The sequence below is a fragment of the Rhinolophus sinicus genome, chromosome 11, assembly GCF_057876585.1.
Source record: "Rhinolophus sinicus isolate RSI-liver-muscle chromosome 11, RSI-T2T, whole genome shotgun sequence".
NCBI classification, from domain to species: domain Eukaryota; kingdom Metazoa; phylum Chordata; class Mammalia; order Chiroptera; family Rhinolophidae; genus Rhinolophus; species Rhinolophus sinicus.
This window is the reverse complement of record NC_142511.1, coordinates 21,921,693-22,043,588: the sequence shown is the minus strand read 5'-3', so window position 1 is coordinate 22,043,588 and position 121,896 is coordinate 21,921,693. Positions and strand designations below refer to the sequence as shown.

The 121,896-nt window shown below is 46.7% G+C and overlaps 2 protein-coding genes across 2 annotated transcripts; one reads left to right on the top strand and one right to left on the bottom strand.

The window, feature by feature from the left end:
- The first annotated feature begins 312 nt into the window (after positions 1–312).
- MAPKAPK2 (MAPK activated protein kinase 2) lies at positions 313–45,393 on the top strand. Its single transcript, XM_019752465.3, has 10 exons — positions 313–796; positions 40,030–40,169; positions 40,348–40,412; positions 40,718–40,797; positions 41,294–41,420; positions 42,024–42,099; positions 42,487–42,611; positions 42,866–42,951; positions 43,069–43,149; positions 43,824–45,393. The coding sequence occupies exons 1-10, from the start codon at positions 536–538 to the stop codon at positions 43,965–43,967; spliced, it is 1,185 nt and encodes a 394-aa protein (XP_019608024.2). The 5' UTR covers positions 313–535; the 3' UTR covers positions 43,968–45,393.
- Positions 45,394–71,446: 26,053 nt separating this feature from the next.
- IL10 (interleukin 10) lies at positions 71,447–75,965 on the bottom strand. Its single transcript, XM_019752447.3, has 5 exons — positions 75,694–75,965; positions 74,821–74,880; positions 74,382–74,534; positions 73,341–73,406; positions 71,447–72,281 (listed from the first exon to the last, which is right to left on the bottom strand). Exons 1-5 carry the CDS (start codon positions 75,856–75,858, stop codon positions 72,189–72,191), a joined length of 537 nt encoding a protein of 178 aa, XP_019608006.3. The 5' UTR covers positions 75,859–75,965; the 3' UTR covers positions 71,447–72,188.
- Between the last annotated feature and the right edge of the window lie 45,931 nt (positions 75,966–121,896).

Below are 121,896 nucleotides of genomic sequence, written 5' to 3'. Positions count from 1 at the left end.
GCCTTAATTAAGAACTAGGATTTCACTGTCCCCACTTGTCCCCCAGCCCCGAGCCCCGCCCTCTACGCTCCGGATGTCGCGCGTCCTCCCCTTTAAGGCCAGCCCCTCCCCCACGCCCACACCTCCCGGCCCGGCCCCGCCTCCCCAAGCCCTGCCCCCTCCGACCCTCCCCTTTAAGGACCAGCCCCGGACGCAGACGAGGCTGTGACGCGGCCGCCGGCCCCTGGGCTGGGTACTTTGTCGCACGGCCGCTTCCCCCCGGGCTGGGCCCCCGCCGTCCCGCGTTCCTCCGAGCGTCAGGCCCCCGGGGGGAGGGTGGGAGGGAGGGAACTGGGCTGGTGGGCGCCAGCGGCGCACAGCGGGACCCACGGAGCCCCGCGACCCGCCGAGCCTGGAGCCGGGCCGGGCCGGGGAAGCCGGCCCCAGCCCGGAGCAAACTTCGCCGCCGGGCGGGGGGTGGCGGGGACCCCGTCCGGAGCCGGAGGAGGGAGCGGCCGCGGGCCCTCCCGCCTCTCCTCCCGCGTCTCCCGGCACCATGCTGTCCAACTCCCAGGGCCAGACCCCGCCGGTGCTGTTCCCCAACCCGCCGCCGCCGCCGCAGCCCCCCGCCCCGGCCCAGCTGCCGCCGCAGATCCCGCAGCAGTTTCCCCAGTTCCACGTCAGGTCGAGCCTGCAGATCAAGAAGAACGCCATCATCGACGACTACAAGGTCACCACCCAGGTCCTGGGGCTGGGCATCAACGGGAAAGTTTTACAGATCTTCAACAAGAGGACCCAGGAGAAATTCGCCCTAAAAGTAGGTTTGGGGGCGGGGGGAGGGGAGGACCGGCAGCGGGGGCTCCGAGGGACGCGCCCCACGCCCTGGGGCGGCCGGAGCGCGCGGTGGCTCAGCGTGACCGCACCGACCCTTTGCTGGGACGGGGCGTCCGGGCCGCTGCGGGACCGTGGGTCCCGGCGCCGAGGGTGCCAAGTGCGCGGAGGGCGGGGGCAGCGGGAAGGTCAGGGCCCAGCTGACCACGCCGCCGAGACCGCGTTTCCGGTCACCTCCGGGTGTGAGCGGCGGGGGCTCGCGAGGACTCTTGAGGACTCTGCCATTTTGGGGTTTGATCCGGATCCAGCCGAGTCGGAACGGTTGGCTTCGCGACCTCTTCTGCTAATTTCACCGCGCCTCGAGGAAGTGATTTTCGGGGTTTGTGGTTCCCCATCCTCTCCTTCGCCTTCCTTTCTTTCTGCGGGCACAAAAGGCCCATTACTCATTGAGCTGGTTGGTCGGTTGGTTTTGAGAAGTCGGATCTCAGAGTTTATTTAGGCTCGCTCCTTATTTGGGAGCCGGAGTGTGTGATTTCACTTCCCTGAGCCTCGCGAGTGCGGCGGTGCCGCCTGGCGTCGTGCGGGCCCCAGAGGTGGGTGCCCTGCTGGGGATTCCGCTCGGCCGCCGCCCCCGGGGGCAGGAGGGGTTCTTTTGATCCTAGAGTAGGGACCCTCCTACCTTGAGTGCAGTGAGGCTCCGGGTGGGAGGCCAGCAGCCTCCCGCACGGCGTCCGCTGTTTCCACAGCTCCAGTGACCATTGTAAACCCCGTCTGCAGGCCACGCGTGGCCCAGTACTGATTCCGCAGATCAGAGGTGGCCACTTGAGTCCTGGATATGGACCGTTGTTGGACAGTGGAAGGGAGCGTTATCCTTCAGTTGGGGAAACCCAACCTCTTTTTCTTTATGAGAGGGTCTGGTAGAGGGAGAACGGGGATTTCAGTGAGAATACCTACTCCAGAAGTTAAACAGAATTGACTTGGAGGTTGATGAGGTGAGTGGGCCCCCTGCAATGGTAGCCAGGGTTCAGAGTCACTACAGACGTTTTCCCCTCTGAGGGTTTACAGATTAAACCACATCTCTAAAGGTGGTATGTCAGGCCTGTTTCCCCTGGGGTGTCTTAATGATTGGAGGAGGAGAAAATTACTTCCTGTGTTGTATTTCTTCCCCCTCAACCCGCAGGGCTAGCTGTGTTTCAGCTATTAATACAAAACTGAGATATGTGTTGGGTGAAACTGTTGAATATATAATTAGCTGTAATAAAACTCGGGTACATACTTCAGGTTTGTAGAGGGTAAGCATGTCCGATTTCCAGATTTAAGATCTCTAAAATTATTTTCTTGCTGCTTTCAACCTACCTTTTTTGGAGAAAGCTTTCAACTAGTTCCAACATTCAGATTTTATTTGGTTTCTACTTTATGGTGTTGCTATGGGGTTTTGGTTAGTGTTTAGTGTTAGACTGTTGGAGAAGGGATATATTAGTCTCTTGAACATTTTAATACTTTTTGTGCCTTAGACCACTTTTTCTGTACTTATAACTGGGGGCAGGGAGGGGGGATAGTTGTTTGACCGTGGCTCTGACCTTGGGCAGTGGAGTTGAGGAAGTGACTGCTGCTTCTTTCCAGGAGAATTTTCTGTCCCCTCTGAAATGCCATCTGCCTTCACCCATCAGCAGTTTGGGGACACTGGCTACTCATTTTCTTGGGAGTTGGAATATTGTGCAAAGACTTCAGAACAAAAGCTCTCATCTTCTCATTCTGTTTCATAGCCACGCAGAACCACCCTCTAAGATGCTTTTGTGTGGCAATGCAGATTTCTGTTGTAATTAGTAGAAGAGAGATTTGGATGTTACCCCCTTTTGAATCGTTCTGAAAGCGAAAATCCAGCAGTATTTTAAATAATGCTCATCGTTTATTCTTCTCCAGCTAGGAGTGGGTGAAGACTGAAGTCAATCTGTTTTGATAGGCAGCCTGCTCCCAGATCTTACAAGTTGACTCAACTGTTATATTATAGATTTCCCACACATCTTTGTATAAAAACTTAATAATAGAGGAAGAAAGAAGGGATGAGACATTCAGAGACTGACAGCAGTGTCAACAGCACTTCATATCCAAATATTGGCTAAGACATAATTACAGTTGTAGGGGAATCTGGTTCAAAGAATCCTGTTCCAGGCATGCACCAAAGAGACTTATAGATCTTGGATCTTGATGAACTTAACCTTAGGTGCTGATTAGTGAAGTGATTTTCAAAACCAGTAGTGTTTTGATTATAAAGCAAGGGAGGAAGACGGGTGGGGGGCAGGAGGGGTTACCCCATCTGGAAAGGGCCCGAGGGAAAAGGGAGGAGACCCCTACTCTACACAGTATGTCAGGTCGTTCCTGGGGATTTGGGGCAGAGAGCAGAGCGTAGGGCAGCAGCATGGCCTCTGCTGTGTCACAGCGCTGAGAGTTGATAGGAGGTGGTGACTGCCCAGCTGCCCTGCTCCCTATCTGTGGTCTGTGATCTTTTAGGCCTATTAAGTGAAATCAGCGCTTAAAGCAGCAGCCTCAGTTTGCCCTGCTGCTTCTCTACTTCCACCTGAGAGATCTGACATTTAAATGCTTCTGGTGGGTGCTATGACCTCACTCACCGTCTCTTCCGGCTGCTTTTACTCATGCTTCAGTCAGAGTCCGAAGGGACTTTAGAGGTCATCTCTAACCCTCTCATTCTGCAGATAAGAAAAATAAGGCCCAGGGTAGACTTGCTTGAGGGTAATACAGCCATGCACTTGGCAGAGCCAGGATCAGACCCCAGGATGCCTGAGTCGCAGTGTCAGGCCCCTTCCCACTCTGTAACTGCAGTGACATCAGTAGGCCAGGGCTTGGGACTGGCTGCTGCTCCAGTCCCTCAAGCCAGAGGAGCTTCACTCTTGGGTGAGGGGGTGCTAGGCAGGGATTTATCACCTCCCCAGAAACAATCCCTGACGTTGGAGGGGCAGTTTATAAACCAGCTCAGCAGCCGCTCTATGAGTTTTGAATCTGTGGTAAACCAGCTTTTTTACCACCCCTCCCCCTTGTAGTAGTGTTTGACAAATGTCTTATTTTTTCGTACAAGAATATGGGAATTCTATTAACTATTTATTTGATAGGGACGCCTAGTCTCAACCCACTTCTGTGGTAATTGGTCATATTCGCCATGGGTTCCTCAGCCGCTTCCTGCCTCACTGTGTCATGGTGACTCTTAGGTATTAGCTGAACAAATTTAATTAAAGCTGGTATTGTTGTCCCTCTGCTGTGTGACTCTTACTAGGTGAAGCATGTTATTGCTTTATAAAATATAGACTGTTGTCATAACTTATCTCTGTCAGTCTTTCTATTGCGTGGATTAGAAAAGCAAGGTCCCATGGTTTCTTCTTTCTCCAGTGGTCCTCTCTCCCCAGGTCACTTCGTGTCACTGTGATACGGCTTTCTTTGGTGTTCTGAAGAATTGCTGGTTGGAACCTCTCATGGTTGGTCTGGATACTGTTAGGGGGAACACCAGAGCGCCCACATCCCCCCAGGACAGGCAACAGATCCAGCACACTTGGTGCTGTGTGCCTGTTGGGAGCAAGATGGGTAGTGTGGCTGGGTGATGGGCCGTGTTCAAATTGGGGTTTGCTGGGTGGAATCACAAGGTGAGGAAGGTTCATTGACCAAAGCAGCCTCTTTCATGTCCACTACGGTTGCAGGTATTTAGCAGTTTGCTGAGCGTCCTACCGTATTTTTAGTTGTGTAGAGGATACAGACATGAAGTGGCCTCAGAATTTGGGGGTGGAGGGTCAAGAAACTGATTTGGGGAAGGTGAAGTTAAATGTAGTCTAGGCTGCACTGCCTGATGTGGTAACCTGTAGCCACGCATGGCTATTTAAATTAAAATGAATTAAGTTAAACTAAATAAATGTGAAAAATCAGCTGCTAGCCACATTTGGAGTATCCAGTGGCTGCATGTGGCGAATGGCTACGGGATTGAACAGTGCAGAAGAGTGTTTTCATCCTTGTAGAAAGTTCCACGAAACTTTGCTGGTCTAGGGGTTAAACGTTTGGTTGGGAATAGAGGAGCTTTGAAATGGATATCTGTGAGGACCCAAGGCGCTGAGGACAGCCCATTGCTGGGCCTTGAGCAGTAAGCAGCTCTGCAGCAGGTGTGGTGGCCTTGGCCTTGGGGAGAGTTGAAGGGAGAGCGGGAGCTCAGGTTGGTAGGGAGCAAGTGGGGCTGGTGGCTCAGGAGCAAACCTGCGCCATCTTTGTATTCAAAGCAGGTTCTAAAGTGTTTGAGGGGCATCAAGTAAACTAACAGGATGTTTTAAAGAAAGGTTACGAGTCGCTGAGGTTGAGGCTTGTGGTTCTTTGAGGGAGGGTTTTAGAGACACTGTCCCTCTCCTGGGGCCCTGGCCCCCGTCTGCTGCAGTGCAACTCTGGGCGTCCACTGAGGCAGGATCAAAGCAGGCTTGGCTCAGGGTCCTTCTTCACTTGTGAATTCTGGGCTTTGACAGAGCTCGAACATAATCTCCAGCTAAGATCTGGGATCAGTGGCTTACAGAAGGCGGGGGGTGGGGAAAGGCAGCCAAGGCCTCCGGCCTGGACATCGGTGGGTGTCTGGGAAGTGAGGGGCCTCCTTTTCAGGAGGATGAAAGTATTGGTGTCCACTCTATGGTGTTTCAACTGCTTGGGCTCCACAAAGCTGGACCATCATCAGTTGATGGTTTTACTTACGTAGCAGGTGCAGGGACTCAGGGCAAGGCCTAGAGGAGCCGAAGCTCAGCACTGCTGGAGGCAGACTTAATCCTGGCCAGATCCTGGGGCAGCAAGAGGGGGGCTCACGCTCCTGTCACCGCTGTGGAGTCTGTGCCAGGAGGAATGTCAGCCCCAGCAGGGAAGGACAGGGCCCCAGCATCTGCTTCTGAGTCTGTAACAACTCCCCAGTAGCCCTCCTGTGCTCTGATCCGGGATTCTCCCCGGTGGTTTGATGCTGTAGCACAGGATTCATGCTTTCCTGCTTCCTCTCCTCTGCTTCAGTCCCTTGCAAGTGTCATATGGGCTCCCTTTCCCTCTCCGGGTACTGCATCTTTCTTTCCAGGTGTTTCAGTGTCCCAGAGGGAGTTAGGTGGACAGGGCCGAGTTCTTGGAGTTGGAAGGGGTAATGATTTAAGGCCCAGGGGTTCCTCAACGCACCTTCGCGCTGACACTTCCCTGTCATCTTTGACTCCTTCCGCCTCGTAGAGGAAAAGGCTTGGCCAGTCCAGGACGGTTGAAGGGTACATACCTGGTCTCACCTGGTGTCAGCATCAGAGCCATGTCTTGGCACCTGCCTCTCCGGGACCTCCTCTTGGTTTGGGTTCCTTTGGTTTTCTGCTTGCCAGAGGTAGTACCAGATTGCAGACGTGGTAGTGCTGCAAAACTGAGCTCCACTAACTGGCCACTAGGGTCTTTCTACATAGGTCACCTTATGAACGGGGACACTGGTAAAGAGAAGGGGCCACACCACTGGGCAGCTTGATGTCCACCGGGTCGGTAACCCAAATCAGATTTTCTGTCTTTAGGGGAATACTGACATTTTTTATTTTAAGATCTGTACGGATAGAAATGTCGAGATGAACCCATTACTATGGGTTATGCGCTCGATTAGCAAGAGCAACAAAGGGTCTGTCTTTGTGCCCTGCTAGCTAGTTGTGTGACCCTGAGTAGGTCAATTAAGTTTTCCAGGCCTCAGTGTGTACACCAGAGGGTCAGGCTACTGGTGGCTGCTTGAGCAGTGGCGTGTGCAGCAGTGGAAGGCTGTGCTGGGAGCAAGAACCCGGGAGCAGACAGCTTAGCTTGCTGCCTTTCTCCATGACTGACCGTCAGCAGTACCTGGGCCAGCGTGCGTGCCTTTTTCATAAGCTTAATTCTGGGCTCTAGGGAAGCCCATGACCAGCTAGCCGCTCCTTTTCTTGTGTGAAGACTTGTGTTTCAGTTAGCAGAGAGGACAGGCTGTAAAATTCCATGGGGTGTGAACCTACTTTTGCCTTGAAATCAGAAGAATCTTAGTGTAGTGGTGGCTCAGGTAGAGATGGAGAGTTCTCTGTCTTACATCCAAAACTTTTTTCCCATTTGAAACTGTGGGGCCAAACATGGCCCCTGGGATTGGTGCTGCAGGCTGTGCCCAGAACAGGGGCATCTGGCGGAGGGGGGGCTGCAGCTAGCCCACTGTCCACTTGTCAGGTATGTGTGTTCTCTTTCACCCAAAGATGTGGTATCGGCTAGGGGCTGTTGTGAGGTGACAGTTGGAGACTGATTCCCAGAGCTGATGGGGAAGTCAGGAGTTACATGCACGTACCACTTTGTACCTTTACCGCAGGACTGTGTAAAAAGGGATATCGGGAGTCTGCAGAAGCAAGAGGACAGGGGGCTGCCTGGTGATGTCTGTTCTCTTTTCTTCCTGCCTAGTCAAGGCTAAAGCAGTAGTTTCAGCCCTGGAGCTTTGGACTGTGCGGTGCCTTGTGCCAGGCCATCAAATTTGGTTGGAGGAGGAAGAGACACAGTAGAAAGGGGGTAAGGTTGTGCTTAGCCTCTGGCCATGTAGAGTTCTTGGGGTCTTTGTTATCTAATCCAGTAAACACCTTGGTGTGCCATCCGGCAGGTGGTAGAGGCTGGGATGTGGCCTCAAGGTCAATCGCTGTCTGTAACTCATGTTCCCTCCAGGACCATCCAGGCTGTGTGTTTGTTCTGCTAGGAATCTGAGCTGTCCCAAAGGGTCATAAGAAAGGGCATCTTACTCTTAAGGGACGTTTCCAGGTATCTCCATGGCCAGTGTCACTCCAGGACTTGTCTGGGCGGTGAAGAGCGGTGACCAACGCAGCAGCTTCATGGCCACTGTTGGAAGTCTTTCCTGTCTCAGAGATGAGGGGGCCAAAAGGAGCCGTTCTGTCCACGCCTTCTCTCTGTTTGGCTTAACTCGGTGAAGATTCTTCTTTTGAACCTGAAGCAAAGATGAAATCTCTCCGGTCCTGGGTAGGGGAGGGGCCTAAGAGAGCATCCCCCTGCCAGCTGTTCCTTAATGTTCCTGGGGTCTCCTTCCTCTCAGTCTCTCCCCAGGCAGGTGATTGAGTTGGTCACTTTGCTGTCATTTTGATTATCCAAATTGTTACAAGGCTGCCAGCCCACCCTAGGCATTTGCAACGTGGTCTTCTGCCCAGGGCCCAGACTGTAACTCAGCCCCTCTGTCCCAACAACTAAAAATAAACCTGTCACTGCCGCAGTCTCCCCTCACTGCCAGGCCCTGGGATCTGTCCCAGATCTTCCTGCAACACTGCTGAACTTCTGTCTGTTTACTCGTGCTCTCTCCGTTTGCCCCTTTGCTTCCAGCCTGAGCTTGGGAGGTGGTTTTGGACCAAGTTGCTTTCTAAGTGCTGGGAGTGAGCTTTGGCTGGTGCTTGTGCAGGTAGCACGCTGTATGTGCACAGAGGCTCTGGGGAGCCGCCTTGCCTATTCCTCACTAGGGGAGGCGTGAGCTAGGGAGGAGGGTGAACAAGTCCACTCTCATCTGTGCTTGCCTCCAGCTCTGGCTTCCTCCAGGCTCCACCTGCAAGCAGGTCTCCCTGCCGGAAGATGTGTGGGGATGAGGAGGAAAGCCCTCCTGCCTGTCCCGGGCCCTCACCCCGACTGCCTGTGACTGCGACTGCCTGTGACTGCGACTGCCTGTGACTGCGCATGCTACCTGCCCTAGAACTCCTGCCCTGTTGCTAAGGATACTCTCAACCTCCCGCAGCGTGGGGCTTCAGGTTACCACACTCACATTCACAAGTGTGACCTCATCTCGTTGGCTTTCAAGAATAACTGAGGAGTAACTGGGCCTGGCTCTCAGGCCTCCTCCATGAGTCGGACCACGGCCCCTCTGGCCCTCCCAACTCAGCCACCTGCAAGTGTCACAGAGAGCGTGGGTCTCTTCTACCTCCTGACTGTGGGGGGGAGGGGGCAGGGGGATTGGTGAAAGTGTCCACTGAGGTCCATCGAGGTCACCTCTTCCTTGCCACCCATGGATCCTGGGAACCTATAGAAGGAGGTGAAGAAAGGGGCTCAGGTAGCTGGGACACCTGTCAACTGATGGATTCTGGACAGAGTATTTCTTTTAGCTTGACTTTGGCATTCTCTTCTTTCTGATTGCTCTACTCCTTGGACAGGTGTTAGTACTAACCATGGCCTGGGAGGTGAGGTTCTGTGTCTGTTTTCTGGGACGAGAACTTATTTGAGAGAAGGGGTATATGGGTGAACGGTAGGAGGCCAGGCAGGACTTGGCGGGGGGGGGGGGGGGTTCCTCTGCCTTCACCTAGATTTACATACGCAGACCGTGTCTCCATGTCTGCCTTCTCCCATCCGCCTGAGGCCTTCCTCCCTCTGCAGGGAGAGATTTATCTGCCAAAGCCCATTAGCCGTTGTAGGGGAGGAGTTGGGTGTAAATTACTAAGAGTTTATTTTTAACTCTGACAGAGGAGCCCCTGTCCTTGGGTAGCCATGCTTTTCCACTTCTCTCCCTACTCTGGACCCCTTCTTGGCTTCTGTAATTCTTAGAGGAAGGCTGGTAGGACTCTAAAAGGTCAGGCTTTACAGGAGCCAGGAAGGGAAGCCTGTCTAAGTAAAGAATCTGCAAATTGCTTGGCAAATACTTCTGCAGAGCCCCGGGTGGGTCGTGGGGACTGAGGGGGGCGAGGGATAGTCCTGGGCATTTGAGGCCCCAGTGGAACTTCGAGCATTCTAGGAATGCAGGTGGGCTGGTGAAGAGAGCCTGTGCCTTGGGGCTTGCAGCCTTGGAACTTGCTGCCGTCTGGCGCACTCTGCTGTGCTGGTGAGGGCAGCAGGGATCGTCTCATGCCTTTCCTCCTGCCTGTCTCCTCACAGGCACCCAGATCTCCAAAAGGCAGAAGGCCACGGGGACTAAGTGAGCGTGTATAGTAACCAGCTTTGTAAATACTTGCGTTTATAGAAGTGCTGAGTTTTGTCATTCCCTCTGGCTCCCAGGCTCACAAGCTTCGTATTCTGTCCACTAGAGCCTGTGTAGGATTCACAGGGACTTCATACCCTTCGTGGCTACACTTGGCAGTGCTGTTGGGGAGGAAGAAGAGGGGTGTGAGCGCCCCTTTGCCTGGCTCTCCTGATTTCATGGAATTGTCTTGGTTACATTGCCTTAGATTTTTTTTCAAAAGGACATAAAATTGGGTTTGAGGTGTAATTAGAGAAAGAAGCAATAGAGACTAGTGGTGGTGGTGGGAGGGGGCGGGGGGTGCGATGGGTAGTAGAAACATGGAGCTGACTGAGACCCTCAACCATGGAAGGAAAGCTCTTGGGCCTCAGTTCCTTGGCGTGAGGGTGCATCAGTTTGCCTAAAGCCCAGCTCTGATCATGCAGCTTCCCAGCTTAAACCCTTCAGTGGGTTCCCTTTGCCTGCAGAATACAGGAAGTTTCCAAAGCCTTCCCTGCTCTGACCCTGTTGGATTGTTTTGTCATTGTCGCCCCCCCTTGACCCCCCACCACGCATGTTATGTGTCAGCTCAAGTGGCTTATCTATGCTGTTTCCTTAGCAGGGCTTTGCTGTCCCACCCCGTAACTGCGGTGGTGTGTGTCCCATCTGTAGCTTCTTTGCCCTCTGCCCCGCCCTCGTCTGTACCTGCCTGTTCTGCCCTGCACAGTGCTGCTACTTTCAGGAAGCCTTTCCCACCAGAAGCAGGTCTCCACCATCCCTCCCTGTCAACCTTGCCAAGACACTCTTACCTTTTAGTCCACATTGTAGATGTCTTTCTCCATGTGCAAGGTGCTCCTCTAGATAATGGATTCGAAGTTCCTTGAAGACCCACATCTTCATTGCTTCCGTATCCTGCCAATTCCGAGTACTGAGGCACTGTGCATGACCCCGAGCTGCCTAGTAAAGGTGTGATAGCTAGTGGTGGATGCTACCTACATAAATACAAGGCACTAGCGGGGATTCTCGGGACGGAAGGGCTGGTTCTGGGAGAAGGGCAGTATTGGGCTGCACTCTCTGTGACTGAGCCAGGTGTATGTGACAGTCCCTCTGAATGTCCCTGGTTTTCCTCCTGTCTGCTAAAAATTCATTTTCAGAAAACTCTTCTGGGCACTTCTCCCCTCCACCCACTCGGATCTGCTGACTCAAGCTGGCACCTTCTGTTTTTGCTAATGGAGTTCTCATTCTTGTAAGGGCCCTGACCACAGTTTCCCACTGATGCCTCTCCTCCTCCTCCTCCCTGTTCTAGAACCCCACCTTTTCCTGTTCTGCTCTGGAGATGACCCTTTTGCCTCTTGGGAAACTTTGTCTGAGCGAGAGGGACAGATGTGGAACTTGCCAGCTTTCCTACAGCTCTGGCATCTTCTAGTAGCTCCAGAAACAGCACAGACACAAAGTGCAGTCCAAGGTGATCTATCTGCTGGCCTCGCTCTGATGTGTTGCAAGAGGCCCAGCGTTGCACACCGAGTTTCCAGGACTGAGGTCAGAGGTTTGAACCTTGTGGGGCCACTTAAGTCCATGCCACAAGTTTCCAGGGGAAATAGAACTGGACTGGTGGTCCTCAGCAAGTCCTAGAGCCTATTTGGGCCTCCTCAGTTTCCTCATTTGTAAATCAGAGGGTTTGGTCTTGATCTGGAAGGACTCTGCATTGAAGGGCTTTCTGCATTTACTGTTGTTGTAACCGTATTGCTGGGAAAGCAACCTGATGCTGGGAAAGAGGTGGTCAGCCCAGGTTCCCTGGGAGCTGGGTTCCGGGGAGCCAGGGGACTGGGAGCCTCCTTTCTGTCCTCACTGCAGGCCAGTGTTCTTTCATCCTCCTCCTGGCTGTAGTATTTTTATTCATTCAGCCATTCAACCAATATTTACAAACATTTATGTAATCCATGCCTGCCTCCTGCCTTCCCTGCTGACTGGCCATCAGGAGGCCCAGATGGCAGGATTAACCTAGAATGGGTGACTAGTCAGGGCCATCCCCTTGGGTTTAGACCCCTTTAATGCCTCTGCTCTATGAGGTGAGAGGAATTTCGAACAATGAGGGTTGATTTCCAGCAGTTCACACTAGACCTCTGCTGGATTTGCCTTTCTAAGCTGGGTTTGCCTTAGGGTGCCTTTTATCCCTCTGAGATCCAAAGCAACTTAATACTCAAGAAAGTTAATTAGCAGAGCCAAGAATGACTTTTGCATCCTCCTGAAGGATAGATCAGAAGAGCAGATTGACTTTGATACATGTAACAATCTTCTGTCTTCTGTCTCATTCAGGTCACTGTTGAAAGTTCTAGCAACACTGTGAAGGTTTCCCAGATGGAGTCTTTACTGAGCAGATACTATGTATCACAGGCATTGTGTTAGGTGCCTTACATACATCCTTAGTGATACTGCCAAGTGCAAGTCCTCATTTTACAGAAGAGAAAACGTGCAGAATCATTCACTTATTACCAATTATTTACTGAACCTACGAAGTGCTAAGTATTATTTTAGGCCCTGGAAGTACATCGCTGTACAAAACTGACCAGAAAAACAAAACAAAACAAAATCCTGCCTGCATAGAGCTTGCAGGGGAGACAGAACATAATCAACTAAGTGACACAGCTTATTGGATGGTAATAAGTATAAAGAAGAAGATAAATTAGGGGAGAAGGCCCTGGAATGCTGGGAGTATGTACTTGGGTTGAAATTATAAATAGGGGCTCAGGCAGGGCTTCACTGCAAAGGTGATAGTTGAGTGAGCCTTGGAACGACTTGGAGGGGGCAGGGCAGCAGGCAGAAGAAGAGCAAGTGCAGAGACCGGAGGCCGTTACTGTGGAGTGTGTGGCTCTGACACCTGGGCTCCTGCTCGCTGGCAGTACTGCCTCTCTGATGGTTCTTCCGTGACTGCGTTATAATTCAGTACGTAGTTGACCCAGCGATTTATGTTTCATCATCAAATATTGATGGAATGCTTATTTTGTACAAATTGCTACAATGATAAGATGTAGGCCCTGCCTTTGGGAACTTAAAATAGTTTAGAGGAATGAACACCTATGTGTGTATAAAGAATGAAAGGAATGAAAAAAGACTGTCCCCTAAATCTGGACTGTGCCCTTTGACACAGTCTCACTTGACACTCTGACAGACAGTATAGCACGTCCTCTAATAATAACGTCTTTTCGTTATAATGTTGATGAGATAAGATGCTGCTATAGGAACTTAACTGCTGTTTACAGCCATTAGCCTATGATAAAATTGGTTTCATTCTCCGTCGTCGTTTCACTTAAAGTCACAGAACCTATCGACAGCGTTGAGTGCGGACTTACTGTACCTTTCTGACAGGTAGGCCGAGTGGTCTGATTCCTGGTTTTACACGTGAAGAAAGGTTCAGGCAGGTGGTGGGGAAAGTGATTGAGTTGAGCAACAGAGGATACAGAGACGAGGGGTGGGGTCCTCAAGGCTGGAGGGGCTGAGAAGGTAGGATCACTTTTGTCTGGCACTGGCAGAGACATTACGGACTCACCCCTGTGACACACCCAGGGGACGGTGCAGATAAAAGTTAAGCTGACAGAAGCGTTTGTAAGGCTTGTGGAGGGAACTTCACTGGGTGCTCCCAGCTTCTGTGTGGCTGAGGGGGAAAGAGACGATGTCTTCCCAGGGATCTTCCTGGTAATAGGAAATACTGGGATTGGGTGTTTCCTGACCATCGCTTAGAGCCAGGGTGGAAGGGGGTAATGAGAAGGAAATGGCCAGGCTGAAGCCCTGGCAGAGGTTATTTTTCGCCCCTCGGGGCCTTCACAGGGCTTCTCTCTTGCTCTGAAGAATCGCACCCTTCATGCGTTAGCCTCCCAGGGGGAGGAGGTGGCAGGCAGGGTGATGGGGAGGCCCCCTGCCCCAAGCTCTGGCCATTTGCTTCCTGCCTCTCAGGAGCTGGGTGAGCAGAAGTTGCTTGGGATGGAGCCAAAGGACTAACCGTTAGTGCAGATGGGAAAGTGAAGCAATGGGTCGGGTCTGTTTTTTCCTGAGCATGTGGCTGTGTGTGACAAAGGAAGTTGCAACATGTTTTCTTTCTTTGGTTTTATAGAGCAGGAAGGGGACAAAAAACATCTTCCAGTAAACTTCAGGGAAAGTATCTAATCTTTGATGGATGGCTATTACCCCCCTCTGCCCACAATCCTTTCTTCTGGAGCCTTTCTTCCATCCTTCCTCCCCCATTCATACCTTCCAGTGTCTCTCTTCTCGGAGAGACTATGTCTCTGCAGCAGGCTAGCTGCTTTTCCAAAGAGAAAGTAGTCCTTGCCTTGGGCTGAGGGAGCCTTGAGAAAGTGTCTTGTCCGTTGCTCTCCAGGCAAGAGACAGGCTGCACCAGCTCATTTTTGAAAGGCGACCTGGTGGCCTCTCCTTGACAGTGAGAGCCGTTTAAACAGGGTACCCACCTGGCCTCGCTTGTCAGGTCTGCTGTTCATTTGGTGGCCCAGGAGGTTGAGGCAATGCTTGTTTCTCAGCTCAAATCACCAGACGTTTTGGGAGCTTCAGAGCACAGTCTTGGCAGATGCTGGGAAAAGGGCCCCGAAATGTGGGAGGCGGAAATCAAGGCTGGAAGACCACACATGTCTATCTGGAGTCCTTGGTTACATTTGAACTTGGCCTTTGTGTTGTACCCGGGCAGGAATCCAGTTGTGTTTGGAAGTGTGTAGATGATATTTTCCTGATGAAAACTTTTGAGGTCTGGAAAAGTAATGGAGCTTTTCTCTTTCCTTTCCTTTCCTTTCCTTCCCCTTCCCCTTCCCCTTCCCCTTCCCCTTCCTTCCTTCCTTCCTTCCTTCCTTCCTTCCTTCCTTCCTTCCTTCCTTCCCTCCCTCCCTCCCTCCCTCCGTCCCTCCCTCCCTCCCTCCTTCCTTCCTTCCTTCCTTCCTTTCCTGGTGCCATTCATTTCTTCTCTCTTGGATCGCTATACCCAATGCTGCCCAAACGTTCCGGTACAAGCGTGGTTTGCCTCCAGCCTCAGTCGACTGCAGGATGTTCCAGGTTGTCCCTGAGAGCGAGGTCTCCTTTCTCGGCGGGAGCTGCCTGGGTTGGGTGATGGCTGCTGGTGTTAACTGCTGTCTTGGGCAGAATAGGGCAAAGTGCCCAAGAGGGAGAGTTTTTGATCGGGCTCTTTGTTCTCTCTACCTACCGTTGGCTCTGTGCAGCGGACACAGAGCTCCTCCTTTCCTGCTGTTTTCTTTGAATTTAATCTCCCTGTTATCAGGTAGGTCTCTTCAGGCTGCAGTTGAGCTCCAAAGAGGTGGTGGTGGAGGGAGTTGGGTCAGAATTTGCTTGTTTGCCTGAATCCCACAGTGACTACGGAAGCTCTCTTTCACAGGAAGTTGCACTGGCCAACACAATCCAGTAGCCACTACCCACATGTGGCTATTTAAATTTAAATAAATAAAATGAGAACTGAGTGCCTCTGTAGCACTGACCACCTTTCGAGTGGTCCACAGTCGTGTCCAGCCATATTGGGTGGCACAGGTGGAGAACACTCCACTGTCACAGAAGATTCCCTTAGTGCTGGACTCGGAAGTAATCACTCTACACCCGGGTAAAGGTTTATGTGAGCTGGAAGAGCACGTTGCGAGGTTCTGAGGTCCAGGCCAGAGGGTAACGAGAAGGTAATCATTTAGAAGGGGACGACCTTAAGTAGTAGTTAGTTTGTCTCCTCAGCACACGTCATCTAGCCTAGTGGCCCCCCAACTAAGTTGATTGTCAGAATCACCTGTGGGTAACATTTGAAAATGCAGATTCCTGGGCCCCACTCTTTGTATATTGTTGAGTTCAAGACTCTACAGAGGTGGTATTCAGGAATATGTGTTTTTATCTGTGATAATTATCTGGGTGTGGCCTCCACCGATCTATCAAATCTATGCTTAAATTCCTTCAGTGATGGGGAGCTTACCCCTTTATAAAAACTTACCATTAAAAAAAAATTGCTCTTGTTACAGTTCTATGTTTACTGGTTTCCAAATTTGGTTCCCTGCACTGGTAACATTCTTTTGTGCTGGTTGTATGTTCCAAAGCCTTCCAGAATGCATCAGTTCCGTCTTCTGCAGATGCCTGAGCACAGCCATGGTGTGCTCCCCTGGGACCGTGTCACAGCACATTTTCAGAGTGCACGACCTGCCGAGGGCTCTGGGGAGAAGCAGAGATGGGGACATCCCTAGACTCCTGATTGTCAGGCCTTGCTGAGAGGTTGAGGAAGTTCCACATCTCAGTGCACGCGACAGTGGAGTCACAAGGATTTTCCAGCTGGTGTGGGCCACGTGTACCCTCCACCTCTCTGGGAGCTGCGCCATAGGACAGAATCCTTGTTTCTCTGGTTAACACTTGCTTTTCGCAGGCACTGATCTGTTTTTCTTCAGAGACTTGTCCGTCGTCCTCTGCCTGATAGGACCACAAACACCAGTTGTGTTGACAGGCCTTCAGTAGCCTCCCCTCACCTCCAGTGTAAGGCTCAGACTCCTAAACACAGTATTCAGGCAAAGCTCTGGCCTTCCTTCCGTTCCATCTCCACCCTCATCTGTACGCACACTCCCCTCAGCAGGAGAGGGCTCCTTCCCGTTGGGCAGTGCATTCTTACGCTTCCAGAGTTTCTCCTGGGCTTTTCACCTGTTCATCCTTTTAACTTCTGGTAGAATTGTCCTTATCCTGAGGCTGAGATTTCACCAACCCCCAACCCCAACTCCAGGCAGCGTAACTCCCTCTGCTGTACTAGTGACAGTTCACTAGCTGCATGACTGCTAAGAATTTGAATTACTGGTGCTCCCATGTCCTCCCCTGCTGGACGCTGCGCTCCTTGAGGACAAGGATGGTGTCTTGTTGGGTGTCCCCAGTTCACGCGCAGTGCCCGGGGTGCTTAGCCGAGGCGCGGGACACACCCACAGAAGGCGTAGTAGTGTCTTGCCTGTTTGTCTTCTCTTGGATTCTGATGAGACCGTCGCAGGGATCTGGAGCACCTTCCCGGCACCAGTGTTCTTGTCCCCATGACCTCAGGTCTCATCATCTCCGATGAGAAAATTGCTGTGTAGCAGCTGATAATTAACAAGGAGGACATGGAGCCGTGGCTGCCTCAGAGCAAAATTGGTATTTAAACAATAAAGCTTTTTAAAATCAAGAATTAAAGTGTCAGCTTCAGAAGCAGTTACATCCAAACACAAGTTCCCCCCGCCTCCCTCTCCCCAGTTAGAGAAGGTAAGTGGAATAGAGAGTGGAGGCAGAGAATTCTCTTTAGCCTTGACAGAGTTCAGGGGGAAGAGGCCTGGGTGGGAGGGGTGCTGGCAGGAACCGTGAAAAGGACTTTTATGTTTCTGCTCTCGGGGTGAGGCCTGCGGCTGCTTGGAGAATTGGGGGGAGGACTTCACTAGAAAGCGCTGTCAGTGTTCCCTTGCACTCCCAGTTTCTATAGGTTGGACTAATTTTGCCAGGTGGGCAAGAAGAGAGTTTTAGAAAAATAGGGTAGGAATAAACTCGGGGCTTTTCCCTAAGGAGATAAAGCTTCCACTTCTGTATTCAGTGATATATGGAGATGGTTCAGTACTGCCTTGTGGTGTGTCATCTTGTTTTCTTCTAATGCTACTGGGAGTGGGAGGGGAGAGCTGACATTAGGGCCTTCTTCCTTCCTAGGTCAGACCCAGAGCACAAGGAATTTCCCAGCCTCTTGCTGGTGCCCAGATAGTAACCACAGTCTCCATCTCCGCGGAAGGAGTTCTAAGAAATACACATGCGTACCAGGAATAGTCTGTGGCTTCAGAACAAGGGCAGCTGCTCAAGATGCTATGGCTTCCTGTGTGAGGGGTGGGGGGCTTGAGCGTGCCTTGCAGCCTGTCATGGGGGTCACCTGCCTCTGCTCAGCTGCAGGGGTCAGTGGGAGACACCCTTTCAGAATCTGCTTCATTGTGAATGAAGCAGAAAGCGCATGGCAGGAAACCAGAGAGGCTGCTGAAGCGTCTTTTCTATAAGTTCACCGCAGGTACACGACCTCTATTTTTCCAACCCAAAGTAAGGTCTTTCTGACAAACAAGTGTTTTTGTGCTGGACTACTATGAGATCCAAGAGACAATCTGAGATATATATGTAGTTTGAATATGACGATATTGGACTCTCTGGGAAATGCTGACGATTGATGGCATGTCTGAGTATCTGTCAGTCATTCTTACCTGTCCATTGGTGTCTGGCCCTGATGGGAGGAGGGTTGAATGAGAACCCACGCTGCTCAAGCTTGGTCAGCCTGCTATTCCTTCCAGGTTTCTCTGTTGGAATTTGTGGTATTGGTGGCTGAGCTCACCCAGACCATGTGTGACACGTACGGTGGTGACCGCTCATTGACTACAGGTGTGTGCATTGAGTGTGGGCACCCACTTATCCTTATAGCCAAATGCAAAGCAATTGGGGCGGTCTAGGGGGAGACTTGATAAGGGAATAAAACCAGCGGGCTCCTCGGGGGCCAAAGCCTTGTCCTGTGTGCAGATGATTCCCAGCCAAGGTTGGCTCGAGTGTATGCGGAGGATTCGTCTCTTTGATGAAGTTCTAATGGCCTTTGCAGAAGCGTCATTGTCAGTTGAATGGAACGACACCAGTGCATGTGTGGGCACATTCATCTGTTCATTCATCTGTTCACTGGACGCTCACTGAGGGGGAAACATGCAAGCCAAGTATTTCGTATACGCTCCAAGTGATTGAAGAGCCCTGTACGGGGGCCTGGGTGAACATGGAGGGAAGAGTCACCCATTTCTCCAAACACTGCAGTCTTGGAATGTGTTGGTGGAATGTCTGAGATGCTCTGTGATCAAATGTATCTGGGAAACATTCTGTAGTGCACATTAACCTTTTGAAGGCTCTGAGAAGTTCTGTAGTAAAAGAATGTATTTGACTTTGTGTAGCTTAGTGCTTCTGGCGTATAGAGGACCCCTCTCTTACTTATCACTTACTAACATCCTACAGAATATATCTGAGAAACGGTAGTACAATCTCCCTGCTCTGGGAAAGTTGTCCAGTGATTCAGAGAAAAATTCACCTGACTCTAGGTCAACACAGGTTTGAGAGGCTTAAAAGAGGTGTGTGTCTGTTCTCTCTCTCTCTCACCCCCCTTCCCGCCCTCCCTCCCCCCTCCCTTCTTCCCATTGGGGGGTGTGGCAGACAAGGCCCCTGGCAGGTGGTTTCTATTGAAGTTGACCCTGTCTGCATCCCTGCTGGCTTTGTGCTTCTGGAGAGGCTTTTGTCCTGGCTTGAACACACTGAATAGCAGCTACATCTGTCATGCCTGGGAAGCGGCAGTTTGCAGCATCGGGGTGAGCAAGCAGTGAGCAGGCACCCCCCTGCTTGGGGCCCAGGCAACTGAGAAGTCCCGGTGTGGAGAAGGGAGGGGCTGCTGACCCCAAGGCAGCTGCTTGCTAATCCTGGAAGTGGAAGGAGCAAGATTTAGCTCTCTTGTCTCTGCATTCTCCTGTCCTTGGGGGAGATTGTGTTGAACCTGAAGGTGGCAGCCAGGAAGAAGCAGATGGGCTGGGTGTTTTCTCCCCTCGCTGCCAACCGAAGGGCATTTGGAGAGTAGACCAGGGTGGAAAGGCACTTTGGCTCTCTGTCACCCAGGGGAATGGAGGTGAAGGCATTTTGTTTAAATTTAAGGAAGAGTTCGGCATGGATTTACTAAAGTTTGTGGAGTTTTAACATTTGAGAGTCCTGGGTAGAATTGTTTTCAGACCATTGATGACAGGAGGTGGATATGAATGATTGTTTCCCCCAGACGGCCCCTCCCTGACAAAGGCCTACTGGGTTCTTCACTGAGCGAACCCAGGCCCAGGGAATTCCTGAGCCTGTTGCCGGCCTCAGCACCCTCCTGGTGCGGCTTTGCCAGGAGGCTGTGGTTATTTCTAAGGAAACTGACAACTGGGGAAAAAATGGGGATGTGAGTGGGAATCAGTCACTCTTGCTGGGGAGTATACATGTCTAATGCGAGTAGACTCAGTGTCATTAAGGCAGGCCCAGCGTTTCCTGTCGCTGAGTGTGTGTGATGTATATATGTTCTTTATGCTGCTTTTCCTCTTTTGACCTTCCCAAAGGGAGAGGAGTTATTCTGTCCTCAGGAGCTAGGGTGAGGTGTCTGTCACCTCCCAGCTCCTCTGGCCTTGCCTTTCTCAGCCACTGGTACTGCGGCTGAGTGTTGCTCAGATGGGGGAGAAGCTCGCCCAATCCCTCTGATTGCTGCTGGGTTAGTAGAAAGGGCAGATGCCTCTCCTTCAGTCCCCCCTTCAGCTCAGAGCAGGAAGTCTGGGTGGGCCAGGCTTTGCTTGGGAAGCCAGAGTATTAGCTGCTGTTGCCAACTGGAGCTGCGTTTGCAGACTCCCGGGCTCCAGCGACCTGGGAGGGACCAGCAGCTCTGACCCTCGTGGACTTGCTCCAGGGGAGGTGGGGGTGCCCTTGCCAGGAAGGTCTGAGCTCACTGGAGTGTTGGGTGTTGGGCAGGGGTGGAGGAGGACTAAGGAGGAGACGTGAGGTAGGGCTGACACCCTTCCTCCCCCATCGGCTGGGGATGCATCACCACTGCTGGGAATGCACTCAGGTCACTTCTAGACAAGTCAGTCATTATGGAAATGCTTTCTCACCCCAGATGGGGCTCTACTTGTTCAGAAGAACCTTCACATGTACTCTTTCCACGTCCTAGCAGCGCAATTACCGTGTTTCCCCGAAAATAAGACCTAGCCAGACCATCAGCTCTAATGTGTCTTTTGGAGCAAAAATTAATATAAGACCCGGTCTTATTTTAATATAAGACCAGGTATAATATAATATAATACCAGGTCTTATATGAATTTTTGCTGCAAAAGATGCATTAGAGCTGGTGGTCCGGCTAGGTCTTATTTCCGGGGAAACACGGTAAGCCACTTACCTGCCACCCCCTCGAGGCTAGAAGGCAGGGTAGTGTCTGAGCGCCCATTCCTGCGATCTCTCCCTGTTCTCCCTTTACCTCTCAGAGGTGTGTAATAGGCATGCAGGGGGGAGGGTGGTGCTGTCCACCTCACTTCTCTCTTTCCCACAGTCCTAGACTTGTTGGGGTCCATTTCCTGTCATGGCCCCACTTGCAGCTGTGGCACATCTGGACCTCGACTGGGTGTCTGTTGTGCTGCAGGATGAGGTGCCCAAGTCCCCGGGGTGACTGGCCACAGTTACTCCAGGGAGGACTGCGACTGCCCACACCCCCGGCACTCCTCTAGACTCCAGAGATTTCCTCCAGACTCCTGGGCTCCTATTTCTGAGTCTTGACCTCTAAGCAGTCTGCCCCCCTCACCCCGCCCAAGGAGAATGGCGGGAAGGAAGTCCTGCCAGAGTTGTTTTTGGTTTGTGAGGTAACGGTCTTTGGTTTGAGAAACGTACACGTATTCCCCTCCCCTTTAAGATCTCAGGCCAGGAGCGCTAGACTCTTGACGGGGTAAGGCAGAGAAAGAAGGGGGTGGTTATGGTGCTGAAATCTAGGAGGGGTTCCCGGGGTCCCTGGTGCTTTTCCTGGGAATCCACATGGTCTACTCAGGGCCCTGGAGTGTGGCCCTTACTCTGTCACCAAACAGCTGTGGAACTTGGCAAACATATTAACCTCTCTGTACCTTAGTTTTCACGTGCCTGACGTGAGGATCGTGTTGGGTCCACCTGGATTGCAGCTCTAAAGGTGATTTTGTACACAGCAGGACTACAGAAAACTAAAGAAAAGTTAAAACTAGGTTTATTGAGGCAACATTGGTTAATTACATTATATAAATTTCAGGTGCACAACATTATAATTCAATATCAGTATATTCTATTGCGTGCTCACCACCAAAAAGTCTGGTTTCTTACTGTCACCATACATTTGACCTCCCCCAACCCCTTCTCTCGATAACCCCACTTCTGTTGTCTGTACCTATGAATTTGTTTTTGAAAACTAAGCAAACTTTAAGGTTATGTTACTTACCTAGGAAAGAGAATCATGTCAAAGAATTTAGAGTTGGAAGAAACCTTCGGCCTCAGGTAGGCTAGACATGTGTTAGATTTTCCGGAGGAGGAGACAGAATGAAAGTGTCTTGTCTGCAGGTACTCAGCAAGTTAACTGTAGAATGAGGGTCAGAACCAGGTCGCCCCGCTTTCTGGCACATCCTTCTGTCCTTGCTATACGCCAGGATGTGTGTCCTTGGGGTAGAAAACCATAGAGTAGATAAATCAGACCACAGAAAACCCGACAGTCCTGTATACAGTTAGGTTTAAATTATCCATGCCATTAGGGCAGGGGAGAGAGAGAGATAGAGTAGATAATCTAAAAATTATTGAAATTAGACTTTTCCAAATATTAGTGCATTTTTCTCGCCCAGCAAGTGTATCTCTTTAATTCTCTTGGGCTTCCGTAATGTTCTGTGTCTCAGAAGCCTGCTGTGTGTTGGGGGTGGGGTGCTCCTGCTCATTGAGTCAGGGCTTGCTGTGGCTCATCTACAAAGTGGGTAATCCACATGCAGACAGTTCAGAGCTAGCCGTACCCAGTCCCTTTCTTTGCGGGCATACTGACACGACAGCAAGCTCCATGCCTTTTGTGTGTAAGAAACTGGCTGGAGCTCGCTGAAGTTGTCATTGCATCTCTGCATCCTTTGGCCCCTGTCTAGAAACATGGTTTGCACAGATGCAGTGAATAGTACATTGTCAGAGCTGGAAAATACATTAACGACCCTCTAAACTGGTCCCTTCAGTGTCCAGGGGAAGGTACCAAGGCCAGAGCGGGACAGGAACTTGTTCCGGACACAGAGGAGGATAATGATGGAGCTGGTCCCATGGGAGCAAGAGCTATGACAACAAAGGCCTGAGCACCAGTCTCACATGTGCTGCGTCCTGGCTAACACTGCTGTCCCCAGGTCCGCCAGGCCTTACGCAGTTCTGCCCTTGGGAGGCCTCTGTATTGGCTGGAACAGTCCCTCTTCTTCTCCTTCCTGCTCTCCTCCCATGACCTCCCAGCCACCTCTTCTTTCCCTGTGCTCCCGGCTGGCTGTTACTTCCCTGCCCCTTTTCTTATGAAACACATCAGGTGTGCTGCAAACTTGAAAGCGCTGTGCAGTGAATACTCACATACCCAACCACCTAGATTCTTTCATTAACGTTTTGCTCTCTGCTTTGTCACGACTTTCTCTATCTTTCCATTTCTCTGTCCATTTATCAGCATATCTTATTTTGAGCATGCATTTTACAGTAAGTTGCAGACATCAGTACACTTCACCTTAAACATTTCGGTGTACCTTAGGTATTAATTAGAGTTCAATATTTCTTCGTGCATTTATTTTGTTTTGGTTTTTGGTGGTAAAATTTATATACTAGTGAAACACTCAGATTATAAGTGCATCATTTTATGAGTTTTGATAAATGCTTGCATCCATGCAACCCAAATCTGTGAAGATAGAGAACCAAAATCGTTATTATCCTAGTAAGTTTTCTCATGCTCCTTCCCAGGCAACCACAGTTCTTTGTTTTTTCACCATAGATTAATTTCACCTGTTCTGGAACTTCATGTAAATGGAATAATCAGTATGAACTCTTTTATGTAAGGTTCATCCACATGGTTCCCTGTATTGGTAGTTTCTTATATCCTGAATAGTATTGTGTTGTATGGATATGATATAATTTGCTCGTCCATTCTTCTGTGGGTGAACATTCGGAGTGTTTCCAGTTTTGGTTTGATGAGTAACGCTCTTATGAACATTTTTGCACGCTCTCTTTGTGGACATCGTGTTTTCATTTCTCTTGGGTCAGTACCTAGGAGTGGGATTGCTGGTCAAAAGAGGCTGTTACTATCCTATTCCTGGCTCTCTCTTTTCTGCTGCCCTCTTGTGTTCTCCACCGAAGATTGTATTACAAAGTGCCTTATTGCTCAATCTAGGTTATTCTCTTACTCAAAGTAGGAGTTCCCTGAGAGCCCCAGCTCTGCTGGAATGTTTCCAGGGTTAAGGAGCTCACTGCCTTCCAGGCCCCTATTCTTGTATGACAGCTTGTAATTTCTGCCTTGGGAAACCACATAGGGCAAGTTTCAGTTAGCCTCTGTGACAGCCCTGTAGACTTCCTTTCAGGACTAGTATCACATCTCATCCCTCAGTTGCTCCTTCAGGTTCCTCTTCTTCAGGCTAATTGTCCCCGTTTATTGAATCCTTTCTCATGTGACATGGTTCTCACACCTTCTGTGTCCTGGTTGTCTTCCTTTGGAAGTTTTTCAAGTTGTTTCCCAGAAGTGAGCACTGGGTTTCTAGATGTGGTCTGATAGGTAGAGTGCGGTTGGGTCTGGGCTCCTGTCTTGATTTGGGGACTTGAGCTGTCAGTGAGCTGAGGGTGATGTGACCTTTTTGGGAGTCACATCATGGCGTTAATGAGTTAATGTTTGTAAAATATACAGCAAATCTAAGGTGGTATTAAGATACTCTTCAGATTGAAGTCAGCTAGAGCCTCTGATGTTAATAGCGTTATTGCATTAATTGATAATAGCAAGATTATTTCTACTTGCCATCATCTCACTTAATCTTTTTTTTCTCACCACCTTATGAGAAAGGTACTATTTTTAATAAAAATAATAAAACTACCTGGTTTAAAACAAGGTTTGTCAATTTCGGCACTATTGACATTTTGGACCAGATAATTCTTTGTTGTGGGGGCTCATCCTGTGTTTCATTGGAATTAGTAGCATCCCTGGCCTGTACCCAACAAATCCCAGTTGCAGCCCTCTCCAGGCTCCCCAAGTTACAATAATCAAAAATGTCTCTAGACATTTTCAAATGTCCTCTGTGGGGAGAAATCATGTTGAGACCATTCCCAAGATGTAGAACTAAGTCATTGAAAAAAATGGAAATAATCTAGCTCTTCCTGAAGGGAACCACTGTTCACTTGTTAGTGTGTAAACTTGTGTCTTATGTCCTTTATACAGACAGTCCTCACTTTTCACGTTCCAACATGCATGAATTTCAGCTACCATGGTTTAGTTAAATAACACCATTCCCCCAACATCATGGCTCAAATTCCAGTTGCTATGGTATGTTAACTGATTAATTGCATGGATACAAACTTTGCTGCCAGCTCTTTAGTCCACAGATCACTATGTTATATAACATGTTTGTTATGACCAGTTACTACCATTCATGACTCTTCTTTCAAAGTCTGTCAGTGGGTCACTGCCCATGTCTGTATGTCATGTCACATACAGACGTGACAGTGTGCAGTTGTGTTGCCTCCTTGTCTCCTAATGATAAACTCAGGTGACATTTTACAAAAATGGGTAACTGAAAAAGGGAATTGGCCAACGAATATGATGAAAAGTGGTAATTCTGGAAAGTGGAATTCAAGCTGAACGTAAATGCAACTATAGAATAAATAACTGATTGTAGGAATGTTGACATTGCCACCATTCAAGTCTATGTATGCAGCCGGAGGAACTCAGTGAAGGTGAACTCATTGACATAAGTGATTGTGATGCAAAAGATGTAGTCATTCCAGAGAGAAGGTGATACCTGGAACCAACTTGACATTGAAGGCACTCTTGGAGGTATTTTGCAGCATCGAGAGTGCAAACAATAAAATGTTGGAAACTGATCTAAACTTAGGAAGAGGTGTGGGAATTTGCAGAGGCGTAGGTAAGATGCTCGACCTGCACCATGTTATGTGACAAGAAGGCAAACTCTGTTCAAACTGCTCTGAGTAAGGTTTTTAGAAAGAAAGAAAAAACTTATCCTCAGTGTCTATAATAGGTTTTTATTACAATGTTTTGGCAAAAATTTCTAAAGGTCGTGGAACAATCTTACTTTTCTTCATTGATGACTAAGGTTGTTTTGCATGGTCGTTTGTGTGGCTCCTCATTACTGTGCAAAGTAAGGACTGTCTTTATTCACGAGGGTGGGGTGAACACACACACACACACACACACACACACACACACACACACACGGCATTTCTTCTGCATTTCCAAAACATTTTCCAGAAATGGGAATCAGACTATATATATCAATCTGCAGCTTGCTTTTTTCATGGAAGAATATATTTTTTGGAGAAATTATCTCCAGTTTTTTTCCCCATTTGAAAGAATGCTGAAGTGAATATCTCTGACTGATACTATTATTAGCCCCGTTTATGGCATGAAGAACATAATGAGAAAGTAAAATCACTGCCTGAGGTCAGGCAGCTACTAAGCTTAGAGCTGGCATTTGAACTTGGGACAGTCTAATTTCAGAGCCTTTGCTTTTGACCACAATGCTTTACAACCTCTCTCTCTCTCTCTCTCTCTCTCTCTCTCTCTCTCTCTCAGAAGTAATTTTTTAATAACAAAAAATAATAGTAGAATTTATTGAGCTGGGCACAATCCTAATTGCAAATACATTATTGTTAACTGAAAACAATCCTGTGAGGTCGATACTGTTAGCTCTGTATTTCGCTGACGGAAACTGGAGGTCTAAGAAGGTTAGGAAACTGCCATGTCCCACAGTGAGTTAATGCAGGAGCTGGGACTCACCCAGGCAGCCTGGCTTCAGAACCTTTGCTCACTCATCGTGTGACACGGCTCTGACTTGAGAAAGCTCTTTCATTACGTGCTACTGTAGAGGAGGTTTTTGAACCCTAACATAAGACTTTGTTTTGGGTTAGTTTTAGCCCATGTTACTGTAGTCTTTTAAAAAGCAATTACCTTGCATACTCCCAGTGTTTCAGTCACTTGGAAGTGTGATGAGCTTGCTGTCATTCTGTATTCAACCAGCTTGTTAATAAAATACCAGGCAAGGTCAAAGATGGCATTCTTCGGTTTGTCACTGGAGGAGTTCTCTGTGTTTAGCCAAAAAACAAATACTGAGTACATCCATAATGCCATGTATCGGGCCTAGGATTTGGAATCGAAAGGTGTTCGGACAAGACATGGTCCCAGCCTCCCGGAGGCTTAGGGTCTGTACGGCGGGAGAAGGGACAGTGATGTAAATAGTGATAGTGAGTGCTGGAGTCGGGGTTAACAAGAGTCCTGTGGGAGCAGAATGGACAGGGGCTGACTGCCTGGAAGTCATCAGCAAGGCTTCACAAATGAGGCGACAGTGATTGCACTGGTGCTTGGAGGATGCAAAGACATGGCTTGTTTGACACTGAAGTTCAGAGCAGCTTAAAAAGAAGGAATGGTAGGAGGTGAGGGCAGAGATACTATGCCTACCCATAATATCTAGGAAAGGAAATAACTAGGAAAGACCAAGTTAAGGAATTTGGGTTTTATCCTGTTACCCAATGGACATGTTTAAGGAAGAAAATGTCCTGCTCAGATTTGCCTTTCAGCAGTGGACACAGAATGTATTAGAACAGATTAAGTCCACGGTCTAGAATCCAATTAGCACACAAGAGAAAAGGGAACCAAGCAAGTGGCAGCAAGGCTGGAAAAGGGAAGTTGGCTTTGCGAGATCTTTCCAAGACAAAATCGGATTGCTTCTGCGGATAAGGGAGGGGGAGAGGCTGAGGATGACCCCCTCAAGATTTATTTCTGGGAGCCTGGCTAGATGGTGACGTCATTGTCATTAACTGAGGCCGGGGAACAAGTGAGAGGGAGCAGTGAGTTCAGTGTGGTACATGGTCAGCCTGTCCTAGACCCATTAAATGACACTTCATTATTGGTGATTTATAACAATGGCAAATATTATCAAAGTGCTTTGTCATCACACCTCCTCTTTCTTTGTCATCCCAAAGGTCTGGCAGGAGACTTTGTATATTTTATAGAAGTCAAGGCCCTATGTATCTGACCACTGGTCTGATTTAGTAACCCTGCTAAAAATAGGTCATCAGACTGGTTTGTATGGCTTCTCAGGAAACCCAGGCTGGGTTGTGATGGTCCAATTCATGATCTGGTCTAGAGCCTTGCCAGAGGCAGATGGGAAGTTAAGCAGTCTTTCTTGTAGCAATTCTGTTCACATATTGTTTCTGTTTCATTGACTAGACTGTGAACTCCTTGAATCCCCGAGTGTTTAGTCTGGTGCCTGGAGCACAGTGGGTGCTGTGGGAATGCGTGATGCCAAAAAGCAGGGCATTGCCTATCTCAGAACCAGCCGTGGTTCTGGAATCACTTGCACCTTGTTTGTGCGTCCTGGGGTGTGATTCTGAGATGAGCGTCTTTTAACCCAGTCACCCTTGGGTGATTGTAAGTTGTTCTTGGGCTCGAGGTTTCCTTTTCGTGCGTGTGCACCTGTTGAGCTTGTTCCAGCCTGGAGAGCAGGCTCCTTGACAGAAAGATGGAACATATTGGAGATGAGCATTCCCCCATTCTGTTGTTTCTGTAGCTTACAGCCTCTGTCCCCATGAGGGCCCACTTCCTCTCTGATTCTTCTTACAGCTTTGCATACAGGTTTAGACACTCTTCTCCTACTTCTCGCATTTTCACAAGCTCTGGCTCATTCTGTTTTGTGAGTCCCTCTCTTTGGGTCTGTCCTGATTATGGGCAGTTGCTTGTGTCTTTGGACACATCCTTTAATATCTGAGTTCATCAGAGCTGCTTGTGCCGTGTGGCCTTACCATCTGTGGCTGTTTCCTCCTGATTTCTTTTTTCAGGATTATTGTGCTTTAGATGATCAGAATTCACTTGTTACAGATCAGGCCATAGCTTTCAAACTACATTCCTTGTTGGGATCTCTGCTCATACTGCTCCTGTGTGTCAACATCTAAATATTGTAGTTTTTGAAGTCCAGGCTCAACAGTTGTTTTTATCCTCAGGTTTTTTCTTCTCTCCTTTGAACTCTAAAATGATGAGGTTAACTTCCTTCCAATGTGGTGTTCTTGTTGCTATTTTTGTTTTGCTAACAAAGGTTTTTTAATTTACTAGACTTTGCTTCTTAGTCAGAATTGCATTTAGGGTTGTAGCTCCCTCGCTTGCATCTTTGGCTGTTACGAGAGGTGAACTATTTAGTAGGGCAAGACAAAAATTGATCAGGTTCCCTGCTCTTAGCAGAAGAAGACTGACATCTCTCTCCCGTATGTCCTCGTGTTCATGTTGGGTGACTTGAGTTCTGTCTTGTGTTTGGGCCAATTTTGCTAACTGTGTAGGAAAAGAGTGGTTCATATCTTCTGCCTGACCATGTGTTCTTCCGTATGTTGCCACAATAATTACTTCTGGTTCTTTCTCCTTCTCTCCTCACTCAGCTGTCCTCCACTGTCAGGCAAGTGGAATCGCGGAATTGTTGTCAGGGGTGGGGTGCACGCACGTGCACGTGTCTACTACCTGCTGATATACAGGACCCTTCTCTTCTTCACTTTCTCAACTCCCCCCACCGCCCATTAGATCTGTTGATTAAGGTATACATGCCATGAATCTCATTCCACTAAATTAGGGTGATGAAGAGGAGATGGCATTTGTCACTTCCATTTAAAAATTTAAATTTGCTTTGTCAGTTGCCCAGGGTCAAATTGATGGAGGCTGCATAGGCCAGAAGCGGTATTCCTAACCCCCTTCTGTCTTAATTTCTCTTGATAATTTGTCCATCTCTGGATTTTTAAAAGCCATACCTAGATACTACAAAGAACATGACATTTTTCTTCCTGCCACTCATTTTTTAGCTTGATGCCAACTTGGAGAGTTAAGTTTCCTTCCTACCACCTTGTGTCTACCTTGTGTGCTTAGGGAAAGAGGCCTGTATCTTGTCGCCGACCGTGGCCTATGTAGGTGTTCTGATGTACAGTCCGCCCTTTTAGTCAGTAAGTGTATGTATTGCGACTCCTTTGCACCCAGCTCTGTGCTGGGCCTGACGGATGCAGAGCTCACTGGGGTAGAGACCTGTGAACGGAGCTGGGAAGGGAGTCGGTCAGGCGCAATGAGACAGGGTTTGTTTGTCAAAGCCTCCTTTGTAATGAAAAAAATAAAAGAAGAACTTGGAGGTCAGAGTCGGAATTGGGTCGAGTCGATGGCTCGAGCCGCGTGGTTATGGCACTGGGTCTTGGTTGCCACACCTGTAAATGGAGTCAGTGATTGACTTTATTTCAAAAAGCTCTTAGGAGGCTTCCACAGAGCAAATATGCTCTGTGTAAAGTGCACCTGACACACGTTGGTGCGGCATACATGAAGATTCCTCTTTCTCTTTCGAAGTCATATCCTCTGCTAGAAGAAACAGAAATATCTGTGTCCTCCAGTGTTTCGGTTTCCTACCCAAGACTCTCGAGTGGTTGACACCCCCGCAGTGTGTGGTGTTCACAGCCACGTAAGTCATAAGTGGTCAGCAGTGGCAGTTTGGGGCCTTGCCCTGCTTTTGGTATATTTTGGTTGTATTCTCCAGGAAGACGCCACACGTCTCCACCAACTGAGTTGCCTCAGACTTCGAGTTCCACCAGGCTCTTCTTCCCCCTGTGGTTAGTGTGGGATCCCCGTCTCCACTCACCTCCCTCTCGAGCAGGAAGGGCGCTTTGGGGCATGGGTAACTGTCACTGTCAGGCCGGGGGTCAAGACCTGAAGCAAACTGCACTTTAGAGTCTAAACCCCTCGACTTAATTGAAAAACAAAATAATACATGCAGATGGTAAATATTTAAACAATAGAAAAATGTAAAAGGAAAAGGCAAAAAGAAAAATACAAGCTTCTCTCTAGTACCTACTCTCTAGTAGTCAACACTATTAATATTTTTGGGGGGGTTGGGGAAGGTAAGTTCCTCCAGAAAAATTTTAAGCATCCACAAGTCCATGTATCTTTTTCCTTCTGCTTTAAAAACCAAACATAACAACAACAACAAGAATAGAATCCCAAATGGGATTCTATTTTATATTCTATTTGGAAATTTAAAAAACACACAAAAGAGGAAAATGTCACCTATCTTGCCACCATTTATAAATAACCACTAATGAACGTTTGGTGTGTTTGCTTCTTTCTGATTATACTTTAAAAGTTAGTTGCGTAATGTGAATGCAGTTCCATTAACAAAATTAGACCATTAATGATGGTGCCAAAGTATCGTCCTGTTCCTGTCTGCTTGCCCCGTGAGTAACACCTGCCTCCCCGCAGCGGTGCGTTAGCCTGGCCTCACGCTCACAAGGCTGGGCGATACTCTGCTGTATGCGTTTGCTGCCATTTATCTGACCAGCTCCTTAGGGGCAGACATTTAGGTTGTTGTTACCAGTCTTTTGACATTAAAATACTTACGGAACACATTTGTAGGGTGATTTCCTAGCTGAGTGCGTTAGTTACTGGGTCTAAGGTTTGAACGTTTACAGTTTTGGTAGACATGACCAAATTGCTCTAAAAATATACTAGTTTATATCCCCGCTGATTATATAAGAGAGTGCTTTTTCCTCCCCAAAATCTTTCCATAAACCCAGGAGTTTTATTTTGTTATGTTTTTGGTCAAACATTAAAATTTTTTTTGCCATTCTGGTGAAATTCTTCTTCTTTTTATAAACATTTCTCTTTTAATGAGTTGTATGGTGCATCTTCCATTTGGCCATCTGTGTTTCTTTGTCTTTGAACTGCCTGTTTTTATTCTTTGCTCGTTTTTATATTGGATTGTTAATCTTTTATAATTGATTCACCAGAGTTAAGTTAGCCTATGTGTTGCAAATATTTAAAAAAATACTGTCATTTACAGTGATTTTTAAGGCTCTTGCCTTTTCTTTGACTCTCGGCCCTCTGTGGCTGCCCCAGGAAGATCCTGGAGCGTGAGGGCGGGGAGCACAGGGGAGTCACCCTCACCTTCTGGGCAGTGTGGCTCGCTTGTCTTAAGGCTTTGGGTACTGGATCACCCAGGGTAAGCTGTAGCTTTGTTTTTGGGTGGGGACTCCCCCCATCACATTAATGAAAGTCAGTAACAAATAGAGGCTTTTACCTCCCAGCCCAATGTTTGCGAATGTGCCAACGTGGGGTCTCCAATGATGTACTTCTGTGCATCTTTTGTTTTGGAGACTTTCTACGATTTAAACAATTTGCTGTGAGATTTATGTTTAGGTCAGTTTCTAGGGGAGGACCATCAGTTGCCCCTCACTGAGTTTTGATCCTCGCTGAGTTCTGGAAGGAAGGCATACTCCCTGTCCCCCAGTAGAAGTAGAAGAAAGGCATCGTTTCAACCAAGACTTACCTGTTCGTCATTTCTTATGTTCCTGAGCTGGGCTAGATGAAGAGAGACATGTGACACATCTCTCCAGCCTTTAAGCAGCTCTGTCGTTCAGCGGATGAGAGAGAGTCTCCCTCACCACCACTGCTGCTTTGGGGGCCGCTCCCTTTGTATTTCCTTTGCAGCACAAACCACAGTGTACAATTAAAAACTGTTTATTGTGTACCTCATGCATTAAAAAGTAAGTCTCGTTTTATATCCCAACTTCATGAACTCGTAGTTCAGAGAGAGAATTCATTTCCCAATTAAAAGCAACTTCTGGATTTCTCAAGACCGACCAAAGAGGCAAAAAGTAATTAAACTGGTAAATACAACTGAACACAAGATTATTGCCTAGGCTGCATTATAATAATATGATTAAGAATTACCCACAGAACACAAAAAAGAACAGTCTGTTTGAAGGTCTTGGTCTTTTCCGTCTCTTTTTATGCTGAGGTGGTTTAAGTGTCATGTTCTCATGGGTCGTAACCTCCTGCTTAACACACGCCACTAGCTGTGCTCGGCCTTTTACATGCACCTTCCTATCTGATGAAACAGTGAAGAGACCAAAGGGAATCAACAAGCTAACACAATTACTTAAATCAGAATGGGCTGAAACATGAGGAATAGATTTCATATTACTTTAACTAGCCTGAGGACGTTTCAGTTGTGCATCAGTACCTGGAGATACATATCCTATAGCTAACCCTCTGAAGAACTTAGGAAATAATGTTCACAAGTCCAGACTCCCTGACCTCCATTGCCCAGACCATCAGACCTCTGGAAGATTACCATCTCAGACCAATCCAGAGACTAAGAATGTAGGACTTACCTTCCCAAGAATGTACATTTTACTATAAGAACTCTAAGCTTTCCTCTTTTCTTTGGACCACTCTGCGTGTTACCTGGTAGTGTCCCACAATTTGCAAATCTTAAGATCGTTGAATAAAACCTTGTCATTTAATTCTTTAAAAAAAAGTAAGTCTCATGGGGGCACAGCCTCATTTGTTGGTTTCCATGTTATATCCCAGCACCGTCCAGACCAGTGTGTGGCACATAGTGGGCAGTCCAGATTTTTGCAGAGTGATGGCATTCTGGGAAGGTGAGATCAGGTACTGCCTGTGCTGTGTCTCCTCCCTGTGCCCCTGCCTGGCTCCGTTCCAGGGATGGGGACTTTGGAGGGACCCAACAGAGATAATAAATGATGAAAGGACAATGCGTCCTGGTCCTGTGGCCTTGTGACCTCCTCACACCTTCCTTTTTCACTAGTACAGGGCTGGGGGTCGGGCAGTTCCCAGGTTGCAGGCTAAACGGACAGGGGCAAAGGTCTGAGCCAGACGCAGATGCCCCAGTCCTAGCTGGGGAGCTGGGGAGGGCGAGGCCACGGCCATGGCCAAGTGGAACTGGAGGAGGAGAGAGAACAATTAAACTGGCTGCACGATAATTCTATCCTCTTCCCTTCTTAGGGAGGGGCTGTGGGTATCCCCGCCTCCCACCCTCCGCGTAGCAGCCTGCACACACTGGGCATGAGCTGCTGTCTTGCTCAAGACGCCAAGAGGGCAGCCCCTGATCCATGGACTTGGGGTGGCAGAGCTGCCTGGAAGCCCTGAGCCGCTGCTCCCTGGCCACACGGGGGTATGGATGGTAGCCTCCGATTAAAATTTGGAGAACTAAGTGTCTTTGCCTCTTTAAAAAGTACATACATTAATTGTAACTCACCTAGAAATAAAGATACAATAAAGAAAATTAAGTCGCCTGTAATCCTGTCTTTCAGGTATAATTACTATTATCATTTTATTGAGTATGAATGCCCTTCCTGTTAAAGATACACACACCTAATACATATACAGAGGGCGCCAAAAAATGTATACACATTTTAAGAAAGGAAAAACTATTAAAATTGTAATACTCAATATATACCAATAACAAATGATGAATACAAGTCACGTTTGGCTTCTGCAATTACAAGAGGTGCTCAGAGTGGTTACCATCAGCATCCAGACACTTCTGATTATAGTGAACTACTGCTTGAGCCACGCTGACAAAGTGTCCACTTGTATACATTTTTTGGCTCCCCCGTATATCCTTAAAACTCCATCTATGATTAGTACCTTAGCGTAAAATTCTAGAAGTAGAATTTCCATATCAAAAGTTTGCACTTTAAGGCCTATATACATTTTCAGCGCCCACTTTGGCTGTTGATATCATGGGCAGTCTTGGCTGAGTTTGTATCCTTTGCCTGTATCCATGGGGTGGTGGAAAAGGGGCTTGGAGAGCAGTGAGAATGGGGTTCAAAATCCAGCCCTGCCACGGACATATGACTGAAAGGCCTTGAACTAATTGTGTAGCGTCTCTGAGCTCGAGTTTCATCATTTGTAAAATCAGATGCTTCCTCCTGCGGTGGGTGTGAGGGTCCCCATTGGAACTACTTAGCAGCCAAGGCACACAGAACACTCCCGGAAAGTAGGGGCTCTGTTTCCCTGCTCCTCTGACTCTGAGGCTGCCTGTGCTTGGCGCCTTTTCTGTGCTAAGGAGCTTGCTCCAACGGCCCCAGCAGCAGCCCTCCTTCCGAAGTCCTCCTCTTTACCGCTGCCTGGAAAAGCATCCAGGTCTGCCCCCTCCCTGGGCTACAGGTGGGGAGATGGTGCGTAACCTGACCTTCTGCTGGGAGTGCAGGGCTGTCTTGTTTAACAATGTGCACCACACACTGACAACACAGCACCTGATTCGGACTTTGTATCACTCTTGGCACCTGTGAATCTTGGGAAAGGATGTCTTCCTGTCTCATTGCATTGCACCCCTGCCCCCAGCTGTGCAGTTTAGGTGGTGTGGAGAGAGCGCCAGAGAACTCGGGACTAGGATGCCAGAGCCTGCTTCCCTCCCAGTGTTCTGGGTCACCCCTCTGCCCAGTGCCTGGAGGTACACATAGCACCTTAAATGAAGTGGGTAGGAGTGGGATCCAGTTACCCGCCCCAGTGGGGACAGTAACACATAGGGGCCAGATAGTAATAGCACACAATAATGCAGTGCTTACTATGTGCCAAGTACCACTCTTAGTGATTTACATAATATGCATGTGTTAACTCATTTAGTATAGATAGGTACTATTATTACCCTATTTAACAGATAGGAAACTGAGGCACAAAGGGATTAAAAACTTCCTGGTGAGTGATGGTGGAGCTTGTGAAGGGGATTCTTCTGTGGGCCCTGGGGCTTGTTCCTCCCTGTCCTATCCTTACACCTGTTTTGTTGGTGAGCAGGACCTCAGGCCTAGGATATACACATATTTCTTCCTTTTTCTCGGGCTCGGCTAGGGCTTAGGATGCTGACTACCCTTTTTTTTTTTTTTTTTTTAATTAAATTTATTGAGGTGACAATTGTTAGTAAAATTACATAGATTTCAGGTGTACAATTCTGTATTACATCATCTATAAATCCCATTGTGTGTTCATCACCCAGAGTCAGTTCTCCTTCCATCACCATATATTTGATCCCCCTTACCCTCATCTCCCACCCCCCACCCCCCTTACCCTCTGGTAACCACCAAACCATTGTCTGTGTCTATGAGTTTCTGTTTCTCATTTGTTTGTCTTGTTCTTTTGTTTTGGTTTATATACCACATATCAGTAAAATCACATGGTTCTCTGCTTTTTCTGTCTGACTTATTTCGCTCAGCATTACACTCTCAAGATCCATCCATGTTGGATGCTGACTACTCTTGAGTCTTTTCATGTGGTCCCATGATGGAAGATTTGGTGGAGGGAGATAAGGGTGACTATGAACAGCTAGAATGGGGGCCCCATCCTGCCTCCCTCTGGGTTCCGGCAAAGATAGAGAGGCACGGAACAGATTTGGGAGAGTTCCCATATCGTCCTTATTGCCACTGTCACCCTAGCGGTCGCCCACCCCCACCCCTGGCAGTGGGCTCTCTGGCCTGGTCCCTGCCACACTGGCCCATGGTCTTGCCTCTCACATTGCATGCAGTCTAGCACATGAAACAATCTTTTCTACAGTGCGAGGGAATTTCAGATACAAACTTGGGGGGCGGGGGATCACAGTATAATTCCAGGTTTCGCACGGGCTTCAAATATTTTATAATCCCTGCCAGACAGTCCTTGTCTTAAGAGCCTGTGCGGCTTTTTAGTAGGAAGACCCTTCCTTCAGATTTCGGCCCTCCTGGGTCCTTTGGTCTCCCTCCTCTGTTGTCCATGCCAGAGAGGCGGAGCCTTTCCTAGGTGACTCTTGGCTTCTGGTTGAACCTGCCACTGCCCCTCTGCTGGTGGCCCCTGGCCGCACTCTGGGAATCCTGTTTCCTCTCCTTGTCCTTCTCTGGCTCAGAGCTCAGCACCTCCCCTGCTGTTCTTTATTTAGCGCCGTACTCCAGATTAGCACATTCTTGATTTCCTCTCTCCAGGCTCTTTGCACTTCACAGCTGTCTACAAGGCCCCTTTTGCTTTTCATGGCTCTGCCCTGTGACGTCAGTCAGCCTGCCCACCTGACTGATTTGAAGGTCTTACTTTCATTGCTGGCGTTGGTTTTCATATCCATTCAGGGACTTCTGAGAAACATGTGCCTGGATGTCAATTACCAGTCTTCATGGGAAATTCTTACTCTGTTTCTCTTAAATTGAAAAATACTACTCTTTCCAATTTACTTATTTAGCAACATCGAATCCAGTTTTACAGATGAGGAAACCCTTTTCAGAAATGTGGATTGGCTTCCCAGACACAATTGGGAAGTGCAGAACTGGGATGTGAGTTGTGTGTGATTCCCATGGCCAGGTTCGTTGTACTAAAGTCCATGTGCCTCCTCTGCCAGGTAAAGAATTGTCTAAAGGCCTGGAGGTGGAATGTGAACCCAGGTTTTCTGGCTGCAGTTCTCTTTTGAGAGTGTGTGTGGGGTTTTTTTTGTTTTTTTTTTAAAGATTTTATTGGGGAAGGGGAACAGGACTTTATTGGGGAACAGTGTGCACTTCCAGGATTTTTCTCCAAGTCAAGTTGTTGTCCTTTCAATCTTAGTTGTGGAGGGTGCTGTTCAGCTTCAAGTTGTTGTTCTTTCAGTCTTAGTTGTGGAGGGCGCAGCTCAGCTCCAGGTCCAGTTGCCATTGCTAGTTGCAGGGGGCACAGCCCACCATCCCTTGCGGGAGTCGAACCGGCAACCTTGTGGTTGAGAGGACACGCTCCAACCAACTGAGCCATCCGGGAGCTCAGCGGCAGCTCAGCTCAAGGTGCCATGTTCAATTTTAGTTGCAGGGGGCACTGCCCGCCATCCCTTGCGGGACTCGAGGGATTGAACTGGCAACCTTGTGGTTGAGAGCCCACTGGCCCATGTGGGAATCGAACCGGCAGCCTTCGGAGTTAGGAGCACAGAGCTCTAACCACCTGAGCCACCGGGCCGGCCCGAGTGTGTGTTCTGAGTTCAGGAGGGGCTGAGGGGCTGCACTTGGCTCTGGGCTTCGTTGCGTCCTCACTTAGCACGTCTGGTTAATTAGAGGATGGAGCTGGTTCCCAGGAGGTGGTCACCAGGCTACACAGAAACCCAGCCGACAGCTCTGCTGGTGACTCGTGCTGGCTACAGCATGTACTCCAGCCTCAACACACACATGCTGGAGACCCGTGTGCTGCTGCAGTTATGCTGCTGGTCAGCGATCAGTGCCTGTGATAAGAAGCTCTCTTACGGGTATCACTTCATTAGATGCTTGTAATTGCTTCAGGAGGGAGGGGACCAGGTATTATTTTCCACCCCTCTCCAATTTATAGATGCAAAGAAACATAAGGACGTCTCTCCAAGGTTATGCGACGAGAAATTGATAAATCCCAGACCTTGGCGCCCCATGATTGTAAATCCATGACCTCATCATGTGCCAGTAAATTGACAACTTTTTTTCTTTCTCTCTGGGTCTCGCTTCCTATGTGCCTGTAGGGGGCAATAGAGTTCTTCCCTGTTTGCTCTGAGAACTTTTGCTCCTGAACCCTTTGAACTTATCAGTCTTACATTATAGTGGGTTATAAGCATTTTCCATGTCTGCCTCCCTCGTGCACCCCCCCCCCCCGCAACTTGAGTGCTTTCAGATCAGGACTCTTCCCACATTTGGTTCTGATGTCCAGCCCCACGTGTGGACCACAGTAAATGCTTGTGATATGAAATTATTTGCAAATGAAATTAGTGCCAGCTCCAATTCCTCATAGAGCTTGAGAAAGGGAAATCAACTTTTCTCCTGGTTCATCCAAATGAATGAATGAAGTTGAGGGTGGCAGAATTCAGGACCTGTGCGGTGTCCTCAAGTGGCCACGAGGTGGCAGTGTGACCCCACGGGGACATTGCCTCCCGCGTGCTCCCTAGGACACTGAACAACAGTACCTGTTTAGGGATTGCCTCTGCAAAGTCAGTCTGCATTTGGCAGTCTGGACTGACAATTCTCAGCCTCCACCCCACCTCTAAAAGCTGCGTGGTATCGTGGAAAAGGCTTGGACCTTGCAGTCCACCAGGCCTAGATTTTAACCCTAGCTCTGTCTTTCCCCAGGATCTGAGCCTGGGACACACTACTTCTCTGAGCCTCAGTTTCCTCATCCTGTAAAAATGGCAATTGTTGTATAGTTAGAAAAAGTCGAGCATATCACGGACCACAGCATAAGTGAATGCTAGTTTTATTGTTGGGAACTCCCGTGTTTGCCTTTCAGTCCCCTCTGTAATCTGGCTCCATCCTGGCCATCGGCTCTTACTTGCCAAGCTTCATGCATTGTCCAGCAGATCTCTTAGCCCTCCCTCCACGCTGCATCGCTCACCCAGCCCAACTCCCATCCACCTCAGTCAGTCAGCCCGATTGCCGCCGTTTCCCTGCCGAGAGGCCTTCCCTTCCGCCTGTCCGTAGCCTTCTCAGCCCTCCTGCCTCCCCACACTGCAGCTCTTCAGATGTCCAAAGCAGTTGGGGTGTGTACTGTATAAGGCTGCTCGTGACTTCCCATCGAGTCGGGGAGTCTGTGAGGGGCGTTGCCTTAGTTATCTTGGCTTCTGTGCCGTGCACTTAGCAGACATTGTGTAACGAGAAGAATAGCACCTACTGTCGAGCACATGCCAGGCACCTGCTGGGTAGGCATTTGACAGATTTCATTGAATCTCTCTAATCTCCGTATCAGGATGTTTCTGGATCTTACCGTAAAGAAGTCCTGAGGGACGCTGGTGATGTCACTGAGGATCCAGGGAGTTGCCGCTCCCCTGGTGCCTTCCTCAGTATCGGTTTATCCTCTTAGGCGGGTCCCCTTACGGCACCCAGGGGCCTGCCACTGTCCCAGGTGCCGTGTGCAGGAGACGTGGTATGTAGTCCTTGTGCTCCCTTTGCGAGGCCTCTCAGCAGATTCCTACAAAGTTCTTGGCCATTGTTGCGTCTTAGGCTAATGAGGGGCCTGGAATTAATGAGACTGGCCTGGACTAGTCAGGTGCAGCCCCCAAGACTCGTTAGAGATCCAGGCTCCTTTAATGCCCCTGGCCACCTGGCCCACGGAAGAGGTGACATGAATGAGCCTCGGTGAATGAAATAACTTGCTCAAGGTTGCAGACCTTGTAAGAACCAGGATTCGAACCACATCAGGCTGACTCCAAGGCCATGTGTTGGTTGGATGAAGTAAACCACAGAAGTAGCAGAAACATTGCCCAGGATTCCGTGTGCTGGCTTTGAGGGATGGAGGAGTTACCTTTCCTTACAGATTCTTGAGTCTCTCCTCTCCCCAGGCCCCTTTCCATTATTGGGTCGGTTTTCCTCAGTTTGTCTTTCTCCCCGCGCCTCCTTTGCCCCTGTCTTCCAATGCCCAGCTGCTGCCCTGCCTTCCAGAATAGACCTCATGCCCTGAGCTGGATGGACTGGACTGATCTCGGTACAGCTGTCAGGGCCCCACGATGGGTCATATTGTTTTTTTGTTTTTTATTTTAAGATCAGACAAGGGAGCTGCAAAGTTCTAAGTCAGCATTTAGGAGAAGTTGCTGCTGGGGAAAATGCCAAGGGGGCTGGTAGAGGGCCTGCAGGAGTGGGGAGTTTCCGGTGTATCAGGGAGGTGTCAGGGCTTTGGAACAGGCCCATGTGGGGCAGCAGCCAGCCGTCCCCCTGCAGAGACAGTGCGGTTACTCAGGAGGCTGTTCGTCTTGCAGATGCTTCAGGACTGCCCCAAGGCCCGGCGCGAGGTGGAGCTGCACTGGCGGGCCTCCCAGTGCCCACACATCGTGCGGATCGTGGACGTTTACGAGAACCTGTACGCCGGGAGGAAGTGCCTGCTGATTGTCATGGAGTGGTGCGTAACCGCGCCTGTTCTGTCTCTGGCCCCGCTGGGCCCACTCCCTGCCAAGCCCCTCCCCTCCTGGGGACTGCCCAGATGTGCCCTGAAGCTTAAAGCTTCATACTTTGGGGGGCTGAAGGAGAGTGGTGGTGAGGTGTTGTGTTCCCCAGATCTAACTGTGGCCTTGTTTCAGTTTGGATGGCGGAGAACTGTTTAGCCGAATCCAGGACCGAGGAGACCAAGCGTTCACAGAAAGAGGTAAGAAGAGTCTGCTGTGGGACGGGCCTTGGGCAGGCAGGGCAGCAGGGTTCTGAAGGGGACCCTCTGTGGTGCCCGCCGTCTGAAAGATGCTGAGGCCTGCCACCTCGCCTGGCTTGCTGCCAGGGTTGCCGTCCGCACCTGAGCCAGGGTGGCTCCTTGTGACTTGGTTTCTGGGTGGGTGGGGGTGAGGTGGATGTAGGGAGCCTTAGGCTGCATGGCGAGGGGTAGGGACTGGTGCAGCGGATTTTTTAACGTAATGACACATCTTGTGACTTTCTTTCCCTCTCCCGCCTTCTCTACAGAAGCATCAGAAATTATGAAGAGCATTGGTGAAGCCATCCAGTACTTGCACTCAATCAACATTGCTCATCGGGATGTCAAGGTGCCAGCTGTTCGTTATGCCCCCCCCGCACCCCCCAGCTCAGGTGCTGCTGAGGGCCCTGGGGTCTCAGCGAACCTGGGAAGGGTTGCCAGAGTCGCCCTGCATCCTTGCTGCCTGGTTTCTGGGGCCAACTGGGGCAGGATGCCACTCTGCTCTGCAGGGCTGCCCTCTCTGGGCAAACCCCAGCAGTGAAGCCTCCGGCCGCTCAGCGCCGTGGCCCCTCGCTCAGCGCCGCACAGTTGCACCCTTGGTTTCTCGGTCCTTGTGGTGTTTCTTGCTGGTTCTCTGCGTTCGTCTCTGATCTCCAAGTACACGGAAAGCTCTGGGAAGGCAGCGAGCTGGCCATATATCACTCGTGTTGCTCATTGTGTGCAGATCATAGGGGCTAGACATGGCTTGTTGACAGAGAAAGGAAGGAAGGTATCGTTATCCTTTTGATTTCCGATAGCCCCTCACAGGTTGATGGAGTTTTATTTCTCTGCCTTTCTCTCTGTAGCCCGAGAATCTCTTATACACCTCTAAAAGGCCCAATGCCATTCTGAAACTCACTGATTTTGGCTTTGCCAAGGAAACCACCAGCCACAACTCGCTGACCACTCCGTGTTATACGCCGTACTACGTGGGTAAGTTCGGAGGAGGCCTGGGGGCTCATCCTTCCCCACAGCTTTCCCCAGCTCCTCCTCCTGCTGGTCTTAGAGCCACAGGTTCCGGGAGAGTCGTGTCCTCTGGCCCTTTCTGGCTCTGGTTCTGGTGAAGCCTGACCTGTAGTCAGAGTTCAGCTGGGATTGAGGCATCGTGGGAAATTAACTGCCTGAGATTGCAGGCAGAATTCTGTGCACATGCACACCTTTCCTGAGAAAAGCCATCCTTTCCATCAGGTTCCCAGTGGAGTCTGGACACAGATTTGGCTCTGCCGCCCCTGCTGACTGGCGCAGAGTAAACTCTCAAATGCGTTTGTCAGGTTAAATAGACATCATGGGTCTGAAAGGCTCTTGCAGTTCAAGAATTATTTCACCTTAAGATTCAGCCCTAGTGTTCCTCTTGGAGGATGGTCTCCCTACATCCAACCCTGGGGCTGGGTTACGGCTACTCCCCTTCCACCCCCAACTACAGTCCCATCATGATGGTCCGAAGGGTTGGTTTGGGAACATTCACAGAGAAGTTGGGGTAGGTCACAGTGTTCCGAGGGCCAGGCCCACTCATACTGGTTGATCTTTGGTTTGCAGCTCCAGAAGTGCTGGGCCCAGAGAAGTATGACAAGTCCTGTGACATGTGGTCCTTGGGTGTCATCATGTACATCCTGTGAGTGTGCCGGGCTGGGCTGGGGCAGGGTGGGAGGGGCCTGTACCTGTCCGGGAGGAGAGGACGAGGCGAGGTCGGCGTTCCCCTTCTGGATGGGGGATTCCTTGGGAATCCCATGCATGTCTGCTTCTCTCAGTGCTTAGCGGGTTCTGATAGCTGAGTGATGGGTATAAAGTAGCTAACGGGCAGGAACATGTGTGGTGTAGACGCTGAGTACGTTGGGTTCCAGGGCCCTGTCCTTGACTTGTATATTGTGCCTGAATCAACGAGTCCCAGTTTTTCTGTGAGCTTTGCAAGAAAAAGTCTGTTTCTCACCCTATTCCTAGTGCAGGGCCCCTATAACAGCAGCTCTGACCCCCTCTTCCTGCTTCCGTCCCCTTGGCTCAGGCTGTGTGGGTACCCACCCTTCTACTCCAATCACGGTCTTGCCATCTCTCCGGGCATGAAGACTCGCATCCGGATGGGCCAGTATGAATTTCCCAACCCAGAGTGGTCAGAAGTATCGGAGGAAGGTGAGAAGCCCACCTGTGTGCTTGTACATGAGTACGTGTGGGCCTCTGGCTCACGTAGGTGGTGTAGCTGTGGCTCTGCCCACACCAGCTGGGTATGTCCTGCCTGTGTGAAGGGCCTGTCAGGCGGGAAGTGTGATGGTCCTCAGGGCAGCGCCTTAGGCAGTCTGCGCCGTCCGACACCCCTGGAAATTGGGAAGGAGCAAGAGAGGGAGGCTGGCCCCTGAGCTGTGTCTGTCCCCTGCCCCACCCCACAGTGAAGATGCTCATCCGGAACCTGCTGAAAACAGAGCCCACGCAGAGAATGACCATCACGGAGTTTATGAACCATCCCTGGATCATGGTAAGCCTGGCAGGTTGGAGAGACCTTGGTCCTTGGGGACTGTCCCTGGGGACGAGGTCTTAGCCAGGACTCTGCCCTGCCCAGGCTTTCACTTGGACCCTTTTTCTCTCCCCTCAGCAATCAACGAAAGTCCCCCAAACCCCACTGCACACCAGCCGGGTCCTGAAGGAGGATAAAGAGCGGTGGGAGGATGTGAAGGTGAGGGACCCACTGGCCGAGAGGGGTTGGGGGGCAGCTCCTGGGCAGGGCTGTGAGGGGCCTGTGCCTCAGGGAGGAGGGAAGGAGGCAGAGGGCCTGCTGTGGCTCCCGGGGTGCCCAGGTGTGCATGGTGCTGCTTGCTGCGGAGGGTTTGGTTCTGCATTTTTCTCACCCCAGGCAATGTCTGTTATAACAAGTACAGCGACTCGGAGCCTCTTCCCTGACCGGTTTGGGCCAGAGGATTCTGTGTCCTGGTCTAAACTAGGCCTGGCTGTTTCTTAAAACTTCTCTACTCCCTGGGTCTCTGCAAGGACCTGAGAAGCCATCTGGTACTGTCTCTTCATTTTGTAGATGAGGAAACTGAGGCCCAGAGCAGGGCAGTGACCTGTTCAAGGTCACACAGCTAGTGACTGGCTGGGGCAGACCACAGCCCAGGTCTCCTGACTCCTAGACCAGTGTTTCTTCTGCCTTCTTACGGGGTCGCTGGAGGACTCTTGGAGCAGCGGCAGCAGAGGCCGGGCTCTGTTGTCCCAGCCCAAGGCTGAGGCTGCTGTCAGCCCTGGACCCACTAACCAGCCTGCCTCTTCTCTCTCTGCTTTGGTCGCCCTCATCCGGCCCTGACCTGTGTCTCTCTCGTCTCTTCCTTACTGTAACCCACCCCCCTATCCCCCCAGGAGGAGATGACCAGTGCCTTGGCCACAATGCGTGTCGACTATGAGCAGATCAAGATAAAAAAGATTGAAGACGCGTCCAACCCTCTGCTTCTGAAGAGGCGGAAGAAAGCTCGAGCTCTGGAGACCGCGGCCCTTGCTCACTGAGCTGCCAGCCCGGCCTGCTCCACTGGAGGACAAGCAATAACTCTCACCTGGATATATTTTTTAAATGAAGAGACACAGAGTTGTGCACTGCTGCCTCCCCTCGTCCTCAGCTGCATGGAACCCAGAGCCTCGTGAGAGGCGGAATTCTGCCTTGGGTTCTGGCCACCCCAGAGAGGGAGAGGCTGGGAGGTCGGTAGGGCTTGGAGAGAAGGGAGCAAGATGCTCTTGAACCTGTGCTCATTTTGCAGTTTTATCAGTAATTTGACTTAGAATTTTTATGAAACTTCTTTTATTGTTCTTCCCCCACTCCTCTCTCCCAACCCCCTTCCTCTTGTTAAAGGGTATTTGTGGAAATGTTATAGGGAGTGTCCCATGTTGTCCCATCTGTCCCATTTCCCCACTACAGCCTGAGGTTCCCTCTGGCTGAGGCGTTCCCGGAGCTCAAGGCCATGGAGGGCTGGGGCCAGGATGCCACCCGCCTCCTCTATGGAGCCCTCAGGCATCACCAGTGTGCCAGATGGATAGGGGTGTGTGTGTGTGTCTGGATCTGTTCCTGGGACTGCATTTGTGCGGCCAGGGGCAGGCAGGGCGGCAAGAACCTTCTGCCTTGGGCCTGCCCTGCCCGTGTGGGGCCTGCCACAGTGCCTGGGAGTCTGTCCAGGCCCTGAGCTGGCCCTCCTGGCCTCTGTTAGCTGGTTCCTGGAGGAGGACGGGGGTGACTTAGGCACTGGCATGCAATCAGGAAGACTGGACCGCTTGCCCCCTAGGACCCTGGCTCCCCATGTCGTTCTGAGTCCTAGTCCTCTGAGGAGCTGATTGACCGAGTAACTTCTGTTTCCCTTTCTGCCATTATTAACACGTTCTTGTTTATTTGTCTTACATTTTTAGCCATTTCTCAACAGGCCTCCTCTCAGCTCTCATGGGTGAGCCTGGGCAGTTTATAAGTGACACAGAGCTTCTGCATTATGCCCCGGGCTCTGGGGGCATCGGCCAGCTACCCCTGTGGGCAAAGGCAACACCACTTTTGTGGTCTGCCTGCACATTTCCATTGTGTGGACTAGTGGGTGGGTGGGAGGAGGTCTTCGTACCAAAGATGTCCCGACTCTGCCCCTTCCCCATTAGCCACTTCACCCCCACCCCAAACAACTGGGCTTCAGGTGTCCCAGCCAGTGAGGGGAAGGTCCTCCCAGTGTTACTGAGGAGCAGCGTGGGAGGGGAGGTCCTCTGTGCCATGGTCCCAGCTTTCATCTCCCTCAGGGCAGGATGGTGGAGGGGCACCCATGGGCTTCTCTGGCGTGGGGGCAGGGCTCCGAGTGCCTGCAGCCCCTCCCGTGTCTGATGGTGTGTCCAGCACTCAGATTGTTGTAAACTGTTGTTGTTTTGTATGAGCGAAATTGTCTTTACTAAACAGATTTAATAGTTGAAAGTTTCCTTTTTTTTTCTTCATGGGGCCCAGCCCCTCGACTCCCCCGCCTCTTTTCCCATGTGTGGAGAGTGGTCCTGTATGTTAGGAGGGCAGAGGCCGTGTGTCTTGGGAGAGGAGGGAGGAGGGGAGGAGAGGGCAGAGGAGAGCCTCCTGGGTGAGCGGAGCCAGCGCCTGCCCTGTCAAGGGCCCGGCCTGGACGGGTCGGTGTCGCGGCATGAATGTTGCTCTCCTTCAGAGCAGGGGGAGGGTGCCAGTAAGTGCTGGGGAGCCCATGCTCTTTTGCCAAATACTGAATCAGGAGCCTTGCTGCTTCTTGGCACATGATTCTTTGACCTATTTAGCCATAGTCAGACACTGGCACCCTCAGCCTGCTGGACTGTCGGGCGTGAGGGTCTGGGGAAAAAAGAGTGGTGGTGATTTGGTTCAAATCCTGGGAAAGAGACCTAGGGAGCTGGTTGGTGTAGTTTTTGAAAGTTCCAGGAGGGGGCGATAGGGGTCAGGCAGAAACCAAACTACATCTGCTCTGGAAGAGCCTCAGGGTTCATGTGACCCATTCCCCTGAATTCACAGATGAAAAGACTGAGACCCAGAGTGAGATGTTTCTCACACAATGACTTGGTATGCAGTAGGCCTAAGGTAGAAATCAGTCTACTGACCCCACTGCTTTCCCAGGCAGACAGGAAAATAGTGCATCTTAGATAACTTCACATTTTCTCACGTGATCCTCAGAGCTGCCAGGGGAGAAAGGCAAGGCAGGGTGGTTATCTGTGTTCTGTGAGTCAGGAAACCAATGGAGAGGGTGAAGGAATGTACTGGAGGGCCACACAGCTGACTGGTGTGGGCTAGAAGTTAGGATCCCAAGACCTGCGGTGTCTCCGTCCTCAGACCTTGTCTCCGGCCTGGAGAAGAGGCTTCCTTATCCCCTTAATCACGGGTCAGATGACGTCTCCTCTGCTCCAGCGTAGTCCCTGGAGGCCCGTGACACACACACCGCCCCCCCTCCCCCCATAACTCCTGAATGGACTTGTGTGGTGCATTTCTACTCATCACTCTAGAAACCACTGCTCTAAAGAACAGCACAAGGTTTTGCTTTCAGAGAAATCCAGCTACGTTGTCTGAGCTTATGGAGGTGTCAGTGATAAGAACCTGCTGACCGGGAGAGGGAATAAGGTGTTAGGATGGGGGCCGCGTGAGAGGGGAGAAGGGGGTTGTCAGCGTCCTACTGTATTAGTTTTCTGTTGCTGCCATAATACATTTCGTGACTTACAGCAACACAAATTTAATATCTTATAGTTCTGTAGGTCAGAGTGTCCCATGGGTCTCACTGGGCTGTAATCCAGGTCTCAGCAGATCTGCATTCCTTTTTGTAGGCTCTAGGAGATTCCATTGCCTTGCCCTTTCCACCTTCTAGAGGTTTCTTCATTCCTTGGCTTGTGGCCTCTTTTTTCATCTTCAAAGCCAGCATCATTGCATCTCTCTGACCCTTCTTCTGTGTTCACATCTGTCTGACCTAACGAGGAAGGAAGGAGTCTCCACTTCTAGGGACCCATATGATTCGATTGGGCCTCCCCAGATAATTCAGGAGGTCCTTAACCTTATTCTCATCTGCAGAGTCCCTTTTGTCATGTAGGGTAACTTGTTCACAGGTCCAGAGATTAGGATGTGGGCATCTGTGGGTCACTGCTCTGCCACAGAGGCCTGTCGCACAGCTGTGTCATCCTCTTGCCCCACACGTTGATGCTGTTTCACTTCCTCTTCTTTCTGGGTCAGGTCAGCTCAGGACACTGTGGCCAGTGAGGATTGGCCTGGAGTTGGTATTCAGGGAAGATGGGGCGAAGGGCCAGGAGGAGCCTGGCTGGGTGAATGGGTCTTGCCATGCCTTTCCACTCTCCCCCGTACCCTGACCTTGCATGCTTGCTGGCCCTGTGATGCCCTGTCTCTGGGGGGAACTTAACCTCCTCCTAAACTCCCAGACGGGATGGCGGTGGCACTTCTGTACCTACAGGCAGACACTGGCTTGCATGGGTGCAGGGGCGACAGGATGTGATTCTTGAACACCCTGAAGTGGTGTGTGAGACGCAAAGAGGGCTTATGGACACTCGTAGGCACCTGCTGAGCACCAGGTGCTGGGTGATTCCCCTTGATGTCTTCACCGGCATAAAAGCCGTCTGGGGGATGCAGTCTAGCCTGTAGTTTACCTGTCAGGAAACAGCCTCAGGGAGGAAAAGAACTCTCCCAAGAACTCACAACTAAGCAGAGGGGAACCTGACTTCGATCTGCTTCCAAGTTAGGACAGAGCTCCTTAAAAAACACACTGAAGTTGTGATAAGGACGGGGTGGGGGAGGAGTGGAGACTGGATTCCTTTCCTCGAGTTTCCCTTTCTGTGAAATGGGGGCAACATTCCTATGCCCTGTGTCTACTGTGAGGAATTCAAGATGATTTCAATTCTTTGACAGATGCCAGGTGTCAGGTGGCCTTGATCACTATTCGAGTTCTAGCCTCAGGTGGGTTGCCCTGCCCGGAAGGCACAGGGAACCCCAGGTTTGGAGTGGGGCCAGTGGTCTAGGCGAGGAGGCAGCGGGGTTGGTGAGGCTGGGGGAAGTGGCTGCTCCAGCCACTGGCGGATGTAAACAAACCTGCTGGGCACTCCCCAGGTGGGCCAGAGTGGGGATGGAGGAGGCTTTGGGGTGCAGCCTCTGCGCCCTCAGCTCCGGAAATACAGTCTCTACCTGGATCTGTCTCTTGAAGCCCAAGTTTAGGGACCCCCGAAAACCCCAGGGAGAGTCTGGCTGAGTTTGGTAGTAGCGACTCATTTGGAAGGGACGCCAGGCTCCAACTCTGGGGGGGCCTTCTGGTGAATTCATCTACCGCTCCTCTCCTTGCTCTCAGACCAGTGTGAAGAGACCACCCAACGAACTAAATCCCTAAATCCCCAGGCACTTACTATAAGCACTATGCTTTGGGAAAAACAAACAAGTGTAAGACCTGGTTCCTGCTTGGCTCCTAGTCAGTGAGATATAAAACACATGTAAACAGTGAGAGGACTTTTTCTGCAGCCACGGGATGGACACACTTTGTGGTCTGAATGGATCAATTTGAAACTGCTCCAGACAGGGAGGGGTGTGTCATCCAAGCCCAGGTGGCCCAGGGCAGCCTCCTAGGGCCCTGGAGGCTTTGCCACTGGAGAGATGACTGAGGTCAAAAGAAGGGGCCCTGGGTCTTCATCCTTGGATGAAGCCTTCAGGGCCATGGGCATATGCAAACCCAGCCATGGCTGGACTTGGAGAGGTAGATGCACTGTTGGTGGGTGTGCAGCGATGGGGCCAAGCCCTTCGAGCTGGTAGCGCTTTGGCCTCCGGGGCTTGAGCTGCTCTTTCAGAACTTTCCCCACTTTCCAAGAGTAGACATGTCATGGTCTCATTCAGCTCATCTTGAGCACCTACTATGTGCAACGGCCAGTGCCCAGGATGGTGGCATGACAGGGATGAGTAAGTGAGCCTCCCCTTCAGGGGGCTTAGTCTAGAGGAGCAGACAGACTTTACGACAGAAGGCAGGGAGAATCAGCGCTCATAAAAAGGACAGAGCAGGTGTTTGTGGGGCAAAGGCAGGGCTATTCTGGCAGAAACCCAGGAGCGCCTCTGAGGAGGCCTCACCCTGGTGCTCAGAGGGCAGTTTTGATGATTGAAAATGAGGGGACAGCATGGTGGAGATTTCTCCAGCAGGACTAGCGTCTTTCTTCCTCTTACCGTGCAAAAGGTCCGGCTGCTTGTAACATGAAAGCCAAAACTCGAGAAGTGAGGTGGATGGAAAGAAAAGCAGATTTATTCCAAAATGCCAGCACTAAGGGAAGACAGTGGACACCTTGTCACAAAGACTGCCTTCCGTCCCTTAATACTGCCATAAGGTGTTATAGGCCTGCAAGGAGAGGCAGAACAAAGGAAGGAGAAGCTGGTGAGGCAACCCCAGGAAAAAGGCGTGCAAAAACCCCTCCCAAGTCACACAGCCCGAAGTCAACAGAATATGTAGTAAACAGTCATTAAGGTTTGGTGGAGGGGAGGGAAGCAAAGCAAAGAAAAATTTTCAGAAAACCCCAAACTAAACTACACTATTAAATTGAGTTACAGTAGAGGTTTAAATCTCAAAATAAAAGATACAGGGTCACTGTTACTTTCCTTCTCTGAGTCTCAGTTCACTCCTTCTGTCTTCTGGTCTGAACTGCTGCTGTCTGCTCAACTCTTCAGCTTGACCTTTGACTCCCATCTGTTGTCTGAGGGAAATCTGATTTACCCTCCTTAGGGGCATCCTCGGTGTTTTTGGCCCGTTTTCTTTTCAGCCTCTCCAACCTGGATTCCCCTTGTTCACCATGTTTGCTTCCCCAAAACTAAAATTTGGGGACATCAGTCTGACAGGGATTTCCCCACCTAGTCTTCAGTTCATTAATTTTTCAAGAAGCCTTACGAAGTTATACCTTAAGCTAAGATCATGTTTAGTTATACAATTTACAAATCATTGTAGAAAAGGACACCATTACGTGAAATTGGGGGTGGGTCCTCCTGGAAAATCGAGATGAATCGTTGTCAAGGGTGGTGTTGCTGCTCACTGAAAAGCCAGAGCTCTTTGCAGACCTTTCTCATCCCTGTTCACCACAGTCCTTACACCACTCAATATATTAAACACGAAGCCCTTGGGAGCTTCTCTGTACAAAAATAAATTTTAATGTATCCAAGCTTCCACACTTTTTGTTTTTTTTTACACACCAGCATCTCAAACCTGGGTTACCGTGAATGTACACCTACCCACTGGAGGGAATAGTTATTGCTCTGAAGAAAAGTTACTGCCCAAAACTTCCTGCCAAGAAAGCCTTGGCTGTGGAGCCTGCAGGATTCCTGGTGGGGGAGTAGTGTTGCTGAGAGACTGGACCCTGAGGCATGGAACTACCATGCAAATGCATTTGTTTGCATAAGTTTCTTGCCCTAAAGGGCAGTGAAGTTTCCTACCCTACCCCATCTGACACCCCTGCCAGGATTTGCAAGTGAAATGCTGGGACTGGCTTTCCCCCTTTGCTAACCCCCTCCTTTCTTGGGTCCTCTCCTCCTGGGTTTTGTTTCAGTCCCTCAGTCCCCCGTGTGACCAAATTCTAGTCTTGACCTCTCTGATCTTAGGAGAGTTGTGTTCCTGACCTTGGAATGCAAAGTATCTGCAAAGGTTATGCAAATGAGCCGCTTAGCCTAGGTGGTTGTGGCCTGAGCCCAGGCCAGTTACTAACTCAGGCCACTGCTCTGAGAGCATGTGGATGTCATCTCTGTCCTTCCCCGATCCCCGCAGCTGAGGTTTCTTGTTCATCAAATAACTAGACCTTCCTCAGGCTACAGCGCCTGAAGTTTCAGAATGAGCTGAGTTCTCTTCGCCCCTTTTCCCTGCTTTGGAGCCTTGTGGTTCTGAATTCACCAGTTGGAGGTTTGCTTTTCAAAGAAACCAGATCTCGTCTGAGTCTGAGACCAGAGACATTGGTTAGCTGTGTCTAGAGCCTGTGGTTCACAGAGAGCTGGTGTGTGCAGTAAAACCTAGAGGGGACTATGGGTTTCTGGCACTCAGTTGTCTCCTTTTCTGGTCAGAAACCTGTTCTGAGGAAACAGCCCTCATAGTGAGATGCTAGTGTAACCCCGTACCCCACTCACCCACGCACATGGGGGCCAGAGCAGGCCGTTCTCTGAGCTGGTCTGCAAGAAAGAAGAGCTTAGAGAGAAATCCAGTCTGATCTGGTTCTGGGTTCTGGAAATGGCAGGTGACACAGTGCAGGTGCTCAGTATCTGTTGGATGGATGGATGCATCTAAAAAAACAGGCAATTTCAGTAACTCAAACATCAAAGCAATTCTACACAGAAAATTATATATGCACACAATGAAATGTGAAAGTTCCTCTTCATAACCTTTCAACCATCTATGCCAACTCCCGAAATAACTTCTTTTAACAGCTTGATTTGATTTTATCCAGCTTTACAAAAAATTTCTATTAATTTATCTATATATATCTATGTTTCTAAACCTAGGGGAGAAGTTTCTTTGAAGGTTATAACAAGTATAAGTGGAATCATTAAGCCTATAGTTCTGCAGTGTGCTTTTTAAGGAAGTTGTGAAATAACATACAATTTACTGTCTTAACCATTATTAAGTGGAGAGCTCAGTAGTGAGTAAGTTTATTCACAGTGTTGTGCAGTCAATCTCCAGAACTTTTTCATACCTGTTAATCAACATGCCACTTGCTTTTTAAACTTAGCATATCTTAGTGAGTCTCCATGTCAGGACTAAGAACCATCATATCTTTTTTTTTTTTTAACAGCTGCAGGGTATTCCACAGTATGTGTGTCCCATAATTTACTTAATTATCTGCTATGGATGGATGGTTCCTTTATTGCCAATAATTTTTTTTTTTTTACCATTAGTAGTAATGTTGCAAACATCTTGTACAATATCTTTGCGCACATGTGTAAGGATTTCTGTAGGATAGATTCCTAGAGTGGAATCGTTAGATCAAAGGGTATATACAGTTTAGATTTTGGTCGGCACTGCTAAAAAGACTGCATCAATTTATGAATGAATACACTTTGCATATTGCTTTCTGAATGAGAGGTCTGTGAAAGGATTTGCTGTCAGCAGTGGGGCAATCAGGGATAGAATAAGTCAGCTGAGAATAAGAGGCCGTTTGAAGCACTTCCCCAAATATAAATGCATACCCTTGGTGGCGTCATGGGCGACTGGAAAAATCAGATCTGGAGGGGTCAAGGGGATTCCTTCAACCTCTCCCCACATCAGTGGCTCTGCTCGTTAAACTATACTTATTTGCATATATTTTGGAGGAATAGGCAGAATGGCTGAAAGACAAATGTGAGGTTCAGCCTCGTTCAGCCTCCTCCTAGTGTTTGATCTTGAGCAGGTTACCTGACCCACTTCTCAGACTGAGAAGTGAGTGTCCCTGGTGGGGACACCAAGGAGATGATGGTGTGCAAATGACAGACATGGGCTGACTGGCAGGTGCTACACGAGAGGCCCAGAGTGCCACGGGAGGTTACCCAAGAGGGGTCCCCTCTGATTGGGGAGATCAGGGAAAGAAAGGCACGTGGGGGAGGGGGTGGCTCTGACTGAGGGTCCTGGGTGTCGTGGGGGACACAGGACATACTCAAGGATTTTCTTACTAGATAGGAGCTCAGCAACGTTGCCCCCGCCCCAAACCCTTTATGGGACGCAGATGGCGTGCGCAACCCTCTGCTGGTTACTGAGTCTGAGGAATCAGGCCCGTGGTGTGGCCAATAAATGGCTCAGAAGCACATTGCACAGGAGAAAGCTTTGAAGGGGTTCAAACTAGGGGCAGGTGACTTGACATCTCTGAGCCTGAGTTTATGAACAAGTACAATGGGGATAATAATTGTGGAATCCCACAATTATTAACTAGAATTTAATTATTTACATTATAATAATACATACTTATAAGTATATCATATATAATAATTATTTTATTATAAATATAATTCAATTCATTATTAATATTTATGACAATTAATTTATTACTTATTACGAGAATATACCTCACAGTTCTGTAGTTCCAGCATAATCATCCCGGATCCCCAGCTGCTGTGCTCTAACCATTGCTGCACCTGTGCCTGGCCCATGCTTCTCTCGCCTGCTTCCTGCCAGTGACTGGGCGCAGCAGGGATGCTAAGCACACACCTAGGGAAATAGGGCCCTGGAGACAGCTGACCTTGGCTGGAGGGTTCCCGGCAATTCTGCGGAACATTCCTTAGACTGCGCTGCAGTCTAGCGCACTTGGGCTCCCTTCTGCTTTCCTCTCCTCAGTGGGGTTGGGCGTGGTCAGCTGGCTCCCGGCCTGGCTCTCCCTACTTTCTCTCACAAACACATGTCCCCTAATAAAACCCTTGCATATTTAATCCCATTTTGGCCTCTGCTTGTCAGAGGACCCAGACTAAAATAACATTTCCTACTTCATAGGTTTGTTTTGAGGGATAAATAAAACATCGTGTAAAGTCTTGAGTATAATGCCTGGCGTGTAGTTAATACTCATTATCACGAATCAGAGTAAGTAGTCTTAGTATCGCACCAGGGTGAGCAGGTTGATTTAGCTAACAAGGAGAGTTTGGGTTTGGGAATCAAGAAAATATGTCTTCCTGCCCCTCCCCTGCTCCATTTTCTCCTGAGTTCTCCGTTCCCCTGCCCCCGCAACTGACCCACACCCTCACATGCTCTCTTTTATAATAGTGGCAGCTGTCCCTTCAGATGTCCTGGGTTGGCCCCTGGTTGCTCTCTGCCGGGGTAACGGTGATTACCACTGCGTGGCATTGGTTGGACGCTGCTAGGGACCTGCAGCAGGGACATTCAGACCCCACTCGATCTGTGGCTCTTTAGCCCGGCAGACAGGACCCCAGCCACGCGGGGCTGTGGACTTGCTGGAAGCAGCGTTAGTAGCTGGTGGGTCACTTGGGTAGGTGTTAGCAGCTGGGCAGAGTTGGGGGCCAAAGGAGGATGATGGGAAGACAGTGTGCCTTCGAGTGAAACAGGGGTCGTGAGAAATGAGGGTGAGTCACAGGATTTCTCTCAAAAGCCCCATGCCATGATGTCTAGAATGAGCTGAGAGGAGCCCGCCAGCCCCAGCCTCGGCCCCAGTTCTAGGAATACGTCCCCTTTCTTCCCCTCCCACAGCTGCCAAAATTAATCAGGCCCCTGACTTCAGGGGCGGCGGGGGGAGGGTGAGGTGGGGGGAATGGGGGTGGTGGTGGTACTGTTCTCTTAGAAGAACTTGGCAAAGAAAACCACTGGGTTCTATCCCAGCAAAGGAGGCCGCAGAGATTAGGGCTGATTGGGAGGAAATGTGAGAGCAGCTCTGTCTAGTTTGGGTTTTAGAACCTGGTTCTTCCTGCTCACACCAGCAAAGAAAATGTAGCTTAAGTGATGCAGGAGGGAGGCTGTGTGCTGTGGTATAGGCTGGAGCCTTGGGCTTCTACACATCCGGGTCCTGTCCGGCTCTGCCACTTGCCAGCTTCGAGGCCCTGAGTTTCTGTGGCCTCACTTTCCGATTAGTAAAATGATGATGGAAGAACATCTGTCATACTGTTTATGTGAGAATTAACTACCGTGTTCCCCGAAAATAACACCGGGTCTGATATCAATTTTTGCTCCAAAAGACGCATTAGGGCTTATGTTCAGGGGTTGTCATCCTGAAAAATCATGTAGGTCTTGTTTTCCGGTTAGGTTTTATTTTCAGAGAAACAAGGTAGTAAACAGCTGAAGTCCGTAGCCTACCGGAATGCGTCCCAAAGGCACAGGGAAGGCAGAGAAAGCCTCTGAGGCTCAGAGAAGCTCAAGGCCCCTTGTCAGTGACCAAACCATAGTTTAGGGGCCTACAGCATTCATGGACCTGAAGGGCCGGAAGGGCATAGCATTGACCATTTTGTGCCCCATCCTCCCCAAGAAGAAACATTCCCCCATCAGATATCTGCACAACTCATTTCTTTTAAGTTTTGTTAATGGGTCACTTTTTCAATGATGCCTACCATAATTTCTCTATTTAAAACTGCCATCTTCCCTTCCACCCCTGACTCCTCACTCTGTTCCCCTCTATGAATTTATTTTTAAATTTGTTTTTATTGAAATATAATGTCCAGACAAAAAGTTTCCCTACTTAATTTCCCCCCATAGATCCGGTCACTTAAAAATCTGTATAATTTACTTATTTATAATGACTGGAAGGTACGCTACACAAGGGCAGGAATTTGTCGGCTTTATTTACTGCTGTATCCCCAGTGTCCGGTCCATAGTAGACCCTCAACTATTTGCTAAATGTTGGCGGGAACTGGGTAGCATCCAGGACTCTTCGCAGAGAATAAGCATGCGCTTGACAGTTTCGCGGAGAGCAACAGTGGGCACGGTCTGAGTAAGTGCCTCAGGGCTTGGCAGAGAGCAGTCCCCAGAGGTCTGTGAGACCCAGGAAGGCCCAGGAGGCACTCTGCCCAGCACCTGATGGGAAGGTGACACACAGCGGGCGCTCAGTGGATTTTGGATGAATGGGTGGGTGAAGCTGACAATTAACAGAGGTCCTGAGAAGTCCATCTAATTACCTAGCCTCTGTCTAGACGTGGATGCTACATCATTTCAACTAATTTTGGGTTGTTATTTCAATTTATTATTTATTTGTGCCTTAGTATTTTATTTTTATGCCACTTTTTCCCTAAATAGAAGTTTCCAAAATTGTATTCTATGTGGTACAATATAGCTGGACACAAATAAATAAAAACAAAGGAAAAAAATGGGACAATAAGGACAGGAGGGTGTGTCCCCAAAGCTCTTACTCAGAAGCTGAAACCCACACATTTAAAGCCCTGTCGGTGTCTAGACATCTGTAATGAGCCATTCTGAGGGCAAGGCTGCGCCACAGCCATCTCACTGGCATGGCGACACGTCCTTTGCTCCTGGGCCTATAGGGAAAGTAGGGTGTCACAATTCTCATGGGGTCTTAGCTCCTCTCTGGCTTGTATCACATGTCCCTTCCAGGCACGTCAGAGAGCAGGTTGAGTGTTGGACATTCTGGGGGTAACTCTGAATCACAGAATCGCAGGGCTGGGGGCCTGCAAAGGGATATTGCTGTTTCTCAAACTTTCTGGAATCATACAACACCAAATAATATTTTTCATGGTTTGCCCCTATAATAAACCTTTTATTTAAAAACTATCCTTGCCCCAGACTACTGAATTGCTATATATAGAGCAAAATCCGAGGGGATGTAATTTCTTTAGGTATTGTGGTCACAAAAGATAACATTTTACCTGTTTTTACTAATGGAAGTATATATAACAATATTATTTTTCCCAATTCTCATAGCACACTTGCCTTCGTTTTGATAGAGTCTAGAGTATCGTTTCATGAACTCTATAGCTTAATTCACCAATCACAGAGTTTACTGCCTCCCAGGAAGGAGTTCTGTGGCCATGTCAGACAGAGCCCACACCCTTTTCCTCTCGGTTTGTCCCCGGTGACCCTAAAGAGAGGCGAGCGGTGGCTTCTGCAGAATTGCCCTGAGATGATGACAGCAGAAGCCTTCCCAGTGAAGCTAATGAGGCAAATGCAGCTTTAGCTGCAGGCCCTGACGTGCACAGACCCTTTTCTAACTTGGAATCTGTAACTTTATTTTATTTTTGCTTAAAGACAGCCTCCAAATTGTTCAAGCCTCACAAAACTAGATCTATTCCTGCTTGCTTTCCATGGCAGCAGAGAAGGCTGGCTGTCCACTAAGGATTCCTGTCCCCTCCATCGCTGTTGCCGGGAAGTGGCGCCCAGGCTGCATGTTGACATCCAGGACAACCCCTGCAGCAAAGTGTAATTAAGAGTCTGACTCCGTTTTTGATGTTTGCTGACAGCCTTCAAGCCCACTATGCGCCTTTCCTCTCCTTCCCACAAAACTGGTAAGGAAGCTTGCACCCTCCTTACCAGTGGCCGGAAGTTAAAACCATGCCAGTCTCAGTCTGTTCTTGGGAATTCTTACCCAAACCCCATCATCCAACTGTCATAAAGCCTGAAGCCAGTCACCTCTCCCTGCTCTAGCTCAAGACATTTTGGACGGTCGTGCTTGGGAACTGGCCCTGCTCCCCCAGACAGTCTCCTTATGTGCGTAATAAACCTTTCCATACCCTCTGTTGGAGTGTGTGTGTGTGTGTGTGTGTGTGTGTGTGTGTGCGTGTGTGATCATCAGTCTTCACATCCGAACCATGTTTTGGGAATGGGAGGTTCACCCTGTCTCCTAGCCTCATTAGCATGAATGGCTGTGTGAAACCGGATTCTTGCCTGTCTCACTGCTACCCTCTCAATTTATATATATATATATATATATATATATATATATATATATATATACACATTTATATATATATATTAGGGAATATATATATATATATGTATTAGGGAAAAAAAGCAAAAGTAAAATTTACTCCAACTTCTACCACCTAGAAATAACCTTTTTTTTTTTTAAACATTTTGGTGTATTTATTTTTAAATGTGCTTATTTTGGGGGGAAGGGTAACAGGACTTTATTGGGGAACACTGTGGACTTCCAGGACTTTTTCCAAGTCAAGTTGTTGTCCTTTCAATCTTGGTTGGTTATGGAGGGCACAGCTCATCTCCAGGTCCAGTTGCCGTTGTTAGTTGCAGGGGGCGCAGCCCACCATCCCTTGTGGGAGTCGAACTGGCAACCTTGTGGTTGAGAGGACGCGTTCCAACCAACTGAGCCACCCCAGAGCTCAGCGGCAGCTCAGCTCAAGGTGCTGTGTTCAATCTTAGTTGCAGGGGGCGTGGCCCACCATCCCTTGCGGGACTTGAGGAATTGAACTGGCAACCTTGTGGTTGAGAGCCTGCGCTCCAACCAACTGAGCCATCTGGCACTGACCCATGTGGGAATTGAACCAGCAGCCTTCGGTTTTAGGAGCACCGAGATCCTACTGCCTGAGTCACCGGGCCGGCCCTTGGTATATTTATTGGTATATTTCACGAGTGAGAAATAAACTTCTGTTGTGTTAAGTCACTGAGACTTCAGGGTTTATCTGTTACAGCAGCTAGTGTTACTTTAACTAACATACCCAGTGATAAAGCTGACTCTCTAGTCCTAGTCATTGCTTCTGATTAGTTCCAATATCCTAAGTAGTCTTTGTGAACTCTGAAAAAAAAAAAATCATCAGGTATTTTCCTTTCTGGCTCGAGAGAAGCTGCTGGCTCTTCATCTAGCAAAGAGAATGTGGATAGCAGAGCCATTTGATTCAGGATACAGGAACAAAGATGCTGTGATTCTGGAATGATGGATTATTGATTTGTTTCACAGTATTAATATGACTTTATTCATTCATAGTATTTTCTCATGAAAAAAAGAGAGGAAGGAGGAGAGGTTATTATGTGCTATGAAACAACAGAAGCAGGGGAAAGGAAGAACCCAGTACAGCAAAATCAACCATCAAATAAACACGCGCCAGTCATGGGGCAACCGAAACCCAAGGGAGCTGCCTCTCAGGAACTTCCTCACCCTCCCTGTTCTCTATGAGATCAAGATTTCACACAAAGCTTTGGTTTCTGGCAATAAATACAGAATTACATCTGGCCCCTCTCCTACTCAACACACTGTAGCTTCTGACACATGTTGTTCCTGGTATGTGTGCATCTTTCCTTTCTCAGTCTCCCACTGACTCCCAGTTTCTATGGGAAAGGCCCCGCACCACTCCTCTCTACTTAAAGTGGAGTGGAATGACAGATTATAAACCAATGGTGTGCAAGCAGGTAGAGGAGAAGACAGCAGTCACGAGGATCCAGTAAGGGTTCGCTGTTTAGGTCCCACCTTTGAGTTTTGAAAACCACTTGGAATTGTGCTTGGGGAGACACCTGAGTCAGGAAGTGTCTGTTAAGTGTGGGTGCAGGGTCAGATTTTAGAGGAGACTCAGAGGCATGTCTAGGAGACCAAGTACCTCAAATCTGAAGGCTGAGGCAAGAACAGAACAAGCAGCAAAATCAGTGGAATTGCCCAGGGTAGAGAAATTCAGGCTCACCCAACAGAATGAACAGACGACTTTGCCTGGTGCCTGTCTTGAGTGGAAGGATCAGATTTGAGGTCACTCTGGTGTGACCTTTTGGTGTATCTGGATTTCACCAAGGTATCTGAGAAAGTCTTGTTTGATCAATTTGTGGATAAGATACAGATGTGTATTATTTCTAGCTGGGAAAAGGACCTTGATTGGTATTTGATGTGCTATGGCCTTGATCCACCATATTTAATATTCTATCAAGCTGGGCAAAAATATAGAAGCCAAGTTTATCCAAAGTTAGACGATTGCCTCAAATATCTAAGAATAAAGAAGACATGGATGAGTATAAGTCATAAATTTTTTTTAAAACCTTAAGTGTACAACACAGAATGAGAATTAGGTAATTGTCCTAGTTCAAATAGAAAAGACTTGGGATTTTAGCCTACCCCAGTGTAATAGGATCCTAGGGCTGCTGTAAAAACACTACCACAAATTGGGTGGCTTAAAACAATAAGAAAGTATTCTTTCACAGTTCTGGAGTCTAGAAGTCCAAAATCAAGGAGTCGTCAGGGCTGTGCTCGTATATTCTGATTACTCCAGAATCTTATGGAGAAGATGTCTCTTGAAATACAATGAGACATCTCCACTTATATATCTTCAAGTATCTCAACTAAATCTATCCAATATTGGGTTCTTCATCTTCCTCCTTTTTTTTTTTTTTTTAAGAGGAACAGGACTTTATTGGGGAAGAGTGTGTATTTCCAGAACTTTTTTATTGGAGAACAGTAGTGTGTTTTTCCCAGGACTCATCAGCTCCATCTAAGTCAAGTTGTTGTCCTTTCAATCTTAGTTGTGGAGGGCGCAGCTCAGCTCCAGGTCCAGTCGCCGTTGTTAGTTGCAGGGGGCGCAGCCCACCATCCCTGCGGGAGTTGAACCGGCAACCTTGTGGCTGAGAGCCCGCACTCCAACCAGCTGAGCCATCTGGCCACCCATGAACTCAGCAGCAGCTCATTGACTTCAGTCTAGTTGCGGAGGGTGCAGCTCACTGGCCCATGAGAGAATCACACTGGCAGCCCTGTTATCCAGAGCTGGTGCTCTAACCAACTGAGCCACCCGTCCGCCCCGTTCTCCTTTTTTAAAAAAAAACCTGGGCCTCTTCCAGAGTTTCCAGTCTCAGTTGATGGCACCACCATTTTCCCACTTGTCTTAGTTTCTCCCTTGTTTTCACTCTCCACATCCAGACAGCTATCAAATCTAATTGACACTATATCTGAACTATTGCACAAATATGTCTATGTAATTTCTTTTTTATTTCCACTACTGATAGTTTGGTTCAGGCCACTGTTGATTTTATTTATTTATTTATTTATTTATTTATTTATTTATTGCTTGCATTACTGAACAGTCTCTAGTTTTATTCTCTTTTAATCCACTTTGCACACAGCAGCCAGAATGCAAATATGATCATGTTACTATTTCCCTGCTTAAAACCCTTCGATGGATTCCCACCCTCTTTAGGATATGAGTCAGCCTTCCTAACATGGCCTCATAGAAACTGTAAGACCTGATCCTGGCTTACTTCTCAAGCCTAATTTCTCTCTATTCCCTCTTCTTACTCTCACACCCTCCCCCTTCTCCTCTACATCTTTATACTTGTTCCCTCAGCCCAGCGCATTGTTCCTTTCTCTATTTGTCTAATTAACTGATATTCATATTTCAAATCTCTGTTTAAATGTCCTTTCTTCTAGGGAGGACTTTCTTTGGTTTCTCCCACAGTTTGCTCGCTCCCATCAGTTACCGTGTTGCAAAACTCCACGGGGTGAAATTTGTATTGTATTATGTGTGAATAGTGCCACTGAAGTTGTGCAGTGCAGTCGCCAGGCACACTTTGTTCCTCACTCTCATTGCTTAATTTTCTTCCCTCCGGGACTGCAAGCTACACATCTGATTCTGTGCTGTATACCTGGCACATAGTGACCGACATTTGTTAAATTAATAAATGAGGCTTAACAGAGAAACGTCTCCCTTAAAGAGTGTGTACAGGGAAAGACGTGGGACTGGAAAAGATTCTGGAAGCCATACCTTTTACAGAGGAATTTAAGTAAAGGACCACAGTTGTTAGCTTGAAGAAATGAGGATTTAAAACAGATGTAATTGTTCCCTTCAATCTTTGAAGGGCTAATCAGGGGGAAATGAAATATATTTATTCTATTTTATCCCAGAAACTATAAGTAAGACAACTGAAGACACGTTATAAGGAAGAAAATTTGGGCCTAATAATAAAACTGAAAGAACTTTCCAGTAATGAGAGCTATTCATAAATGAAACAGGTGGCACACAAAGTAATGAGTCCTGCTTCATTGCAAACATTGAACTATAAGCTAGAGGTCCCTCTGTTAGAATGGTGGCAGTTGGACAAGAGGTTCTAACTTAAAATGTCTGTGATTTTATGACTGTCGGGAAAGTTTCCTTTTCAGCTGAACTCAAGCATTTATTTAATGCCTTCTCTGCAGTTAACACTATTGGGGATCTAGGACTGCAAGGCTCTACACTCAAAGGTGCACAGCAGGTTTCAGGGACAATGTCAAGCTCATAGGAAACCATTAGAAGGCAGAACCTTTCAGAACATCATCAGTTGTCTAACTGTGTGGTACAGTGGTTTGGTCAATGAGTGGAGATAACTGTGTGGTCTTCCACTGTGGTGAAAGGCTGCATAGGAGAGGAGACATTAGAAAAGGGCCTTAGAGGGTGGAGAAGAGCTGTAAAGGAGAGTCCACCTCAGGAGAAAGGGGTGGGGTGGTAAAGCCCTGTGAGGAAGGGAGGTGTGGGCCAGACACATAAGCAGGTACTCGTCACACATTTCATTCACAGCATCAGCGTGTGCACTTAGATCTGCACAGCTCTGGTTTCCTTAGATGAAATGAATGAGGAAGATGGGAGGGGGGCTGGTCTCAGAATTTGCTGAAACTCAGGAGTCATATCCTGTGGTGGAAGCTAATTGACTCCTTGACTATCCTAAACTCCCTCGGATATTTGGGGTTCAGTGGATGAGTCAGAAGTGACTCGAACCGCTTAGAAGCAGGAAGGGAGTAGGGGAAGCACCAGGATTGAAGTTGTCCAATTCTTTATAGCCAGAGAGGTCAAGAATATTTTTGTACATATTTTTGACTGCAAGGAACCCAAAACCCAATTAACAGGGACTTAATCAAAGGAAAATTATTATCTCACATATTAAACATTCTGAAATAGCTCTCATTTGGGATTGGACCAACTTCTTTCCATTATTCTGTTTGCCATTTTCCACCTGTTGATTTATCTTTTTAGGTTGAGTCCCCTCATTGTCACAAGAAGTCTTCAATGATTCCAGGCTTTAAATGTGGACAAAAAACAGAGGTAGAAAAAAATCTAGTTTCCTTGCTTTTAAGAATAAGAAAAACATTTCCCAGTAGTCTCTCAGCCAACCTCTCCTCATGTCTCATTGACCAGGTTATATCAAAAACCCATTCCTAAATTAGTCACTGGGCAGGCGAAATGGAATTACCATGGGAGGGGCTCAGCTCCCTTTAAGTACATGGATGCCTGATACCTGACCAAAATCAGTGTCCTTTATCATGAGAGAAAGGGAGAATGGCAGTCAAGAGTGGCTGCCATATTTCTTCTTAGTTAGGATGCCAAGTTCTTTAGGTGTGATGAAGACGAGGGTAGAGCAACCTGTGCTGCCTGAACTGGAAGGCCTCCTCAAGATATGCTGCCAGTGCTAGGACACCTGTGGTTGTTTCACTGGGAGGGCCCGAGATTCTCACTGGAGCAATCGGTTATGGGTTCAACCAGATGACCTTTAGGGTAACTCGCAGTCCTTACGCTGGGCCTGCTATTGTGCTAGGCCAGTAGCACAGTATCTGATTTCAACCTCATCTCAAATCTGCATGTCAAGGACTATTCCCTGCCTTCAGATAAGGAATTGAAATTAGGTCATTTAGTCAAGTAAGGGGTAGACTGGGGATTTGAAATCCAGTTAGTCTAAGTATAATATATGTCTTTCTACCATTTGTATCTCACTACCTCTTTCTTCCAACTTAAAGTTTCCATGACTCTATAAATAAGGCAGGGAGTGTGACTACTTTTGGCTAAGAACCAAATTTTTAAAAAATTCCAATCCATTATGGATCAACATTTTAATATAAAATATCATAAAAAGAATGACTAGGAAAATGAAATGACAAAAATGATAAAGATAAAAAAAATACAAGCCTCATTTTCAATGATTGAATCTAACAAACAAAAAATGCTCCATCAAATTGCTCTCAAGTTTCGTAAAAACTCTTCATTTCTGTTCTCCCCTTGCCACTGACTGGTAACAAACGGTTTGTGGACTAGCATTGGTCTTTAGGCCACACAGAGCAGCACTGATTTAGACAGCTTTCTGCCTCCATTTTCCTCCCTAGACTGCCACTCAGGATATTGGATGCTCTAAGGCCTCAGCTGAGATGAGGGTGGGAGAATTACTGGTTGTAATGTTGAGCCAAACATTATAGGAAGAGGTTAGATTTTGCACTGCTGTTTTCACGGAGACTTCTGCTTCTATCAACAGATTTCTATACTTGGGGAAACACTTTCTTGACGATGATTTTCTATCTTCTTGCTATGTGAAAGAGATTGAGCACAATGGGAATATGCGAGATAGAAGAGATTTGGGGGATACAGAGGACGAATGATCTGTGTTTGAAGATTTGCTGGACGTTCCCAGTTGGATGTGTCATTGAATGATGACTCATTGTGGCAAAAATTATAAGCTTCTTCATTTGAGTGACTATAGAGTTGCGTGTGATTAATGTTTGGACATTTATTTTTCTGACGTAAAAATGACTTAAATCTGGTAAGATATGTTTACAAATATATAGATCCTTTTATTTATTAGGAAATTCCGAGAAGTCTATATTAGGGAATCTTTCAAGAAATCCAAGAAGTTGCTGCCTAGATCTGTTCTTCTCTTAAGATGTAGAAAGTCTAAAATGATCATTCGTCCAGAGTATGAACCTCTGAGAACGCTTCACACGTGGACCTTAGAATAGACAGAACCCGCAGGATGCTTAATCATCTTCTACATCACGTTTCGATTCCCTAATGATTTGAGCACGTATCTCGTTCTCTTCCTTCCACTGCCTTCTCCTGCCATGAGGCTGATGGACTTCAGTGCTCTTGTGCAGGACTTATCCAGAGTGTGGTTTTTCAATTTCATGGCTTCCATATTTCCAGTGACTTTTCCTCTGCTCTAACTCAGCCATCAGCTCGAATAGTTACAGCATGGACTTTGTCATTTCTCAAAACTGCCCATCTCCAAAATCTTCTCACTCAGTCTTTCTAGTCTCTGGCCACTGCGTCCTTGCCTTAGTGATTCAGGTCCTACCACCAAAGCTGTTCCTTGACCTCGTCAGGACCTCCAGACTTTGGCTCCTCTAAATTATCCCTGCTTATCGTCTCTCTCTTATCTTCACTTTCCTCATTATTCAACTTTGAATCCTGGATCCATCTTTTCAATCAGGCTCTTGCCTATATTCTCCAGTTCCTGTCCCCCTTGTCCTTTTGTTATATTCATAGGGCAAAACAATTCTGTTTTCTGTGTGTTCACTCCAGGCTGCCAAGCGAATCCTGAGAAAAGTTATACAGTCTGACAGAACATTTTAATTCATCATCACCTACCTCAACTGGACTCCACATTACCTGGAAATCTACCACGTTTCTCTAGAGCTGATTGCTCTCCACATATCTACAAACATCATTTGAAGTCTTTTTTTCTCTCCTCAAATCTCCTTGCGTTCTCTCCTTTTTATTCACTCTTTTCAGAGAAAACACAACCCATCTGATGGAAACAACCTCAGTTTCCTGCCAACAAATCTTCAAACCAACCTGTTTCTGTACCCTCTGTCCCTACTTCTTTCCTGTTATTATTCAGGGAAGGTGTTTCTCCTCCTTTCAAAGGCTGTCTTTTCCTCTACTTGCGTGCCACCCCTTTCTGCTTTCTGAGGGCACTGTCTTCATTGTTTCTCCCATCTCACTCCTTGATCTTCAACTTCTTTTTCTCCTCTGTTGGCCCAATGTCTTGAAAGAGTTGTCCACAATTGTCATGTCACTTTTTCACCTCCCACTTACTGCACAATCCCACCAAACTCTCATCCCGTGCCGGCCACTCCCCTGCTCTCTTCTTGATAAAGTCACCAGTGCCCCCACTTGCTATATCCAGTAGGAGTGCTTTTGTTTTCATCTTACTTCACTTCCGGATAGCATTTGATCCAGCGGATCCGTCACTCTTTCTTGAAATAGTTTTCTTTCTTGGCCTTAGGCACGTCACTCTTTCCTGGTGTTTCATTTTTACCACTTAAGTCTCTCTTTACAGGTTGTTTTGTCAGCATCTCCTGCTCTGACTGACACATATCTGGGTTCTCCAGAGCTTGGTTCTGGGCTCTCTTCTCACTCTAGATTCTTTCCCTTGGTGATTTTCTCCAGTCCCATGACTTCACTTACCATCTCTATCGCAATGACACCCACTTATTTATTTCCAGACTACATCTCTACGTTCCAGCTGACCACTCTGGAAATATTCACGCAAAGTCTCAGAGGCATCTCCAACTCAGCGGGGCCAGTGTAGAATGTATCACCTTCCCCTCCAAACCTGCTTCTTCTCTAACCGTTGTTCAGGCTAGAAATCTGAGGTTTATCTTGGCCATCACTTGCTGTCACCACTCTCATCTAAGTAGTTGCCGATATTTGAACACTTGCACGTCTCTGAATTCCTATTTTTTATATCACCTTAGTCCAGACTACAATTTCCTCTTGTCTGGACTGGAAACAAATGACCCCTAAAGGGTCTCATTCAGAAGGTATATATTCGTCTCTCTACTTAATAGCCTTCAGTGGCTGTCCTTTGCTCTTAGGTTAAAGTCTGAAATTTTCACCCCTGCCCATTTCTTCCAACTCATCTTAAATCTTGCCTCCTCATGCATAATGTCCCTCACAAGTTGTACATCCCCTTTTAGTTCCTTACGTCGTTTAAGTTCCTTCCTACTTCAGAGCCTCAGAACAGGAGAGATGGAGAAACCAGAGGGTCCTGAAAGGGCTTAGGGTCCGCCTGTGTTGAGATCAGTACAAACCTACCTTTGCTTCAGGGGCAACACCCTCTCCCCAATCTTCGCAGTTCTAAGGGGCCTTTAAATATGTGGCTCTGTGTGCCTAAGGTCCTTGTCACCTCTCCCTTCTGGCCAACTCCCACTCGTCCTACATGTCCAGCTGAATGCCACCATCTCCTGGAAGCCTCCCCTTAACACCGAGTCTAGGTTAGTTGCTCTGTGAAAAGCTCCCACTTCTCATTTAGTAGTTATCACAATTATAATAAAACTGTGTAGTTTACTTTGTAATATCTTTTTCTACCCCTAGCTATTAAATCCATGAAGGCAGGCACCATGTCTGTTTATTTAGTGCTTTTTCCCCAGCAACCAACATAATAAAGAGAGCATAATAGGTTCTGAGTGAATAAATGGGCATCTCACATCAACTCTGATTTGGAGCAAAGGCCAGGGGGAAGCCAGTGTGCCTCTGTTTTGATTTGAGTCTTATCCTGTCACTTATGAATGTAGAGATTATTCTGTAAGTAACCTAGATTAGTCACTTATGCTACACACTAGCCACAGTCACTAATTCGGCCCTGGTGGACAGTGTTCTGCTGGGGAAACGATATTCTCCTCTTCTAATCTAAGACCTCTCCAAATAGGCATGAGATTTTGGGTTGTATATTAAATGAACTATGGACTCTGTAATGCAATGGCTTCTTGACTTTGGAAAAAAAAGATACTTTCTTGAATAATGGTAAAGGAAAAAGTAGGGTAGTAGGCTGTCTAATTTTTTCAGGTTGCTAGCAGATAAGCAACAATGATTGATAATAAGCTTATGAACAAAGCCCAGTGTTGTAATCAATAAAACTTTCTACATAGAAAATCTAACCTATATTTAATGGTATGTGTAATGTTATTACTCTGAATGGCAGTTAGATACCGATGTTAAACAGTTCACTGGACTTACACAGCTCCAATAGCTGTAATTCATATATAGATATTTACTTCACCAAACCAAGTATTTCTGAAATCAATTTCAGAAACTCAAAAAAAATAATTTCCCTTCTTTCCCTCCCAAGTGCAAGGATGGTCCTTTTTCTTTCTACCTAGGAATGGTGAGTAAGGAGGAAGAAGGTATTATAAGGAAAGGTCCGGTCTGGTGATTGGCACACAGGTATGTCCAGCTGGTTTTCATGGTTTTAGCACTAATCTTACCATGTGGTCCATGTGAGCATTTGTCCAAATGTCTAAGGGAAAGAGCTGCTTTCACTAAGTGTTTACTCGGCTTTGCTTGTATTCATGCCTTTATTTTTTACAACAACAACACCTTGAAGGAATGATTATTCTCTCCATATTACAGAGGAAAATACTGAGGTAGGTGATGTCTCAAGGACATACAGCTTGGAGCCAAGGTTTGGCAGTATCCAGGGATTGCACAGGCTCCAGGCTTTGCACATCACCTCTGTGCTGTGAAGTAAGAGGTAAGCTGTGTTACTTGTCCCCAGGTCCTTTATCACCCCAATATCCTCTCCAGCCAGAGTGTCAAGGAGGTTTTTGGAAGCTCAGGATTCTGTGGCTGCTCAATCCTCCTGGGAGAGCGAGGTGTTGATAGTACACAGATGACTGGGAAGACGTCTGGGAAATTCCCAGTGCAGACTATGTAGACACAGGAATGTGTTCCAGAGGAAGGTTCAGGTGGGAATGGGCCTGGCTGATTGAAGGAATCAGATGTTGGAATTAGGAGCTATGGGCTTGAAGGGAAATTAGAGGTCATCTAATTTAGTGGTTTTGAAGCTTTTGACACAAAGGACTGCTGCTATTAATTTTTCCTAGAGAATCTCTTTTTGAAACATTTTGGCTGATTAAAAATTTTTAAGGAAATAATTCTATTTTCTGACTTTGTTAATAAAAGATATAATAGACGACTACCAAATAGAGCCTCTGTTCAGCCTGCTTCAGCCTGTCTTTCCATACAAAGCACATAGAAGTGTTTTTTAATGAGCCTATGCAGACTTATAGGAGGCAAGGGTAGGAAATGCACAATTTAATTAGGATTTTTCAAATTTTGGAAATTGTTCAAAGAGAATCCTCTGTCCTCCATGAGTGCCTTCAAGAACCCACATGAATCTAGTAACCTCAGTTGGAAACCTATGATCCAGACCTACCTCCTTATTTTATTATTGAGGAAACTGAGGCCCAGACAAGGTAAGGAAAATTTCCAAAATTGTTAGGTGAGTTAGTGCGTAAAAGGAGTATTGAAAAATTAGAGACATATGTCACCTGGGACCCAGTAACCACTCAGAGAAATAGAGTTGACTGGTTCATTCTGCAGTCAGTTCTTCAACTTATGAAATTTCAAAGATCTTCCTGCCATTTTAAATTCTGAGTACAAGGTCTCATGACACAGCACCTATTTCTTTGAAGTGTAACACCTGCTTTTCCCTAAACCACCCCAGGCCTAAAGCTGGTCCCTATGCTCCACATTGAAATCCCCTCATACGAATGTTTTAAGGGAGAAACATGTCATACAACGGGCAACTTCTGCCATCAAGTTAGTTCTCTTTCTTCTTTCTTTTCACCTCTGATCTCACCCCCTTCCTTCCAGATTGTGCCTTGTTTCCAAAGTGGAAGCATCTGTTTGCTTGTTATCTGTCTGATTTCCGTCAGTGGCTAGCTAGGGTAACCACATTGTTGTCACAGGTTCTGGGAGCTTCTCTCACTGGTCCCTCACTTCAGCAGCTGGGGCCACTGACAGAGATTCTCATTCTCCACTGTTATCCAGACTCTGGTGTGTGGGGACAGATGGACATGGGAGGAGATGAGGTGATTGCTCTTAGAAAATAAAGCCTTGTTGCAAAAAAAGAAAAAAAAGTCCCCATCTAACCTCATCTCTATACTCCTGTCCAAAACACGTATATACTTTTATACCTGACATTCCATTTGACCCTTATGGCAAACCTGGTGTGTTCGTAAGCTCAGACTGCCATAACAAAATACTATATATTGGGTGGCTTAAACAAGAGAAATTTATTTTCTCACAGTTCTGGAGGCTGAAAGTCCACGATCAAGGTGCTGGTAAGATAGGGTTTCATTCTGAGGCCTCTTCGTTTGGTCTATAGGTGCCGCCATTTTTCTACGTGTTCATAAGACCTCTTTATTGTGTGCACGTGGGGAGAAAGATAGAGAGAGAAGCCCTGGTGTCTCTCTTTAAGGGCACTAATCCCATCACGAGGCCCCACCTTGATGGCCTCATCTAATCCTAATCACCCCCAAAGGCTACATCTCCAAATACTATCACATTAGGGGGTGGGGCTTCAACATATACATTTTGAGGGGACACAAACATTGAGTTCATAACACCTGGGAAAGAAGTTTTGCTAGTTTTCCAGACAAGAAGCTGAGGCTCAGAGTAGTAAAAATATTAGACTGAGCCAACAAGAGAGAGGACTGAAGGAAGGCAGTGTCCATAATGGTGACTCCGCCATGCGCACTGATGCTTACCCTACTCTCCTCCTCCCCGCACCAACCCAGGAGCCTGAGGTGCCTCTGCAGCACAGAGCCAGTTCTTCTTAATTCTTACAAGGGTGTAGTAGTCTAAAAATTCAGGCCACAAATTCTTTGATACTCCTCCCTACAAAACGTGGAATCTAATTCTTCTCCCCTTGAATCAGGGCTATACTTACCAACTCACTTCTAACAAACAGACTGTGGCAGAAGTGATGGTGTGAAATTTCTGAGATTAGGTCTAAACGACAATATGACTATCTCCTTACTCTCTCAGATCAAGGACTCTGGGGAAAACAGCTGCCATGTTGTGAAGACACTCAGGTAGCCCTACGGAAAGGCCCATGCAGTGAGGAACCAAGGCCACCATCCAGCAGCCAGTGAGAAACTAAGGCCTCTTGGCAATAGCCATGTGAGTATGTCACCTTGGACGTGACTTGTCCAGCCCCAGTCAAGCCTTCAAGTGAATGCAGTCCTGGCTGCCATCTTGATGGCAACCTTATTAGAGACTCTGAGCCAAAACCCCTGGTTGTTACTCCCAGATTCCTGACTTACAGAAACTGTGAGATAATAAATGTTTGTTGTTTGCAGCTGCTAAATTTTGGGGGCAGCAATAGATAATTAATACAAAGGAAAACGCATTTTATGTTATTCTCAGTTCTCCACCTCCACATTACCCACGTGATCAAGCCATATCAACATTTCTACATCAGTTGACTTGCTCAAAATAAGTGCTCAATAAATTATAGTTGTTGTCAACATCTTATCAGCTGTGTGGCTTCCCCAGGTGAGTTTCCGTCTGTTGGTTTCAGATGCCTACTTCCCTTGGGGTGCCAACCTCAGACCTAAGTTTGTGTGTATTGCCTGGAAGAGACCTCTAAATGCTTAAAGCTTCCTGGCTGAGGGACTCCTAGTTTCTTCTTCATTTCAGTATAGAGCGCCTTAGAGAAAACAGCCTCACTCTTTCTCTCCTTGTCTTCTGCTAGCCTCCATTCTTAAACTTAACCTTTCATCTCAGAATTTCAGCTTTGATGCTCCCCACTTCCTTCCTATGGTTACTTTAACCGAAGTGAGTCAGGTCTTACTGAAAAACTGACCACAGCCAGTCAGCTCCGACCCTCCCCCGGACCAAAGCTGCCTGGGCAGAGCGTGAGGGTGATCAGTGTTTACTCAGCCCATCTTTCCTCCTCTCTCCCCAAATCACGGGGCTTTGGGTAGGGCTTCCCCAGCCACGATGCCCCTCCCAGCAGACCGCAGTCAGAAACAAATCTCACGTTTGTTTGATGGCTCAAGAGGAGTGGCAGCAGCTTGAATCCTTGGGTATCCTATAGAGTGGGCTAATTTGCTTATATTCTACCCTGTTGGGTCCAGCCTGTTGCCTCTGAGCTCAGTTTTTTTAGCTGTGAATACCAATAAGAATCAACTGTGTGTCCTGGGTCCCTCTCTTAGTGCTGGAACCATGATGGCGCTCTATCTTAACCCTTAATCCAGGCAAATTAGTATTCACTCCTGGACCTTTAGTGCTTGAAGAAACAAAAACAAGCAAAGAAACAAACAAAACTAAAATACTTCCTCTGCCTATCTTTCTAATTTTGGTATGTACATAATTCATCCTTAGCCTTGAAAATCAGCATGATCTTTAAGGATTTACGGCTAATTTCTTAAAGGATTGAATCCATGAGAAGACTGGTGGTCCTTGCTGTTGGGCTTCTGCAGGGAGAATACCTTTTTCCCCAGCTCAGGAGCCTTCCCTCTGTCTGGGAGAGGGAAGCTGGTTTCTTACTCTGGAATGAAGAACTCATTCATCTACTCTCTTTTATCTTGGAGACTTTGAGGGAATAATTTTAGTCAGATAGAAGTCAACTGACACCATAACATGATTTTAATAAGATCCATCTATTTATTCAAAATTAAAATCTGCTTTGAAGACAGACAAACAATGTAACATTCCCAGAGGAATTGAATTGCTTTTAGTTAAAACTGAGTTCTATTAGAACCGATTTTAGGTTGTTATAAATAACAAGTTGGACATAGCTTTCAGGAACAAAATGTTTAGAAAATGAGGTCAGGGAATCCCTCTGAGCCACTAGGATATTAATTATCAAAGGAGCTCCCTAGTTTCTCTTCATAAGAGGTTAAGAGTCTTTGTAACACTCTGGGAGCCCAGGCCCAAGAATAAAAGAAATTATAGGGAGGTCAGGAACACAGTTCAACAGCCATAAAGTATGGTCAGGCTTGGAATGGGAGCTCCAGTTGTCTCCCCAAGAAACATTATTTTTTCCTTATATAACTTACAATTTCTCTAAAAACACTCAAATACCATAGGTTGTTACCCTATGGAAACAGCTTAAACACCACAAGTGAAAATAATAAATATTGAAAAAAAATTATAATATTGGGCTTCTTCCTAAATAGTTCACAGAGAAGCTCAGTAAATAAATAGAAATGGGAATTGAGGTATCAGAGGTAATAAATATTCTAGGAGAGAGGTACAACAGGGTTTTCCAAGAAGCTGGTCTGGCTCTCCTGGAAGCCTGGAGCAGATTTTGGAGGTCTCCAATTTATGTCCTAGAGTCTAGTAGAGTCGCCATCCTGGATGTTTTGTTTTCTTAGGATGTCTTACTTTTTCATCCTCAGTGTCATGTAGGCTTCTATGTAGTTGATGAAGATATCGAACTCACTCATGGCTTTGTAGACCCCTTTCTCTTGGAGCTGTGTAGGGAGATAAAAAATGTTTAGTGAAAACCCAATCTGAGCAAGTAAGAGGGTCACTTGCTTGGATGGCCGTGACCCTGGGGCCCAGAAGCTGAATCAGGAGGTGAAGGATGGACCCAGGGAACCTGAGGATATGCCCACCCACCATGGGGAAGGCTGTGCATTGATGTGAGGCATGGCTGGTGGTGGCAAGGGGAACATCCACTTTGCAAAGCAGTTTTCAAAATGGTGTTTTTTCAACAATTTTAAGTCATGTGCTCACATGATGCTTATTCAGAAGTTGATGCAAAAACATTAAAGAAACCACTTTGAAAACAAGGCAGTGAGAGAGGAGAGAAGGAGCCTCTTTTAGGTTTATTCTCTCCCACCAAGAGATGGAATAGGCCCTGCCCTGCTGCTCCAGCCTATATCAGAGGACTCATGTCCCCTGATGTTGAAACCCTGCCCACTGTCTGTCCCCAGTCCCCAAAGAGGGCACATGCACAGGGCTTCTGAGAAATGGGGTTTAAATGTTCATGGACAGTTGCAAGCGTGAAACCCCATTTGGCTTGAGAGTTGACATTCTCAGGCACCTCGGGAGGTGTTGAGGGGCAGATGGAAAGTGAGTGTGGACCAACTCTAGATAAGTGAGACTCCTGTTTCCTGTTCCATCTGAGTTCTGGGGCATCCAGGATGAACCCCTGGGCGTGTCTGTGTGTGCACGTTCACGTGTCGGCTTCCTACACGTGTGGCTTCAGCCTAGCTTCCTAACAAGCTACTTTCTGTTTCCTTTGTCACTCTCCCCAGCACCCAGCTCTGTGTTCACAGGCCGGCTCTACCCACAGGGCTGCAAAGGCGGGGAGCAGTCATTTAGAAACCCCCAAAGACACTTCACAGAAAACAAATATAACCGAGGCGGCAGCTCCCCAGTGGCTGAGGAGGTCACACCATCTGTTGGGTTCCCACAGTCCCTCCCAACAAAGGATGGGGCCTGCTTAGCACCTGCCGACTTCTGCCCCTTGGGGAGTGGGCAGAGGCTGTGGTCCCCAAACCTTCCTTGCCACCATCCAAGCTCACCTTATTGAAGGCACTCTTCACCTGCTCTACTGCCTTGCTCTTATTCTCACAGGGTAGAAAACGGTGCTGTGGAGGAAAGGAGAAAGTGTTAAAGACACTGGCTCCCAGCTCCCGACTCCATGGCACTTGGGGGACTAGCTGGTGGCATGAAGAGGGCGACAGACTTGTCTTGAATGAATCATACCTTTTATCCTTCTCCATTAGACAGAGAAGTAACATAGCCCAAGAGATACGATGTGTTTGCAAGGCTTGCATGAAAACCCAGATGTTTGCAAGGCTTGCATGAAAACCCAGGTCTTGGAGCTTCCTCTCTCGGAACACATAGTGCCAACTAGATGCTGAGTCAGCCATTCTGTCCTTTTCTGCTTCTCTGTCCTGTCCCTCCCCTTCAGTCCTAGTCACTGACAATCCTTTCTAAGTCTCCAAGTCTCTGAGGAATAGAGACACAGTCTCAACATGTGGACTGATGCCTTTGCATAATCCCATCCTACAGATAAAGACCCAAATCAGCTAATTTCCCAGGATTAGCCAGAGAACAAAGGAAACCAGTGGTGAGGGTATAATTTCAGTTGGAGAAATAAATTATCATTGGGAATTGTTTGTAGATTCTAACCAACGGGGCCGTTCTAAAATACCAGGGAAAATCCTGCCAGTCAGTTGGGCCCCACTTAAAGCTCTGCTTTCATAAGGTTGAGAATAAGAAGTGGGGTTTCCTCTCCCTGGACCCCTCACCTCCCAGCCTCTCTTGCAGGGCCCAGGGTGTAGGTCCCAAAGGACAATGGAGCCCTGAATGAAGCTCTGGGCCCCTTTCATAAAGAGAGAGGAGAATAGTTAATAACCCACAAATGACTCACAAATAACAGGAAAGCTGTTTGCAAATCTTCACATGTAAATGCCTAGCAGCCACCCCCACCCCTTGCTCAGAGGGAAACGAGAGGGCTCCTGGCCCTCAGTCTGTGTGTGTGAGCCGTGTCAGGAGCTGAGACGGTGTTTTGGGAAGAGCCAGAGAGCTGCGAGGGAGAGAATGGGCCTGCTACTCACACAGCGCCTGAGCCTCAGCCTGAGCGTCTTCAGGTTTTCCCCGAGGGAGTTCACGTGCTTCTTGATCTCTGGGTCCTGGCTCTCAGCCTGGGGCATCACCTCCTCCAAGTAAAACTGGATCATCTCCGACAAGGCTTGGCAACCCAGGTAACCCTAAGGGCAGGCGCAGGGGGTGGTGACTGGGAGGGAGGGCTGCTGCTGCAGCTTGAGAGAACAGCTTTGTCCCCAGGATCTTTCCAGCCACCTCCCCCCGGGGCTGAGCCCTTTGTAACCTTCTGGCTGGCAATGTGCTGAGTTAAGGTCTTCGTACTTCTGCTTTTCAAAGCCAAGGAAGCAGACCCAGCTCCCGGCAGGCGGGAAGCAGAGCCTCCCTTCTCTTACTCACAGGTCACATTCCCCCACCCCCACGCCCACCCCCACGCACCCCCCCAGCTCTCACCGTAAAGTCCTCCAGCAAGGACCCATTCAACAACATGTTGTCCAACTGGTCCTTCATTTGCTAAAAAGAACAAAAGGAAAATGACCCTGAGGTTTGGGGAAGTACCCTGAAATGAATGTCCTTTATAGGGTTTTTCATTTTTAACCAATGCAGCCCTGGCCCAAAAAAATGGAAAGAAGAGTTTTCAAAACAGAACATTCACCAATGCTGGACCCTTAGTTAAATCAGGTCCTCCCCCTCGGGATCAAGTTATTCAAAACATTCTGCCTGATTTTGAAGCCAAGGCAGAGGCTTGACTCGGTCTGGTTTTCTTTCTGCAGAGACACTTCAGGTTTGACGGTGCTGCCCATGTCAGCCCTCTAGTGCTCCCTGGCTGCCCCCTCCTTCCTGCGGACATCCTCCTGTAGCTTGAAGGGTTCTCTGGGAATGGGATGCAACTCTTCCTGCAGGTTCCTCCCTGTATGGCACCTCCCCAAACCATCAGTCTTTCAGGTTCTGGAACTCTCTAAGCAGAGGCAATTTATGTTTCCCTGCCACAGGGTGTGGGGAGCCTCTTCACCTTTAATCACACCCTTCGTGCTCTCCGCCAATGAAACACCAAGCTCCAGCAGAATCTTATAAAAATCTCTGAGCATAGGAGAGAGGGAGCGCTTCTCTGTTTAGGCAGCTTTTCCTGCACATTTGGTGCATCATCCATGCTTAACTTAGGTCACTGAACCCATGACTTGCCTGGGAGAGTCTCTTAAGAATTTCAGTTTGGGGGGAATGGGTTCTGGGCATGGAAGTGAACAAGAAGGAGGGTTCTTAGAACTCTAGCAGGATGCCTAAGTCAGGCAATCTCAGGAAGGAAGGACACGAGGCCCTCATACTCACAAAGAAAGTCTTCACCCTGCCGAAGGCATCTCGGAGCTCTCGAAGCATGTGGGGCAGGCCGGCTGGAAAGTGGATGCAGCTGTTCTCAGATGGGGTGCCCTTGTCTCGGCTGGCCCCTACCCCGGCCAGGAAGACCAGGCAACAGAGCAGTGCTGAGCTGGGCATAGCGGAGTTCTGCTTTCTACAAGTTGGCCTTGTGGTTTGGTTTTGCAAGAGCAAGCCCCTGATGTGTAGACCTTCACCTACTGTGCCCCCTTTTTATATTGTGGGTTTGGTGAGGCCTCTCATTCATAGCCAGATTTCCCGGTAAGGGTTTTTCTCTGACTTAAGTTAGCCCCTCCCTTCCCTCCAACTTTGCATTCTTTAAGTTTTAATTTTTGCATCGTAAGCAAAGGGATGGTTAAAAAATCAACTTTTGCATTATAGCTATTTTAGGAAGAGCTACCTCTCTCGTTTAAAATAAAATATTCAGCTTCTCTTAATAATAATAAAAAAATAGATGATTTCCTGGGGTGAACAGCTGTTCTGTGCACAGAAGCCCACAGTTGTGGGTTCCATTCGCGTGTTCCTAGGTCACAGTGACGTGGACAAATCGGCCATTCCAGAGTACACTGGGATTGAGAAATAATAGGATCCCTTCCTTAACCTGAGTTGGATACCCAAGACTTCTGCTTGCTGAATTGGGAAGTTACCTCAATTCTCTGGGCATTAGTTCCCCTAAGTGAAAAAATGAGGGTGAATTAAATACCCTGTTTCCCCAAAAATAAGACCTAGCCAGACAATCAGCTCTAATGCGTCTTTTGGAGCAAAAATTAATATAAGACCCATCTTTTATTATATTACATTACATAAAACCCGGTCTTATAATATGGTAAAACAGGATGGGGTCTTATATTAATTTTTGCTCCAAAAGACGCATTAGAGCTGATTGTCAGGCTAGGTCTTATTTTCGGGGACACACGGTATCCTCAAAACTGCCTTTGGATCTTTCATTTTCTGTTCCAAGACTGCCCCTTGAAGGGGCCAACTTCTCACAGGACAGGCAGGGGGTGCGTGAGATGCGCTCCAGGCTCCTTCTTCAGCTCTGGCTTCTTAGACACTCGAGTCCATGTGTCCACCGCTCGGCTGTCCCAGGAATTGGGAGAAGTTAATAAGAGTAGTCCACACGTATGGAAAGCTTGGCACCTGCTAGTCGCTGTGACCCTTGCCATCTCCATTCCATGAGGCACAGAGATGTTAAGTAACCAGCACAAGGTTACTTGGGTGCTAGGGAAGGGAGCCAGAATTTGTCCCCAGGCCAACCTGACACTGACACCATGTTCCTTACCCTGTTCTGCACTGTCCCCAGTGTAGGGAATGAAAAGGTTGGATTAAAGAGTCCTTAAGGTTTCTCCTTTACTTGTAAGCTTCTACGGCTGGAGACGTAAGCATGAAAGATGGGGAGGAAAAAATAGAAAGAACAAGGACAATAAATCAGGATTCTTTGAAGGCTGGATAGCAGACCCCTTTCTTTCCTCTTAACATAGCCTTCGTCCCTTCCAAAAGCAGCCTTAGTTATCTTTTCTTGGATTTCCACGTGTGAATATGTGTGCACATGAGTGTGTGTGCGTGAATGTGTGTGTGTGTGTGTGTGTGTGAGAGAGAGAGAGAGAGAGAGAGAGAGAGAGAGAGAGAGAGAGAGAGAGAGAGAGAGAACAGGGCCAGAGCAGCCACATGTGGGAGGCACGTTGCCCTACCTCTAGTTAAGAAAGACGGGGTAATGATATCACTTCTTCAGGTATCTGAAAAGTCTCTGGGGGTCCTTTGTGCCTTGACCTCCCCCTTCCAAAGAGGCTTCTCCCACCACCTCCTGGAGACTGTACCTGGGCAGAGCACTGACTTGGGGACAGAGACAGGAGTCCTGGGCTCTGTCTTGGCTCTGTCATTCTTTAAACCCAGTGAAGGTCATTTGACCTCCCTGTTTCTGTTTTCCATTTGTCCCTGCCTCCTGCTTGCCAGGGAACTTGGGATTCCCACGGGATGGGACTTGGGGAAGTAACAAGTAGACCCAGATGTAGGATACATCCCGGCTTTCTGTTACTTCCTTGCCCTCCTGTATCAGCACTGGGACACCTTGGATGGCACTGGGTTCTGAGCCTGCCCCACTGGAGAAGGTCACCATGCTAGAGCAAGTGAGGTGGACATACTGGGGCCAAGACAGTCTGGAGTGACTGGGAGGGAGGGAGAAAGGGGAGGGTTCAGGTCCACCCTGTGGAGGCACCTTGTGGGCCAGACTTGGGGGACTCTGGCCTCTCCTTTCAACACTTTGGGGAGTGTTAATGTAGAAACCTAAGAATCATGAAAGGAGAAAGAACCTTTTGGAAACAGGAGTAGACCTAACTCACAATTGCTGTTCGTGCCAGATTTATACTGGGTTTAAGCATACTGAGTTTTGCCACCAGGAAGCACAGAGAAACCACGAGCTGAGTTTTGCATCCCTTCCACCCTTCTCCTTCACTCTTGGCTCCTGGGTTTTCTAGACTGTGTCTGCCTTACCCTATAGGGCTTACCCTTCCCTGAGTTGGGCATTCCGGGTGCAGACTTACGTGGCAGAATAGTTAGGCCAGAGGACCTGAAGCCCGGTCAAGGCTCTGAGGCTCTTCTTCCTGACCCAGGCAGCATGGCTCCCTCCTACTTTTGTTTCCTGCATTATTAAACCTACAACACTACAGCTGTCATCTAGGCCGCACTTTGCCTCCCCCAATCAGTTGTGAAGTCCCTGAAGCGGGACATTGTTTTATTATCCTTTGTGTGTCTGGTGCTGAGCACAGGGTCTGGCCCATGGTGGTGACAGGTACACACTTTCCTCTTTCTTATAGTATTGGGATGGGGGCATTGTAGGGTACCCTGGGAACCTTGGCCTGAACTGGAGGAAGCAACACCAAGGAGGCTTCTGGGCACAGGCAAGGACTCAGAGGCCTACAGAGAGCAACTTGGGGATGCAGGAAACATTTCTTCCACTTTCTTCTTCCCCACTCCCTTTCTTCCGCCTCCCCCCACCACTCCGGTTCAAGCTGTTTCTCAGTCTAGTTGTGTAGGACACAGCCCCCTGGCCCATGCTGGTATTGTGAGCCTTGTGCTCACCCCGGCTGAGGCCGTCTGTCGCCTGTTGTCGGTCAGCTGTTGTTGGTCGGCTGCTCACAGCAGCTCATGGCAGCTCTCGCCCTGTTCACGCTGGCTGCCGGCCACTCACGATGGCTGCTGGCCACTCATGGCTGTACACAGTAGCCCACAGCAGCACACAGTAGCCCATGGCAGCACTCAGCAGCCTGCGGCAGCACATTCCAACTTCTGCCTGCTCACAGCAGCCTAGTTCCAGGGAGAGCCATTGTTCACAATCTTACCTGTAGAGGGCGCAGTTCACTGGCCCATGTGGGAATCGAACTGGCGACCTCAGAGTTAGGAGCATGGCACTCCAATCACCTGAGCTACCAGGCCAGCCCCATCACTTTCTTCTTAAAATTTGAGATGCATGTGTAAATGTATATACAGAGAGTGCCAAAAAAATGTATACACATTTTAAGAAAGGAAAGAACTCTAGTAATATAATACTCAATATATACCAATAACCAAAGATGAATACAAGTCACGTTTGACTTCTGCAATTACAACCAGTGCTCAAAGTGGTTACCATCAGCATCCAGACACTTCTGATTATGGCGACCTACTGCTTGAGCATAGATAACAGCTCTTAAAACGTGTATACATTTTTTTTGCACCCCTGGTGTGTGTGTGTGTGTGTGTATGCAATTTCTACCTTTCTTTAATCCATAAGCCATTTGTGGAATAGTTGATCCTTTCCCATTGATTTGAAATCATTATCCTCTCCTATCTCAAAATTTCAGAATCTAAATGGTCAAAGGTAACCACAGGTAAATTTCTTGACAAATTCTTTATTTTTTTTTTTAATTTTTATTGGGGAACATTGGGGAACAGTGTGTTTCTCCAGGGCCCATCAGTTCCAAGTTGTTGTCCTTCAATCTAGTTGTGGAGGGCGCAGCTCAGCCCCAAGTCCAGTCGCCATTTTCAATCTTTAGTTGCAGGGGGCGCAGCCCACCATCCCATGCGGGAATTGAACCATCAACCCTGTTGTTCAGAGACCATGCTCTAACCAACTGAGCTACCCGGCTACCCCTCCAGAAGCTCAGCGGCAGCTCATTGTCTTCAATCTAGTTGTGGAGGGTGCAGCTGGCTGGCGCATGTGGGAATCGAACCGGAAACCCTGTTGTTCAGAACCCATGCTCTAACCAACTGAGCATCCGGCCGCCCCAATGCAATTCTTTAATTAACAAATAGAGATAATAGTATCTTCCCTATCACATATCTCGTAGGATTGATGTCAACCTGATACAAGGGAATAGAGATAAACATTTTGGGAAAAGTTAAGACCCCCGACTTTTATATTGATAAAACAACGAGAACAACAAAAACAGGAATTTCTTGAGGCTGTGCAGATAATTTGTTTATCTGAAAAGTCATTAGGATCCATGAGGAAAAGTCCCAAACTTACAGGTCATGTCTGAGCCGTAAATGTAAACAATCTGCATGTTTGGAGATTTGAGTTTGGGTTTTAGTCCAAGGAAAGAGCCCATGTAGGGAAGGAAATGAGACAGCAGGTACCTGTGTGTGGGAGTGTCAGTCTGGCCACAGTTTGGTCCTGAGGATTTCAAGAGGACACAAGTACCACTTGGCAGACTGTGAGCTCCTTAAGGTCAAATGGTCTGAGTCCAATTTTTCCTCAAGTCCAAATGTATAGTGGGTATCTCATAAATGCTTATTAAATTGAATTTAAATGAATTTTCCCAGTAGGAGCTCACTGAGAAATCAGCAGAAGGTTGTGGGAGGGGGAAATACCTCTCCTCTTCCACCTCACTTCAGAATATTCTGTAATTTCTGTATTCAGCTGCAAATGAAAGAAAATCTAACTAAGCATTGTCTTAAAAAAGAAAGTGATATTATTTGTTTGCTCTCACCCAATAAGAAGTCCAGAGGCAGGCAGTCCGAGGCTTGAAAAAACACTCATATGTCATCCACACCTGCTTTTTCTGCCTTTCTGCCTATCCATTGCTGCAAGATGTCAGGGAGAAGCGGTGTGGGTAAAGTCCAAAGGTCCAAAGACATGTCAGCCCAAGATAATCTAATAATCTTTCTGGAAATTTCCACTCAGTGAGTTTCACCACTTTAGCTATAGAGGGGTCCAGGCAGATAAGAACTGCTGGTGTGTGTGTGTGTGTGTGTGTGTGTGTGTGTGTGTGTGTATGGATTTTGGTGTGTCCTATTTACAGTGTGCTAGATATTATAAGGAGTCACCTCCTACCTACCCTCATGCTCAGCAAAATGGCAGCCTTCTTGGTATAGTTGCCCTGCGCTTTGCAGTAATTCAACAACTCAGACCCAAGAGTGGGGAACAGTCCTGTAGGGCTGCACTGAAGCTGCAAAAGGAAGGCTAAGGAATCCAGGCTTACTAGACTCAGGGTTCAGTTAGCTTATCTGCTAACAGGACCACACGAGAGGGAACAGGAAGGTTTGTGAGGCAGGCAGAGAAAGTGGGATGGTGGTCAGCTGGGGGAAGGGGAATGACTGTCCTGATGAAGAATCCCCTTGGGGTTTGGCTCCTACTTGCCCATTAGTAGTTACTATTTTAAGAATGATAATTGGAGTTTCATTTCTTCTTCTGCAGGACATTTAGTGCGCATAATAGTTTCCCCAGCTTGACATTTCTAGAATTCCCTTGAATAACCTTCCTCAGCTCCCTGGACAGAGCCTTCCTCAGCAGCTTTGCTGCGACAGGCTTGGTCAACAGAGTCTGGCGTTACACACCCAAGTGTGGCCAAGCTGTGGCCCAAGGGAACAGGATCTATTCCACTGTCCTCCTCTGGGTTCCTCTGACTTTGGTCTTGTGGCTGGGGTGCTTCAGATTAAAGGCCTAGTGGGTCAGAAGCTTTGAAGGAGCCAGGTTGGGGCTGGCCCTTCAGCCAAATCAAGCAAGGGTTATGCAAACCCGATTGGGTGCTCTTCTGAGGACCGTGGCAGCAGACATTATAAACCACAGCGGAAGGGCTGGTCTTCGGACAGCCAATGTGGAATTCCCCTTTGTGCAATGGGGTGCCAAATCAAGCAATTTGGATTTTCCTTGGGGGGACAAACACTGTGATCTGTAATTTCTCATATGAGATATTTGGCTTATGGGGGCCAGGACACCAGGTGTTGGAACCCTTGTTACCCAGAGGATACAGCTGTTTCTGCTATCTGCATGACTACGTAGAATAATTAGGGGGTTCCTGAGCCTGGGGCACAGATGGATTCTTTCAGCTCCAGGGCTGTCCCTCTGATGGGATTTAGATTACTCAGATCTCATCTGGATGGCTGATACCTCAAACCCAGCAGGTCCCAACAAGGCTGGCTTTGTGGCCCTGTGACCTGTGTAGTCACACAGGATCCCATGCTTAGAAGAGCCCTGCCTTTCCTCTGCTGTCACGGTCTTGAAATTCTTAATACTTGTTGAGCAAGAGGCCTCACATTTTCAGTTTGCACTGGCCCCCCAATTTCTACAATCGATTCTGTATATGAGACTAAGCTCATCATCTTCTTTCTCTGGTCTCACCTTCATCCAGTCCTCCATAATCAGTAAATGGCACCACCATCTAACCCATTGTACAAGCCAGAAACCTAGAAATAAGTTGTTGGTTTCTCCCTCTCCTTCGCCAACTTATGTCTAATCTATTACCATGTCCTGCAGACTTTTCTTCACAAACATCTTTATACTCTGCTTACTTCGCTCCATTTCCAGCAGCAGCAGCAGCAACAGTTTTCTGGCTCAAACTACCATCTTATCTCTCCTGGACTCCAAAATAAATGTCTAATTTATATTCCAATATCTGCTCTCCGAACTGTTCTCCACTTTGTAGCCAGAGTGATTACTTCCAAACACCAACCTTGCCTTGGTCTCTTGTCTTGCTTAAACCCTTCAATGGCTGCCACTTTCCCTTTCTGGAGAAGTTTCCCTTTCAAGCCTTAGAATATTTGTAGACAGAAAAGGATTTCTATGGTATTTGTCTCTGAGACATGACTGCGATAGTGTCAGTTTGGCTTGCCCTCCAACCACAGTACCCCTAACGTAGCATCTCTTTTAAGAAACCTTATTCAGAAAGGCAGAGAGTTGAGTACTTCATCTTATCTATTCTGATCTTTAGTTCTAAAACGTGCCCTGACTCTAAATCCCATATTCCTAATACTGTCTACAACCCCCTGTATCATCTGACCCTGCCTCTGGACTTTCAGCTCTCTTCACTTCCCCCTGCACGCCAGCCTCATTGGCTTTCCTCTTTTTTCATTTTCAATAATCCATGCTCTCTTTCCTACCTTAGAGCCTTTGCACATGTAGTCCCCTCTTCCTAGATTTTTCCTTCCCATCTCTTCATCCTTCAGGTGTTACTTCCTCCAGTTAGTGGTCCCTATTCCCCATCTAGGTCAGGAATTCTGGGTATGTCTTCTCAGAACATCTTGGCCCTTTCTTTTCTAGTACTTACATCGGTTTGTGATTATACATGTGGGCATGTGGGCCTTTGATTGCTCTCTACCTCGCCCATTAGACTGCCATCAACAAGGGTCGGGCCCGTGTCAGCGTTTCATTGCGGGCCTTGTTTGCCTGGTATTATACTTATCACAATTCTGGGCACCTCCAAATTTCTCACTAAATATCTGTTGACTCATTGAGTGACTGAGTGTGTACTTTCTAAACTTTTTGTAGCTGTAACTGGCTGTATGTTTGTTTTCTCTCTCACATAGGTAGAGGAGGAATTCACTTGGGGAAACACCTACCTCCACAAAACATATGCCTATTCCCATTTAGCTTTTCTAGTAAAAAAAAAAATCAATCTTATTACTAACCAACACTCTTCCAGGCAGATGTTAACCAAATCCCCCATGGTTGTTGGTGTGATAAAAAATGTCCTATGTCATTGGGCGTCAGAAGAGGAAGGAACTTAAACATTATCTAACCCGTACCTCTCATTTTATAGATGGGCAAACTGAATCCATCTACGAGGGGAAAGTGACTTTCTGAGGCACTAGAGATAGTTAATGGCACAGGTGGAATATGAGCTCAATTGTCTTTGCATTATGCTGTTCAAATCAGTGCTTAATCCCTTGACTCAGATCACCCTGACTCTAAATCCTGAACCACACTCCATGTGTTTTTACTGTGTGCGTTAGATGCACATCTGTATTACATGAGAAGAGCCGGGTGCCCCTCCATCCTGGATCCCCCCCCACTTCTATTGTGATCATGTAATTTACATGCCAGCCTTAGGTCGTAAATTCTCAGGGGAGGGCGTGGGAGTGTGCAACCGTGTCCAGTACAGTTCTAGGTTCTCTAAGTCAGCTATTCTCAAACTATTTGGGGTTGGACCCCTTTGCATTCTTAAAAATTGTTGAAGACCCCAAAGAGCTTTTACTTATGTGAATTATATCTATCAACAGTTATCGTACTAGAAACTAATACTGATAAATTAAAAAGATATCTGTGTATGACATTTTAAAGTAATAATAACAAAAACCCATTGCATGTTAAAATAAATAACATAATTTTCATGGAAATAACTAAATTTTCCAAGTCAGAACACATTTAGTGAGAAGAGTAGCATTGTTTGACATTCTTCCAAATCTCTTTAAATATCTGTTTCAATAGAAGAACTTCTATTCTTACATTTACATTCAATCTATTGTGATATGTTGTTTTGGTTGAAGTATATGAAGAAAATCCAGCCCCATATATATAGTTGGAAAAGGGAGGGCCTCTCCAAGGGTCCATGGACTACGCTTTGAGAACTGCTGGCCAAAGTGTTTAACAAAAATCTCTGCGTGAGGCTGAGTGGGAGAAGGGTGATCACACTTTGGCCTCAGACGAAGGGGTGGGGGACAGACCCACAGGGCACCTGGATGGATGGAGAGGGAGAAGTGCCTGGCCTCACTGCTGTCTCCTTTATTCAGAGTTTCCAAACAGCCAGTGTGACCCTTTGGCGCAGCAGGTCTGTGAGCACCACGTATGTCATGGAAGCTGCAGTTCCTCACATGCAGTGTTTGTGGTTTCAAGTCAGAAACCATGAAAGTTTTGGGGCTGATTTGCAGTGCCATACCTGTTACTGTAAATCCCCTTCTCCAAGGGACCCCAGGCCTAGGACCGGGTTGTAGGGGTGTGTACAGTCAAGGGGCACAGGGCTATTGGAGGGACTCTACTGCAGGCTTATTTTGAGTTCTACTTTTCACTTCCACTTTTAATTCTCTCTCCCCCTCTGTTATGAGTCCCCCCTCCCCCCTTCTCCTTCAATTCTGAGAGCCAGTTAACACACCCCGCTTTCTCTTTGGTTAGCCTATACTTTCTCCGTTTTCAGAGCAACCTAGAAAATAAAATCAGATTTCCCAGTTCAACTGGCCAGGATTTATCTAATCAAATTAATACAATTGCTTTCCATTTTCTTCCCACCTCATGCAAAGTTGAGTGGCATGTGCAACCGGGGGCTTCTGATTGACCTGGATAGTTTGGAAATCATGAAAAGGTGGGTACCCATTTAGGAACTGGGCCAGACACTGTGTGTTCAAATGAAAGTTGGATCCCTGGTTGCCCATTTGACTGTGGGAGACTATAGAATGAATGGAAACAGAACGTCTTTATTTCCCAGAGCTGAACTAAGAGCTCCCAAAGCCCTAAGATGTTTCCACCTTTAAACATAGTTCAAAATAACACATCAATAAACTATAAGTTTAACGAAGCCCAATAAGGTCCTGATACTTGTGATGTTTACATCAACGCTTTATATATATATTATATTTTATATTATATATATATATTTTTTTTTTTTTTCAAAAAATTGAAGAGAATATGTTTTTGCCTTGGCTTTTGGGTGATCTGGGACTGTTCTTAGTAGTAACAAGGTCAGAAGCCTCAAGCAGAAGGTTGGATATAAATTGGTACTAAGGAGTCAGTTGACTGGTTTCATGAAAGAGTGGCCAAGGGTTGTACACTGAAGCCTCTCTTTTGTGGCAGACCTCATACACCTCTGACAGCAAACGTTGGATGTTTGACAACAAAGCAGCCATCTTCCCCATTTTCCCACCCCCACCCCCTGGGTCCAAGTGTTTGGTTATTGCAACCAGCATGATGTACTCTGCCTTTGGTCTGGTCTTTGCAGTAGAGTGTAGTGGTTAAGTGTGTGCGCCCTGGAGTCAGACTAAATTTGCAGCCTAGCTCTGCCCCTCACCATTGGTATGACCTTGGGCAAGTTACTGAGCTCTCCTGTGCTGCCGTATCTACAACTGGAGATGATGACAGGTACTGTAAGTTTGTTGTAAGGACTGAATGGAATAGCATTGTCCACAGGGCTTGGGTGAATGCCTGGCACGTAACAAGCCATCAGAACATCTGAGTTGTGGTTGCTAACACTTTTCCGTGGAATGCTCAGCTGCTTTAGCTGGATGCATCCCTTCATGGACCTGAAGGCTTGGAACATGACAGGCTTTTAATCCCAAAGTCTGAGTATGTTACAGCGGGACAGAGAAGCCAATTTCGTGGTAGAAAGAGCCCTGACTCAGGTGTCTAAGTGAATGGCTACCAACCCTGGACCTTCTGCTGTGAGATCTGACACATCTTTCTCCATCCCTCAGTCTTGCTTTCTGCATCTGCAAGTGGGAGTCTTGACAGAGTTGTTTTTCTAAGGTACTTTCCAAATCTAACATCCTAGACTTTTCCCCCATCTCCCCTCCCCACCCTGCCCCATCTACACTCCTTGGCACAAGTTAGTTGGCACGTGTGATTCTGACGCATACTTTCCCTCTCTGCCAAATCCACTAGGTCAGCATGACCACAGTCCCCTTCAGTCACTTGCAGTTCACAGCTTTTGCCCAGCCCTGGAAGTGCCATTCTGTAATAGAAACAAAACGTTTTCCTCAGGCAGTTTTGCGTGTGTTCACCTGTATTTCCTTCTCGCAATCCTGGCCCCTCGTGTTCTTGAGGTTGCAGTTTCGTTGTGAGTCAGGCCTGCTGAGAGCAGTGGAAATCAGAGGGGCCTCCGCTTGGCGGGGAGGACGTGATGCTGCCTTTTCCTCAAGAGCACGCGGGGGGGTGGGGGGGGTGGGGGGGTGGTGAGGGTGGGGGGCGTGGGAGGGAGGTGATTACCTTCCGGAAGTGGATTTCTCACACTCTCTGGGAGGAAAGACTATTACTGGAAAGCCCTAGAGATCGCTTCACATTTCTTTCAGAAGTACCTTCACGTTCTTAAGAAATTATCTGTACTGTGTGATACAATGTGTCATTTCGATGTCTGCTGTGAGGCAGGCCAGTGCCAAGGAGGAAGTGCTCTTGGTGTGGTTGGCTCATGACAGGAGTCTTAGATAATAGGCTTTCTTGGTGGAGGAGACCATGGGGTGTTGGATTCCCGTGGCGAAGCACAATGAGGCCACTTAGGGAGCTGCTTTGAGTCCCAAGGGGGTTGCCAGCTGCTATAGGCTTTGAAGCAATGAGTGAAGTCCCTCAACCACTCAACCCCTCAGTATCCCACAAGGAAAAGGAGAGAAGGCATGACGCGTGCTGAAAACAGGGTATTTGACCATTGTGGTGAAACCATTAGGGGTGAGCACTCACCTCACATAGGCTCCAAAGAAGCAGATTCATGGACACCCGTGAAGGAAGCTCCCTGGGGCAAGTAGACTGAAGACCCATAGAACAGAAACATACAGATAGTGCAAAAGAATATATAGGCCACCCCCAATTTAGAAATGCCTGTTTGCTACAGATGCAAATGGAATTGGTTCTTTTTCACCCTTCTGAGGTAAGGCCCTTGCCTCAAGATTCTGCTTCTGAGAAATCCTTGATGAAGTAACTGGTAACTTCCAGAAAGGCACTGGGCTCAATTAGGAGTTACAGAAGAAAAATGAAGAAAAAGCAGCTCCCTAGGTGCGCCGACCCCCAGAGGCTGAGTTCTGTAGAGGGGCTGGTCCTGAGCTGGTCTTGGTCAAGCCAGCCAGAAGGTGGGGATTTCAAATGAGGGTCCTTCAGAAGGGAAAGTGGATAGGAACCTCCCAGAGAGGGGTCTCTGGGAGAGGGAGTACAGCGTGATACGCAGTAATCCAAGAAACTTTGTTGTTTCAAATGTTGCCCAAGGCTGTTCATATGTCTAGCAGGAGAAAGAAGCTCTCCTTTGTAAATCTTGTAGACCCTAGCTTCCGAAAACCTGAACTGAGGTTGGTGCTATTTGTAATATAACCCAGTTGCATTGTAGGATAGGAACGAATCAAAATTTATAAAATGATTTTCCATGAAGATATTGTTCCAGGTTTCAAAAGACTGCTGCATAAACACCTGTGTGTGAGTCGAAAGCTACCTGCACTGAAGTATACAAACATGTACCTGGTCAAAGGCGCTGTAAGATTCAGCTGTGTATTTGGAAGGGGTAGTGATGGGGACTTGGAGCTGGACAAGTGGTAGGGAGGGAGAACAGGACATCCTTAGCAGGTGTCATGGGCAAACTGTGGCTCTGCCACTGGAATCCAGAACCCCATATGCACCTCCACCAAGGAAACCTTATCATATCTGTCAGATGGAAGAAGTATTAATATCATCTCCTGGTTATGAGCAGAAAAGGTGACAAATGCTTGTCACAGTGCCTAGCTCATAGTGAGTACTCAACGACTATTACCTTGCTACCTGTTGCTTACACTATGACTACTAACTAGGCTACAACTGCTACAATTACTATGGCCAACTAACAGAACAGCTATGACTGTTGATATTACTACAATTTTGCTTTTCCTTCTGGCCTCCTGAAATGACTTTGAATGTCCAAAAAGTGGTGCAAGTGGAAAAGAGTTGAGATCCCCACTGAATATCTTCCTGTGGGGGTAGGGCTGCAGGGGGCCAATAAGCCAGGGCCCTTGATGGAGGCAGATGAGCTGGGGAACAGCGCGTAGGAGCTTGTGGTCACTATGAAGACAGCCAGGGATTCTGTTTCATTTTATGTAAAATCAGAGGGCTTTAGGGTAAACTGGAGGTGAGGAGGAGGAGCTGGGTTACAGCAGGAGGCCACAGGGAGCCAGAACTTGCTCCTGTATCGGCTGTAGTGACGGGAAAGTAGAGGTTGAGGCTGCTCGGGTCACCGCAGTGGAGACCTACGGCTGCAGAAATGGTGTGAAGGGTGCGAGTTCTTCACATTAACTCCACCGTTGTCCCTGTACTTGGCACCTTTGCTGAGCTAGAGGCCAGTGGAGGTTCAGCTGTAACTGGTAGTTACTGCCATTACCATTCTAAGGACAACCAAGCAAGTTTTTTATGTGGATTGCTCCCTTCAATCCCAGACAACAGAATGCATTCTTTAAGTCATATTAAATTTCTCCAAACCACGGGCTCATCTTCCTAATACATCAATTTCATCACCAAACTCCCATTTGCGTGAAACTTCAATGCCCTGTGCCTTCAAAGCAGAACCGCAGCATCTGACCAGGGCACTCAGACTCCTAAATGCCCTGCAGCCTTCTTTGCCACAAATTTTCTGCACAAGGTCACTGGCCAAAATGAGGACTCTCGCCTGTTGTCAAAAGATGCCCTGTTTGCTTCCAACTCCTTATCACCACTCGGCTTTAACCTGCAAAGACCGCACCCATCCCCACCCCTTACATCCAACAGAATCCTTCAGTGCCACCTCTTCCATGAGCCTTTCTTGACCAATACCATCCCACTGCGCCTTTTCTTTCTTCTTCTTTTTTTTAAATCTTCCAGTGTTTACGACCATACTTGGCCTCACGTAGTGTACAGCACCTAGAGCTATGAAGCATCTTTATCTGCGTATGCATTTGTGTGCAGCTGTGTGTGTGTGCAGGCACATGTTGTGCATGTGTGTGTGTGTGTGTTGCCCTTGGCAGCTGGACCCATGTTTCACATATACCAGGAACAGAGAGGAGACGCAGTCTAGCTTGGTGTGGATATTTTGCTAATTTGGTTAGCATATGGGTTTAGGATTCTCAAATGGTAAAGACCTAGGCCCAGGGAAAGGAAACCTGTTTTAGTGTGTCTTCTGAGTAACTATGGAGATGTCTTCTAACTTCAGTGAGCCCCCGTTTTATGTCTCTGTGAAATGGGGAGACTCCTCAATTCTTGGTCCTCCCTTGCAGAAGATCAAAGAGGCTTTCCGGTAGTTGAAATGCTTTAAGGGCACAAAATAGCCAAAGACATGAAAGACTTAGCTCCTTTGTGGGCTTGTCCTTGACACAAGAAGGGAGACTGGCTTTTCCTAGAACCAGCAACAGGAGTAGCATCCAGGAGTTTTTCCTCATGAGCAGTGCCCAAAACCACAAACCACACATTTTTTTCCTGGGCCCAATCCTTCCCATTGCCCCATTCAGTGCGTCTGTTTGTCAGAGCTCACTTTCCTTTCTAGCAACCACATTATGGCCATGGGGATCTGAGACTGTCAGAAAGCTTCCTTCTGAAATCCCCCTCTGCCCAGGGTTCATGAGACCCTGCGGACCTTCCTTCTTGTGACATGGCTGGGGAAACACACTGGTCTGCAGACCTCTTATTCATCTTTTCAATCCGGAGATAGTGAGCTTAAGCAATGACCTGTTGTGAGTGTGAATGTGTGCTTGTATGTGTGTGTGTGCGTGTGTGTGTTGGGACGTATGTGACTATAGCTCTTCAATGACTAATGCTAGCTGTCTGCTGCTATTAGGTTGGTGCAAAAGTAATTGCGGTTTTTGCAATTATTTTTAACCTTTTAAACCACAATTACTTTTGCAACAACCTATATAGTGTGCGCCTACTATGTACCATGGACTTGACACAGTCTAAGCCAAAGCCAGAGCCCATGGACCCCTGCTGGTGCACGTGACGGACTACTACCTGGCTTAGCTGATTTTCCTTTATCACTCTGATCTCTTATTTATAGTATTTAATTTCAAGTTTTACAACAACCTCAAGAATTTACCCAGCTATTAATCCTATTTTACAGAAAGGTAAAATGAGGCTGAAGTAACTCCCCCTAGGTCACACAGTTATTAGTGGTTGAGGCAGAAATGTGAACCCAGATTTAACCCCAAAACTTACACCTTTTAAAAAAATTATATGTGTAACTTCTTATAAGAGCAAGAATTTTCTCAAAGCTGCTTTACCTGCTCACTGAACTTCCTTTTTTGGAAATTATGAAACTATTTCTCCACTTTCCTTTAAAATCGCTTTTTCTCCCCTATTCTGCCTATGCTCTCAATCCGTTACTTCAGATAAAATTGCCTGTGCACTCACACCCTCGAAGAGCATCTTCCAGGAAGCCACACCCAGATTCCAGTAAGCCTTAGACATCAGAAATGGTCCAGTTTAAATCTAAAGGGCTGTAATCCATGGAGATCATTTCCCTTACATAGGAAACTTTAAAAATTCTTACACTAGAAGCGAGGTCATTTGGTCCAAGTCCTTGCTTTCAAGACATGACTAAACAACCTGGCATGAATCCTTGTCAATCTTTTCCTTAAGTCTTTCAGAAATGATTCCACAGTGTCTAATGATTCTGGTAGTCAGAAAATTTTCTTCAATCCAACAAAACCCTTTCCTGCTTTATTATAAGCCTGTTGCTAGCTTCACGGGATACCAGGAGTACCAGATAATCAAAACCATTTGCGCTGCTAAGTGGCAAATAGTGTCCATGTGTCTAGGGTGTCAAGGTTTACAAAGCGCCCTCATATGTATCATTTGGTCCTCCCAGCTGCCCTAGGAAGTAGGCAAACCCAGGGCTCTTACTGCAGTTTTACAGATGAAGAAACTGAGGCTAGCTGACTTGTCCAAAGTCACGTAGCCAGGATGTATAGAGTTAAAACTCGACTCCAAGTGCTTTGGAGCTATTTGAGCTGGGAGGAATTTTGGAGTTCATTTTTCAGTTATTTCCATAAGAACTCTCCTCTTTACAGACGAGGAAACTGAAGTCCAGAGCCTTTAAGGAACTTGTCTGAGTGGCAGAGTAGGAATTAGAACTTTGGTCTTCTGCTAATCAGTTCATGTCTTTATCCACACACCATATTAGACTGAACTATGTGGCTTCAATAACTTTCAAAAGGTTAAAAAAAAAAAGTCGTCATTATACCTGAAACTAATATAATGTTATTATGTCAATTATATCTCAAAAAAAAAAAAGAAAAGAAAAGAAAAAAAAAGTCGTAAGAGTGCGGTCCTTCCCACCCCCTTGCCTCTCAATGTCCCAGAAGAAGAAAACCTGAGCTCCATGAAATTCTGTCACTGCTGATATTCTGCCTCTTTCTCTGATTGTGGCCTGCCTAAGGACAGGCTAGAGCAGCCTCCTCCATTGCAACAAAATGAAAATATCCCCACCTCCTAAATAAAAACAGAAGAAAAAGAAACCCAAGCTTGGCAACCATAGAAGATAAACAACACTGTATCTCATTTTGGTTCACGGGTAGAATTTTCCCCAGAGCCAACGGCCCATGTCAGAGCTGTATTTTCCACTCTGGCTACTGTGATTTGGTTGTGGCACACTTGCTTTCTTTCCTTTCGATGGAGACAGACTCTGACGCAGGTTTAGGGCTCTGGCAGGTGTGTGGGGATTCACTCTGGCCTCTGACACCTCATCCCCTCAGCCCACCTCCCCTCCCTCCCAGATAGAAACAGACCAGCTGGGGCAAAAGCAGTTGGAGGTGCTGGGAAGGAGTTAGGGTTTTGTCAACTCCAGAATCCCCTTAGCACATGCCTACAGCTCAAAGTTCAGAGCAAGCAGGACAGAGGCAAGATTGTAGAGTCCGCAGGGGTTTCTCTTAAAACACATTCCAGAGAGTTTAGGATGACATTTGATATCTTTCCTCATTTATTCTTGTTAAGTTATTCTTTCTTGTGTGGTGCTTGTATGTGGGAGACATTTGTGGGCTGGAGGGCTTTCCCAGGGCTAGTCAGATTTACCATCTCACCTGCTGAGTACCACTGAAAGAATGTGACAGTGCCTGTCACGTTCGTCCTTAATCAGATTCCAATGAAAGGGCCTGAGTGATATGTTTTACTTCTTTCTTGGGCATTAGGAGATTGTTTCCTGGCATAGCTGTAGAACTGGATAGAGAGAACTAATCAATGACCAGTTCATTATGAGGGCAAGACTGGGCATATGCCCAGTGGCCCTGCTGCTGTCTGAGTTTAGGGGGTCCCCAGGTTTTGACCTTAGTTCTCTGCACACTATGCTCAGCCCCACCCATTCCTGTGCCCCATACCCAGCCCTCCAGTGACCTCGCATCAGCTCTCTTGTTTTCCAAAGCTTCAGTGTGGTTTCCTTCATCAATAGCTTCACCCTTACCGGCTGCTCCCTTCTCCTCCCCCTGCAAAAACTCCATTTTCTTAAAGTAACTGGCCAACTGAACACTAAAAAATAGGTTATAACTGCAATTTCTCACCCTCTCAGGAAAACTCCTATAGTTTTCATTGGTAATATTGCAGATAGAGTGTCTAAGTAATCTGGAGTATTTGCATGCATGCGCATTTGAGAGCAGAGTGGGGGCAGGCCATGGGCCTTCCCACACTGGTTGGATTTATCATCTGATTTGCCCTTCCCATCATGAAAGATGAATAGTGCCAGTCATAGGCACATGCCCTCTTCTCCGGAGTTGCCCTATCCTGGTAATATCTGTGGCTTCTAAGGGTTGAGTTAGAGATGACTTTTCTTTTTTCTAAGCTTCTGAGAAAGCCTGGGCAAGAGCAGAAAAAATCCACCCTGGAAATAATATACAAGCAAACCATCACCCCACCCACTTCCTGAGTAAATGTGGCTGGGTATTCCTGAGCCTGGAGGCAGGTCTGAATTCCTTAGACCATCTTCTCCTTCCCCAGTCTCAACCAGGTTGCGGCCTCGAGGCCTCTCCCTGTCATGTTCAAGGCTGTATTTAGTTAGCAGTGGTGTATGCTGTCAGACAGGGCCACCCTAAGATAAATTGGGTAATGACGAAAACATGACTGCCTGGTTGTCTCGTGGGGGTTCAACACATTCACATTCTCTCCCTTTTGAAGAGCTGTTTTCAGGACTGAGCCTGATATAAGTATCATGTATTCTTTTTTATATGTATTTAATTATAGCTCACATTCAATATTATTTTATATCAGTTTCAGGTGTACTGCGCAGTGGTTAAGCTTTTATATAATCTAGGAAGTGATCCCCCCAATAAGTCCAGTACCCATCTGACACCCTACATGGTCTTTACAACATTATTGATTATATCCCCCATACTGTATTTCATACCCCCATGACTGTTTTGTGACTACCAATTTATGCTTCTTAATCCCTTCACCTTTCTCACCCATCTCCCACCCTCCTCCCATCTGGTAACCATCAGTTGGTTCTCTGTATCTATGAGTCTACTTCTGTTTTGTTTGCTCTGTTCTTTAGATTCCACATATAAGTGAGATCATATGGTATTTGTCTTTCTCAGTCTGACTTATTTCACTTAGCATAATATCGTGTAGGTCCACCTATGTTGCTTTAAGTATCATGTATTGTATAGAATAAATAACAGAAACAAAACAAGAGCTAACCCTCGGAATGTTATCAGGCATTGTTCGAAATGGTGTACATATAGAACACTAACCCCTTTAATCTTCACAACAATTCTAAGTTACATCTGTGTAATGTCACCTCTTCCATGGGCCTAACCTACAGTTGGGGAACAGAGTGTCAGAGAGGTGAGGTGGTCAATCTGAGCACACACAGCTTCGTGTCAGAACAAAGATTTGAACGGGTTCAGTGCGGTTGCAGAGGCCACACTCTGTTGTTCCTTAATAGACGGAGTTATGGGGCAGCTAGTTGACGTATGAGAGAAACCATGGGCTTTGGAGTCAAAGACATTTCGGTCCTAATTCCAGCCCTGAAGGCTTCTGCTCGGTAGCTTTGGGCAACAGGAACCGCTGAGCCTCAGTTTTCTCTCCAATTAAGAGTCACAATAATACATTTCATAGGGTTGTGTGAAGATGAGCTGAAATGAAGAACTTGAAGTTCACCAGATGGTGCCCAGCACATAGAAATTACCCCAGATACGCCAATTTCCTTGTCCCCTTCTCTGTCTCTCTGTTGGAAATGGTTTGCATTTTAACAACAGTGGAATGAAGGGCTTTCAGGATCTGTTACAGAGTAGATTAGAAGGACTGCTGTTGTGAATGTGTTCGTGGAGTACCCAAGCAGGCCACTGGCACTCACCAGGGATGGTCTTGGAGTCGGATTCCAACAGGCCTTCTGTAGGTGACTTTTTGCTCTCTGAGGGATTTGAGGGGTGACTATTTTAAAAGTAATATGAGGCAGCTGGTGGTGGCTGCTTTAGAGGCAGCACGTGAGCCAAGTTCCAGGAGGGGAAAGCCATGAATCAGGCATCATGTAGCAAGACAGGGTTTTCCTTTGGGCCGGCTTTGGTCAGCACGGTCCTGGTTCCTTTGAGGGATTTTCCGACTGCATGCCGTGGGGCCACGCTCTGGTAGAATGCTTCCAATTCCTTCATCTGCTTGACTCACCCCAGCCCCCAGACTACTCAGTGATGTTCAGACCTCCATCAGGTGCTGCCTGGAGAGTCAAATAGGACCCCAGCAGGCACCCTGCTCACCTACCACAAGGCTGGGCTGGATGCTGAACAAAATGGAACGTCCTCTCAATTCTGGGAAAGGTTGGGCCTTCCTTTCACTCTTCATCTCACACCTGGAACCTCAAAAATAGAAAAAACACAAAGGCTGGAAAAAGTAATATAATAATTATCAGTGCTTCGTGAATCTAGCACTACTCGATTAGTCATAGCTGCAGTTGGGTGGCTGTGATGGTAACACCTCGTTGGTCTTCTTAGCAGTTGGTGATGGTTAATTACCTCATTCAATTGCCTGGCCAGGAAGGAGTGTTCCTCCTGACAAGACCGAGAAGTTCAGCCCCAGAGAAGCTGAGCACCAGGGAAAGGAGAGTGGGACGAGGCTGTACCCCTGTGCTGTACCAGCTGTGGGTAAAGGCCCTTGGGACAAAGGCTAATTTTAGTGAACCTGAGTCATGAGAGTGAATCCCCAGGTCAGAGAGCATCACTCAATTTCCCAAAAGCATCTAGAGGGCTCCTGGGTCCTGTCTCTTGAATGCTTATGTAGAAGGTGGGCGATATTCTCCAGCAGCCTGGATGCCACAGCCAGGTCACTGTTACTCCAGCAACGTTACCATCACACTACTCCCTAGTTTGGCCACTGGCAGAAACTTCTAATTAGCCAGCAGGTCAAGCCTAAATTCATATAAACACCTCAGTTGCCCCATATGCAAAATGGAAATAAAGATACTGTCACTCTTGTTGGGAGGCTAAACTGAAAGAACAGCTAGAAAGTGCCTGGTACAATGAGTGGCGTACAGTAGGGACTTCACCAAATGGTGGTTATTTCACTCCAGTTTCTCCTGTCTCTGTCTCATCATAAACTTCAGTTTCTGCCCCCTGCTCCTCCATTCCCTAAACCACTTGCCTGCCTTCCTGCTGCCCACGCACTCACTGATTGCCAGGCCATTGTGCGCTAGATGCCCCTCCTCCAGGAAGCCTCTTCCCACTGCTCCCGCTGTCATTGACACGCCCTTTCCCGAGCCTCTTTTGTTTCAGTTTGGCCCTTGATCCTTGTTTCCCTCTTGGGTCCTCCCTAATTATGGCATGAATGTACATTTTGTATTCCCATGTAGATTGTAGTTTCTCAAGTTCAGGAACCAAGTTCATTGCTTCTTTTGATTCCCATACTCAATAGGTCACTAAGTGAGCGATGTGTTCTTTAGAAGAGGCCTGGGGGATGGGGGTGGGTGTGTGGCAATGGCAAGTTACCCAAAATGATGGGGAAACCAGCTAGGACACTTCCGTTTGGGGATTTCCCTGGACCATGTTTCATGACCTGTACCAAACCCCTTGCTTTGTCGAGCTATAATCCTGCCACACTCCCTACTTTCTATACCTATTTCTTCCCATGGCACCTATTTGAATTGGCAAAGTGCTGTGAGATGGAAAATGTCGGGAATCTCACGGCAAAGGCCAGTCAGTGCATCCTTCAGGGCAGGATGAGGGGCCCCCACACCTTGTGTTCTGCAGTTCATGCCAGCTCTCCCAAACCCCACCCCCATCTCCCCGTGCCTGTTGAACCAATCTTGGCTGTCCTGACCATGTCTGTCTTTCAGTGGGCTTTCTTATTTTGGTGCAAATAACTAAGACATAGGGACCAGTTTAGATCCAGACATGTGGGCCAAGTGAACAATTTGAGCATTAGAGTAACATCTGGCAGCCAGGCCTGGTACTATTCATCAGGCAACAGTCTGTGGGCAGTGGTCTGTTGTTAGAGGGGATGGATAAGTCATTTTAAAAGCCGTAGTACCTTTCTAGACACAGCTCCACCTTCTTGACACATTTCAGCTTCTTTGCATCTAGTTGGGTTTATTCTGTCATATACACAGTTTGCCTTCTGTTCTGGGGCTGCTTTACAGGGACCAGACCTGGATGATATTTGGTCAGGGATGGGCTTTGAATTTGCTCAGCCCAAGCGGATATACCTGGATTACTCTCAGGTTAAATGCCTCGAGAGCCTGGCCTATTCCTTCTTATTGACCACCTATTTTCTACTCTACCTAAGCCACCTCACCCTTGGACTCTTCCCTATTTTTCGGGGTATAAAATGTAGAACGATGGAGCTGGAAGGAACTGTAGGGACTAGCTAGTCTTCTTCCTCATTCTAAGGCTCGGAAGACAGACCCAGGGTTTGGGAGTAGCTTGCTGTGAACTCCTATAACCTCTGTGCTGGATAACTGTGAATTTGCTTATCTCAGGATCGGAGCCCGCCCTCAGGTTATTCCCCACACCCCACTCTTGATTTATCAGTTGTGTCTGAATCAATGACCGCCTTCTCCTTCTCCCTTTTTACTACCAGTCTTAATACTCACCTTCAAGAATCCTTCTCTGATTAATTCAGTTCATTCTCCATCTTTTATTGAGCTATGTTAATTTTCACTTAGTATTGTTTTTTAATCCATGAGCTTCTGTAGGATTATTTTAATGTGTTATTTATCATTCCCATTAGTCTGGCAGCTCCTGGGGGTAGAGTCCGTGGACTTGCTGGGAGCCCCTGAAGGCCATCATCGTCTTCCTTTGCATCCTTACCTTCCTCCAGCTCAGAGCTGTAATGGGATGCTCTCAGTCCAGGCAGCGGGTAGCATTGCCTGATGACCCAGGTCACAAAGTCTCTTTGTGCTGAGGGTGAAGCTGGAGTAAGCCTTTGAGGAAGGAGAACCTTTCCTAACTCCCAGGCCAGGGTCAGCTTCTAAAGGTCAGGCTCACCCCTTGCAGTGCGGAGGCCTTATTGCTGGACAGGATGTGTGCATCCTTGATTTTTGCATAGTCAAGTTAAGTAACTTGTCTGGGGTCACACTGTGACACATTTATTGCCAAACTTATTCCTTTTGCCAAGTCAGTCTTCCTTTGTACTTTCTTGCTCAACCAATGCAGAATTCTAGAATTCTCAGGCAGGAATGGAATCCATGTGGGCATGCGTGGGGTGAGGATCATGTCATTTATCCTCTTAACTAGAACACATGGAAGCCAGAAGCACCACAGAGTTTCCACATTTACCTGTGGTCACCCATTTCAGCATCCCGCACCTCAGAAAGTTCAGCTATTCCTGAAAATGTCTAAATATCTGCTACTGTAATTTGATACTAAGCTCCTCAATATTTTACCTGCCAGTGTGGGAATCTATGCTCATTTATTATATAATATATATTGCTTTCCAAATTAAAGCACCTAAGTTGCCGAGTTTTATTTTATTTTATTTTTCTTGCTCAGGGCCCAACCAAGCTTCTGCTGCCACCTCTACACCCACTCCCCCAGCAAACACTAGCAGTTCCATAGCCAAAGGATAACAGCAGATGGTCATTTCAGGCCATGCCATCTCAGGAATCAGGACTTTCTGGGACATGGTGGGAACCCAAAGAAGGTGTCGTGGTTTTCAGGAAGTATAATATTCTAGGATATTGGCTCTGGTTCTTTCTCCAAGTGACTTTGAGATGAAGCAATTTCTAAAGATGTTAAGATAAGAACCTGGGATATCATGAAGCCCGAGCTCTGATTTTAGAGATGAACAGACGCGCAGAGCTAGCTAGTGGCAGAGTAACTGACCAGGGCCACAGAGCTCCCGACAGCTCAGGGAACCCAGAGCCTCTAGGTTTGGTTGTGCTGCGTTGGAGCTGAAGGAGGAAGCAGAACACACCTACTGTAGGTTGTAGGGACAGGTGACTTTCCCTGGACCATTTGCTACCTACTCCTTCCTCCCCAACAGAGTCCTAGGCAAAGTCAAAGCTTCCACAGGGACAGCCCTACCCTGTTCTTAAGTCCAGAGATCTGTACTGAGGGGCCATGAGGTTTCAGTCCCTCATGTAGACACGCCGTTGCTTCTTCTGAAGCTCCGGCCCTGCCGTTAGCAGCTCTGGGCCTTGGCTTGGTTCGCTGTAAAATGAGGAGAGTCATCACAACTGCCTTGTCTATTGCTCCAAATGCTTTGAGTTCCTCTGAGACAGGGGTGAGGAAAGAGACTTCAACAAGAGGAGGGCATGATCCTCATGAAGGTGGGGACAGCAGAGCATTCAAATCCAACAGCTGTTGGCCTGTAGTGCTGGCAAAGTATGATGCATGGGAGTCAAACTTACAAGCATTTACTGTGTTAGACATTTTTATTGAATTATTTGTACAATACCCTTCTGAAGTGGGATCAAATTTTAATCTCAGTTTTATAGCAAGGAAACTGAAAGCCAGAGAGGAAACTGGAATAACTTGCCTAAGGTCACTCAGCTAAGAAACAGCAGAACTGGGCCTCCAACCCTGGCAGCCTGAACCCAAGCTCAGTCTCAGCTACATTTTCTCCCTAGACCCCCTGCTCCAGGCTGTGTTGCATGACGCCTGGGGGTTTGAGAAAGGGGGTGATCTGTAAGAGGTAGAAGAAGTAAAAGGATCAGATGAAAAAGTTTGGGAACTGCTGGGTTACAGGAATGGCAAGATTGGGAGAAAAACTGCTCCTTTCTCTCCCTCTCAAGCTGCCTCACTCGTGTTCTTCACCTGCCCAGGTGTTTCATCCGGCTTGCCCTCCCTAGCCTGCAGGGAGCTTGTAGGAAGGAACATATACTGCATTACCTCTGTGAGGAAAGTGGTACTTTTGTGGAACCACAATCCTCTGGGGACTTTAGTTTGTATGGAATGACAAGGATAGAAGAAGGAAAGTGAAGTTTAAGTTCGAGCTCTGTCTCTCCATCCCCAACTTGATTTCTTGTGAAGCTAATAACCCTAAAGCCTCAGGGTCTCTCCCCTGATTTTTATGTTAGCAATTATATAGGTATTTTAAAATATACATGCACAATATTCAATTGTATATGCCTCAGGGCCTATCAAAGCTGGCGGTGCCCTTACCCCACCTGATCAGCCAAATGTCAGAGCCTGAGAAACACTACCAACCCCTCCTCCTGGACCCTCCCACACAGTACAAGCCTTGATTGAAGGTGTGATTTGGCTCAGAGCAGCTGGGTTAATTTTTGTAAAGAGGTTGCCACGTGGGCACTTTTGCAGACCTCAGAGCCACCAGAAGGTGGGAGCTTAGTAATGACTTTCCTTGTAATGATGACTCTCTATGATTTTTCTCCATAGATAAATTCTTGCATGCACTGACATAATTCCAAGAAGATATCTGGAGGGAGCATTTACATATGAATGTGTGTGTTCCTCACTGTCCACATGTGTGGACATACATACGCACGTATGTATGCGAACACTTCTGAACTCTCTTGCATGGGGTGAGTCGTTTCTCTTACAGGGACTTTGGCTGTGGAGTCATTCTCTGGGACCAGGGGATACTCAGTTTATTCCAGGGGTCTGTAAAAGTGGGCTTCCAGCAAGTTGAAGCCAAAAGGGGGTGTCTCAAAAAATCCATGGGCAGAGCTGCTGCAGGTCACGGAGGTGCTGGAACGAGGAGTGCAAGTCATCAGAAAACCAGGCCTCAGCCTCTCGCGTGCTGAGGCCACATGGCTACTCCGATCTGCTTTTTTGGTCCCCCTGCATTCTACTCTCTCCCCAGACCAGTATTGTCTGCATCTCTGAGCAGTTTGCAAAAGACCAGAACAATACAGTGCCCGAGGCCACTTGTCTTTCATTCACGGGACCAGCAAAACCTGATTAGTGCTCTGAAGTCTCTAATCCCAGTACCTGGGAGACAGAGACTAACAGCTCAGCCCAGGGCAGGCGTCACCCCTCCAATCAGCTACATCCAGGGGGCCAGGGTCATGTGGTGGCCAGGGTCAGACTGGAAAAAAAAACACCCCCAAAATCCATCATGAATGGTTTGTTTTCCACGAAGACACCAACCAAACCTGTGGAAGAAGTGCCCTCTTTCCTGAGTTCCCATAGCCCTTTACCTGCCCCTTTTCCGTGGCACTTACTGTTTCCTACCTTGTGTTACCATTGCTCTTATAAACATCTTATCCACCCCCCACGTATCTATAAGCTTCTTGTTTATTTCCATACATCTCACCGCTTGTGCAAAAATATTGGTCACAGGCTCAATAAATATTTGAAGTCATGATACTCCCCCAGGTAAATACGTTTCAGGAAACGTAAACAACTTGGCTAAGTCTTTCATTGCATCACACTGTCTTGAGCTGATTAAATTCAATTAACTCAACCAATACATTAATTCAGCCAACTTTTATCGAGTGTCTTCTGCATACCAGGCTGCCCTGGCTGTGCAGAGCCTTCAATACTGCACAAGACAAAGCAAGTCCTTACCCATTGAGCTCCCAACTTAATGGTGGATACCATCAATAAGTGGTGTTTATATGAACTAGACTTTATGCTGGGTGCTCAGGCTAGAGATGTGTAAGTCTCCAGCACTGCCCAGAAGGGGATCAGATTCCCTGGGAGTCACAGACACATGATCAGATATGTTATTGTACAACAGGACAGTGCGAATAAGGGAGGGGGGAGAATTGTTGTAAGACTTCACAGAGAGAGTGATTTACTACCTAGGGGAGAAGGGGGTGGCTGTGGGAGGTTTCACTGAGAACTGTGACACATGACTAAACTTAACGGGTAAGCAGGAGTTTGCCAGGGAGAGTGTGCGCTGGGTGTTTAAGTGTGTGTGTCTAGGGGTGGGGAGCAGCTGAAAGGAGCTAGGAGTGAGGCGGTCATACCCTTTCAGACAGGCACATGCAAAGGAGATTTCAAACATTGTGAAAATGCTGCTGCGCTTGGATCATGCTGAGACATTCAGTGTGTCTGGAGCACAAGGAACATGGGGGTAAAGAAGGGTGAAGCGGGTCGGGACCTTGTCTGGCCTTGTGTGCCAAGCCCAGGAGGTGATGAGTAAGTATTGACAGCCAGCTGCCCTGGTGTCTGGAGGGCAATGATGTTGGCTGCTTTTGGCATGGGCCAGGCAGAGCCTGGAGACCAGCAACAACATCTGGCCAGGAACATTTTCTAGAAGGCCCTAAAACGAGGCCTTGCACCGGCCCTGTGTTTGTTGACCTCGCTCACAGAAAGAGATAGCTAGATGGCGAGATGAAATTTTCACTCCCAAATTGCAACCTTCCTCAGAAAGCACCGAATGTTCCAACTTGCACTCCCTCGTGAGTGGAGCGGAATTTTCTAAATTTTGCAATTGAATTTAAGAAATCAAAAGAAAAGTTGTCTATTTTTAGTCAAAACAAAGGTCAGCAGAAAGGGGCCTCCATACCCGCATGTCCTTTGAGTTACAGTCCTATAGCCAATGGCCTCTTAGCTAATGATATGATGAGGGATAGAGAGAAATGATTTTTAGAGACTGCTCCTGTCCTGGGATGGTGCTCCTCATGGGCTGGCCGCTCGCTCCTCTGTCCCAGTGTGCCCGGGCAGGGGTGGAATGGAGCCCACTGCTTGGGACCTTTCCCTGCTCAAAGTGAACATTGTTTATACCCTGATCGCCTCCTACCTTTCCAGCTGTGTCCATCCCCTTCCTATCCCAAGTTAGGGGTAGGAAGTGCTGGTCCTGCCATGTATCTCAGATGTTTGGGGTCTGGGACAGTCTTAGACCGACTTTTCCCTCTTCTCTGCCTGTCAAACATCACTCATCTTCCAGGTCAACCCAAAGGTTCTTGTCTCTGTGAAGGCTTCCCCAATCCAGTTGACCCAAGAGCTCCCTCTTCTGTACTCTCCCAGCACTTTAGACTTACTTCTGTTGCTACTCTCACCTCATAGTATTACAGTTATTTGTTTTTATGTTAATGCGACTGAATTTTTTGAGCTCAGGGACTAGACCCCAATCATCTCTTTATCCCCAGGCACTAGCCACAGTGCATGACATATAATAGACTCTCAACAACTACTCTATTTGTTAATGAAGGGTGGTTTATCTGGGCATTTGTCAGCTGGGATTGGATAGTATGAAGACAGCTTTGGAAAGAGGTCCAACAAATAGAAAGCGGGGAAGGGGCATTCCAGGTAGAAGAAGCAGTATGAGCAAAGGCACCAAAGTGGGAGAATTCGGACAAATACGGGAGACTGCAGGGCAGAAGAGGAAGGAAGGAGGGAGCATCGTCAGTGCCAAGTATGGTGCTGGGCTTCTGACGTACACTATTGCACTAGGCCTTTAAGAAAAAAGAGGTGGCTTTTTTCCTGGAGGAGACTGAAGCCCAGTTATGTCATACAGCTCATGAGTTGTTGACGGAGACAGGATTAAACCAATTCTGTTAAGCTCTGAAGTCCATGGTTTATCAGGGCCTTTGAGAACAGTAAGTAATTCAGGTTGGCTGGAGCTTAGAGTAAATGAAGAGGAAGGAAGTGAGGAAAGATGTACATTATAGAGAGGTATTACTAATACTATATAGTGTTTTCTGACTGCCTATCATGTGCCCAAACCTGTGCTAAGCATTTAAGTATGTCACCTCATTAAAACTAACAGCAGTCCTGTAACAGTGACCCTATATCCTCTATTTTTGAATTTTAAACCTCTGATGTAATTCGCTTTGACATTGGTTTGGCTTGGGACTTTTTGAGTTTTCTTTTCTTTCCTTTCTTTGTTTCCTTCCCCCAAACGTTGAAGACTCTGTCTGTTTACTGTGCATTTACTGTGCATACCAGTTTCAATGCTTCTGTTTACTTTGGACGAGTGTACACACCTGGTCTGGTAACTTGGGAGGACTTTTTCTTGCATCTGTACGGGGTTCACTCCTGACCCCGGGGCAGAATAGCCTCTAGGAAGTGCCTTTTCCTGAAGTTGCCTGGCCAACTCCTTCTTCCTTTGTTTTGCACCCCATTGCGTGTCTATAAAACCTTTTGACGATATTGAGAGAGGAAGTCAGTCTTTGTGACAGGGAGTGTACTGTCTTCCCTTAATGCTGGCGTTTTGGAATAAAACCGACTTTTCTTTTCGCCAACCTCGCCTCTCGAGTTTCGGCTTTCCTGCGGTGAGCAGCTAGATCTTTTGCATGGTAACAGCCCTATTAGGTGATCACCTCCATTTTATAGATAAAGGCACAACATTTCAGAGAGTTTCAATAATTTTCCCAAGGTCTGTGATGGAGCCAGGACTGAATCCATATATTTTGATTCCCACAACCCAGGCTCATTGGAAAAGAACTTAATGGGTGAATCATCATTAATAATTCAATTCTGAATAACATAATAGGGGTATGGATTTTTTTTTTTTTTTTGACATAAGCAAGTTCCACAGCTAAGCTTCTCTTCCAACACTGTCCTCTCCTTCCTGTGCAGTTCTGCCCACTTGTCCTGTCCCCTCTGCCCAAATTGACAGAACGGGACCCCCCACAAACGTTACCTTAAAAAAAAAAATCTGCCTTCTGGTAGATAAGAACTTTTCTTGAAGAAGAGAATGGATAGGAAATTGAGGGGAATGTAAAAAAAATAGGAGACTTGGCCAAGATTTCAAGAAGGCAAGGAGCAATGGCCCTGGGAGAGCAGAGAGGAAATTATCCCTTTTTCCATGTACTTTTCCTTATAGGGATTCAGTCTCAAGTGGGCGAAGTTCAAAGTCAGCTTGGCTCAGAATTACCTGGGCCTGCTTGTTCAAAAGGCAGATTTCCTGGCCTCACCCCAGATATTCAGAAGGTTTTTTTGTGTGACCCAAGAGTCTGTCTTTTTAAATAAGCACCCCAGAGATTCTACAAATCGAAAACACTGCCTTCTGCAGTGCAGTTACACCCATGTTGCCAAGAGAACTTGAAGTGCCAGGAACTTGGGGCTGAACGCCTTCCAGGTCCCTGCCCCCAATCAGGCATTGACCTGGAGGCCGTGTGTAGGAGTCCCCATCTTTTGGAATTAGTGATGTGGTTAGAGTAGCAACGTGACTCTCTGTGGACGGAAGAAGGTAGGTCGGATGTGAGAGTCTCTCTCCACGAACCTGTGTGCGTCATCTCAGTCATAGCTTGTTATCTTTACTCTCAAAAACAAGTCATTTTTGTTCTTGTCAGCATCTTGGCTAGCCCACAACAAAGAGGGCAAGCTGAGATGGAGAGGCCCAGACAGAGGCCTCAGGTGATGCGTTAGGTCATGGCTGAGGTGGAGAAGAGCAGGAAAGCATTAATTGACCTGCCGTCAGTAGTACAAAAATATGATTACAGAAAATACTGCCAGAGGGGATGTAAATGCTATCTGCTTCCATGAGTTTTAGGGACTATAGTGTTTTTGTTTTTGATTTTTTAATCACCAGAGGTGGAGTGATCTAGACCGGAGCTCTTTGAAAATACGCTTCAAAATAATCTGAGTCTTTAAAGCATAGAAATGCCCGTGCCTCACCTTAGATCTATAAAATTCATACTTTCAAGGGTGGCCCTGGAGTCCAGATAAAGCTCCCTGGGGATTCTGGCGTTGCTCCAGGGACCAGCATCCGGAAGTCATAGAGCCAAGCTGGGTGTCATCTGTCCAAGTCATGGCATAGAAGGTCTCTGCACTGAGTTGGGGCCAATGAACTCTGAAGTCCTTCCCAACACAGACATCCTGGCCTCATTGTTAACCATTCAACTTCTCCTTTCCTTGATTTTCGTCTGTTTTCTATACTTCCTCAGACTGCTTACCTGGGGAGTACCGCCCCCCACCCCTGTTCCCCCCAGTTGGGTGCACTGGGATCGTATGGACAGCGCACAGTTGAAAGTGACTGGAAATGGAAGGCATTAGGGTCGGTGAAGTCCTCCCCAGTGTGCATTACTTGAGTCATAGGCCGCATCTTTACTCTCAATAACAAGACTCATTGATGTCAGCATCTTTTTAGACACAGTACAAGCCCAGGAAGGAGGAGATTTGGTGCTTAAAAGTGTTCCTTACCAGAGATGTCTGGCATAATGACTCAGAAATCAAACACAGACACAGGGAGCAACCCGTCAAAGAAACTCTTTCAACCTGTCTCCTCGACTACTCTCTGCATCTTTCTTTGGGGTGGAGGCATAGAAGATGGGCTGCAGTTTTTCAATCTAAAGTTCTCTATGTGTTTGGGCCCTGAAATTCCGTTACTTTATAGGAAAAGTAGCTGTGCCTTTGAAGGACTGGATCGGTGCTGACTTCCATGGCTAGACTGACCTGAACCCCAGAGGAATGCTCTTTAGAAGAAGAACCCACCAGCCCACTTCCTTTGCAAATCACACTCCTTCTTCAAAGTTCCACTCAATCCGTGGCTCCTCCATGATACTGTTTTGATCATTCAACACTAAGTGTTGTCCGCTGCCCACACCTGGCTCTGATTCTAGAGGTGTATAATTGATTCAGCTCTTTATCATGTATGTATTTTTGATAACTCTTAGTTGGCTGCCTTGGATCGTTATTTATCTTTTTGTGCTAGTTTTACCTTCTGAGCAAATTAATGCATTTACACCATCCATTTACATGTCCAACAGATAGTTATTGAGTGCCAACTTGTACCAGGCCTTCTCTAGGTCCTGAGAGATTATCTGTCTATCTATCTATCTATCTATCTATCTATCTATCTATCTATCTATCTATCTATTATCTACCTATTTATCATCATCTAGTTCATGTGGTGATTGCTATAAAGACAAAGTAGGCTAAAGGGTGTTAAATGATACGATAAGGGAAATTATTGATCAGAAAAATGAATGACAACTCTATTCTTTTTTTTTTTTTTTTAATTTATCAAGAAATACTATATACTAGATGTTAAAAGATTTTACACCTGAGTGGAAGAAAAATGTTACTAGTCTGGAAAACATGGTTATTTAATTAAATTCTAAAGTGGAAGCCATGACTTACAAATGAACACTGCAGGAAACTGAATTAGTGAGTAAAAGACAAACTGAAGATAAATTTCCTAGAACACAAAAGCAAAAGATAAAGAAATGAAAATGAAAGATTAGAGTAATTGTGAAAGACAGATATCAAAGAGTCAATCCACAAATAATACAAGTTCCTAAAATAATTAACAGAATCATTTGGAGCAGAAACCATATGTAGAACATTTATTGGCCTTAAGAAAAATCTTGCTTTAAAAATTAAATGTGCTTACTGTGTTAACCAGGAAGCTTTGTGTTGTGTCAGAGTCCCAACTCAAACTGGCTTAAAGAAAAACAGGATTGGGGAGGGTCCAAGATGGCGGATTAGGTAAACGCTATGCCTAATGCATCCCAAGATCACACCAAAATTACAAATAAATTACAGAGCAATCAACCTCAAGAATCATCTGAAGACTAGCTGGACAGAAACCCTATCACAAAGGATATAAAGAAGAGGCCACATCGATACTGGTAGGAGGGGTGGAGACGCGAAATGGGCTGATCTCAAACTCACAGATAGTGGATGAACACTGGGAGGAACATCTCGGTGGTGGAGGTCCTCCCTGGAGAGGAAAGGGTCCCAGCCCACATTGGGCTCCGCAGCCCTGGGTTCCTGTGCCAGAAAGAGGAGTTCCCACAACATCTGACAGTGAAAATCAGCAAGGACTCTGCCTGTCCAGGTGGGATGGAAGGCAGCTGGAAGCCCAATGTCGTCTTACAGAGCCTACACACAGACTCTCTCCCTTGCAAGCACTCACCTGGTCTCTGGTAGAGGAGTGGCAACTTGAGAGGCCCAGAGATGTGTGGGTAAAGACTGAGTTGCGTGGCTTCAAAGAAAGGGTTGGAGGGACAGGGACCATTATTATTCCTGTGTGGAGCCTGACACAAGTATAGCCTATAGGAAGGTGCCATATTTCCTGTGTTGAGCCCTCCCCCAAGGGCCAAGTCTGTGACCGCATTGGTCTGGTGAAATCTGTGTTTGCGTACCGCTTTGGTGATGCTCTGTGTCCTTGCCCTTCCTAAAGCCAGTCCTGCATTGCCCAGGACACTCTTGACTGCTGGACTGCTGGCCATTCCCCACAGCCTGCAGAAGCTTTTTTGCAGTAGCAGACAACCTGTGGCAGCCTGGGAAACATTTGACAGTGGGCAGTGACCCAAGACCTGTCCTGCACCATCTCTTGGGACCTGTGGGCCTGAGGCAGGTGATGGTTGGCCATGGTGTTCTTGGGGTATTTTAGGAGGGTAGTAGCAGGCCTAGCACTTGTATAGGAGCTGAGACTGCATTTGACTTTGAAGAAATTACCACCCAATACTCTTTAGCTCCCTGAAACCACACCCTGGCCCTTAGAGCTGCATTGCCAGGGGCACTCAATGCCTTGGTCAGCCCTGCCCCACAAGCTGCAGAAGCCTTCTACAGCCGTGGAAGGCCCATGACAGCCTGGGGAGCTTTTGGTGGTTTACAGTGACCCCAAACCTGTGCCACAGCCACTCTTGGGCAGCTCTCGGGGATTTGTGAGCCCAAGGCAAGCGGTGGCTGGCTGTGGTGTTCTAGGGGCATTTTGCAAAGTGGTCACAGGCCAAGCACTAGCACAACAACTGAATCTGTATTAACTTTGTAAAAACCACCAGCCATATCTCGTGATTCCCTGAGACTCCGCTCCACCCAGATAGTTCAGCATCACTGAGGACACTCTCAACGCCAGGTCAATCAGCCCATCCTGCACACCTAAGGAGGCTCTTTCAATAGCCGAGCCTTACAGGCAGCTGGTGGGTGGCAATAGGCCTAGGGGATCTTGGGCAGTTTGCTAAGCTGCCTCAGGCCCAATACTGGTGGCAGCTGGCCTCAATTCACAGTGAGGTCACATCCAAATTCCTCCAGGTGCAGCATAAGCAGCAGCCAACCAGATAGGTCTTCGTGGTTCCTATCAGGTAGCCGCAGGCCAGTCACAGGCAAAGCTGAAATTGGCCTGCTCGGGAGCCCCTCCCAAGAGACACCAGAAACAACAACCTCACAGGCCAACTTCCGACCATACCAGAGAACTATCTGATTAGCCCCACAAGTGGCACACCCAAAGCGGGGTTCTCAATAGGCACAAGAAACCACGCGGGCAAATCCTTCTCTGAGGAGTCAACCCCCATGCAGCATCTCATGTGGATGTAGCCAATCCTCATAGTCAGGCAGCCTGGGAGTCAATCCCAATCACTGATGTATCAAAAGCAATCAAGGCTCAACTACAACAGGAGAACACACACAACACACTGAAGGGACACTCCTGGAACACAAGAGATTAGGGAGCCTGCACCACTGGACCACACAGGACATTTACTGCATAAGGCCACCCAGCAAAGACTGAGAGACATAGAAGATCTACCTAATACATAGAAGCAAACACAGAGGGACAGCCAGAATGAGGAAACAAACATGTCCCAAATAAAAGAAAAGGAGAAATCTCCAGAAATGGAACTAAATGAAATGGAGGCAACCAATCTACCAAAAACAGAGTTTAGAACACTGGTTATAAGAATGCTTAAGGGAGGCGGCCAGTTGGTTCAGTTGGTTAGAACGCAGTGCTCGTAACAGTTTGATTCCCACATGGGCCAGTGAGCTGCGCCCTCCACAACTAGATTGAAAACAATGACTTGACTTGGACCTGATGGGTCCTGGAAAAACACACTGTTCCCCAATATTCCCCAATAAAAATTAAAAAAAAAAAAAAAAAAAAAAAGAATGTTTAAGGAACTTAGTGAGAATTTCAACAAAGAGATAGAGCGCATAAAGAAGGACATAGAAACCATTAAAAAAAGAGTCAGAAATAAAGAATATAATAACTGAAATAAGGAACACACTAGAAGGAATCAACAACAGATTAGATGAAGTAGAGGATTGAATCAGCTATTTAGAAGAGAAGGTAGCATAAAACACCCAATCAGAACAACAACAACAAAAAGAATTGAAAAAAAGATAGTTTAAGGGGCCTTTGGGACAACATCAAGTGTACAATATTTGCAACATACCAGAAAGAGAAGAGAGGGAGCAAGGGATTGAGAACCTTTCTGAAGAAATAATGACTGAAAACTTCTTTAACCTGGTGAATCAAATTGACATACAAGTCCATGAAGCACAGAGAGTCGCAAACAAGATGAACCCAAACAGGCCCACACCAAGACACATCATAATTAAAATGGCAAAGGTTAAAGACAAAGAAAGAATCCTAAAAGCAGCAAGAAAAAAGACAACTAGTTACTTGAAAGGGAGCTCCCATAAGACTGTCAGCTGATTTCCCAACAGAAACTTTGGAGGCCAGAACAGAGTGGCAGGAAATATTCAAAGTAATGAAAAACAAGGACTTACAACCAAGACTACTCTACCTAACAAGGCTATCATTTAAAATTGAAGGAGAGATAAAGAGCTTCCTACAGAAAAGCTAAAGGAATTCAATGCTACCAAGCCAGTATTACAAGAAATGTTAAAAGGACTCTTTTAAGGAGAAGAAAGGAGAAAACAAACAAAGCAAACGATGATAAAAATATGAATAATAGGGGTGGACGGGTGGCTTGGTTGGAGTGTGAGCTCTGGGCAGCAGGGCTACCCGTTCAATTCCTGCATGGGCCAATGGGCTGTGCCCTCTGCAACTGGTGTGGGGTCAATGGGCTGTCGCTGGGCTTCTGGATGGCCGGATGGCTCAGTTGATTGGAGCGTGGGCTCTCAACCACAAGGTTGCCGGTTCGACTCCCGCAAGGGATGGTGGGCCGCACCCCCTGCGACTAAAATTGAACAGGGCACCTTGAGCTGAGCTGCTGCTGAGCTCCCAGATGGCTCAGTTGGTTGGAGCATGTCCTCTCGGCCACAGGATTGCTGGCTTGGCTCCAGCAGGGGATGGTGGGCTGCGTTCCCTGCAGCTGAGCGTGGCGGTTGGACCTGGAGCTGGGCTGCGCCCTCCGCAACTGAGATTGAGGGGATGGTGGCATGGCTTGGATGAAGCTGATGGGTCCTGGGAGGGACACACTACTGCTCCCCAATAAAATGTCCTGGAAATACACACTGTTCCTCAATGAAGTCCTGTTCCCCTTCCCCAATAAAATCTTTTAAAAAATTATTAAAAAATATGAACAATAAAATGGCAATAACTATGTGCCTATCAATAGTCACATTAAATGTAAATGGATTAAATGCTTCAATCAAAAGACATAGGGTAACTGAATGGATTAAAAAACAAGACCCATGTATATGCTGTCTACAAGAGACCCACGTCAGATTGAAAGACACACACAGACTGAAAGTAAAGGGCTGGAAAAAGATATTTCATGAAAATGAAAATGAGAAAAAAGCTGGGATAACAATACTTAGATAAAAAAAAATAGACTTTAAAATGAAGACTATAGTAACAGACAAAGAAGGACATTACATAATACTAAAGGGATAAATCCAACAAGAGGACATCACCCTAGTAAACATTTATGCGCCTAACATAGGAACACCTACATATGTAAAGCAAATATTGACTGACATAAAGGCAGAGATCAATAGTAACACAATAATACTAGGGGATTTGCTCAAGTCAGTTTGTCCCACTGACTCCAATGGACAGATGTTCCAGACAGAAAATTAACATGGAAACAGCATCCTTAAATGACACACTAGACCAGATGGATTTAATTGGTATTTTTAGAGCATTTCACCCCAAAGCAGCACAATATACATTCTTTTGAAGTGCACATGGCACATTTTCGAAGATAGACCACATATTAGGCCACAAAACAAGTCTTAATAAATTTAAAAAGATTGAAATTATATCAAGCATCTTTGACCACAATGCTAGGAAACTAGAAATGAATTACAAGAAAAAACTGAAAAACACACAAACACATGGAGAATAAATAACATGCTACTAAGTAATGAATGGACCAACAATGAGATAAAAAACTAAATCAAAAGATACCTTGAGACAAACGAAAATGAAAGCACAATGACCGCAAATCTATGAGACACAGCAAAAGCAGTCCTAAGAGGGAAATTCATAGTAGTGCAGGCCTACCTAAAGAAACAAGAAAAATCTCAAATAAACATTCTAACTTTATACCTAAGGGAACTGGAAAAAGAACAGCAAACAAGCCCAAAGTGAGTATAAGAAAGGAAATAATAAATACCAGTGTGTAAACAAATGAAATAGAGACTAAAAAACAAACAAACAAAAATATCCAAAATATCAGTGAAACCAAAAGCTGTTTTTTTGAAAAGATAAACAAAATGGACAAACCTTTAAGCAGACTCATCAAAACAAACAAACAAAAGAACGACAAACAAACAAGAGAGAGGACCCAAATAAATAAAATCAGAAATGAAAGAGGAAAAGTAACAACAGACACCACAGAAGTACAAAAATAATTTTTAAGGAAATACTACAAGCAACTATGTACCAAAAAATTAGACAATCTGGAAGAAATGGATAAATTCTTAGAAGCATACAATCTTCCATGGCTGAATCAAGAGGAAACAGAAAATCTGAACAGACCAATTACTACCAATGAAATTGAATCAGTAATCAACAAGCTCCCAAACAACAGGTCCTGGACCAGGTGGTTTTACAGGTGAATTTTACCAAATATTCGAAAAGGAATTAACATCTATTCTCCTCAAACTATTCCAAAAAATCCAAGAGAAAGGATAGCTCCAAAGCTTATTTTATGAGGACATCATTACCTTGATTCCAAAACCAGACAAAGATTACAAGAAAAGAAAACTATAGGCCAATATTCCTAATGAACATAGATACAAAAATCCTCAACAAAATATTAGCAAACTGAAATCAGCAATACATTAAAAAGATCATACACCATGATCAAGTGGGAATTATTCCTGGTATGCAAAGTTGGCTCAATATTCATGAATTTATTAACATGGTACACCACATAAACAAAATGAAAAATAAAAATTGTATGGTCATATCAAATAGGTGCAGAAAAAGCATTTGACAAAATCCAGGATCCTTTTATGATAAAAACACTCCAGGATCCATTTATGATAAAAACACTCAGCAAAGTGGGACTAGAGGAACATATCTCAACATAATAAAGGCCACATGTGACAAACCCACAGCTAATATCATACTTAGTGGGGAAAAGCTAAAAGCATTCCCCTTAAGATCAGGAACAAGACAACGATGCCCACGTTCACCACTTTTATTCAACATAATACTGGAATTTCTAGCCAGAGCAATCAGACAAGAAAAAGAAATGAAAGGCATCCAAATGGGAAAGGAAGAAGTAAAATTGTTGTTATTGTAGATGACATGAGAACCCCAGAGATTCCACCAAAAAACTATTAGAACTGATAAATGAATTTAGTAAAGTAGCAGAATACAAAATTAATATTCAGAAATTGGTTGCATTTTTATACACCAACAATGAACTATTAGAAAGAGAAATTAAGAAAACAATCCTATTTACAATTGCATCAAAAAAAAAAAAATTACAAAATACTTAGGAACAAATTTAACCAAAGAAGTAAAAGACCTGTACTCAGACAATTATAAGACATTGAAGAGAGAAATTTTAAAAGACACAAATAAATGGAAACATATAACAAGTTCATGGGTAGGAAGAATTAATATAGTTAAAATGCCTATACTACCCAAAGCAATCTATAGATTCAATGCAATCCCTAGCAAAATTCCAATGGCATGTTTCACAGAAGTAGAACAAATAATCCCAAAATTTATATGGAACCATAAAAGACTTTGAATAGCCACGGCAGTCCTAAGAAGGAAGAACAAAGATGGAGGTATCATGCTACCTGATTTCAAATTATACTACAAGACTATAGTAATCAAAACAGCATGGAATTGGCATAAAAACAGACACATAGATCAACGGAACAGAATAGAGAGCCCAGAAATAAATCCATGTCTATATTGTCATTTAATCTATGACAAAGGAAGCAAGAATTTACATTGGGGTAAAGACAGTCTATTTAGTAAATGGTGCTGGGAAAACTGGACAGATAACATGCAAAAAGTAAAACTGGACCACCTTCTTACGCCATATACAAGAATAAACTCAAAATGAATTAAATGTAAGACCTGAAACCATAAAACTCTTAGAAGAAAATATAGGAAGTAAACTTGCAGACATTATCCTTAGTAATATTTTCACTGATATATCTCTTTGGGCAAGGGAAACAAAAGAAAAAATAAACAAATCAGACTATATCAAACTAAAAGTTTTTTCACAGCAAAGGAAATCATCAACAAAACTAAAAGACATCCTACTGAATGGGAAAAGATATTTACCAATGATATATCTGATAAGGGGTTAATATACAAAACTTATACAAAACTCAGAAAACTCAACACCAAAAACAAACAAACAAAAAAACAAATCCAATTAAAACATGGGCAGAGGACCTGAACAGACATTTCTCCAAAGAGGACATACAGATGGCCAATAGACATGAAAAGATGCCTAGCGTCACCAGTCATCAGAGAAATGCAAACAAAAACCACAATGAGATACCACCTCACTCCAGTCAGAATGGCTGTCATCAATCAGTCAACAAACAACAAGTGTTGGCAAGGTTGTGGAGAAAAGGGAACCCTTGTGCACTGTTGGTAAGATTGAAAATTGGTGCAGCCGCTATAGAAAACAGTATAGAGGTTTCTCAAAAAATTAAAAATAGAACTACCTTACGACCCAGCAATTCCACTCCTGAGTATTTATCCAAAGAAATACAAAGCACTAATTCAAAAAATATGTGTGCCCCTATGGTTACTACAATGCTATTCACAATAGCCAAGATATGAAAACAACTGAAATGCCCATCAATAGATGATTAAATAAAGAAGATGTGGTAAATTTATATAATGGAGTATTACTCTGCCATAAAAAGAATGAAATCTTACCATTTGCAACAACATGGGGGGACCTAGAGGATATTATGCTAAGTGAAATAAGTCAGAGTGAGAAAGACAAATACCATATGATCTCACTTATACGTGGAATCTAAAGAACAGAATAAATGAATGCACAAAATAGAAACAGACTTATAGATACAGAGAACAAACTGATGATTGCTAGATGGGAGGGGGGTTGGGGGATGGGTGAGAAAGGTAAAGGGATTTGTAAGTACAAATTGGTAGTTACAAAATAGTCACAGGAATGTGAAATACAGTGTGGGAATATAGTCAATAATGTTGTAAAGACTATGTAGGGTGTCAGATGGGTACTGGACTTACTGGAGGGATCACTTCATAGATTATATAAAAGCTTAACCACTGCACTGTACACCTGAAACTACTATAAAATAATATTGAATGTCAACAATTTTATATATATATGTATATATATATGTATATATATATGTGTATATATATATACATATATATGACAAAATTTAGTTTCGTGATATATACACATGCACACACATGCACACAGACACGCACACACACACACACACACTGGAGGTCTGACAATTAAGCTCGTGAACTTGTTGCAATGCTGTTTCTCACCTTTGTTTTTGATATCAAAGGGATTATTCATTATGAATTTGTACCAGCTGGTCAGTTAGCCAAATTTACTATTTGGAAGTGTTGAAAAGGCTGCGTGAAAAAAGTTAGATGTCCTGAACTTTTCACCAACAATTCACAGCTCTTACATCATGACAATGCACCAGCTCACAGCACTGGCTGTGAGGGAGTTTTTAGCCAGTAAACAAATAACTGTATTGGAACATTCTCCCTATTCACTTGATCTGGGCTCAATGACTTCTTTCTTTACCCAAAGATAAAGGAAATATTGAAAGGAAGACATCATTTTGATGACATTCAGGACATCAAGGGTAATACAACGACAGCTCTGATAACCATTCTAGATAAAGAGTTCCAAAATGGCTTTTTGAAGGGTGGACTAGTCACTGGCGTCAGTGCATAGTTTCCCAAAGGGAGTACTTCAAAGGTGACTGTAGTGAAATTCAGCAATGAGGTATGTAGCACTTTTTCTAGGATTAGTTCGTGAGCTTAATTGTCTTACCTTCATATATGATTATATATATATATATATATATATATATATATATATATATATATATATATATATGGTGTAAAGTACAGCATAGGGAATATAGTTAATGGTATTGTAATAGCTACGTATAGTGTCAGATGGATAGACTTGCTGGGGTTATAACTTTGTGAGGTGTAAATGTCTAATCATTATGTTGTTTTATACACCTGAAACTGACAAAAAAATAAAATAAAAAAAGGGATTTTATTGGTTTCTATAATGGAATCCATGGGTTCACCAGAAATTCTTTTCTTCAGTTTTGGCTTTCCTCTGAGTTGGCTTGGGTAGGCTGTTCCCCTGAGGTGGCACTTAGTAGCTCTAGGCTTATAGTCTCCTAGCTTTCCAAGTCCAAGGACAGGAAAGAATTCTTCTTTCCTAATACTTGTGGCATTAACCTTGGGTTAATCCTCATTGATTTTGATTGGCCTGGCTTGGGTAATGTACTCCCTTTGAATCAACCTAGGCAGCTAAGAAGCATTGCTGCATTACTTCCACTGGCAGCACATTCCCTGTCCTGGAATGGAGGGTGGTAACAATGTCTGCATGGACTGCAAATAAGGGGGAGACAATTTCCCCAAGGATAATGGGGGTGCTGACTACAGAAGAAAGGGGAATGGATGCTGGATAGGCTAAATAACATCATGTTGGGAAGATTAATAAAAGAACTATTCTCAGATCTATTTGTGTAAATTTTTTAAATTTAAAGATTACCAAAACCCTGTAAATAAATATGCAGGAAGGAAAAAAAAGTCACATTTGCTTCAGGTTTTTCCTCTCAGAACTCTAAATGCTGGAAGACATCAGAACAGTCTTGAACTGTGAAAGAGGGAGGTTGTGTGACCCAAGAATTCTGTACCTGGGCAAATTGTCACTCAAAACATACGTATTCAGAAAATAAAATTCCCAGGATTCTGCTTGAGCAAACTAGTTAAAAAAAACAAACAAACAAACAAAAAAAGTGTTTCAGAACAATAAGGATAAGTTAAAAGTAAGTACAAATTGTCAGGTCCTGTGATTCTACCTCTGAAATTGGTCCCCTTTCTGCCATCTTTCTGCCACTACTGTCTTAGTCCAAGCCACCAGCATGTCTCCTCTGGACTATTGCCATCGCCGTTGGCTTGTGCCTTTCTCTTCCACTCTCGACCCTTCTAAGTCACTCCCCACATATTATCCAATGGTCTCCTAGTAAACCAGATCATGTTACTTCCTTGCTTAAAATAATTCATGGCTTTGTATGGCATGTAGAATAAATTCAAACTCCTTGTTGATGAGAAGGGGGGATTGTAATGGTGGCATTAAATCTATTTTGAGATTTTGGCCTCTGGTGTAATTTGATTTAATAAGTGTAATTCAGCTTGGGACTTTTTTTTTTTTTTTAATTTTATTGGGGAATAGTGTTTTTGTCCAGGATCCAACCCATCAACTCCAAGTCAAGTCATTGTTTTCAATCTAGTTGTGGAGGGTGCAGCTCATTGGTCCATGTGGGAATCAAACCGGTGACCTTGGTGTTATGAGCGCTATGCTCTAACCAACTGAGCCAACCAGACGTCCCAACTTGGGACGTTTTAAGTTTCTTTCTTTTCTTTGTCACCTTTCTGCCAAGCCTTAATGATTCAGCTTCCTATACATTTACTATGCAGACCAGTTTTAGTGTTTCTATTTACTTCAGCCCTGTGCTGGCCCTGTGACTTGGGAAAGGTTTTGCATCTGTATGGGATCCATTCCAGGCTCAAACCTAAATCTACATAACACATGCAAAGGTTGTGATAACCAGCTTAACTGCACCTGCCCCCACCTCAAGGGACAAAGCCGAACTCAATAGAAAATTCCACTACAGGCCAAAGCAATTTAAGTCCCGGTTAGAAAACACAAAATGTAAGACTAAACAAAGACATGAGGCAGTAGTTTCCCGCAGACTGCCCAGCCGACCCTCTTGCTTTAATAAACCTTCCTTCTGTATTTCTACCTGCCTTGTGAATGCTTTCATGACCGGCGAGCGAGCAGCCACAACACTTGCCATGGTCTTCCAGACCTAGCCTGATTCAGTCTCTGCACATTGTCCCCAACCCCACTACCCTCTGTTCGCCGTACTACAGTCACATAACTACCCATCAGTTCTTTCTGTGAAGTGCCAAGCTCCTTCCTCTGTCAGGGCCTTCACACATGCTGTTTTCCTCTACTGGGAGTGCTCTTCTCTCAATGCTCTTTTTGGCTGGCTTATTTTATTACGTCCCAGCTTACTTACACCACTTCCTCAGATGTTCTCTGGCCTCGCAATCTGAAAATGGGCTTTCTTCTATTTTTCTCTTGGCACCCTTATCTCAAACTGTTACCGGAGCGTGGGCCCTTCTCGGCGCGGTGCCCAGGCTAGGTTCCCACACTGGGGGTCGAACAAAGGCCTGAGGAAAACTAGGAATCCTGGCTGCTACGTTGCTGGAGGATGAGCCCTCCTTGGCTCAGTGTCCAGGTTCTTGGCGTCTCGAGCAAAGAATTGAACGAGACACAGAAATAAAGTGGCGAAAGAGCAGTTTATTAGAAGAAAAACACACTTCAAAGAGGTAGAAGCAGGCCCTAGCAGAAGGCAGTGGCTCAAGGGCTATTATTAGAAGAGAAAGTACACTCCAAAGGGTTAGGAGCTGGCCGTGGCTCAAGGGCTCAAAAGGCCCTGACTGGCAAGGACTTGGAGTTTTTTATCCCTTTTTTTCTCTACAATGGGCTATTTATTCTGGCATGAGATCACTTGATTGACACCTGTGATTGACAAGAGGCTATTACTTCATCTTTTTAAACTGTGCTTTTTCCTTCCCAGAATTCAGTCTGTGATAATGATATTAATGAACTTCCGGGCATATGTATGATATTATAATGATGGTATAATGAGGCCCAGGTGAAATGAAGGTCATTGTGGCCTTTACTGTGCAGGTGTGAGTCGCCGGTTTAATCTAGTTGGGTATTTTGTACCCACCGTGTTTCCCTGAAAATAAGACCTAGCCGGACACTCAGCTCTAATGCGTCTTTTGGAGCAAAAATTAATATAAGACCCGGTCTGATATTATATTATATTATATTATACCCAGTCTTATATTAATTTTTACTCCAAAAGATGCATTAGAGCTGATTGTCCAGCTAGGTCTTATTTTCGGGGAAACATGACATTTGTTCCTCATAGGGGTAGATAATTACAAAGAAAAGGGGAAGTTTTGGGTAGAGAGGGGTGGTCTTTTGTGCGGTGACGTTCTGTGGGTTGCGTTGGACATGCAGGAATGCGGAGACCCAATGCCTGTCTCTAACTGCTTGCCTTGTTTCCCCTTGGGAGACGTGATCCCCATAAAATCTCTATGGGAAGTTGAGGGACAGGAGGTCTTGTCTTCTGTATCTGCTTCCCAGCAGGAAGTGTAGAGCTACACAGGGGTGTAGAGCTGTCCCTACCTATGGGGGGATTCACGAAACTCTCACCCTATCTGAACTTAGATGAGAGAAGGGGTCTCACGATCTGCGTGGAAGACCATGTTGGCTTCTTTGGCGGGGGCTGGTGATCTCGCTGGGGGATCCTCTGTATCCCCAAGGACCCAGAATGCAGAAAAATGGCTTTTAATTAGTAAATTTAAGTGTTGGCTTAAGGAGCAGAGCTCAAAGCTATTCATGTGGGGTGGTTACATGATGGAAAATCCGTCAATATTATGGAGCCTGTGGCCATTCAGCTGGTCACTCAGGTGGCGTCACTTGCCCAGGAGCCGGGCCCAGAAGGGGTTGGGAAGAACATTAGGCTTCAGTGATCACAATCAACAGTACAAGTCACCAGTTTTAGGGTCATTATCTAAAGCGGAGGGTAGGACATTTCTATGATTCAGGTTAAAAACAATCTATTGTTTATGATTCAGAAGCCGATTTATAAAATAATTAAGAAGCGGGGGATAGGAGCTAAAAAACTGGGGAAAAGGAAACTTTAAGGAAAAGGAAACTTAAAATCTCTATAGGAAAGAAACCTTAAAGAAACCTTAAAGGCTACTTGCTTGGCCTGTATAAAAACCACTAATCACAATCTGTAATTATATATTTACTTGCCCTAGAGTGTAAACCCCTTGAAGGCAGGGACCATATCTATTTGGTTCACTATCGAATTCCTAGGTCTTAGCATTAGGTGGGATACAGGAATGGTGCATAATATATATTTTTAGGCGGAAGGAGAGACAGAACATTTAAATGAGGTAACTATATATATTGAAGTAATCGATTTAACTACAATTTCTAAGGTGATAACATACATTTTTTTTGCCCGTGAAACAGATGAACTACAACGTTAAAAAGAAATGGAGTATGAGGCAGATTTTAAGGTTCTAGATTAAATGAACAAACCAGTATATAGGGCCTTTCTGTTCCTGATTTAGCACCATAAAACTTGATATAGACAGATGTACTGCAGAAGCTCCGAGAGCATAATTAGCTGTACATATAGAGTAATCATGGCCTTGAAGTAAGGATAGAATTCAGTGACTTAGGGAGAGGTAAAAGGGCATTCCGTGTGTGTGTGTGTGTGTGTGTGTGTGTGTGTGTGTGTGTGTGTGTAGGGGTAAGGTAGGGAAAGACTAAGGAAGCAGAGTTCTAGGACTGAGATGGAGTAAGAGTGGTGAGGGGAGAGGTGAGGAGAACAGCAAGACTTCCATAAACCAGAGGACTCAGAGTGGATTAAAATTCAGAGGAAATCCAGAAAACGCCGCCATGAGGACAAAGCTTTCTCTCTGGAGGGGCTTGGTGGTCTGGCTGTGTGCCTGCAGCAGCCCTAGGCGTTCTGGTCTGTGGACAACAAGGACACCTTGTGGCACAATAAGGAAGGAGAGAGAAAGATGTAACAGAGGCTACGGGCACTAGAGGTGCTGTTCCAAAAAGGAAGGCCTGGGGGCGGGGCCATCACGAATGAAGGGGTGCATGAGGATCGTGGGTGACAGAAAAGGAAGGCAGGAGCCTCTGAAGGAAACTTGCATGACTTCCCATGAACCCAGGAGTAGGTCTTGTTTAGGGGGAGCAAGCAAAGCTGCTCTCTATTCTTGGAAAACAATCTCTGTGTTGATAATGATGTCCCTTGAGGTGGCTTCCATGGGTGTTGCTGCCTGAAGACTGAAGCACCTTATGAAATTGTGACGAGAGGTAGATGAAGCATTCTTAGGCAGGAGATCTGGGCTGGCTTACCTGTCACTGCCCTTTTGTATCCATATAACCTCAAACAAGTTCAATATCTTAAGACTGCTCTCATTGAAAAGAAGGGATGATAATTAAACATCTCACATTCCTGTGTGTGATCCCCATATGTGATCGGCTTTGTAATCTGTATCATCAGTTATACTTGGTCTTGGACAGTGTTGGGGTGGTGGGTGTGAATTTCTGGAAATGCTGTCTGTGGGTCTGACCTCTACTGGCTTTTCCTGCCAGGTTATCATTTTAACTCATCCTCAAAGAAAGACTCTATTGGCCAGCTGAGCAGAACATTTCTCTGCCCAGTCCTCAGCCTGACAGCGACTTTAAAAGATGACATTATCCTTCACCCAGTCTCTGAGAAATTCTGCAACGCACTCATATCAATCTCTGGTCACCTATCTAGTTTTAGGAGAATGATCAGAAATGTGAATCTGTGCCCTTTCACCTGTTAAAAGTAGCATATTGTCTCACTTATATGTGGAATCTAAAGAACAAGTGAACAAATAAAACAGAAACAGACTCAGATACAGAGAACAAACTGATGGTTGCCATATGGGAGGGGGTGTTGGGAGGCTGGGTAAAAAAGGTGAAGGGATTAAGAAGTACATAT

Excerpts from the sequence above, each read along its gene's own strand:
- MAPKAPK2 (XM_019752465.3), top strand. The coding sequence starts at position 536 with ATGCTGTCCAACTCCCAGGGCCAGACCCCGCCGGTGCTGTTCCCCAAC. Across the intron at positions 797-40,029 it reads AGGAGAAATTCGCCCTAAAA|ATGCTTCAGGACTGCCCCAA; the intron begins GTAGGTTTGGGG and ends TTCGTCTTGCAG. Across the intron at positions 40,170-40,347 it reads CTGCTGATTGTCATGGAGTG|TTTGGATGGCGGAGAACTGT; the intron begins GTGCGTAACCGC and ends GCCTTGTTTCAG.
- IL10 (XM_019752447.3), bottom strand. The coding sequence starts at position 75,858 with ATGCCCAGCTCAGCACTGCTCTGTTGCCTGGTCTTCCTGGCCGGGGTA. Across the intron at positions 74,881-75,693 it reads GCAGGGTGAAGACTTTCTTT|CAAATGAAGGACCAGTTGGA; the intron begins GTGAGTATGAGG and ends TGTTCTTTTTAG. Across the intron at positions 72,282-73,340 it reads TGAAGAGTGCCTTCAATAAG|CTCCAAGAGAAAGGGGTCTA; the intron begins GTGAGCTTGGAT and ends CTCCCTACACAG.